The 125,362-nt window shown below is 45.9% G+C and overlaps 12 protein-coding genes across 14 annotated transcripts; 9 read left to right on the plus strand and 3 right to left on the minus strand.

Moving 5' to 3' along the window:
* The first annotated feature begins 786 nt into the window (after positions 1-786).
* Positions 787-10,767, plus strand: LOC6542230 (UNC93-like protein). Of its 2 annotated transcripts, none has more exons than XM_001970434.3 (6): positions 787-798; positions 7,832-8,211; positions 9,142-9,687; positions 9,844-10,271; positions 10,333-10,495; positions 10,558-10,767. In XM_001970434.3, the coding sequence occupies exons 1-6, from the start codon at positions 787-789 to the stop codon at positions 10,622-10,624; spliced, it is 1,596 nt and encodes a 531-aa protein (XP_001970470.3). In that variant the 3' UTR covers positions 10,625-10,767. The 2 variants fall into 2 exon arrangements, with proteins under 2 accessions (XP_001970470.3, XP_026834570.1); XM_026978769.1 differs by lacking the exon at positions 787-798 and adding an exon at positions 870-1,283 and having other exon boundaries at positions 10,558-10,624.
* A 602-nt stretch (positions 10,768-11,369) lies between these two features.
* On the minus strand, positions 11,370-78,780 carry LOC6542090 (alpha-protein kinase 1). Of its 2 annotated transcripts, none has more exons than XM_001970435.3 (11): positions 78,220-78,780; positions 58,836-59,644; positions 18,789-19,266; positions 17,475-18,059; positions 15,742-17,011; positions 15,452-15,687; positions 13,398-13,578; positions 12,548-12,601; positions 12,058-12,141; positions 11,813-11,961; positions 11,370-11,737 (listed from the first exon to the last, which is right to left on the minus strand). In XM_001970435.3, the coding sequence occupies exons 2-11, from the start codon at positions 59,604-59,606 to the stop codon at positions 11,613-11,615; spliced, it is 3,933 nt and encodes a 1,310-aa protein (XP_001970471.2). In that variant the 5' UTR covers positions 59,607-59,644; positions 78,220-78,780; the 3' UTR covers positions 11,370-11,612. The 2 variants fall into 2 exon arrangements, with proteins under 2 accessions (XP_001970471.2, XP_026834055.1); XM_026978254.1 differs by having other exon boundaries at positions 12,548-12,604.
* LOC6543140 lies at positions 34,290-35,361 on the minus strand. Its single transcript, XM_026978256.1, has one exon. The coding sequence runs from the start codon at positions 35,166-35,168 to the stop codon at positions 34,434-34,436; it is 735 nt and encodes a 244-aa protein (XP_026834057.1). The 5' UTR covers positions 35,169-35,361; the 3' UTR covers positions 34,290-34,433.
* LOC6541331 lies at positions 36,210-37,868 on the plus strand. Its single transcript, XM_001970437.3, has one exon. The coding sequence runs from the start codon at positions 36,321-36,323 to the stop codon at positions 37,230-37,232; it is 912 nt and encodes a 303-aa protein (XP_001970473.1). The 5' UTR covers positions 36,210-36,320; the 3' UTR covers positions 37,233-37,868.
* Positions 38,229-38,689, plus strand: LOC6542979. Its single transcript, XM_026978257.1, has one exon. It carries the CDS (start codon positions 38,229-38,231, stop codon positions 38,685-38,687), a length of 459 nt encoding a protein of 152 aa, XP_026834058.1. The 3' UTR covers positions 38,688-38,689.
* On the plus strand, positions 40,767-41,625 carry LOC6543249. Its single transcript, XM_026978255.1, has one exon. The coding sequence runs from the start codon at positions 40,779-40,781 to the stop codon at positions 41,547-41,549; it is 771 nt and encodes a 256-aa protein (XP_026834056.1). The 5' UTR covers positions 40,767-40,778; the 3' UTR covers positions 41,550-41,625.
* On the plus strand, positions 41,805-42,697 carry LOC6542406. The gene has a single exon (XM_001970441.3). The coding sequence runs from the start codon at positions 41,905-41,907 to the stop codon at positions 42,682-42,684; it is 780 nt and encodes a 259-aa protein (XP_001970477.1). The 5' UTR covers positions 41,805-41,904; the 3' UTR covers positions 42,685-42,697.
* On the plus strand, positions 42,952-43,871 carry LOC6543161. The gene has a single exon (XM_001970442.3). It carries the CDS (start codon positions 42,958-42,960, stop codon positions 43,801-43,803), a length of 846 nt encoding a protein of 281 aa, XP_001970478.1. The 5' UTR covers positions 42,952-42,957; the 3' UTR covers positions 43,804-43,871.
* On the plus strand, positions 44,061-44,967 carry LOC6541994. The gene has a single exon (XM_001970443.3). It carries the CDS (start codon positions 44,284-44,286, stop codon positions 44,806-44,808), a length of 525 nt encoding a protein of 174 aa, XP_001970479.2. The 5' UTR covers positions 44,061-44,283; the 3' UTR covers positions 44,809-44,967.
* On the plus strand, positions 45,138-46,165 carry LOC6542212. The gene has a single exon (XM_001970444.3). It carries the CDS (start codon positions 45,201-45,203, stop codon positions 46,074-46,076), a length of 876 nt encoding a protein of 291 aa, XP_001970480.1. The 5' UTR covers positions 45,138-45,200; the 3' UTR covers positions 46,077-46,165.
* Positions 46,171-47,765, plus strand: LOC6541900 (dentin sialophosphoprotein). The gene has a single exon (XM_001970445.3). It carries the CDS (start codon positions 46,338-46,340, stop codon positions 47,724-47,726), a length of 1,389 nt encoding a protein of 462 aa, XP_001970481.1. The 5' UTR covers positions 46,171-46,337; the 3' UTR covers positions 47,727-47,765.
* Positions 47,766-48,745, minus strand: LOC6543009. The gene has a single exon (XM_001970446.3). The coding sequence runs from the start codon at positions 48,637-48,639 to the stop codon at positions 47,773-47,775; it is 867 nt and encodes a 288-aa protein (XP_001970482.1). The 5' UTR covers positions 48,640-48,745; the 3' UTR covers positions 47,766-47,772.
* Positions 78,781-125,362: the final 46,582 nt, after the last annotated feature.

Consider the following 125,362-nt stretch of genomic DNA (forward strand, 5'->3'; position numbering starts at 1 on the left):
GTTCGAGTACGTGACTCTAATACTTGACCAAATCCAATGGCCAAGTGAATTAGCCACAAGCGCAATGGACCACAAGCCGAGCTGATGTTTGAATTTCGGTTTTCTGGCTGCGAGCTCATAAGCGGCTTATGCAAAATACCGATTCGGGTGCGGGATCGATTTGAAATCGAGTGTATCAACTTACTTGACTGTTTGCAGGGCAGGCGGCCAGAATAAACAGAATAAACCCAAATAGAAACAGACTTAAAACCTGTTTCAGTTGGTGACGCACCGAATGCAGGGAATTTACCTGTTAAACTTCCCCGATTTGAGTCCCGAGATTTAAATTGGAGTGCCATTTCGGTTTTCAACTAATTGACACTCTGCGGTTAAGGTATGATTCGCATTAATCATGCTCACAATTATTGCATGTAGTCTTGCACAAATTAGTGCAGTCGAAACGGTTCTGACTTGTAATGATTGATTGCTGGTCGTGCTCCTCACATTTTATCTCCAACCTCTTGCGACACCTTGTCCTCTTATCACACCTTATCTGCTGGGAAATTCGGTCTGATGAGGCGAGAGTTGCGAGGCAACTCTTCGTCGCAGGCACTTTCAGTTCATTGTGGACCACATTAATAACGACTGCCAAAGGCACTTGTTTCGCACTCCACAAACACTCTGTGTCCACAACTCGATGAAAAGTTAATTAATGTAACTGCCCAGCGACAGCCGACTGTCTAAATCGAATCGCCAGTATCGTTCATTACACTTCCTCGACAAGCAAGCAAGGTTCATTAGCTTGACATGAATCAGTGGGTAAGTCGAGTTTGCGGCGACAACACGGCGTATGATTAATAATAATTACCGAGGTTCTGCGAACTGAAGATGCCACGCCACCTGGTGGTCAACCGCAGACTTGCGGCCAACTTGGCATCGGAATTAGAACCTTGACACGCCTCCGCCGGCGTCACGTTTCTTCTGCTGCCACAAAATGAACCTCCGATATGGAAGGCGATCAGAAGCATCTGAAATGTCGGATTTATGCAAATCCAGCGGCATCAAACCGAGAGCGGAGAGCTCAAACCTGTTGCTGCCGTCGCATTCATTTCATTTCCATTCCATTTCATATTTAGAAGTTCGCGGTCCGAGATTTTAGTTTAGTTTTAATTGCGCTCGTAAACGGTTCAGTTCAATCCGATCAGCTCTAACGGACGCGCGTTCTTAAAAGCCAAAAATTCCCTTTTTTGCGCGTTCAACACTTTTACCCGCTTAGCCAAATTGCAAAGTAATATTCAAACCAGGTAAACTTTGCCATATCCAGTGCCCTTTGCTGTTGTAGGCGGAAATTATTACCCTAGCGCCTTTTTTGCATTTAAAAATGTAACGAGACATATCACAAATAAACGTGAAAAGCTCGACACGGAGCTTAATTAAAAGTCATACAGTGAGCAGTCAATAAAAAATGTCCGTCAAATATTGATTGAAAAAATTAATCAGCCAGCTGTGTAGCGACTAAGGGATGCCCAATATGGAATAAGTGTGAGCTTAAACATTCGTTTGCAAAACAATCTTGTTTTTGGTGCCTTCAAATGAATTTAATAGCTGCTTTTGAATCTACTTGAGTAACTTGTGTTTTTCAAGCCTAATAAGCCGATAAGCGTTCCTTTAATCAGAGTTCTTTAAGTAATTAATGGCATAAAGTAAATGTTCTTCGTCAAGCTGGAGGACAACGAGATTCCATTTTTAATTAATTATGCCAGCAGGATCCAGCTCCTTCGGCCGTAATTTACCACATGCGTATTCCATTGGCTTCCACCTTGACTATCATTTCCCAGCCACACTTCGATTCCGCGGGCATTTTCCATAGTGGTCAAATATTTTTTTACGAATTAAAGCGGCCCGGTGGCAAAAACGCTTTTGCGAAAGGGAAAATATTGAACGCAGCACGCATATCTATAGAAATAACATTTTAATTTAATTGAAATGCGGCTGCGAAATGAGAGCGCATTTCCAACACGTTTCCCGTTGGGTATGTCGGTTTGGCTGAAAAATATAAAAATAAAAAGCTGAATCCGGACACCACTAAGTATCTTCTGAACTCGAACTATTTGTATAGTAGTTGATACTAGGCGTTGCGTTTTTCCTGCTTCAATTTTGATTAAAGAGTCCATATGCTTGGACTCTAAGTAGCCCCTTCTAATTCAAAGCCAATAAAAGTAAATGCATTCCGCACTAATTAGAATATATCCTGCTAGTTCCATTCAATTTGCTTTGTCCTGAGCGGGAAACTTATAAAAATGTTCGGCGGAAGCGTGAAATTGCGAGGTGAACACTCACGATGTGGAGTAAAAGTGGGCGGAAGTGGGCGGAGTGGGCGGAGTGGGCGATGTGGGCGGATGTGGGTGATACACCACATTACTGCAACTGATTGTTGGTAACCAGACAATGCAGCTTCTGCCAACTAGCGCAACTTCGCTCATCAGCGACTCCAGTGTGCAGCATGTGGCACCTATTTGTGTTATCGTTTTGCGAGTTAAATAAATTATGGAGAATGTCGTTCGGGAAAGCGCCTCTCCGCTCCGCTGGCATAAATTGCATTTGCAAACTAAGTACGTAGCTGGCGCCATAACATCGAGTTAAGTCCGACCAGCGAAACGTGATAGTGTTGGGGTACGAGCAGCGTTAGTGGAAATCATAGAGAAAATTACATCATCAAGAGCCAGCAGCACTTCCCATGCATGCCATGTTGATCGTGCATATTTTACCATTAAAACAAAACCCAACCCTTTGATAAGCATGCTGCCCCATTCGATGTCGTGTTCGTGGTTGCTTGCTGGCATCTGAACCACTACCAAAGAATTTCCATTAGTTTACTATTAGTTGCATTGCAAAGCAATGGGAAATGGCATCCAGACAGCCTCACTTTCAGCCCGGAAGATAATAAATTATAATCAGAATGGGTAATAAAGTGGGTTACAATGGCTCTGTTTGAGATGCCAATCTAAGCTCATAACACATCTGGCTTGAGATCGTATGTGGACAAATAAAGGCCTTGTCTGGCCCAGCCAACTTTCAAAAAATCGCTCCGTATTCAAATCTTTGTGTTCGAACACAATTTCATTTTATTGGTGCGCTTAAATATGAAAATGATGACCTACACTTTGGTTATGACTTAGTCAGCTCAGTGTATGAAGGGCTTAAGCTATAGTCTTGTGCACAAAAACTAATGCTCGGATTTCTGTAACTCGATTTCCATACTTGCCAGGCCAACAGAACAACAGGCCACAAAAGCAAACTATTTACACTTGATTACAGAGTTAAGCGCACGCCCTCAAACGCAACTGCCGGAAAAGTGGAAAATCGAGCAGATCAACAAGTGCACACACACATAAAGTGCAGTGGGCGAGCGGAAAACGCACTCGCACACTGGCTCCAAAAGACAGGGCAACCGGAAAGGGGGCATGACGCGGAGGGGGCGGCAGGGCGGAGGGGGCGGCAAGGAGGTGCCGGAGCGGAAATGAGCGGCAAACACGCAGTAGCAGGCGTCCCAGGAGGATGAAAAGTGAATAAATATTTAAAGATTGCCGTAGCTGGCAGTAGAGAGCCAGCAAGTGAATCAGCGGGTCAGGACTTGACATTTAGCCCCGAAGAATTGGCCACATAACCGGGCCGGCTGGGAGTGTGTGTGCCACTTCATTTCCGTTTCCGTGCACTTTGGAGCTGCGTTATGAGTGCTTTCCACCTGGCTCCCTGCGCTTTGTATTTCGCACATTGTTGCCGCATCTTGTCGGCAGTAAAGCGTGGAAATTAGTTGGCAAAGGCAGCGGAGTTTCAGCCAGCTGCAAAAACGTGGCCACAACGTTGCAGCTGTGAGGAAGGAGCTTTGGTCGGATGAGGACTCATTCGGCTCCATAGCTTTGGAAAATGCTATTACTCAAGCCTTTATTGTTCCTAGTATTGGCGTAGGCTTTTAAGATTATTTAATATAACATTTTCTAATATGTACCAGTCGTGCTCCTCTGAGTGGACCAGACCCTTGAATCTCACCAATTATAGGCTGCATATTTATTTCCAATTCCTGCGAGGGCTAAACTTATCTCTTTGACCATCAATCAACGTGATGGATGCGCCCATATGCTTACCAATTGATATCTGCAAAGCCAGGACTTCTACATGTTTTATATTCCTTGTGTATTAAGTCAGATCAATAGGTTCAAGTCCCAGTATTTTAAACAGGGCGCAAAAAGTCTGTCTTAACTCTAAAAACAAATTTGATTTTATCCCTTTAAGTTTACCATGCTAATTTTTTAGCCCGAGCTCTCTTCTTCTGTTAACCGGGGCTCTCTTCCGCTGTTAAGGGAAACAGGGAAATTTTAACAGGGCTGTGAGGTTAAGGAATCACGGCAGACGCCTGTTATGTTGCGATATTAAAGTGAAAGTAGAAATGATTTGATTGAACAGGGTCGGATATATGTACGTAAATATGGTCGGGAGGGCGGCAACTCAGCCCACCTACGACGTTATTATTGTCATTTTTATTGGCCCCGAACTTCCGCTGGAGTAATGAAAACGTTTACGTTTGCATTACGCCGCTGTGCTTATTTTTATATGGCCGAAATTTTAGGCCAAACTTTTGACGCACTCGTCCACATAAAACCAGTGTCGCGTCGAAATAACTGGGGCATCGTTTAGTCGCGGGGCTTGGGGTTCTGCGGGTTCCATGGCTGCCATAAAAAATCTTGGGGCCTGATGGCCTTATACATTTATGATTGACACGCTGGCAATTGGGTATTTAATCGAATTTAAAGAACCTACCCGATTAAAGCCACTAGTTGTCCATCATCATCGAACCAACAACCTGAATTATGGCCTATTCAGTGTAATCAGTATAATAGCCCATGTGCATTGTTTTCACTTCCCCGAAGTCCGTGATTAACGTCAATAGGAACTGCTGCATGGCAGTGAATGAATCAAGGACGAGCATCGGAGATTAGGCTGTGTGGGAATGGATTATTTTCATTCTGATCCTATCATTCAGATGCTATGATAGCTCATTTCTGACCATTGTTCTGCCAGGTGAGGACTTATGGTCTATTACGATTTGCTTAGTTTTTCGGCAGTGCAGCTGCCATAAAGCAGTTATTCCCTAGCCCGTAAGTGGGCTATAAAAAACGTGTTGGCCTGCGGCAAGGCGAGATTTATATATCTACTGCGCTGGCGAAGCAATAATATTGTTTTTTATCTCTGGCCGCGTGGTAGATTCCTCTTCATCAGGCGAACTACATGGTGCACTTTCATTTTCGGCTGCTTTGTTGCACGCTACAAAGGGGCATAAAGTTCCACTGCCACAATAGTTTCGCATCCCGCGGATCCGCTGCATTGTTAACCCTTTGACGGCGCCATAAAGGCCAGGTAGTGTGCCGAAAGCCAAAGGACTGGATGCTGCATTGTATGCAAACCCACTGCAGCCCGGCGGAATCAGATAGTTTGCGACAGCTTCAAATCAGGGCTGTCACAGCCATTGTTTTCGCGGAACACAGGATTTGATTTTGGGCTGGTGTCAAAGGCGCCCGGCCGATACTTTCAAAACTCGCAGTCAAGTCTCTGTGCCCGTGGAGAAGCACTCATTTAGGCGTTTTGGCCTGCCTGCTGCCTAATTAGGGGGCAAAACTACAGACTCCGCAGCCACATAATTGATCTAAAGTTAATTGCGAGGCATTAATGCCTGACGAGGCCAACATGTGCGGCTAAGTGCCAAGTTGTTCCGGCCAGGGGTCGGATTCGGGCGTATTTATTTGCTGTGTGTCAGCGCCATAAGTCAATCTATTTGTTTGGCCCAAGTCCACAGCATGTATGCGAATTTTCCCTTTTTCGGGGCGTTGATTGATTGGTTTTGGATGGGCGCAAGGTGCGTGAGGAGTGGTTGCTCCTTTTTCGTGTTTTTGTGTAAACAAGAACCTCAGCATATCAGCATATGCCGAAGTCGATTTATCAAATGTAGACAAATGCGAAACAAAGTTGAGGAAATGCAAATTGAAGTTTTCGGCGGAGATTTATGGCCTAGCATCTATACACTTCAAATGTAAATATGTATTTTTAATTTCGCACCACTTTCTCCGCCACCGAGTGACGTCTGTCGTCCGTCGGGCAATAATTTAACTAAATTACTGGTCGACCACATAAAACAGCACAGAATCATTGTTATCAGGCCCTGCCCAGTGGACTCTCTCGCATTTTATATAAAGCCAGAATGTCCTTAACGAGCCAACGTCATGTCCTGCGGCTGCTTCTGTTTGATGCTGTAGTCTTTTGAAAGTGTGGAGTGCGGAGCGGGGGTGGTGTGCATAAAAAACAAATGGCTGGCCATTTTGGCTGCGCCCATTTTGACGATTATGCCAGATCTTCATTTAGATGATGAACGATGGTGCCTCCCGTTGACCCAGCATTAGGTGAAACGTTCCATTGGGAAACCCCTTCCCTTCGGGCTGTCAGCAGGCCATTGAGAGTTCGCTTTTTATGGGCCATGTTCTAAATTTGCAGTCACTTCCCTGTCTGCTGGCTGGCTGATAAAGCCTGTGCCGAATCTCCATAGACTGGAGTTGTGGGGAAGTGCAGTTGACACTGGCCAATTATGCATGCAAGCAGTGCGTTCGTCCCACACTGCGTATGATGAATGTTTTCGCTACTACTCTGGTAATTGCTTTCCCTCTGATTAACGGCTCCGATTTCGCTGGTGGGGGCTTTCCGATTTCAAATTGATGGTTGGGCTAATGACGCAGTCAACTTTTGGCCAATTAATTTGGCCACGCTCCACGGAGCGCCGCAAGGTATGTAAAATCAATTTCCACTTAAGGCCCCAAGGAGGGGCAACGTTTCAATCGGCTTGTGAAGCACCAGCGATTTACATTAGGGCAAGACAACTTGGTGGGCTGTTGTGCAGCCACTCAGAACTTGGCAAACAGACCTTTAACTTCGTATCAAAGGTGTAAAATTTCATAAAGTGTCGTTGGCAGGGCCAAAATCAAATGCAAACAAAGTCAGTGAAACGTTTTCGGGCATCCCCCCAACGATTCGGGGCGTAGACAGGCATAAATTCCTGGATGTCAGACGGGGTTCGTGCTGTGAGGGTGCCCAAAGGATTATAAGTTGCGAGTGTGTCCTTGAGGCAGACACTTTTCGGGATATATGTATGTGTGGGCGTGGCTGGCGCCTCGCAAGCGGGCTTATTGCAAAACCCAGAGCCCCGAAAATGTATGGCCGAGACGAAAGGCGATATGAATAACTTAAAGCTGATCCTGTGGACTTGAGTGAGCAATCAAAGCAGCGGGGCCTCGAAGGGTTCGTTTTCGTACTTGAATTGGTGGAATTGGCATATCGGAGGGGTTGAATGCGAAATATTACCGTCCCAATAACCCAGTTCTTCTGCACCCGACAAGGCGCAGTCTTAATCGTGTGACACTAGCTAGAAACTAAATGGATTGCGCAAATTGGTGAGGAGGTTCAGTTGCGGAAGTCTAGCGACTGCTGCATACCGCCTACTTAATAATATATATAATAAGCTGAAAAGCTTCTCCGGAACATTGAGTTGCTGTAAACCCGTTCAAATTGTTTTACATTCGTTTCCTGACGTTCGACTGGTCGGAAATGGTTCTGAAAAGTCAACCAAATGATTAACGTAAAATGTTAAACGGGCTTAAAGAGCTCCACCTAAAAAGCAACATCTGCTTCCAGTTTGATGTCTCAATTGTCGATCCCTAAAATACCATGTCCCTGGACATCCTTCCCAACTGGCCTGCATTCAGCTGGACTGTGCTAACAAAATCCAAACCACCGCTTTTGTTTCCGACAGGGCCTGCTGACCCCTGACCCCGGACTGGAGATGGTTTACCCCAGTGACACGTGCGACGCCAACAACGAGGAGCTGGCGCTGGAGCACAGTGTTGCACATGGCAACGGCACCGGCACTGGCAGCTCGCCCGGGACAACAACTGCTCCGAACGGGGACAACAAAGTCAATCAGCGCCACTACGAGCCGGCCGAGCGCTTCATCATCACCAAAAACGTGGTCGTGATAGGCCTGGCTTTCATGATTCACTTCACGGCCTTCCACGGCACTTCCAATCTGCAGAGCTCGGTGAACGCGGACAAGGCCCTGGGCACCACCACGCTGGCCGTCATCTACGGCTCGCTGATACTGTCCAACATCTTCCTGCCGATGACCGTGATAAGGTAGGTGGACAATGGTGGGGCATATTAGCATATTAGGTGCTAAATATTAGCCGAAGTTCAAATAATTTGTGGATTGTTCATAGTGCACTTACGTTGGCTAAACCATACGACTTCTTGACCATGTAGGAAACTAGTAACTCAAGCCTTCAGCGCAGACAAAATTGATATAAGCTGAATGATCTAACTAAAAACATTTCAAACTGCTGGAATAAATAAATAATTAGCGTATCTGAAGAACGTAGTAGTAAACGGCGTTGGAGCGAAGATAAAGACCTTAATCAGTGAGGCGGAATATCAACTATTATGATTTTTCCGATGATTTTTCAACCGAATCTGAATGTGTTTCTGAAGATGACGGGCTTGGAAAACAATCGACGGAGCACTCTTAGCATAATTGCCCATTTTTGCTTAGCATTTCCCGTGCCTCGCGAGAGGTTGGGGCTCATCTCGAGATATGTGGCATGCCATAAAAGTCTCGGTGATTGTCTGGCGGCGTTTTTATGGGGATTTTATGCAGATGTGACAACGCCGAAAACGCAGTCAGCAAAAGCCCGAAATGCGTGACTCCGAGCGCATTTGGCTGTAAAAATGTCAACAGGAAGTCCTTGGATTAGCACAGGTCCTTGCTGTGCCGAGGACCCGATTTCCGAATGTATCCCAAATCGGGGCAGCCACCCTCGTCTGACATTTAAACAAATCGCTAATTTATAGCGAGCCTCGCTTCACTTGGCTCATTCGAGGCACGAACTGCTGGCTCAGGCAACTTTAATCAGTTAACTCGATTTATTTAGATTTATGGCCTTGGGCCCCGAAATAAATGACCGCCTGCTAAGCATGTGCCACTTGCCACTTGCCACTCGGACGCTCGGCGCTCACCCATCCCCAGTGTTTCCCCTTTTCCACTTTTCCATGTGCTCGTTTCATCAACAGATGGTTCGGCTGCCGGTTGACCATGGCGCTGGCCCTCTTCGCCTACATGCCCTACATAGCCGCCCAGTTTTACCCGCGCTTCGAGACCCTGATCCCGGCGGCCCTGATGGTGGGCTTCGGTGGCGGGCCGCTGTGGTGCTCCAAGTGCACCTACCTCTCCACCGTCTCGGAGGCGCTTACCCAGGTGCGGGGCAACAAGTCGCGCAAGGATGTGAACACCGTCAAGTTCTTCGGCCTGTTCTTCATCTTCTACCAGATGGCCCAGGTGTGGGGCAACCTCATCTCCTCCTCCGTCCTGACCCTGAGTGCTCCTGCCTCCCAGTCGCCGGCAAATGATTCTTCCGAGTGGGAAGTGCAGCGCGAACTGGAGAGACACAGAGTGGCCGAGCTCTGCGGTGCCCGCTTCTGTCCCGGAGTCGGAGCAGAGGCCAATCCGAACCTGGTTCCCCCTGCTCCGGAGCAAATCCAGCTGCTCAACTCCATCTTCCTCACCTGCATGGCGGCCGCGGTGTTCATGATGATCTTCGGCGTGAGCTCCCTCAAGCGGTAAGTAGCCGAATGATTCGCGACCAAGAATATTACTAAATATTAAATATAAATAAATTCATAATGGATTTAAATATCTAATATCCAATATCTTGTATCTAATATCCAATTATCCCTGAGAGTTAATAGCTCCTATTTCCAATCTATGATCCACAGCTACGGAGTGAAGCGCGGCGACGCTGGCGACGGGATGTCGGGGCTGAAGCTCCTCACGGTGACCATAAACCTGCTGCGCAAGCGCCGCCAGATCCTGATGCTGCCCATCACTATGTTCATCGGGCTGGAGGAGGCCTTCCTGGCCGTGGACTTCACCCGCTCATTCGTGGCCTGCGGCTGGGGCATCTCTCGCATCGGGTTCGCCATGATATGCTTTGGCGTGGCGAATGCGGTGGCTGCCGGCATCGCGGGCGCCCTGGTGGCGCGCATCGGACGAGTCACCCTGGCCGCACTGTGTGCCGTGGTCAACCTGGGCCTGCTCACCTACATGTACAGCTGGGAAGCGCGGGAAGGCGACTACCTGAGCTACTGCACCTTTGCGGCTATTTGGGGCATCTGCGATGGAGTCTGGCTGGTTGTGGTCAATGGTAAGTGAAGCTCGGCTGGAGCTTGTAGCCAAGACTCGGTATTAAGCTTTGGTACTTGCAGCTTTTTATGGCATCCTGTTTCCGAACCACCTGATTGCCGCTTATAGCAACTTCCGGCTCTGGGAAAGCACTGGTTCAGTCATCGGCTACGTGCTCAGTTCGCAGCTTTGCACTTCCACCAAATTGGTGATTTTGATTATTTTTATTTTAGTGGGCTGCGTGGGGTGAGTATGCAGTTTGAAATCGCTGAAATCCTTGACTGATCTTCGTAAACTTTGTTTTTAAGATATGGCCTCATCGAGTACCGCTTTTGGCAGAAGCAAAAGAACTTGGAAGTCATGCTGAGTGACTGATTAGCACTTCAAGGCTAATTCCATATCTTGCCATTTACATTCCGACTTCAGTCTCTATTATAAATGTACCTAATACCCCGGAAAGAGCTTGAGTCGGATCCAGAGATAAGAAGTTGTCTTATGTGATATTGTTGTTGAATAAAAACAAGTTTGTTGTAATTTTTTAAATAGTATTTTTTATTACAATCATTTAAATATCTGTTCAGTTGTAGCTGCTTTCTTGCTATATACCATTTAAATTTCGTAGTTGAAATATTTTTTCGTTTCTTTTCCATCATAATTTTTGTAAGTTGCTACATAATGTTACTTATTCTAAACACTTGCTGTCTTTTAGCTTGCTTTTGTTCTTTTTTAGTGCTACCATATAGAATTATCTTAGTTTTCGAGTCTGAACTGGCTAATTACTAGGGTTATAATTTGTTTTATAAATGGTTGAAATCAGATTCGTTTCAGTATACAAGTTTAGCCAACGCATTAAATGCAAATATTTTAACTCATCACTTACGAGCTCTACAGAATTTCTTAGACTGCGGGTCACACATAGATTTTATGCAGTTTTGGTTTTTAAACATTTAGTATGTAATTTGTTACGTGTATGAACTGGTTTGCTTTGTTTTCTTTTTGGAATGGCACATCAATGTGATAAAATTTGGCCTAAAACTGCACAAGTCTGGTTTGGGGACTTTATACTACTTTTAGGCTATTTGGGATATGATAAGTGTTAAGTAATTACTTAGTTAATTACTTGGCTAAATATTCAATTGGATTGGGTTCTTGGGTTTCGGGTTGCGGGAGGCTTGCGTAAGCCGATGTCCTTTGTAAATGCTATGACACACAGTATTACTTTACATGGCCTAATTGCTAAACTCTAGGGTGTTGTACAACTATCACACTGTAATACACAATTTCTCACGCACACACTCGCTTGCACTCACACTTAGACACCTAGCTATATACACGGCCCATCTATTTACAGGGGCCCCTGGCCCTATACCATTCCCTTGGACATCATGCGAACGGTGTTCTTGAGGGCCTGCCGCTTGTTGCAGAACCAGATCCGGATCACTTCCCGCTCGTACCCCAGCTGATGGGCCAGTCCGGTGATTTCGGTGCCTGTTCGCGGGAGGGAGGAGAGTTAACAATCGTTCCGGCGACCTCTACTTCCTGTAACTGAAAGTTACCACTCACCCGAAGGATGCGTGTTCCGTTCGAAGTGGGCATTCAGCAGCTCCAGAGCCTGCGGCGTGAAAGATGTGCGCCTCTTGCGCTTCTTCGACGGCTCCACGCCGATGTAGTCGGTGAGGTGGTTCTGGCCCGATTTGTAGCGGTTCCAGTGGCTAAATCGATAGAAGAACTCAAGTTAGTCGGGCTTGTTGCTAAGTGGCGCCCGACGTGGGGCCAAACGGCGCGTGGAACTGCCTCCATACTCTCACCTCTCTTCGGCCTCCTTCATCCAGCGCTCCAGCACAGGCTTGATCTTCTGTGCGCTCTTTGGTGTGATGTCCAGCTTTTCGAACCTGTGGTTGGGAGTGGTATGTAGGGAGAGGTATGTAGAGAATTAGATCCTGGATCAGATCGCTCGCTGGGCTTGTGCAAGCCCCTTATAACGCAAAAGAAACGTAACTAAAGTGCCAGGACATTGTCAATTAGCATTCTCTTTCGGTTCTTTTTCGGGTACGCTCTTTCTCAATCGTTCAGTGGAGAAATTTCATTTCACTTTGCTTGTGGTAAGCGGTTGAAACTCTGCTCGTTGGCAATGCCCTGGCCAATTTTGGGAGCGCATTTATGCAAATTAAACGTGTAACAAAAGAAATACATGGCGAAATGAACAGGTTAATGAGCCTTGCACTTTAGTTAGGTTTCTCTTGGACTGCACACACACACACACAGCGTGCACACACCCTCTCAAGGAGGCACACATACATGTTCTGCTGCTGCGTCGACAGTTGAGCGGCGTACATCTGCGCAGCGAGTGCACTGCTTGCATTCGATAGGTGGCATTCGACATTCGACATTCGACAGTTGGCATTCGACATTTGACATTCGATATTCGGTATTCAGTTTGCGGTGGGTGGCATTCGACATTCGATGTTGAGAGAGAGAGGAGTTAGATAGAGTTGGCGTTTGAATCGAAAAAATAAACAAATAAAATAAATAATATTAATTTAGCATTTAATTGGTTTGTTGTCTGTTTTTCGTGGTTAATTTAGCATTTTTAGATTTGCTAGAAAATGTCCTGGCACTCTTCGAAAATTGGTTCCAGAAGTTTACGAAAAACAAATCAAGGGAAACATAAATATGTGGACGTAAGCAAACAATATTGTTGAGGAAAGTATAATAAAACACGATTGCCTAAAGGGGAAAGTGGCCAAAACGGTTGTCCTAATGCGGTTCACCTTCCATTAGCACTTTAAATAAGTAAACAATGTCATAGGATTCTTTGGTTTTAAAACTTTTTTCTGCGAAATGATATTGATTAGCAGAAAAGAAGGTGTCTAAAACTATACAGCGTTCGATTTCGAACCTGCAAGTTGGTGCAATTTTTCGGGGTATACTTTTAGGTTCATTCTATGATATTATTATAAGGATTGAAGGAATTTTTCCACATTTTCTATTAAACGCCCAAAACTGTAAGTAATGAAAGCACCTAAGCTATATGGTTCGCACAGGATCATAGACCATTAGAAATCAAAATTCAAGCGGATTTCCTACTCTTGTGTTGTGTCCCCTGCTCAAATGTTAAACGATTAGGGTTTGTCCATGCATATCTCACCTGCAAATGGCACTCTGGCTGTAGGCCGGACCCTCGGTCACCGATAGGGCCTGGCCCACCTGGGTTTGGGTGAGTCCCAGGGACAGGCGCCTCAACTTGAAGGCCTTGGCGAACTCCTTGATCTCGTCCAGATCGATGCCGTCCACCACGTTGGTGGTGGCCTGGTTGATGGTGGGTTCATCTGGAGGAAGATAGATAGATGGGAGAAGAAGGTCGGTTAGTGGAAGCCCGTCTCTGCCTTGGAAGCTTAAAGTCGAACTAATAGATGGGAAATTAGCTTAGCTATCCGTCCTCGCCGTAGGGCCATGCAAATGACTTCATAAATTGCTGTCCCGGCTTGGTCTTAATTACAGTTAATTGCGGTAATGGCAAAACATTATTGCAGTTCAGCCCAGGTAAATTGATAAAGCACACGGCGAAGACACCTGCAAGGTTTTCCTTGTCTATTAGGCAAGTGCGAAACTCACGGCTTTTATCTGCCTAATTTGTTAGCAGAAGAGCTGCAGGATGCGAACTACTCGCGCAGAATTTTGATTTATTTATTAATGATATGCAAGGAGGGAAAGACAAGGGTCCCAGGCAGCAGCAGCCAACAGCCAACTGCAACTTCAACGGCAGCCTTGTGTTTTAGCGGTAATTAAGATGCGAGAACGGATTGGAGACGATGGCTGGGAGTGGGGATGGGATGGGATGGGGATGGAATGGTATAGGGTGGGATCCGCATGCTCCGGCAGCATCCTTTGCGGGCCGTAACTCAAGCTGTCGTCGCAACTAGCTGGCTTTGTTTGCCTCGGTGTTGTTGTTTGCTGCAGCGTTTGAAATATGTCATTAAATGCGGAAGACATCTTAAGTTTTTGTATGCATCAATTAGTAGTAATTAAGCCGCATATTGTCTGCAATTTGTATGCGCAAACGATGCGATGTCGCAATCGAGACTGCTCGAGGTGGAAGCCATCCAATCCTGATGACTCCACTCTAATGGCTGCTGGGGGCTTGTCTTCGTTTCTTGCCGCTGCCAGAGCTGCAGATTGTGCTGATTGCATTTTTAATGCATCCAAAAGTTTCAATTAAGGCCCTAACTCCTGCACGGGGCGGGGGAATCTAATCAATTGAATATTCTCAAACAAGAGATTCCTTCGACGTATATAGGTTGCCCATAATCCGCCCCGAGCTAATCCCATCAGCTCGGCTTAGGTGCCGTCTTGCCCCAAAACCTAATCCAATCGCAGATGCGGAGCGTGACAACGTCAACGCAGCTGCTAATTTGCCCAACACTTTCGGTTGACATCTCTCAACTTTAAGCAATGCGTTCCCGCCAGTCTTGTTTAGCTGCTCAACTAATCCCCGGCCCCGGAACGCTGCATCAATTATGAATCCCGTCCGTCGCAGGAAGTCGTGTAAATGCACGCGAAACTTTTCGCACACACGCCAAAAGACACGACACTACACGGCGGGTGGAGTGGAGTGGAGTGGAGTGGAGTTGAGTTTGGAGTTGATTTTCTTTTGGAAAATTTGGAAAATTACATAAAGTGCAGTCAACTTGTTAGGGCTTTTGGCATTGCCAGCAAAGTTGGCTTTCGACGAAAATTTCGTTAATTAATGTTGGCCAAAAAGTTGATTTTCGCCCCGCCTTTGTGCGCATATCACTCATACGCCGTGTTGCACTCGAGTGCGGCTCTTAAAATATCAAATCATCATCAGCTCGCTGCGGACCCCAATTATATGTGTACAACTGCGGAGGGCACTCGAGTTTCATGCCTCCGGCTCATTGGGATCATTACACGCTGGAGGACGCTTAGAACAGTTTTGGGGGATTCGTGTGTGAAATTAATGCTAAGCTAGCTGGGTGCTTTAAACTCGGGTTGCAAGCCGTTCGAGAGTCTGAAGTCTGAAGAATTGAAACCTTAAATATTCCAATATGTTTAAATACAGATAAAAACTGTGCGAATATTATTATAGGTAAAAGTGCCCTTCAATAGCATGTCTCATTCACTGTCGGCTTGCAACCCAGCTCTAAAGTATTTTAGTACAAGAAAGAATCGATCTTTACTCACTCGGAGAATCCATGAGCAGGTCGTTGTCATTGTCGTTTCCGTTGGGCGACAGGTGTGGCGGTTCGCTCCTGGACGATGGACTTAGTTTGAGCGGCTGCATGTGGGAAACACTGGACGTGGATGGACCTGGGCCAGGTGAATCATCCCGCGGGGAGGCGGACGAGGCCCTGGTGGCCGTGGCCGTAGGAGCTCCCAGGGATTTCGTAATGGTCAGCTCGCCATTGGAGGCATTCAGCCTGGAGGAGATTAGTTAGAAGGAACCTTAAGCATCATGGCTGGGAGCAACTCACCTGTTTATGCTGCTAAGTACGTTGGCCGTGGCACTGGATCCCGCCGCCGTTGGTGCTCCACAACTGCTGGTCGAGGTTGCAGCGCCGGAACTGGGTCCGTTGCCCAGGTAGTCCCGCTCCAGACGCGGAGATCCGCCCAGTGACAGGGCGTGGCCCTGGGGCGAGTGGGTGCGGAACAGCGGGGAAGTGTAGCCTCTGTCGCTGATGCTATTGGCCGCCGAGTTCGAGGGGGCGGAACTGGGTGGTGAGAGTCGACCGGAGGGCAGACTGCCGCCGTGGTGACCTGCATTCGAGCTGGACGAAACACTGGCCCTGGTGGCCGTAGCCGTGGGCGTGTGGGAGCGTCTCTCGTGCCGCTCCTGACGCTCAAGTCGCTCCAGCCGATCGTGCCGATCGTGCCGCTCGTGGTGCTGGCTGAGATTCATTCCCGTGGTCGTGGAACCGCCACTGCCGGCCAGCCTGCCCTGCGGACTGTGCTTCGGCGAGACCGTCGCCGATCCTCGCAAGCTATGTCCGAAGTGGTGCCGAGGAGGCGGCGCCGGCGGCGAGCTGCTGGCACTCAGCTCGAGGGGCTTCAGCTCGATTTGAGGAGCGGTTAGCTCATCTGGATGTCGCAGGCTGATCTGTGGCAGCGTGGAGGAGACCGCGGAGGTGGATTGCGGCTGCAGGTGATGGTGCAGGTGCGTCTGAGTCTCGGGCTTGATGTGCAGTTGCTGCTGCAGCAGAAAGGCGGCTCCAGGAGGAGGAGGTGCTGGCCCCTTGGCGGCCAATCCGGGACTTCCGCCTGTGGGCGATCCGGCCGTCGGAGATCGCTCCGCGGACCGCCGCAGATCGGCGGCCAGATGCGAGTGCGGCAGGTGACCAATTCCCAAGTGCTGCTCCCGTTCGCGCTCCCGTTCTCGTTCCCGTTCTCTCTCCCTTTCCCGCTCCCGCTGCTGATGCACCTGCTGCTGCTGTTGCTGCTGCTGCTGCTGCTGGTGTGTTGCAGCTGCCGCAGCAAACAACTCCGGATGCAGAGCCGTCAGCAGCTGCTGCACGCCCGTCGAAAACAGATTGGGCTTGAGTAAATTCGTGGGTGTCTGGGCCAGTTGGGGCAGCGCGGTGGCGTGTTGCAGGGCGGCCAGCGAGGGCGGCAGCAACTCCCGCTGCTGCTGCTGCTGCTGCTGTTGCTGGTAGCTCGCGAAGGCGCCGAAGGCGCTGGGCAGAAACTGCTCCGTGGTGGGGATCTGCGGGCTCACCGGGATGGTGAGTATGGTCTGCACGGCAATACCTGCAAATGAACACTATCTGTTAGTAAAGGTATCTTGGATATTAGGAAGAAATTATCCTATTTCTCTTTTTCTTCGAACTTGACATCTAAGTTTGTTTAAATATTTAGTTGATTTATTCAAAGAATCAATTAGCGCTGCAGCTCATTTCTTGCTATCTTGGAATCCGCATCAACATAAATTCGGAAAACGCCAGGCTTCAACTCTTCAACTTTTGTGTCAGCCCCTAAGGCTGAGCATTTTATTAGTCGCTTTGGAAAGATTACAGCAAATCCCTTTTCGCCCCACGCGAGGAGGAAATTGAAAGTTGCCCTAATCGCTTTACGAGCTTTTTATGCCCCGTGACTCCAGCAACCACGAGCTGCGCTGGAAGTCAAGCCAAGTCAACTTGGCTATTGATACCCAGACGAGCAGACGGACACGGCACAATTACCCGGGAACTTGGCCCGTGCAGCACACACTCACCTTGGGCCGTCGGTATGAGCAGCTGGGCGCCCTGGACGCCCTGCACCAGCTGCCCGGAGGCAAGTATCAGCTGGGGCATCTGGGCGCTCGCCGGCGGCGCCTGCAAAGTGGGCGGGGGCGAGGCGGTGGCCGCCGCCAATACATTGGCCAGCGAGGAGGCGCTTAGGGGGTGGTGTGGCGAGCTGCTGCTGCTGGGATTATCCGGCTGCTGCTGCTGCTGCTGCTGGGCGGAGCTGGTGCCGGAGTTGGCGGCCGATCCGCCGGAGCCGTGGCCGTGGCCGGAACTGCCGCCCTTGGCCGTCTTGCTCTTGCCGCCATTGTGGGTGGGCGAGGTCGGCGCCACCGAGGCTCCGGTGGTTGCTGCGGGCTCACCGCCCACGCTGAGATTCAACGGCGAATTGAACACCGAGGCGGCTAATCCTTGAAGACTTGCCAGTGCAGCGGCCGTGGCGGGGTGGTGATGGTGATGCTGGTGCTGGTGGCCATGATGCGGATGCGGATGCTGCTGCTGCTGCTGCTGCTGCTGTTGCTGCTGCTGTAGCGTGGCCAAATTTTGTAATTTTTGCAAATTTATCATGTCTTGCACTGTGGGATTTTGAACAAGAGTCACACAAAATGTTGTCATTAGTTTTTGTTGCAAGCTCCTCGCCGAATTGGTGGAGGGAAGTTGGGGAGGCTTGGGTTTCGGATTGCCTGCCAGCACTAATTGCCAGTTTACTTTGGCCCTGGCTGGGTTTTTGGGGATAAATGACTGTGTCGGGGCGGAATTCAAGGATGGAAACTCGCTGTGCAAAGAAGTCTTAGATAAATTATAGAAAATTAGTCTGAGGGAATTAGAGCGTTAAATGCGAATGCAGCCAAATAAGGTTGCCGAATAAAACTAGTGAACTTTATGGCATTGTTGTTACTTAAAACTAATGCAATTTAGAACTGAAACGGGTTAATCAATGCCATCTTTTTATTTTATTAAAGGGGTAGGGAGTATATATAAACGTTTTACAAATTATGGAATGTCCTGCTGACGCAACTACAGTGTTCTCTCCCCATTGAAGGTAGTTGAATATTTAAATATGTCCGATAACTTGGGAAATGTAACGCGAATTGTAAATTATTGAGTGTAACTTGAATTGAAAGCCTAAGTGAATTGTTACTGCAGTACAGGTCCTGTGACCTTTTAGCACGATATATTCACTATAATCTCTCGATAAAAATAATAATAACCAAATATAAGAACTGGAAAAGAAAGGAAACCGTTTCCATCCTTGACAGTGAGTCCTTATGAGTGCTGCTGTTTGGCTTTCGATATGTACTCACTAGTTCCGTTCAGATGGGCGGCAAAAGCCTTGGCTTGAGCCTGTTCCTCCCGCCGCAGCCGCAGGACCTCCGCCGACTGCTCCTCCGCCTCGCCCTCGCCCTCGCCTTCGCCCTCCCCCTCGTTCTCGTTCTCGTCCTCCTCGCCGTCGATCTGCATGGGCAGCGGGAGGGGCAGGGGCATGGGCGGCGGGGAGTGCTGGTTGGCCAGGGAGGCGGCCTTGGCCGCCAGGTTCTTGTAGAACTCCAGCTCCTTGACGTGATCCTTGTTGTCGAACGGGGAGTGGGAGTGCGAGTGCGAAGGCGGCGGGGGCGAGAGCAGGGCGTGGCCGTCTGTGATCTCCATTTCATCGTCGTTGTTGTTGCTCCGACTGCTGTGGTGGGGATGGTGGTGGTGGTGGTGGTGGTGGTGCAGGGAGTGGGCGTGGCTGCTGCTGCTGGGCGAGTGTATCTTGTGGCAGCTGATCTCCTTGTCAAAGTCCTGAAAACAACCGAAGAAATGTCATTAGTCGGATTGCTATTATGCACGGCTTTCTGATATGTATCTTTCCCATTTGGCTGAGCGACTGCGAGTGGCTTTCTTAATGTGACTAAGACTTGAATTTTGGGTTGCTAAATTAATATTCATTTCAGAACCTTTTAATGCGCGCGAGTCTCCTGTGGCATTCCTGTGGCTAAATTCAATTATATTTTTGCAATTAATGCCGTGTCAATTGTTCTGCAGAAATCCATACTCGAAAGCTAATGACGAGTCCTGAATCCCCATTCATTGTTTGCTGATTGGATTATATATTTAAGCGATGGCATTTTCGGACTCATGTTACATTTCATTTGTGTCAGCCGAGGCGACACACCCACTCTGGGCGTGTTAATAAGTTAATTTAATTTTTGTTGTAATTGTCATCGCACATTTATTGTTTGGCATTTTGATCTGCCAGTGCGGATGAGCTGGCCAATTTATGCAAATTTAATTGCTTGCAATTGTTGCGATTCGAGCAGGCCGCAATAGTGGGTGGAGCAAGTATCAATGCGGGCTTGATTAGCCGTTTAAACGATCAAGTGGCATCGTTTGCCCCTTTAAATTACATCTCGCTGGTACTTCTTGTTTAAAGGCTCGCAGGAGAATCCACGGAAAATGGTTGGATAGGTAAACCAATATAATTATTGGCAATTAATGCTGGCGACGCCAAATGCGCTTGGAGGGGGAACTTGGAGGCGGAACATTAATGCCAATACAAACGGAGCAGGACCCTTCTTGCGCCGTGGCGGAGCTTCAATTAAATTTTATTTGCATAGGAAATTAACATAATTGTAGTGCAAAATACAGACCCAAAAAAAGAGAGGAGAAAAATGCTAAAATCGAAAAACGGAGGAACCAAAGAAAAGCAATAAAAGCAAGCAGTAAACGTGACGGCAGCGAAGGTAAAGTGTTAAAAAAATATTATGCAAATAAATAGGAATGTTTGGTGGGTGTTGCAAGTGCGGCAATTAAGCGAAATTTGTGCTGAGCAGCCAATGGGAATGATTTGTGTAACCCAGCTAGAGGGTAGATCCGATGGTCTATCAATCATCTGACTAACCAACACTGGAAGAGTGGACATTAAAAAAGCACTTGATAAATTTCACTGCAACGTGCTGCAAATTCATTAAAAATTGACGTTTATTGGCGCCGTCACCAGCACAACAGCAACTACTTAAACAGTGGCGGAAAAAGAGAAGCAGTCCTGCCAGGACGAAGCAAGTTAATGTCATTGAACAGCAAATCGAACTAAATTTATGACACGCCGAGAACGAGAGTGTATGAAAAAGGAAAAGAACTCCCAGCACTCCCAACGGTAATGTCCTGCGAGTGTCCCGTGTTTTTTACGCTGCTCTCTGTGTCTGTGTCTGTGCGTGTGTGTGTGTGTGCATGTCCTTTATGCAAACAGGCGGCAAACAGACGGCTGCTGACAGCCACTATGGCCCACACTCACACTCACACTCGCACACGAGTAGTTCGGGGTCCACTGATGTGCAATGAATAAACTTTTCAACATATTTACCCACGCTCAATCGAAAGGACTTGTGGGTCCTACGGCTACGACTGCACTGCCGCTAAAAGTTGAAGAACAAAAAGTGGCCACCATAATGAGCCGCCGACGCTGTCGCCCGCCTTTTGTGCCCCGCAGTTCTATTTTTGTAGCCTCGCAAATGAGCGGAAATTAAAAACTGATTTAGCATTGGAAAGCAGGAGAGCTGGACTCTGGAATGATACGTGGACGCTGGCATCGTGGCGATTTGATCAAGGTTTAAGGCATTTAACAAGCAGCCACATTCAAGGTCCTCCACAATAGGTCACTATCTACTTATTACAAGTCCTAAAAAGTTCGGCTTCCAGGTGTAAAAACATGTAAGATTAACTCTATTTTAGGTGACACTGGATTTTTTATGACTCAATTTGAAATATGTTTCATAGATGTATCTTAGTTTGTGCACCGTTCAAAGGAACCATAAATACATTCTGAAGATACAACTCTGAAGATACGTCTTGTGCCAACATTCAGATTTGCCGGGAAAGGTAGCCATTTCATTTGCGAGCCATATAGGTACGAATATACACCTCCGCCCCTGGATTGCCGGCACAATCGTCTCCGCTCGGATTCGGACAGTGAAGCCCACTTAAAGCCGCCCAACAATCGGCTGGGCATCAACGTTTCCCTTTGGCTGCCGTTTTGCTGTTTTTGTTGCGCCGCCGTCAAATGAAAATAAGTCAAAAAATAGAAAATGAATTGAATTATTGCAAAGAGCAAGAGATGCTCGCCACTGTGAAGGGGCGGGGGTTGGGGGCTTTATCCTGCAGGAAGGGGACTGTATAAGGGGAGTGGGTGGGGGTGGGGAAGGGGAAGGGGCTGGGCAGCGGGCACTTGACAGCCTCGAATGTGATAAGCAAAAGCCCGGCGCGAAATGGAAAACGCGATGGCAGCCTTTGGTTTTCTTCTTATTATGCGCCTGCACCTCCCTCCCCCCGCGAGTGACCACCGCCATACCGCCCTCTCTGTCTCCAGCACTCGTGCTGTCTCTTTCGCTGTCTGTGTTTTTATGTAGCATGCTTTTGAGCGCGATGCGAAATTATAATTCACACATGTGACCAACCGGGGGGAGTGGGGCGCTGGGTGGTGGGTGCTCGGCCGTTCTCCAGTGGGTGGCTGGGTGGTGGACAGTAAAAAAATGCAATTGCCAAAAAGTAGCCGGCAAAAAGAAAGCGAAAACGAGGAGCAAGTCGACGTAGCCGAACGGTTGCGTTGCTTGTTTGCTTTAATTGCAAATGGCATTTTTTCCCGGGTATCCAAAGTGGGATGGCAGTGAGCAGGAGGACGCGGATGTGGATGTGGATGTGGAAGTGGCGGACATGCACGTTACAAGCCGACCAGCCCCACCACCCCAGCACCATCATCACAGGGAGGCTGGCTCATAAATTGTCGAAAAATATTTGACTTGTTCTATTTTTGGTCACCCCAGGCCCATCCAGCAAACAGCGCCTGCTGTGGCCAGCAATATGCTTCAGCAGCTCCCCTTCCCCCTTTCCCCGCCCCTGGGAAACATTTATGACCGGTCGCAGGGAGGAGGGGGTGCTGGGGCCTTGCACTTTTGCATACTTAATGCTTTGTTTAATGCAAATGCACATAATTTCATCACCGCCGGTGGGAGTGTGTGGGTGCGGGTGTGTGTGTAGTTTTCTTTCATGCTTCTTTTGCCGAGATGCGAAAATATTTTTCAATTAATATTTATGTTGCTTTATGTGCCTGAATTGATAATTTCCCCATTGGTGACTGGAAAACGAATCCGAATGGTTTGCTAAAACTGCTTGCGAGCTGCGGTGGTCGTTGTGCTGTTGGATTTCTGTATCGATTTTGTGGCATTTCTGAAATACTTCTCAATGGGAAATACTTCCCACCTTATTTGGTTCTTAAATGCAGAGCAGCCCGAACCTATAACCTTAAGATTAAATTTGATTTATTTCAAGTTGTATATAAGCTTTCGTCAAACAGGCAGCTATGTTTCAATAGAGAGCTCTTAAAATGATTTTACCTACTTTATCAGTTATGAAAAATTGAAATCAGATTCTTGAAGATAACAACAGATATCCAAAGATATTTCTTTAGACTTACTATGTAAAAGTTGTACAAAATGAGTATGTTATTATTATTCCACGCTGTGTTGCAATAAAGATTGATGACCATGATTAAGAGCAGAATAACGCTTAAAATTCCCAATCGCTGCCGTGTGTCCATTCTGTCGAGAATCAGCCCCTTTATCACTCCGTCGACTCTCTAAACAAATGTAGAAGAGGCCATCAATTTTTTATGCGACGCCGATTTCTTGCGCAATTTCGCCGGGACCAGAGTGTCGATAAAGGGATAAGTTGCACCTGCAGCGGCAGCCCGGTTGCACCCACCACCCACTCGACTGCAAACAAAAGCTGCACGCTGCAGACATTGCAATTTGGGCGAGAATTCGACTGTCCCTATGTACCGAACCACCGGCACGTGGGCATGTATCGGCTATATCGGAACGACATATATATATTGGCAGATGCGGATTTCTATATAAGGACGGAGCGCAGCTGACAGTCGCATGGCGAATGAGGAAAGAAAACAAAAACGAAACGAAACGAAACGAAACAACAGCGAAGCACAAAAACCAAAACAAAAATGTGTAAAAAATGATGAGCGATGGGGGGAGTTCAGCTGGAAAATGGAGCAAAACAAGAAGGCAAAAATGGGGGGCAGGATCAGGGTAGGTCCTGCTGGTCCATCAGCAGCAGCAGCAGCAGCAACAGCAGCAACATCAATGGGCGCGCCACTCAATCAACCCCACTTGGCCGAAAGTGGGTGGCTCGTGGGTGGTGGTGGCCGTCTGCTTGACAACAATGAAGGCCAAGCATTGTCCAGGACTCCGGGGACCACTCACCCAAGCCACCCCTTGCGCCCCCACCCCGCGGATGGTGTGTTTGTGTGCGAGCCTGTCCCAATTTTTTTACGTTTTTCCGTTTGTCCGCTTACTCCATTTTTTCCACTTTTTGTGTGCCTTTAATTTTGCTTTCCTCACTCTCCCTCGTTCGCTGGCTGCTTTTTTACGGCCCGGTCGCCTGCTACAACTTTCTGACTGCTTGGTCGCTGGTCAGCCGCAGTTATTCTTTGGGGGCGCCGAGCGCTGGACATTGGGGCGCAATCCTGCAGCGGTCACTGGTCACCGCTCTGGTCAAATGAATGCAATTGTACGGGTGTACGCATTGCTTTCCCGCCCCGCCCCGCCGCGCGGAGTGCCCCGCTCCTTTGGGCCGCGAGTGGACCGAGCATAAATCCTGAGCCCCTCGCACGGCAGCCCCGCACCACCCACCGACCACCGCCCACCGCCCACCACCCCAATAAAATAATATCGAAGCCCCCACCACGGAAAAGCTTCGCACTTTTGCTTGCTTTTCACTTTTGGCGGCACACTTCTTTTTTTGGCCATTTCTTCTCGCCCAAAAATAAAAGTAAAAGTGCGCCACCCACCCACCCACTGCTTCTTGGCCATCGACTTTGCCTGGTCAGCGAGTTGGTGGTGCGGGGCTGTTGGGGGTGGTGCTGGTGGCTCGGAAAGTCCTGGTGTCTGTCGCGGCATTTATTGCCGCAATGTAGCCCCAGGGAGCTGATTCGCTCGCCCCTCCGCTGCTCATTTGCATCACAATTTTTAATTGGAATTGGCGCTAGAGGTGGCCAGCGATCAGGGGTCGAAGGAGTTCGCAGTGAAGGCTTAGCCTGGCCGACAATTGAAGGGCCGAGCTGCAAAACAATTATGTATCACCTCGCTGGAATGCAAAAATAGATTTTCTCTGCCAACTTAAAGCAGAAGTATGCCGCCGTTTATAAGCCTCCATGAAAACCCACTTCAGCTATTGGGAAATGCAATGTTCAAGCTAAGGACTTGAACCGAATATCTATGAAATGTTTCCTCATCTGAAACCCTTAGATTGCTAGGCTGGAATAAATACAAGTTTAGATGTACTCACTAACCCAGCTCTTGTTGTTTTGTATGTGAATGATTAATTACCGAAGACTATGCTTAAATGTACAAGCCGCAGTTCCATCTCATGCTGTTGCATTTTCACCTTTGGCAGCGAAGGACTCCTTGGAGGACTCCGCCGCCCTTTGTCCTGCGCCTGAACAAGGCGTTCTGCTGTTTTTGCCAGTTTTTCGGATAAAATTGTTTTGTTGACTCTTTTAGTGTTGCCGCTTCTGCAGTCGATGCTGCCACCTCCGTCGCATCCCGTTGGCCGCAGCATTGTTTGCTGTTTGTCTGCCTCTGTCTGCTTCTTATTGGCCATACGTGCCCCTGTTATTCTTATTTTAGGCAGCCGTCGAGAAAGCACACACAAGTTTGCCGCTTTTGTGCCACTTTTTTCACGGTGCCACATGTGTGCGAGCGAGTGCTAACGCTTTTCCTCTACATTTCTCATTCGCTGCTGCGTTTCCATCAAGAAAACGAAAAAGTAACATTTTTGCGGGCCTCGCTGATTGGTTGCACCCTCCGCTCATCTCGGAGCTTTTCCCGCCCCCACCGCGCCCCCCTTTTTCCCATTTCCCCATCGCTGCAGGAACAACGCGTTTTTTGTTTTAGCCGTAGAGCAACACACCCGTTTTATTGCCTCTGCGATGTTGGGGGTGGCGCCGCTTTTGGGCCCGCCTGGTTGGGTGGTGGGGTTGGGTGGTGGGGTGGTGCCAGTTCAGCTACTCACCGGAAGCGTCTTTGTGTGTACCCACCGATAAGAACACTGACTAAATGCGTAATATGAGGCTGAAACTGCTTTGTGTGTACCTCGTGTGGAAAGCGTTGACATTCCTTTAATAATGGATACAGTTTACGGTTTAAGGATAAGGTGAGAGTCACATTCTTGGCTGCATTAGTAATAATTTTCCATACATTGAATAGCGCTTTTGGTTTGCTACAATATTCATAGCATACTATTGTGGTAGCTAAAGTGTTCTTTAAGAATTCCTCGGAAATGAATCGGATAAACCGCAGTGTCGTGATCATCTCTACTAAATGTAGAGTTACTAGTTCGATAACAACTTAGCTTTTTGCAGGCCGAATCCGATCTCCTTGGAGGTGTGCATCCCAAAGTTAATTACTTTGCGCTGGCATATTTTCGCCGTGTTCCTGGCTACTTGAACATGCCACACTTTGGCTAGTTTTGCCCCTGCAACTCTCTGGAATTAATATTCGTATTTTCAATTACCACTGACACTTGTCTACGACAGCCGAGCCCAAAGGGGGCTCCCCCCCTGTCCGCCTGTCCCCCTTCCGACTCCCACCCCCGAGGAGAGCCTACCAGCGTTTCTGTTGTTGTCATGGCCATCACACACGCCCTATTCCAATCCCCATCGCTAGTCCAATGCGGAATGTAAAATGTCATTACCGCTGACATAAATGAATAGCTGCATTCATTGCATTTGGCAGCAGCGCCCAGAAAGAAAGAGACGGACACACACGGCCAGGGAGCGACAGAGAGGCAGCGATACCTGGCTGCCTTGGCTTCCATCTTAGATTGTTGTAATGGCCGCATTAGCGTTAATTAAAGCCAAGTTGGTCGTGTATGCATAAGTCGGACATGAATGAACTGCCCGAGCCTTGACAACTGAAAGGAATGTTATCGATGGCACTGCAAACAGTGGGTTTCAATGGGGTTTCACTTGGACAAAGCCAGTGTTATGCTCTACTCAGTTGCATGGCATAAAATATTGTATTATAATAATGCGTGATTTCAATTTACTTTGGCCCTTGTAGCCGGGCCACCAATAGCTCGTTGATTACAGTGTTTGGTGAAGCCAAAGTACTGTCCTAAAAATTAACCCCACTCAAGTGGAAAATGAGCCAGCCCAACTAGAAAGTTGCCCCAACCCCCTCCCCGGTCATTGACTACTACCAGTAGCAAGTGGAAAAGGGGGTTGGGGGGAGGGGGGGGGACCGGCTAACGTGCAACTCATATAACATTTCTAATTAAAATTTTGTGCAGAGCTCCCGCCTAAGCCCCCATCGGAAGAAAGGTTATTAACATATTTGCCATAACCAGGGGGCGGCATTCGTGGGGCTGTGAGTGTTTGCTATTTGTCCAAGCTGTTGGCCATTAGTTGGGCATGCAGTCCGGCAACTTGTCCGAAAAAGTGGGATCGAAATCGGTAGGGCCATTAGGTGGAGGCGACATGTATGCATGCATGGGTGCCTAAGTAGCTGCGCTGTCTTCATTAAAAATTTTGCACCGCCCTACCACTCGTTGCCAGCAGTCCTTTCGATGCACGGAGAGAAAATACTGTAGCAAGGGGCAGCATTAGGTATTTTTAGACTTAGCACACAAGTCGTGGATACACTGTCATACTGAATTTGGTAAAGCATTGCACTTAACGTAATAATAACGGAGCTCAACCCATTTTGTACAGTGCACTTCTAGGAGTTGCAGTGTGCTCGCCTCCCGCTCCTTGCCTCAAAGGGCAGCAACAAATCGGGCTTCGTTCCTAATTTAAATGCAAATGAGATTCATTTGACGACGACGTCGTCCAGGCTGCAGCCATGGCCCTGCTTGGGCGACCCCGCCACCCAACACCCTGCCCCCTACACCCACTTGGTCAATGCCACACACGCACACACACCACCTGGCACAGACAGCGGGGCAGACACACGAGTCTGCTGGGGTTTCTCCTTCTCCGGGGCACCAGTTTCTGAATCCCGGGCTTTCTCCACGCCAGCGAGTGTGTTTTCTTTCGGGTGGGCATCTGCATTTATGCAAGTAGCTTAAATGGCTACGAAATGCGTTGCTTTGGCGAGATTTGTAGCATACATTAGGGCGGTGTTGCATGTGGCAGTGTTGCACGTTGCCCGCTGCCCGTCGCTGCAGTGTCAATTGCCTGCTACGCTTAGGCGCAACCTTAAGCTCGGCAGTGGCGGCTCTTCCGCTTCCCCGAACCTCGGCGGTGCAGCAAAGTCTTTGCCACATAATCGGGCAGGAAATTTCAGTGCCTTTTGGGGCTTTGATTAGTGCGGCAGTGCGGCGGTGCGGCTGTGGGGGCTGCTAATTTGGGCAAATTCCTTGAGCACCTTGAGAACATTTAGCAGTCCAATCAAACCGTTATCCAAGTAAATATTTCCCAAGCCGCTTTGTATATGGCCAGGGAAAAAGTTATTACTCATGCGCCACGTTGCACTGAGCACCAATCAATATGCAGGCTATCAAATATTTAAACTAAAACTACAAAATAACAAAAATGGCTAGGAAAATTAAACTCGTGCGTGCGAGTGAGACGGTGCGTTCGAGAGTGAGACAAAGCACGCCCCGACAAAGGGATTTTAATTGAGTGCAATGGCATGTGAGCGATATGTGCAGAATGAAAATGCAGAGCGAGACAGCCGATAAGGGAGACAAAGACGAAATCCAAGCAATACTATCCAATATTCTTCACAACCACATGCACACAACCACTGTGCCGGCCCCCATGTCTGTATGTGTGTGGTCGAAATGCATTTTGAAGTTATGAATACACATATATCCTGTTGATTTTTGAAATTATCAAGTCTTAAAACACACACACCGCCAGATTGTTGGGAAAGTGGGTGGCCAAATGGGCGGCCCTGTGCTTTCCCTGGCCTGTGTTTGTGGCCGTTTTTTGCATGAATTATTAAATGCTGTGTAATTTATTTGATTGTGATTGTGCCTGTGCCTGTGCCTGTGTGCTGCCTGCATTCGTAGTGGTCCGTATTTATTGCACTTAACTGCTTGGGGTTACGTGTAACAGGGCCTCTTTCCCCCGATTTGTTGAAATCTTATGCATTTGTCATGAATTCGAAATATTTTCGGCTGGCTTGGCTGGCTTACTCCCCCTTCCCTTTCCCGTGCTTGTGTGTGATTGTGTGAGTGTGCATTTCAGGGATGGCAGGAGTTTGTCTGCGTTGATGGAGCCACGCATCACCCAACCACCCAACCAGCCACAGCCCCTTGCTAACTGCATCAACTATTTGTCCATACACATTCGGGTTTTAAGTTATTTCTGCTGCTGCAATTTATTGATCAATATTTTAGCCCAGGCGTTGGTCATTAGTTAGTCTGGTCAGGACATCAAGAAGCACTTAGAGCGAGAGAGATAGGGTTGAGCTGGGCAAAAGCTGTACACACAAAGTGCGTCAGATACAATGGAAAGTTTTCTCTGTGATTGCAGCTTATAGCCCATCCAATATGCAAGCCTTGCAAAGAACTTCTTGCGGTCAAAACAGGCTGCCCGGCCATTTAATCAATATTTTAATAACTGCTCTATCGATTTTGTGGCTGCAACCTCTTGCAACTATTTTCACACCACCGCACTTAATTGTTGTGAAAAAGGAATAAACAATCAAAATGCAATCAAAAGGTAAATGACACCTTGTAGTTATGGCCAAAAGTCATAATCGTATTTGGGTACCATCTTATCATTTCTCCGAGTGCCTTAGCGCACGTCAAAACAGCGGTTCTACAGCGTCCTAACAACTCTTTTCACACCATTAGACTTGAGTGTATTGTGCGAAATGTATCCGCCTGGGAAGCCAAAGTTTGCAGGCAGTTACACCTGCATATCCTTCGCGCTATCCTTATCCCGAACACAATCTAATTAACTGTCATTGTGTTAAAAAGACGCCAAACTGGCAACCGAAAACTCGCGCCCGCCCCTTCTCTGTGGCCTGCCAGTTCCACAATGACAGCCGCCCTCTCCCCACGTCCTTGCAGTAGTTTGCGTGTCAAGTTGGCTCCTTTCAGGAAGCCGCTCCACAGCCCCCTCCCGGTCACGTCATCCGCTGCGCTAATACTAATGCGTTGGCAATAACAAAGGTTGCACATGCTCCTCCAACACCCAAAGTTGGCGAGTTGTTGGCAACTAATCAATAGAGCAAAATTTACGTTTAATTAAAAATGTCTGCGTGTGTAAACCGGGCAGGTGGCAAGTGAAATCAGGTGGGGAGCCAGCATAGGCATGCTGGTTAGGTCTGCTATCGTGACATTAGCTCAGCTGTCAGTTGGATAATTGCCTGGCTTAATGTGCAATTAGACCTAGAACCATCTTATAGCAGTTTTTTAGAAACATCCAAACAACATGCGTTGCAATATGAATATGAAATTGGTTGCAGGCCTTTCGAACCGCCTTTAAATTTACCCAAAAGTATCCGTTGGATACCAAAACATGGTACATTAAATGATTGATTTAAAGTATATAAACAGGAATGTTTGATGTAGCGACTTTGGAGAAAACCGAAATCTTCTCGGATTGACCACCCTTCAGATTGACCTTTCACCCCGCCACTTTATCCACAACTTACACGAGCCATGATAATTTATCGGCAACGAAATACTTTACATAAGGCCCACCCTCCTCCTCCTAATGTGCCCCCGGCCACCCCATTCGAAGATGAGTCCGAACGATGCCGAATGTAATTAGAAATCCTCAGCAAACATACATATGGGAAGCGCTGCTCCTTCGTCCTTCGCTCGCATGTGAGCTCAAGTGTGTATTCGTGTGTGTGTGTGTGGGTGTGGGAATGGGAGTGTTGCTGCAGTTGGTTTGATGTGCAAAATGAAGACATTTGAATTTGCGGTTCGGGCTCGAGCACCGTAGGCTATAGATTTTCTTACGACACACGCTCGCACATGCAGGTGTTGTGGGGTGAATTGGGCTGGGCTCCGATGTGTTGGGGGTTATATAATGCAACCACCCACCCACACACACACACACACACACACACACAATCACCTGCTGTGGCCTTTGTCTGCCCGCTGGCCATGCGAGTGGGTGGTTGGGCGTCATCTCAATATAAACTGCCTTCAACATTTAATTAGTGTGTTTTCGCACACAAGTCCCACGTCTATGTATGTGTGTGCGTGAGTATGCAAATGGCGATGGGCGCAACTGTACATGCTCACACACCTACATAGCCTTTGCTCTCTTTCTCTCTCCATCGCTCTCTCTGAAGACATCGCCGTATCGTTGGCTATACAAATTCCATGCCAACACCTTTTCGGCCAACGACTAAGACAAACTTAAGTGGGCGAGGGGGCGGCACACTCTAAAAGCCCTCTCCCGCCCAAAAACACACACACATGACTGCCAGACTCACATACACATGCACAATTGCCTTTTATAATTAATTTTACAGTTAAGTGTATTTCAAGAAAGTTAAATTTACGTATATTCGAAATTTTGAAAGGCCATTGCCTTGGCCACAGCCCACACACACACAGCCGAGGGTTAAAGCCCTGTTAGCAGTGGGAAGGCACTGGAGGGGGCAAGGCGGTAGGGAGAGGGTAATACCGCACTAGTGTGAGTGTGTGTGTGTGTGTGTGTGAGACGTCCCTGCGGCTTGTGTCTGAGACATTTGACTGCTTTTCGGGCTAAGCTCTCGCCTTTCCAACTCACTCCTTGGCCGACACAAATTTTATTGAAATTGCCCGGACTCCGTGTGCACTGGACGAGGCAACACTTACATTATGCAATCTAATTATGTCTTGAGCTTCCAGTGTGTGAGTGACTGCGGCAGGACAAAATGGCGTCTTAGCTGGTAAGTTTGGGTTAGCCAGGCCAAGAGCAACTTGGCTCAGGGCAAACTTCACGGGAAACTGAACCTCACAACTGCGAAAAATAAGGTCTATTTTATGGAAATGTTTTAGTCGCCGTTTTGGAAATAAGCAGCAGGAAGAAAATCAATTTAATCCGATATTATACGATATTATATCATGTTACTCGCCTCAGATTGGCAATCCACAAATGTTTAAAAGAAACTACTTAGCGCTCCACACCATTGCTGTTTTGTAAATCCAAAAATTTCAATTCCTTAAGCTCCTAACCAAACTTTAATGTACGCTATTTTAAAAGCCATCCAACAGCACAGCCCAAAATAATCTAGTCCAAGCCCGAGAGCAGAACTCTCTGCTGGTCGAAGGAATAGAAAATCAATTTCGTACCCCCAAAACGTCCTCATTAAATTGCTCGCTGTACGACTAATGAAATCATTAAAATTGTTTAAAAGCAAATGCTCGTTGCCCGAGCCGTAGGACAAACATACACACACAGCCGAGAATATGCAAAATTTATGTGGCAACTAGAAACTATGTTTTGGCAACACGCACACAAACCCTCACACCTATATACGCAGTCGGCAAAGGACATTGCCTTGAGTTAGGATCGGGGCCGAGGACGAGGACGAGGACAGACAGCAAAAGTTGCCAGCTGGGGGAGGGGCAAATCCTTAGCAGGGACACCCAGCCACCCCCTGTGACCAGATACCACCACCCTCCACCCCAGCCCGTTTTGGCCGCGTGCGCTACTTAAACCCTTGCCGAAAACTATACGGTTTTGTGCTGGGACGCTGTCGGGGTGGCCAGACATCCAGAACATGATTTTAGTGTTTTCAAATTTGAATTTTAAACAAGTCATAATATAATTTGGCTAAGCAGAAGCAGCAGCAGCAGCAGAACATCCTGCTCCCGGTCCACGACTACTGTGTCCACTTGCCGGGCCTTAATCCGCCCAGCCCAGCCCAGTCCAGTCCAGTTCATTCAACTCCTTGCCAGTCCCCTCGATTGCAACCCTTGCGCGACGGCCATCGAAAATTAGCCAAGGCCCTAGCTCATTTTCCAACTCGGCGTTTTTCTTGCAGCGCCGAAATTGGGAAATTTAAATTAGATACAAAAGTATCTGTAGCCCGGAGGCGGGGGCGAGTCTATGCGTGCCAACTATCCACACGAAATATTGTAATTTTCTTGCAACTAAAGACGTAAACGGATATTAGCAGCAAATTAAGCCCTCTTCCCGTCCTTTTTCGGCTGTTCTGCTCCTTCGGTAGCGATGGGGGAATTCGCTTATCGAAAATGCTAATTTGAGTGATTGGTTAAAATCGAAAGGGGATTAATTTTCCAGCGATTAGGCAAGCTGCTTGGATATAATACTTGGGTAAGGCAGATTAAAACGTGCTGCATAATTTTGAACTAAGGCTAAAGCTACGGGAAGTAAACGTCTTTGAAATTATAAAAAAATATATAAGTATAACAAAAATCGAAACTCTTCGTGTAGTCACCAATAATTAATTTGGAATTATTTTATTTTGTAAGGCCATCGATAGTTTTCAATTACTTTCCCATCTTCAGCCGCAATAAGTAAATCGAAGCCGCTTCAGCGACAAACAGGACAACAGCATTTCGAATCGGGTTGCTGCTGTCTTGGGCTTTGGTCTGCTAAAAGGGTCCAAGTATATGGTCTAAAACATCCTCGAGTTGGCTACATTTTAAATATGCTTCTTGGGGGTTGGAGGTCGTGTAGTTGCAGAGGTTGTGGCTGTGGCTGGAGGTGGAGCTGGAGGTGGAGGTGTCCACCCAAGTTGGGGCGTCGGCTCAGTGTGTGGGCGGGCATTTGTGGGGCGTTGTTATCGTCAACTTGGCTGGCAAGCATTCTCCATTCTAATTTCTAATTATTTATCCATGTGTGTGTGTGGGCCTGGGTGTAGTCGCCTGACCAGATGGGTGGGCAGGATGCCGCCCCACCACATCCGTCCGTATGTCTGCCCGTCTGTCCTTCCGTCCGACTGTCTGTCTATGCGAATTAATTAAGTGTTTTCGTGCGCGGGCAAATCCTTTTGCGGCTCAGAAACTTTTGAGGTCTTTCGAGTCAAGGCGTATTACTGGGCCGGTGGGTGGGGGGAAAATCAATTATAAATTAAACATTTATTAAAGAAAGCGCACACATTGCCCCGGGGCAACGCAAGCGCTCTACCCCATCCCATCCCCAATCCCCAATCTCGGGTTCTTAGCCTGCCTATGCAAATCAGCTGCGGCATAAATAATGCGACATCATTATTTAGGCGGAGGTAGGCGCACAACTCGAATCCCCTTTTCGGATTCGGATCCAGATCCAGCCAGAACATTTCTGTCGCCAGTCAGCGATCCATCAATTATGTCTGCAGCTGGGGTAGATTCGAGGTCTTTGGAGCTGCGGAGACGGGCCTTGTCTCATTTCGATTGTCTTCGGGAGAAGGCTCCTTCCGCTCCCCTTTTGATTATGCACATGCATTTCGGCTCGTACATCAAACTCGAACTCGAATAAATGTGACGGGCTGCATGCATTCAAAGTTAAAGGAGATACGACGAAAAGCGAGGGACGTCCAAAAAGCAACAGCCAGGGGAATATGCTGATGGATGCCGGGTATAACTGATTTGTGTGTACCCGTATATATCTGAATTGGTAATTTGCTAGAAGCGACTTTAATATGGCACGCAGTTGTCCGCATCCCCTCCTCGAAACACTTTGCATACTCATCCACAGTCGGCCAAATGTTTTCGATTTACATGGCTAAGTAGCAGCGGGCCAGGTTTCAAAAACAAAATAAGACCAACGGCTATTTTCCAGCGGTAAGCAAACTAAAAGGGCATGACCATCTAGGCAGTATAGATTCAATTCGAATTAAAAATTAAGTTGCTTAAGTAAAAATCATTTTTCGGTTTATTTCTCGGAATTTTACGCACGGTAGAAAAGTTACTTTTACTGGATCGGTTTTGGAATATTTAGGTCAACGGAACAAGATACTGAGCGCTGGGATTAGGATTCGAACAGCACTATGAAATTAACCCCTGCTGCCCCCGCAGTTTGGCTTCCGTGGACTCCCCTCAAGCCTGTTCAGCTCGCGAATGAGATCGCAGGAGCTCGGAACGTCCAGGCAGTTGCATTCGATTGCCCGAGGCTTGCGAAGAGGTGGGTGAGCGCACTCCGAGAACGAAGGATAGGGGGCCTTGACCTTGACGCAGTCGGTTTTGCGTCTAACGACGTGGCAAGAGACGTTGTCCACGGGCCTGCAGCCGGGCATCTTGATCCTGGGGCAGTCCCCCTCCTCCGAAGGACATTCGACATTCTCTTGGCACTTTGGCACGAACTCCTTGCGCTTGCGCCGCGGGATCGGCGGACGAGCGCCCGCCTCATAGCAGCAGATCTTCTTGGGCTTTATCTGGATGGGCGGACACTCCACCCAGGTGACCTGGTACTTGCGCGCGGCCTTGTCGGAGATCTTGTAGTAGCACTGGTCGTACGGAGGGAACCGTTCCGCACAGGGATCGATGCAGCACTCTGGCGGCGCCTTTATCAGATGATGGAACTGGAAGCCGTCTCCCTTCTTGGGCGCTGCTTTCTTCGCGAACCGGGGGTCTCCACAAGCGGTGAAATTTCCGCAGCCCTTTCCAGACTGGTTGCTGCACTTGGGAGATGGATTGTGGTCTTCTGCGAAGGCGCGTTGGCTGACCACGCTCGCAAAGCTGGGTATTACTCGATTTTGGGTCTTCGTTCCTATACTGCGCCACATAGACATGGCTGGTTAATATAAATGTTCTCGGGGGCACGAAAGGGGTCGTTGAATACAGTAATTCCGAAACAAAAATGAAAATCCCTCGGCACCGAAGAATGACCAAACTACAAAATTTTAAACCGAAAACACAATCAGCTCAACGGAGCCGATGTGAATTTTGGAAGAGGCCGAGAGGAACTGGCCTACAAACTTATTCGACATGGCTACATCGCCACGAAGTGAATTTCAAGGCCTCCTCTTTAGAACATTGTTATATGGATATAGAAAAATCGTCCGACGACGCAGAATAATCCATAAATTATACATAGGAAACAAGAAGCAAATACTTTCCATTTCCTCGATTATCAAATACCCGTTTCTCAGGTAGTGGGAAAGTATATTCCATATGGAAGTATATTCCATATGTAAGTATATAATGAAGTATATTCCTCCAAGCGAGAGGTTGGTTTGTGGGAGTTAGAGTATGCGGGCATTCTTCTGAAGCAATCTTGCGCCTCGTCTACATCTTTAGAATCTGGTTGCTCAACCTAAGCTTTCTACCTCTTAAATTCCCGACAAAGGCAGACCAGTGATCCTGGTTAGGAATATACGAGTGTAGAGTCGGAAACTCGTCCTTCTACCTGCTACATATTTTTAATGCAATCTAGTACGCCCGTCCATTCCCACAAGTATACAGAACAAGATTGAAATTACCAATCATTTCCTAAGATCTTTAAAATATATCTCTAGTTAATAATCTCGCTTTCCATCTCGCTACTACTTCCTATAATTACTTATAATTTATTAGTGTATGGCTCGAATCCAAAATGTTTGGCGTCTTTATTAATTCATAGGTAGAACAAAATTCCATTTGCGCTTTTACTACACTTTAAAGCTTTTTTAAGGCCCTACAGATTTTAAGGATATGGACGGTGCGGTTTTAAGTGCGAAAAGCTGCATGGAACCTATTACATACTTTTCAACAGGTTTAGCTCAGATATATCTAGAGGCATTTTAGAACTTGTGTTCAAAATTTCGCATAAAGTTGGCCTTGAATGGCCACTCCGGGCTTGGGATGTCGGCTCATAGTTAGTCTACACTCAGTCCTTGGCCTAACAAAACATATTCTCGACTTTTTTCGGCTTTGTAAAACAAAATTTGGAAAAAAAAATTAACATGTTGCGAATGTTGCGTCAGAAGTGTCGTTCCCTCGTGGATCGGAGCATGCCGTGTCTGGAGTCCTTGGTGGATGCCTGTTCCATATTTAAGGCCGATTGGTCCAAGAATCTAAGCCCCATCAAGCCTTCGGTCGACTGCGCCGGCTCCAGTGTGCTCCGCCAGCACCTGGTACGCCGCAACTACAGCAGCCAGTCGTCCGCCGACGACTGCGGCCTGCCAAAGGATTGCGGGCAGGAATCGACCTCCAAGAGCTGCGGTCCTGCTCGGTTTAAGGGCACCATTTGCGATGCAGCCAAGGGCGGTAAGCGCAAGAAGAAGGAAGAGCCCAAGAAGGAGAAGTCCAACAAGCCGAAGCTGTCAGCCAGGATGCGGTCCATGTGGTACATACCCGACTGCGAGTACGAGCCAAAGTGCGACGTGCCAGTGCGGTACGACATCCAGTACTACCGCATCTCGGACAAAGAGGCCCGGCAGTACCAGGTGACGTGGAACGAGTGCCCCCGGCTGGTGATCAAGCCCAAGAAGGTGTGCATACACGCGAAGCATCCGCGTCCGAAGCCCTGCCGCCGTCCCAGGAAAACGGTGGTGGCCACAGCCCGTGTGCCCATGCTCAACCCCATGGAGTGCAAGAAGCCGGAGGATATGTCACTCTGTCCGCGCTGGACGCTGCCCTGCTGCAAGCCCGCCCGCATTCCGCCCAGTTGCCACCAAGAACGCAAGCCCACCGACTGCACCAAACGCCCGGCGCCGTATCCCAGCTTCTCAGAATGCAAGCGGGAAGAGCTGTCCAAGGCACCACCCACGGAGTGCCTATGCCTGAAAGTTCCGATGGCCTGCGAGATGTGGGCGGAGCTGAGGCGAAGGATCGCCCGGGGCAAGGGGGCGGTCCTTAAGTGTGGCGAAATGTAGGCGGCGGCGGAAGCCCAGTCACTCGACAGCTGACCACATTCCTGTCACTTATCCAACTCCGTATAGTCCCATCCAAATTACAGTTTTCCGAAACAGCCTTAACACTCCCTTACCTAAACTCTCTCTTTCCACACTTTCCAAATTCAAAATGTTGTTTAAACGCTGCGGAAAAGTCCTAATGCCACTCGCCGCCCGATTGGCCAGTTGTGCCGGCTCCAAGGGCGGCGCCTCGGACTCCAAGTGCAACTCCAATTCGAAGGGGAAAGGCCAACCCGAGCCCGGCTGCAAGCGCTCCGCAAAACGTAAGAACTGCTCCAAGGTCCCAACACCATTCCCGAGCTACTCTGAGTGCAAGCGGAAGCGGAGTGATCCTAAACCTTCCAAGGAATGCGATTGCTGGGACTTTGACAAGTGCTGATCCTCGTCATTTTGGATATCGGAGATCCGGGGATGTCCTCCGCTTACGGCAATCCCCCGTTTTCACACCTCAAGACTGAGCACTCAATACTCAAAAAACCGTTGGTGGCACTGGGAGCCGAGGTGTTTTGTCCATGTAGAACCTTTGCAGTTAACCTGGGCGCCTTTAATCCATGTCAAACTGACCGACGTTGAACGAATATAGGAATATAAAAAGCATTACCCATTATTTTGTAATTAATTGGATGGGCAATAGGTTACCATAATCGAATCTGTTGGGTATTTAAACTGCTGAAGTTTTTTAATTTGCAGGCAGCAAACGTTCATTCCTTAGAAACATTCTCCTTATATAGTTTATAAAAAGGAGCTTTGGCTAAAATCCGAAATCAACCATGAATAAGTACCAGACATCGAAAAGTCTTTATAAACTCATCTAGTAAGCCCTGAATTGTCACTTCCCAACTAGTTTATCATTGCTGGCTTTTAGGCATAACAATCTGTTTGGTTTCGTTCTACAAAATTGTATATATTTATTATTTTGAAAATTTATAGGTTATATAAAAATTTAGTATTGAAACCATGAATTCGTCAAATGCCTTGTTAAGCAGGATAGTGGCCTTCGGATTTGGAAACCTCGTAAAGCGGCGCGGAATGAAGCAGCTTCGCTTAGATGCCATTCACTACAAACTGAGCTCTGAGCCGGGACTACAGATGGAGCCGGAGCCTCAGAGGCGCCTGGATGACACGAATTACAGCCCAGGGAGATGGACGGAGCGGAAGTATCAGGCCACCTGGAGGGAAGCTGTCATCGAAAATGAGCAAGGTGACGAGGAGGCGGGGGTCCCACACTCACAGGAGGAGCGACCACCCGTCCGGGAACTTCGCCGAGCTGTCGACCCAACAAGGCGCCTCCAGAGGATTGCCATTCCGGCCAACCAATTCATCTCGCAGCTTATCTCAACCCAAAGCAGAAACAAAAGGCGTCACGTTGAAGCTGCCGCAGATCGAATGGCGTTTGATGGATACCAACCGATCTAAAGTGCCAAGTAAAAGGCTTGTTTTCGCTATCATATTGTTCATACCATTCATGACGTTAAAGGATATACTAATTCGTTGATAAGTTGAAGGAACAGGTAGAGAGAAGCCTTTCCGACCCTATAAAGTATATATATTCTTGACCAGAATCACTAGCCGAGTCGATCTGGCCATGTCTGTCTGATTTGTCCAAAATAAACCAGGAAATTATGAAATTGTGTGCGGGTATCGGATAGTCGAGAAACTCGAGTACTCCCTCCTGTTCTGGTTTAAAGGTTTTTGTAGAAACAAACAAATTAAAGTTGCAATTCTTAAGATTATTGTTTTTATAGTTTTTCTTTACGTATGAGAGGACATATGTAAGGTAATACCAAAGACACTAGAATAATAAGATGCGTAACGGCCATACATTGATTTTGCACTATGCAGCAACTTTTTTTGGTGGCGGCAGTAATTGCTCTCTTCCCGCTCGCATAAAATTGAGAGTGTATGTACCGGTGTATGTATGTACATATGTATGTATGTATGTATGTATGTATGTATGTATGTATGTATGTATGTATGTATGTATGTATGTATGTATGTATGTATGTATGTATGTATGTATGTATGTATGTATGTATGTATGTATGTATGTATGTATGTATGTATGTATGTATGTATGTATGTATGTATGTATGTATGTATGTATGTATGTATGTATGTATCTATGTATGTATGTATGTATGTATGTATGTATGTATGTATGTATGTATGTGTATGTATGTATGTATGTATGTATGTATGTATGTATGTATGTATGTATGTATGTAGTGTATGTGTTACTTGCACAAAGTAGTAAAAATTGTCCTAATTAAAGCCTGAAGAATGTTTAACTTACTGTCGGAACACATAGTTATTGCCGCTTTTAATATTTGCTTAGGAAAAATATTTTCTTGTAGCCCTATAATTCCCAACTAGTTCTAGTGAGGACTGTAAGGCATGTCTTCTAATTTAGAGTCGCAAAATAGTTCAAGTAATCTCTCCTACCGGTCGAGCAGTGAGTGCAGTGTATGTGTTCTTAAATGTGATGACTTCCAAGATCAATTTGGCATCCCTCTTGAACAAATAACCGGGCAAATGTTATTCATACAAGTATTTGAACTGTTATAATATTTATTTTAAAATATTTATTCATAAAAAATATTTAAAATACAATATAAAATTATTGTAAAGATATTGATTACCCTCCACTGAAAGGGATATATATTTTTATGTTTATTCGTATACAAAGTGGTACTTTTAGAGCCAGCCCGAAAAAATCGGGTGCAAAAAAATCGTATGACGTTACGCATCTTATTATTCTAGTGTTTTTGGTAATACCATTTTTCTTGGAAAAAATTGCCATACTAAACATAACTAAAGCCAGTCCGCTTTTATAGTGATAAAACACTTTTGTTTCGCGTACAGAAGATATTCACCGCTATAGTTGAGTTTCTAGACTATCAGATACCCGTTACTCAGCTTGTGGGATTGAGAATTGCATATCGATATAAATTGGCAAGGAAAGTAAAAACATGAAAAAATATCAAAACAAGTGTGTTCATGGGAGTATTTGGCGGCTTGTAGGCGTTAGAGTAAGCGTGGCCAAACATTTTTTAGCAAATGGGTAGAAATGGGAGAGACAAATAGAAAAATAAAAAATGTTAACACATTTTTGAAAAAATGGTCCCCGTAGCAGTTTTGGGCAACATAGTGAACCAAATTTGCTCTGAATTCTGCATTTCTAGGGTGACGGATAGACGGACATGGCCAGATCGACTCGACTATTGAGCCTGATCAAGAATATATATACTTTATATGGTCGGAACCGCTACTTCTACCTGTTACATACTTTTCATCGAATAGTATAAAAACCTCAGCTACCCGAGTAACTTTCTTCAAATTACGACACTTGTTTAAATATCACATTCCGTTACAACGCTCATGATGAAAATTTCGCAGTGACTCCCAGTTTTGTTTATATTTTAAATCAGGACTAAATTTTTGCAGTGCGTAGGGCATATTTGCAACTTATTAAATACCCCACTTTGATTCCGTCTTAATTGGAACACAATGATGCTGGCAAAGAAGACGTTCTTCCGAGCACCAGCTGCTATAAGGAGTGGATTGACGTCGAGGACCAATCAGGTGCGCGGCATGGAGTCGATGTACGATCCGTATGAAGATGGTGTGCCCAGGATGGGCGCCGTGCGTAAGGATCTGAAAAAGAAGGAGCCCGTGGACAACACCAAGGTGCCGATCAAGGACATCTGCTGGATGGCGATGCGGCGCAGCGAGTACAAGTGTCGTTCCGACCCCGAGTTCAATGTCCCGTCCTTCATCGACACCCGCAAGAAGTGCCTGGCTGATCCCTGTGCGATGTCCTATCCGCCGTCGGACCTGATGTTCTACAAGCCCACCGACAAGCTGAATCGCAAGTACCAGCGCACCTGGTGCGAGTGCGAGCTTCAGGAGCGTAAGAGGAAGGCCGTCTGCCGGAGCCGTCCGCCCAACTTCTTTCGACGGCCCCTTCGAACTCCGCCGCTCCAGGCTTCGAAGGTTTGCCCCGAGGGCAACAAGAGCCTTGGGCTGGGGCTTTGCCGCCCGAAGCCCGCGAAGAGCTCCTGCCCCAGGTTCAAGATGCCCTTCTGCAAGTCCGCCAGCAAGGTCGGCTGCCGGCCAGGACGCCCCCCCTCCGATTGCATTCGACCCAGGACCAAGTATCCCAGCTTTTCGGAGTGCCAAACGTATCCGCTTCCGGAGGTTCCTCCCACGCACTGCTTCTGCATCAACCAGCCGCCCATGTGCGTGGTTTGGAACTACTTCCGCATGAAGAAGTCCTAGTTGCCTAGGTCGTCCTGCAGTTACCAATTGCCAAACATAAGATTCGAATAAACAATAGGACATACATTATTTGGGACTAAGCGGATTTAATATTGGGTATACTGACAGCGTGCTTTGGGTTAAAGCTCGTATGCTTTAAATTACATTTGGATACCAGTCTCGTGTTTAGCAATGGTCTCCTTAGTTGGACTTAACCTATATAACCCAATGCATAGAAATCGTATATCGTGAAATCGTTCTGTACACAGAGTCCTTTGGCTAGCATGTCAGACATTCGCTACCTGAGTTAAAATTTCGAACCGCACCTTTTCGGCAAGCGCCTCTCTAAATTTGATATTCAAAAAAGCCAGGCACCATGCTCAGCTCGAAGCTGCGCCTGCGCCGAGCACAGATTCCAAGGATTCCGATCCCGAGTCGCTGGTACAACTGGGGCAACTACGACGCCAGCTCTGGGGAATGCTGCAAGATGCGCGACAAGGATGCCACGGCCTGCAAGGATGGCAAATGGTTCTGTCCGGTCAAGTACGAGCCCAACAAGTGCTACAAGAAGTCATCCTTTGGCGTAACAGAGTATCCCCAGTATCTGCAGGAAATCTATAATCGGGGCAAGACTGATCCCGACTGTTTGCTGAAGCTGATCCGCCATGACACCGACCACTACAAGCCGTCGGATAAGAGCCGCAAGTTCCAGCGCACGTGGCCTGAGTGTCCGCTCCTCTGGCTACGACCAAAGGACACCTGCTGCCCGAATCCGGAGATATATATGCCCATGGATCGCCGCATCCGCCCCCCGCAGGAACCGCCGCTCTCGGCCATTGATAAGCACCTCTTCCAGATGAGTATCTTCTGCAACGCAGTCCGTGCTCCCTGTTGCAAGGTAGGTCGACGACCGCCCAACTGCACCAAGCCGCGGAGGCCATCCGAGTGCTGCAAGAAGTGTACGCCCATGCCCAGTTTTTCGGAGGCCTGCCGCCATCTGATACCACGATTTTGTGGCTCCGAATGTGCCTGTCGGGGAGGGAGCCTTTGTGAAATGTGGAACACGTATAACAAGTGCAACAAAACGCGCAGGAGCTGCATGAAGCCGTTTATAGGGTATTCTCCCTTAAGGTCCAGGATGCGATTTCCGTTCTGAGAGATTCCTAGGTGTGCGGACATCTGAGTTATCCATGGTTTCCCTCAACAAATAGTATGGGAAGTATTCGGACGCCGATGAAAATTTGGAAACCCGAAAAACCCGTACCAGGAATCTTGCCATCCACCATCATTAGGCCAAAGCCAGGGACTTTTCTGCCCTCTATGGATATGCTAAAAAATCTGACCTAGTGTTCTGGGCCCAACTACTCACAAGTTCGACAGCTTTCGGAAAATCAGGCGGCAAAACCCAAATTCCCCCAAAATTTTAAGGATGCAGTCAGCACTCTGGTTCATTTGCAGGCAAGGTTTCCGGAGCTCTGCCATTAAAACGCAAGGCTTCAGGAGCTTCGCCAGCAAAGTGACCTACCACGCGGATCCGCCATGCCAACCTGCCGACCCTTTGTGCCATCATGTTCCAAGCGGCAGATGCGTGGGGGCCAGGGAGGTGCTAGCTCTCAAGCTGCCGCATGAGAAGTTGTTGCAGCAGGAACGCGAGCAGGAGAAGGAGAGGAAGTGCTGTGTGCTGCGATCGGCGGCCAAAAATCCCTGCCCAGAAATAAGGCGACCCGAAGCCCCCAAGCCGGAGGAGAAGCCATTTCGCTCGATGTGGGAGCCACCTTGCCGGGCGGACGAGCAGCCGTTCTGCAAGGAAATGCTGCCTCGCTTCGACGCGATGTACTACCATCCTTCGAAGAAGTGCCGCTGCTACCAACGCACCTGGGTGGAGTGTGCACCCGTTAAGCGGCGCCTAAAGAAGGTTTGCTGCCTAGACGCCATCGATCCGCCAGAGATTCTGTACCGAATCAGGCCGCCCTGCCCGGGAACTTGCGCAATCAACTATAAGGCCAGAAGGCTGCTCTGCGAGGAAGGGGACTTGGAGCGGGATCCAATGATGAGGTGTCGCAAATTCTTTCACCCCTGTTGCAAGCTGGCTCGCTGCAATCCTCGTTGCACCAGAGGCAGAAAGCCCACCAAGTGCACCAGACTACGTGCTCCATATCGCGCTTTCTCAGAAATAGGAAGGTGGAAGAGACCGTTGCGGAAAAGGGAGTGCCTTTGCCTGGAGACCATACCCAAATGTATAGCTCTTAGGGAAAGAATGAGACGCGGTTCTTGAGTGATTGTTCTTAACTAAATCTGAAAGAATGGAAGCGGAGGGTCTGCCTTTTAAAACGAAGCAATAGATACAAGTTGCGTTTCTATTACTTTGCTTTAGAAGTCAGGTCTTCGATCCGTACAACAACCATGGAAACTACTCAACTATAATGTGGCATAAAACATTTAAATTTAAAATTATGAGTCGTAATAAAAAACATAACTGAAATTCATGAACTGCATTTTTTAACCCTTGCCTTTATACCTATGAATAATTGACTGACTGATGATTTTCATTTTCGACATCAAGGCCACCCACGCCATTGCAGTCATCCATAGAATGAATCGATCATTTCGGAGTGACCCATTTTTTAATCAAGCAACAGGCTTCCAAATCGAACGTTTCCATTTAGATACTACCCAACACAACTCTCACGCAGACCGCAGCATTCAGGGCAACTAAGCAGCAGAAGAAGCCAGCGAGAACTGGTGAGGATCTGAGATGGGTACCTCTGTATTGGCCACCATGTGTGCCGAGCGCCTGACCAAGCTCCTCGTCCGCTACTCCCGTGCTCAGCCTGCCGTGGGGCGGAATCAGTCGCACTGCGTCGATAATGTGCTAAGTCCTTTGCCAAGGAGTGAAGCCACCACCGCCTTCCTGAAACCAATGCACACTGCTGGCCAGGTCCATCCCCAGCCGAAGCCCGCCAACAAGTGGCAGCCGATGGGCAGCATCACGAGCATCGGACAGAGATTCCAGCGGGAGGCCATGGATGAGATTTGTGCCAGGGCCAAGGACCGCCTGCTGCCAAAGGCCGAACCGCGACGTTTGAACTTCTCCAGAAACCAAGCCTTCTTCCCCAACAAATCGAGAGGCTTGGAAGATTGGAAGCATCCGGAAAGTGGGCGGTACTCAGCCCCATTTGTCAGCCTATTCCAGGCTCCGAACTGTCCTAGTTTACCGAAAAATACGTTTGCCCATCCTCTTTCCTTCGATCGCCAAAAACTGTATCGGGACTGCTATTAACCGAACATGGATAGTCTTCGATCCTGATGCCAAACTCATACGCAGCTCAATTACTTGACGTGCATTTTAGCGTTGTGATTGGGTTGCACTTGCGATTGGCACCAGGAGTCCGAGATTCTCCACAATTCGACGTATTAAAGATGTAATGTGTATAGTTAATCAATGGCTTGTGTACTAAGTGGGATGGGCATGGATACTTAATAACATAGGTCATCATGGGCTCCTCCGAATAAGAAGCACACACTTTATTAAATTCATAGCCTAATTGACCGAAATGTTTCGTGACAACTCTATATGAGAAACCCCGTATTTAACTCTCAACCTCATACCTTTTCATTCGTTTCGGCAACACTTCCTCTTCGAGAAGGAACTCAAATTTAAGTGCAGCAGCCATGCTCAACTCCTTGGCCAAAAGAATTGTGCTGATGCCCAGCCTTATAGCACTGGAGGATGCTAGTCGAGCTATTCACGTTACCGCGCTCTTGGCGAGGATGGGGAAGGATTGCTGTCCCGAGAGTGAGGTGCCCGGCTGCAAAGTGGTGAAGAGGCGGCCGTGCAGTCCCACGGACCCACCAGTTCGTCCTTGCAGCGAGCAGGACTGTACTCCGCCGCGATACCCATGTTGCGTGAGTACCAGCATTGCGAGTAATCCATGCGCCGAGCCGAGAAAGAAGGCCAAGTTCGCCTCCATGTGGAAGAGCTACAAGGACAAAGGCATCGAGCGGCCGGAAACTATGTGGCACTACCCGGAGGAGTGCTGTCCGAAATGTGAGGACACGCGCTTTGACGTTCTGTACTACACTCCTTCGGACAAGTGCCGCGAGTTCCAGCGCACCTGGTGGGAGTGCTGTCCGCGAATGGTACCGAAGCGAGTCTGTTGCTGGTGCGACGCCATTCCGCCGCAGGTCCTGCGCCGGGATCTGCCCATCTGCCCGCGATCCTCTTGTCTCCAGGAGCACGAAAGGAAGCGCTACAAGTGCCTAAACGAAAGGTACAAGGGTTGCATGCGCATCCGTATGCCGTGTTGCCGAACGGCTCGCATACCGCCCGACTGCAAGGCAATGCGTACTCCTTCCGACTGCGAGAAAGTCAAGTGCCCGTTCCCCAGTTACTCCGAGTGCCTTCAGGAGGATCCCGCTGTTATCCCCATGCGACCACCGGAGTGTGAGTGCCTGAAAAAGGCGTCTACCTGCGAGCAGATCCGACGAGCAGAGCACATGGAACACAACAACATAAGCATATGGCCCTGTTCCTCCAGGGGATCGTGAAGATGAAGACCACAACTGATGGTTCCGGTAACTGTGGTCTCCGTTGGGATTTCTGAAACCCCTCATGTAACAGAAATCCCTACGGAGACCAAAGGTGGTACCTTATCTTTATGGTTTCCGGTGATAATGGCAATCTCCATCCTAGCAACCCGGGCCCCACACTGAAAATCTGTCAGTTGAGGCTCACCTCATATCTCCCTCCATTGGCATTCGGAACCCTGTTTGAAATTCGAAATTCTAGGCCTCATTCAAAATTAAAACATGCCTCGCCTCTCGATGCTCTGCGGGCTGTCGCGCAGAATCATCTGCTCCAGCACCGTTCACAGAAATCTTTGGCGACTATTGTCCGACAGTTCCGATTCGACCATTACCCCACACGCATCGGACCAAACGGATAATAATGTGAAGAAATTCAAAAGGAAGACGCAAGCGGAGCACTCAAGTCACCTGTTTGTGTGGCCGGAGGCGAAGGACGAAAACGTGCACCATGTTGAAGAGAGCAAGGAGGATAGCAATGACGACATAACTGCATCATGGGGCTGGAAAAATGACGAACTCGACGTGGAGCAATTGGCAGGACTGCCAAGTCCTAATGAGGTAGAGGATCCCTACCGACCGGCAATCAATGAATTCGAGGATGATCAGTTTCATTTCGCTGAAGCTGACCAATCAGGAATTCAAGAAGATTTACAATTCGCCAGAACGCGCTCCCTGCGGGAACAGCTTACCCAGAATCAGGATTCCCAAGAACCTTTTACTAGCCTTGAGAAAACTTCTCTCACATCCGTTCGAGAGAATGTGGACTTCATGATGCAGGAGCTCAGTCAGATTTCCCTTATTTTGAATACTATGGGAGAAGCTGAAAACACAATGGGAATGGTTAACTCTGAGACGGAAATGGGTTCCCTTGCCCTCAACCAACCCAATACAAGTGAGAGTTTGGATAATGAGGAGACAACAAATCACTTTTTGGACTCTGAGTTAGACAGTGCTACGTCCGGTCAATCAGATCTTGAGGGGATTTCCGATCAGTCTATGGAGGTCTGGTCAGAGGTAGACAGTGCGTTGTCCGAGCCATCTGAGAACCTAGATCCTAGCGCGAATTTGAGTCCGTCTTTCGATTCCGAACTAGCCCATCAACCCAAATTGGATCATGAGATGGAGGCAAATCAGACTTTGGATTCTGAGTTATCTGCTGAAATGTCTAATCAATATTTGATTTCCAATGAGGACTTCGGGGAGGAGCTGCCAACAGAATCTCACAAAATCGAGGAAATCGTGTCTGCTGAGAATACTCAAGAGTCCAGTCCTTCGAAAACTAATCAGAATACTCCCAAGACTGATGACACGCAGGACACTCAGCCAAAGGAGACCATACACACCTACAGACCCTTTAGGACCATCGAAGTGCCTGCTAAGAAGCCCACTAGTGGCCTGTGCACCGAGTCAATGGAAGAGCAGCCCTCCACCCAGGAACCCCAATCCGCCACAGGCGTCCACTTAGATAGCGAGGGGTACAAAGTTTCTGCCGAGCTGACGGAGTCCGAATCCCGACTTCTTATGCGCATGGCTCTGAAGCAAGCTTTAGTTGATCTGGAGTCTGGCCAAAACAAATACAAAGCAACCGTTCTGGAGGCCGAAACCGAGTGAAATAGCAGCACCAAGAAGCAAATATAAATAAGATAGTATTTAAAACTTATTTTTTATTTTTATCCTTGCCCTTGCCCTTGCCCTTGTCCTTGTTCCTACTTGTAGCCCCTTTCTTCTGCTTGAGCATTTCCTTTCTTGCCTTCTTGGCTTTTCTGATGGCACTGGGGCACACATGGTTCTCCCCATGAATTTCGACCCACTGGCGACCCCGCTCCGCCTCGCAGAGGCTCAGAGGGAACCGGCACTCGCACTCGCGTGGCCGATATGGTCGCTTGGCCAGCTTGGGCTGCTTGCAATCCGACCAACAGGGCATGGGGGCACACAGCCGGCGGCAGCAGGAGGGCGTCTTGGCTCCGTGGCATCTGGGCGGACGACGTCCTGGCACGCATCGCGCCAAAGGAGCGAAATGGGGACAGGGTCCTGTGGCTGTGGGGCTTAACGTTGTCCGCTCACGCCGCTTGGCCACCCGACGGGCGGGGCTCAGGGCCTCCAGCTTGTCGTAGGCGCAGATGATCTTCTTGCGGATCATGAACTTGGGACACTCCACCCAGTGGCGCTGGTAGGGGCCGTTCTTGCAGGAGGGGCGGTAATACAGCTCGTCGAACGAGGGCAGTGGCTTGGTGCAGTTGGGGCCGCAGCACAGCTCATTCGATCGGTTGACCACGAAGGGATACGGCGGAGGCAGGTTCTTCGGCGGATCCCACATCGACTTGAACTTATCAACCTCGGCGCAGAAGGCGGCCGGAATGCAGTGAGTCCGGATCTTGCATTCCTCCTTGCCAGAAGGAGGCTTTGGTGGCGCTGGAGACGATGGCGGCTTCGGCGGATGTGGAGGATTTGGAGGCTTGGGGGGCTTACTTGAGGAGCCGCTCTGACGTGAGCTGAAGCCCCTTAAAAGGGAGGACCAAAACATTAGCCAAAACTTCTTTGAATGAAAACGGAATTTCGACAATTTTGTTGGGGGAAAGCGAAAAGGTAATTTACAATTTCTTGCTTGGTAACCGAAATTTTGATCGAGGCCTGCTGGACGAAAAGCAGTTGGTCGAAAATTGGGAAAATCGGAAGAGGGTCCTGTCGCACACATTCACTTCTCCTGCAACTCAACTTCAACGCAACGGCGACAGGCAACACAAAATTGCAAACAGCAGACTGCGCATGTTTAAATTTAATTGAACATTTAGCCAAATTAAAATGCATTTTATTACGCAGCCGCCGTTTCTGGCCTGGAAATGCAAAACAACGCGCGCCCAATCAGCCAGGCCAAGTCAACTAAATCCAGCGGAGTTGGCCGTACGCGCAGATCGACGGAGGAAAAGGCAAGCCACACTGAGAGAAATGCTTTGACCTTTAGATCAAATCGGCTCATGTATAAACTGATTTTTAATCAAAGATGTTTTGATAAACAAACTGTTATAACAGTTGGACTATTATAAGCGAATACATTTTAGCGTATATTTTGAGATGACTACTATTTTTTCATGTGCAGACACAGGCTCGGCCGAAAACCAAAGACGCTGACTGGGCCTAGGCACGCAACGGTTATTCAGTTTTGTCGGTTTTTCGATTTGGCCTTAAATTGGCATAGGCAGCGCCTATGCGAAATGTGGCACAGATTCGCGGCAGATTCGAAGCTATTCGGCTGGGATCGGATCGCATTGGATCGGATTGGATCGGATTGGGCCGAGGCGGAACTGAGAGTTGCAAACTGGTTGCGGACAGGCCTAGCAAGCATGCGTTCTGCAATTGTTTAATAGCCTAATTAAGTGTGCGAGCGAACAGGTTGGCCAGGCCGGGAAAGTCGGGAAATCGGAAAATCGGAAAAGTCGGGCATATGCAAAACCAAAGGAGCAGAGCGGCTGTCGTGCCTCACCAAGAGATGTGATGTGATGTGATGTGACGGGACAGTGACTGCCATGCGGGTGGTTTGTCAGCTGCTAATGCCAGTCTGTCTTCATTTTGCTTTTTCTATTTTTTGCTCCTTGTTCTGGCTTGCAATTACATTTGGCTGTTAATTGCATTATGCATATTTATGGAAGCTCTCCGGCTGCAGCTCCTCCCCCGGCAATCGAGTTAGGTCCGGAGAAGGATCGGGGGGCAGAGAAGGCAGGAGCAAGGGAAGCAGACGGATCCGGCGACAATGCCGGCTCATTAGCATACATCAGCGCGTTAAGCTTGGAGCGAGTGTCTGACTGAGTTACGACCAGCTTTCCACTGTCTGAAGCTGCCGTCATCATCACCATCGCCATCACCATCACCATCGCAGTCATCGTCATCCAGTGAGTGGCTTAGTGGGTGTTGCCCTCTAATTTAAATTAAAATATGAAAAATACTCAACGAGCGAAAGGGGTTTGCTGGCGAACAAAAACATCACGCTGCGGAAGCTGAGAAACGTGCAGAAAAATCAAATCTAAAATAGCTGCTGGACATGGCATAATCAAATTGTGCGCACTAAGGAGATACGGAAAATATTATTTGCCAGGAGATTGTTGTCGCTGTGTGTGCTGCTGCAACTAATTATATTATTACGATTTAAGGAAATGTTGCAGCTTCTGCATTTAGCAGATACAAATCAACAAAAATTAATAAAGATTACTCCTGTTTGCTAGTTAAGTCACATAAGAAGTTTCATCAGGAAATGAAATTACGAAGGGCCTTACCTTATATCTTATATGTCAGACACGAGAAAATTAATAGAAACATATCAAAAAATCACCAAGAATTTTACAATTTGTTTGCTATGCTTTCAGCAGTTTTCCTAAAAAGTTCCATCTGCATATCCCACGCACTAGATTCCTGGCCTGAATGACTCTTAACTACTTTTTCTCGCCAACACCCAAAGTATTTTCTCTGGAATGTCCAAAAGCCATGCTCTCAGTCGGCGTTTTCTTGGCTCAAGAGTGCGTGGGGTTCCTGGAACTGGCGGAGAAAGCTGAGAGACTTGACTAGGAGCAGGGAGCTGCGAGCTGGATGGAACCTTCTGCTCGCCTGGTGCGCCCAAGAGCTCCGACGAGAGAATGCGAGGAAGCCGGAGAGGAAGTTGGTGGCCCGGAGCACGCGAGCGTAATTCGTCCAAATGGCCATAATAAATAAATGTGCCATTAGCCCGCTCGCAAAATCCGCCTAAATCTACACAAGCAGAAATACCAGACGGCATTCGTATACCAATAAGCCGCCGGACGGACGAAAACTTTCTAATCGCAGTATAATTGCAGGGGACCAACAAAAAATATTCGTAAACCACATTAAGAAGGAAAAAAGGAAAAAAGCAGGGGAAATACTCGCACACGCAGCATTAGCCACAACTAACATGACATGCGCCAAATTATGCTGCCAATTTCGCAGGTGGGGAGCGTAAGTCATGCAAAGCGAACTGCAGCTTATGATTGGGAAACGCTGGTAATCAGTTTGTTAACACCCGGCGACAATTAGCGACTGGGTTAAGTGCTTGGCTATATTGGACCATAAGCCAATTGCCGTCGATATAAATTCACGGAAATTTACTGGACAGCCGCTCGCACGACATTAGCATTAGCATAATTAAGTTGGCTTAAGCCGAGAACGGGTTTCTCTAAACCGCAGATTGAAACTTCTGCCCATTGGAAGACTATCGCCGATCGCCGAGCGAAATGCCAATTAGGCCGACCCTAATGCCGCCCGGCCCCACCCAACTTATGGAAACAGGATCGCGTTCGGGGCGAGGGGCACAGCTTAATTGAAATAATTACACATTAGTTGCATTAATTATTTTCACTTGCATGCAAACCGCCAGGACGCCTGCAAGTCGCCACTTTGCCTTCTGCCTTTGGCGTAATTATTAATTTAAGCCATTCGGCGACTCCGCTGGGTATCGTAGGCCATTACGGCTGCAACATCGCGCAACATCGGCACGACATCCACTTGCAACTCGTTTTGTAGCCGCCGTTGGCTTAGGTCATAATTATAAACGCAAAATCATAATTAAAGTGTATTTAGCCGGACTTTGAAATATGTTTCCACCGCCCCCGAAGACAGAAGACAGCTTGAGAGTGGTCCGGCAGGAGTCGGTAATTAGCCGGAATATGTCGGATAATGTCGGGGGTGTCTAATCGCTGGCGTGGAATGGAATAAATACTGCGAAGGATAGCTTAGTGACCTATAAAATCAATCAAGCCCCATATGGCACTCGTGTTGAGACTATATCCCATATAAATATTGTATGTTATTAGAAATCCTCTTGAATAATGGATCTTACAGCCCTTTTGGTGCAGGAAAGGGGTCAATAGCTTTGGCCAATCACCAAAATATTTCCTCCAGTCCGCTCCAGTCTGTTTGCACAGTCTTCTTCTAAACTAATTAAAGCATACAATACCCAAATTAATTACTAAAACAGGTTAAGTTGGGCGCATAATAGCCGTCTATGCAGCAACTGCTGTTCTGTCGCTCCTGCCGCTCCTGTCGCTGTTGCTCCTGTGGATCTCGTCCTGTCGATGGATGTTGCTCCTGCACCTGTCGTTCTCGGCGCTTGAATAATTATTGCAGTCAACTACTGTTCGGGTCCGGTATCAACCGGCACGGGGTCTGGCTATAGCTCTGGCTCTGGCTTTGGCTTTGGCTCTGGCTTTGGCTTTGGCTGTGGCTTCGGTGCCCTCCCAGCACGTCAATTGTTTCATTAGTTACCCCCAGCGCAGACGAGCTTGTTCGGCGGACAACTCGGCGTATGTGTAATGTGGCCCGGAATGTGCGCGTTGGCGGGGGGCGGGGGGGCGGGCGCGGGGTATGCAAATAAAGTGCGGAATATATTTACTAATAACTATTTTACCTTAGCGACATGTGTCGCGCTCACCAGCGGAACCACATTTGCGTTGTCCTCTTTGGCCAAAAGTTTTGCGTCAATGTTTTTGGCTTGTGCCCCTCAAAGGGGCGGGCGCTGGCCACGCCCACAGTTTTTTCCGACTGTGTCGCATATGTCAGCTGCTCCTTTCATAATTTATTGAAGCACATAAATTTCACTTAATTGGCGGTGCCAATAATAAAGCACCAACAAGAAAGACTAACGATGATACCAACAAACTTTTGAAAAGTCCTTTTCGCCATCTCCCCTGTTTTTCCACATGCATATTAGCTGCAATTATTGAGTGGACTAATTACTCAGTAGAGTCAGTGGTTTACTAACAGGAATGTTTTGCGTTTTGCCGCAAATGTCCAAGTCCCAAGTTGCCAAGTTCCAAGTTCCTTTTCCGCTTTCGTGAGGTATCTACGTGTAGTACTCACCCACCTGGTGCACTCATTAAACAAACAAAATCGGCCACAAAACTCGTTCCTGCCATTGTTATTTCTATTTTTATTATCTATGCCACACCCAATGCAAAGAGTAGAAAATTATGCATTTTTCTTGGAAATTTTCTATGCCATCTGCGGAGTGCATCTCAGCCGCCCTCCTCCTCCTCCTCCTCCTCCTCCGCCCGAGCTCATAATAAACGAATTAGCGCCTTTGGCTAAATGGAAGTAGAATGCAATTTCATTGCAATTATCAAGTGGAGGAGACTGGCTCCTCCTTCCACTGCCGTCCTCCTTTGCATGGCTGGGCTAAATAAACAACCCGGTAAGAGTTCGACTTTGACTTCGACTGGGACTGCGACTGGGCTTCGGACCTGGTCTCCGACTTGGACTTGCACTTGGACTTGGCCCCACAATGAGCACATAAAAAAATTAATGCTCTCCCGCTCGGCGAAACCATAAAGGTATGTCTGCTCATGGCCAATTTCTTTCGGGGCCAAAACGCAATGCTAACAAATAGAAAAATTATCGCAATTGTGGCATCTTTTTTATGTTTTCGGTTTTCCAGCTTGTCTTGTGGCTTTTTCATTAGGCCAGAGCGAATGTGCATTTAGTTTGTGACGCATTCAAGCAAATGCATGGAGGAAAATTTATTCGACCACAACAAATTAATTTGTAATTAATATTAATAAATATTAAATTGAAAATAATAAATATATCTCACGATGTAATTAGTTTTGTGTTAAATGAATTTCAATTAAAAGACCCTATCTACTAATAATATTACATGAATATTTTAGAAAATTTGTATTTTCATAGAGAACATCTTTTCTCTCTGTGGATCCGAAATTGTCCCGCTGATGCATAAAACATCAACAATGCGATGCGAAACGATCCGGCCAATTCGACAGTCAAAAAGCGAGACTCGCTCCTCTCTCGGGAACCTAGCCAACTTTTCGAGCTTTTCGGCCGCAAAAGAAGCGCAAAATAAATGCCAAAACCAACAGCCACAATAACAGCGAGCGGCAACAATAACACAAGCAACAAATATTATGCCTGTTGGCAACGTTTTTCATACTGCGGACTCGACTTCCAGCAGCCAGTCGAAGCCACGAACTCCGAGTCCGAGTCCGAGTCGAAGTTGTACTCTTACAAACATGGTCATAATCACGCGTTAAATTAATGAGTTTAAATGCTATTTTTGGCTTTAACTATTGCACACACACACACACATGCTTAATTGAAGCCATAGCTGCAGCTTGCGGCACAGTGGAGTATCTCAGTTTCAGCTTCGAGTTCGAGTTCGGATTCGGGTTCGGGTTCGGTTCGATGCAATCCCCTGCCAGTCTCAGTTCCCCGCAAATTATGAGACACACACAGCCAAGTTCAGGCGCAGCTTTGGACCAACCGGCTTCCTCCGCGGCGGCTATATTAAATTTATTTTAATGCCAAACTCCAGCCCGCTCCGCAGCCATCCGTTCACATGGCCAGTGGGCATGGTTTTCATATTTTCTCCCATGGCGGCCAACTGGCCCAAATCGCGATTCGCTAATTATTAACGATCCGATCCCTTTTCCTAGCCATCGATTGCTAAGGGCAGATGTGGGGTCAATCGGGATTCGGAACCATTTTCGGAGCCATCTGGCATATGACTAAGGAAAGGTTATAGCACTACATGGCAGTCGAAGGAGCGGATGGACTATGATTCATATGCTAGATACAAAAGTGAATCACCAAGCGACTTATGGCGATAAAGGGCATTGCATTTTCTGGGACTTAAAGAACCTAAAATAAGAAAAGAGCATTACTGAAAATAAGTTCCAGTAAAATCCAGTTCGATTTTAATAATTTAATAAGCCTTAAGAGTTCCATGCTAATATTTACACCGAGTATTAACCAGGTCCATTATCACGCAATAGAAATTACCTTATTATTTATGATATTGTAGGCCACAACAACAGCAGAAGCCGTAAGTCGTTCATGTTGTTGTCCGCAAGACGTCAGCCACATTGTTAATAATTTTTTAATACCACCATAATTAAGACGAAGGCAATTTGCAATTTGCAATTTGCCATTTGCAGTATGTTTTGTTTTTTCCCTCGCTTTTGCGTAAATGAATTGAAATTAAGGCAAGGAGCCGGGGTAGTTACAGCCGGACAACGTCAAAATCAACTTGCCAGATACTTATTACATTGGCCCGAAGTCGCCCGATGATTATTGGCATTACGTGGACGTGCATAAGTTGAACTCACTGGCAATACAATTAATTTATACTCAAACTCTCTGACAATTTCAATGTTGCATGCAGCTGGCGCAGAGACGAAAGCCGCAAACAACCAGCTCGACACACAAATTGCTTGGTAATTTATTTGCAATTAATTTTGAATTAATTTCAACGAAAGACGAGCGCACAAAAACGGTCTGCAAAGGAATTTGGGCCCAAGAATTCGGGAGTGCAAGCCACAATGGAGTAGGGAACTTTATGAGGCCCCTAAATGAGGGGTATAATGTGTGAAAAGTTTATATGCCGCGAATCTAAAATATAACCGCTTAAGGCCGAGACGCGGCCATTTATCAATGCATCCACCATTTAAATTACCCCTCCCCCTGCCTTTTGGTGCCGACAATGGGCCATCATCTTTGGCTCATTTGCAGTCAATTTAGCGCTCTCGTGGTTAGTCATAAACATTTTTGCACAGAACATTCATTTAATAAGCAATTATTGGCTGCTCCTCTTTAATATTTTGCTCCTGCCCGATTGCTGTGTTGCATTTACGCGTCAAGACTTTCAACTAATTACAAACGATTTACATGCAACACAGCTGGGCGTACGCTAACCAGGGCCAAGAACATTGGAGCAAGAACCAGGCCAGGTTTTCGCCTGCTGCCTGCTCTCCACCGACTGAGCAGTATCCAGGTCCGGATAATCCCGCCCGAGTATGTTCAGCATTTGAGGCAAAATGCAGAAACCGGTTGGCGGGCCGCTCCTCATCATCATGGTCATCATAATCACCACGACGACACCGCGGCCAGGGAGCGGGCAGAAGAAACACCCACGAGAAGGCAAATCAAATCCGCTTGGCACGCACGTCTGAACATGGATGTGCAACTCATAGAACGCGCGGTTCATTGCGCATGCGCGACATGCTCCTCTTGGCCAGAAGGAGTGCACTGTGTGATCAGCTTATAATTAGCCGGCTCGTACTAGGGCCACATCCGTGCTCGACTTTCGCCAGCTGGCGAAGCCTTTGACCAAAGACCAAAGTGGCTCATTAGACGTCCATGAGTCACCCAGCGGGTTGGCTAGAGCCCACAGTCGGCTTTCAAGAGCTGCCGCCTTGGCCCCAAAAAATGGAAAATGGAAAATGAAAATCGAAAACCTGGCTACAGCTGCGTAGTCAGTGGGTCCGCTTAGATCAGGCCTCGTAATTAGCTGTAATATATCTCCGGACAACTCAAGTCCGGTTCGGTTAGAGTATTTTCAGGTACTGTGCTGGATTTTCCATGCTTGCCATACCTCGAATCTAATATTATATCTATTCCTTTTGTTTGGATTGAAAATTTGGCTAAATTGAAGGTATAGTACCTAAATAGTGGCAGGAAAAGTAAGTGTATTTTAATTTGTGTATCTTTCACTTCATGGAAAGTACTTGCAGTCAATTCTACGTGCTAATAGTTATATATGTAAATGTATACCATTTATACCACCAGTTCCAATTTACCGACTTAAAATTCCTACACAATTTGCAAAGAAAGCGTGTTGCTTCGTTTCATTGGTTTCCTGCCAGCACATTAATTTTCAATAGATTGTACTTATAACTTTATTTTTCCCCTGGCCTCTAATTCGATTTTTATTGCACCTGGATTTTCTTGTTTGGCGCTGCCAATAGACAATTTATTTCTCAGGTACACACATTTTTCCTCAATCGCCGCTCGAGTGTGTGTGCTGATTATTTCGCGCTTATTATTTGCTGCCTTTGAGCTTGCAGCCTTTTCCTTTATTTTTTGCTTAATTTTCAATAAATGTTGCGGCTTTGTTGCCGCTTGTCTCTCCGTCGCAGTCGATTACTCATTTGACTGCAGCACATAAATTTTATGCACTTTTCCATTTTTTCCTTTTCTATATTTTGATTGCTTTATTTTTATTAATTGCTTTTTACGTTTACCGCATTTTGCTAGGAGTTTTGTTAGTACCTAGTATCTCGCTGCCTCTGAGTGTGCGTGCTGTATCGTGTGAGCTGATTGTGTCATTAGAGCGGATCGCATTCGACGGATACCGAGACTCCGACAGAGACAAAGCGGCCAAAATGCCACGAAATGCGGTCGAAGAGATACTCGAGACCATGCAGCGAATTGACTTGCCATTAGAATTGGGTCAGCGTCAGCAATCGGCGAGCATTCGGATTTAATTGGGAATTTTAATGGGTATATTACAAACACCATATGGGTGTTTGCTATATGGTAAGTGGATAGTGCAATGATTTCCTTTTTAGCGGGCGTTGTCTGCGCGGCATTTTGTTTAATGCCTACTTGTAACATTTACATACGCTTAATTGCAAAGCAATTTATCGATGAGATATTAAACTATTATAGTGTGTCAGGGAAATGTAATTTGATAGTCCGATATCCCATTTCCCGCTCAAGTACTGTTTATTTTCATTGGGGCTGACACACTTCTTCAGCTTGAAGCACTTCAGCACTTGAAGCTGATTCCTTTATTTCCCGATTCCAAGCTCATAATTTAGACATTTTTACGATCGACCACAAGAATTGCCCGAGGTCCCAGAATTAGCCGAAATAAACTTGAAAATAGAACCCGCATTGATCAACAGATCGCTTGCTGTTCTGACTCGGTTTGTTAGCTGATTCGCCACCAAAGTATTTGAGTGCCACAAGGCAACAAGCAACACAGAAACCCAAGACCGCGAGCAAAACAGAGCTGCGAACCAACGAGGACATGCGAATATTTTATTTATTGCTGACAATTGCACAAAAGTTTTTTCCCTCCTGTGATCGCTTTTTTATGGTCATTAAAATTGGGACAAAAATATTTTGACCGCGCTCGAAGTCAACGTTGTGTTTTTTGGTTCTGAAGCTTGGTTCTGGTTGCTCGTTTTGTTGTTCGGTAATTCTAGAGCATGACTGCCTGGGGCATGAGTTTGAGTTCTGTGCCGCCGATTTGCCCTTGATTGGCTAGGTTGCAACATTCTGCGGCTGGCCCGCCGGCCGATCGAACTGATTAGCCGGTTCCTAAGCGGCGGCTAATTAATGACTTCACATGCTAATTAAAAGCGCGCTGCAGAAACCCACACGTGAACGGAATCGCCACTCGAACTCAGTTCTAGATGAAACCAGAGACAAGGCATGGGCTTCTTGATGAGGAACGCACCACGCAACCTAATCTCAGGGGTGCCATTTAACTCAACCCTTGTGGGACCTACAGCTGCGGCCAGAAAAATAGTCACAGGTCCTTATCTATGCACAGCTAAATTCGAATTATGATAGGCTTAACGAGTTCTCTTCAAGGTCATGCTTTAATCATTTTGAATCTATATATCTTGCTAGAAATGAAACAAAACCTAATCAAGCTATGTCAACTGTGCCAAAAGCTACTGTAATACTAATGATATATTGCTAATACTAAGCTATTGTAACAGAAATCAAAGTACTAATACTAGCCCTCTTCATTGAGCTGTGTTTAATGAACCCACAAATTTAATTTCATTTTTAACTTTAACTCTTTACTCGATCAATATTTTATGAGCTGAGCTATGAGCTGGCATCGCTCCTATTTTGACCACGAGTGCTGCAGTCGCTCAGCTTGAATGAATTCAGCGATGCTGTTCGACTCACCGACTCGGTTTTGATGTTGAGCGCCAGGACGTGGGACGAACTGTTGGAGGAGGCCGACGGAGGCGAAGCGGGCGCCGCTCCGTTGCACGGCGACTTGGCGGCCATGGTGGAGGCGATGGCGTTCAGCGGCGAGCGGCTGCTGGGCAGCGGACTGGCCTCCCGGAGCGGACTGCTGCCCGCCCCCGCCCCGATGCCGATGCCGATGGCCATGCCCAGGCTCTGGGAGTAGGGCGAGACCGGCGACTTGTTGGCATTGGTGGAGCAGTTGGAGGGCACCACGGCGGCGGTGGTGCAGCTGGTCAGGGTGCTGGTGGCGGAGCTGGAGGAGGACGAGGATGAGGAGCAGGACGACGACGAGGAGGAGCTGCTGCTGCTGTTGTTGTTCGTGCTGCTGCTCTTGCTGCATATCATGGCCTGTATTTTGGTATTGTTGTTGTTGTTGTTATTGTTGTTGCTGCTGCTGCTGCCGTTGTTATTGTTGTTGGTGGCGTTGGCATTGTTATTGTTAACACTTGCCCCAGCACCGGGCATCAGGCTGCCATCGCAGAACTCGCGCTTCACAATGTTGCCGCCGCTGTTGCTGGAGTTGGCTGTGTTGCCGCCGATGTTGCTGCTGCCGCTGCCGCTGCCGCTGCTGCTGCCGCCGGGTGTCGCCCCAATGGCCGCCTCACATGGCAGCACCGTGCCCAGCATCTTGTCTAGCGTTGTGTACTGTGACTGTGACGTCGTGGATTCAGCGGCACCGGCGGAGTCCTCGCAGCCCTCGGCCATGTCACGTGTCACTGACCCGCCTGCATCCTGGGCCACTCCTGTAATGGGCAACACAGAAGGGGCTTAAGTACCTCGGTGTGCATTAAATATTAAGCCTATAATGTTGGGGGCTTTGGGGCTGTACAAGAAGGGCTCAAGTGCAACCGGCGGAACTTACTCGTGTATCACAAACCTTTTGACTTCAAAAACTGTTCACCTTCCAAATGAAAAGATGGCCAGTTGGCCAGTTGCTTACCCTTCCCAAACAGTAAGCACCCAGTTAATTAGAGGAACAGGGCGTAAAAAGGACAAAATGTAGCCATTTTGGCAGTTAGCTTCAGCACTTTGGGAGTATGAGAAATCAGTCAGAGATGCAAACGGCGCAATTATGCGATATCCCCTTTTTACCCCTCAAATATCCAATGACATCTGGCTGAACTCCCCCTCACCAGCATTCTACGTTGCCAGGCCGCTGGGGCCATCATAATTTAGAATTTACATTTATCGAATATATTTCGTGCACTTAAAACCCTTACCCTGGCGCATTAATTTCATTAATTATCCCTGTTGCCCGTCGGTTGACCACGGCAACAACGCACAAACAACAATGAGGAACAAGGCGCGAGGGGCAGGCGAAGGGGGGGCGGAACGGAGAACCCACACTCGCCGCATAATTTTGCAAATGCAAAACGCAGACGGCGCTCCAGTCTGAGGCCATGTCCTTGCCGGGCCACGACGTTCTGCACCGGACAACGGAGGACTTTTGCCGCCGGAATTGTGAGGAGGAAACTACACTCCAAGAATTGGGAGCATAAATAGCACAAGGGAGTTAAGAAGTTAGGCAAACCCGATGTGAATATACTGCTGCAAAGTGAGTCCTATGAAATCGGATGCCTGGGTAATATAAACCTACATATTAACCTACAAGTAACCCGTTTTTCTGTCCGTGTAGCAATCGGCTTGATGGACACAAAAGCAGGAGCATACGGGTGGCTCCTGCACTGGAGGGCTGCAGGTTCGGTGGAACGTGGGTGGAAGAGTTGGGCGGTCTGCACATTCGTAATCGAAAATTTTACACCTACTCTGCATTATAATTTATACCCGAGGAGGGACAACTGACCAAAAGTGGCCGGGAAGGGGAATGAGGCGAACGTGTCTGGCAAGAAAGTTTTCCTGCATACAAGAAAACGGAAAATTCGATGGGAAAAATGAAGAGCGGGCAGGAGGAAGGACAGAAAATGGCCGAAAATGTTGTTCCAGTGAAGGGGTGGGGAAAAGTTATCCGAGAAAGATAACGATAATAAGAAGGCGAGTTTTCGAGAGGCTTATGCAGCCTTATCCTTCCTTATGGAAGGACATACCAGCAAAGGACTCCGTAGTCGTCACTCAACTGAAATAGATTCCACTAAATGTCATTTCTTATGGGATGATGGGATGATGATGGGACAAACTGCAGCCTAAGCTGCACCCAAAGGCGTCTAAATTTAGGCAACAATTTGCACTAAAGAGCTTACCTAACTGCAACCCACAAAGGCAACATCAATGCCTATGCCTTGACGTTTGGGCCCAAAAAGGAGAGCACCATTTCGTCCTGGGGAGGCAAGGAAAGGTCCTTCGTTGCATTGTCTGCAGGTCTACACAAAACGGGCGTTGATTTTAATGCATAATGCATACAGCTGGCTCCTGTCCCTTGCACGCCTTCCACACCCACAGATCCCCACCTCGCAGGACCTGCCCTGTGTGTGTTTGGCTGTGCCCGTGTGTGTGTGTGTGTATGCCTGTGTGTGTGTGTGTCTGCAGCTGTAATAATGCAAGCAACTGCACTCGGAACTCAGAACTCGGAACTCGAGTCGCAGTCGCAGTCGGACTCGAACTTCTGCGGCTCGGATTCAGACCCTCAGTTTGCTGTTTCCATACACCGCGCGAAAATGCGCGCCTTCACTGAGTTGATCGAAGACCTTCAGCTGTCTGAAATGCTGCGAAAGAGCCTAACAATGTATGCTCCACTAGTCCACAGAGTACAGTGTCCATTACGAAATGGCGAGGAAAATATTTATTACGAAATATAATGATGTGACACAATTTTTTCCGAGTGCTCATTGTTTGTGTCGACGTTGGCCAGCCGGCAGCAGTCAACGAACGCACTTTTCCGGCCACATAGCCATCGCCGTAATGAGCCACAGGAGGCGGGGACTGGATCTGGATCGGAAGGTGGACAGGGGGACAGTGGGACAGGGGGAAAGGGAACCGGAATGCCAGGACTGTGCCTTGAAAGTTGGAGTGTGCAGGACATGCAATGCCAATGCCTGAGCCTGAGCCTGAGTCCGAGTCCTGAGTACGAGAATGAGAATGAGCAAAGCTCCGTGTTGTAGATTTTGGCCAGGAAAAGGCCGGTTTTGGGGGTGGTGGGAGGGCGTAATAATTAATTTCGTACGTTGCATGCAAATGTCTGGACACCACCCCTGCTGCCCATCTGGCATATGCATAAGAAGCAAAAACAATGCATAATATCAGGGGCAGCAGCAAAAACAGAGTGCACATCGGCCACATACAAAATAATTTCAAGCATGCGTCAACACAAAATGCCAAAAGCCTGCCGAGATGCAATCAAAGGGAGCGGGGATGGCTCATGGCTCATGGCTTATGGCTCATGGCTCATGGCTCATGGCTCTAGTTGCAAGTACAAGTCGGTGCAACATGTTGTGAAAGCAAATTGTAGCGACAAAATGTGCAGCCATATTAAGTACAATTTGCGCATATTAAAGTCTGGCCAAATTACACGGAGGCAGCAGCAGCAACGGCAACATTTTGTCGCTTCCTGCGATCGCCGCCTGCCTCGAAATCTAATCAATAACCAGCAAACTAGTAGAATTTCATGTAGCACACTAAATAGCACGATTAATTATCGCCATGCTGGCAACTATAATTCAAATCAAGCCCGCTTCATTTTCAATGCACGAAAGCAACATGCCATCCGCAACGCAGTGCTCCTATCGACTTGCAAACGCATTACAAACCGGTCTAATTATACTCATTTTCTTGCTGCCTGCCACATGTTGCTGCTGCTGCTGCTGCTGCTGCGGCTGCTGCCGCGGCTATAAATTGCAATTTCCATGCAACTTTCTATCGCCGGTTAAGAAGCGAGCTGGAAAAATTTATCATTCAAAGCTGTCCCTCCTGCTCGACACTCGATGCTCCATCTCCAAGCTCCATGCTGCATGCTGCATGCTGCATGCTGCATGCTCCAGGTTCCAGCGGGATCGATCGCATATAGTCGTTTGGCGAGCGTTTTGTCTTCGACAGCAATTCGTAGGCAATATTCAAATTAATAAAATCATCAATAATTTCGCTCGGCCGGGACTGGCAAACATGTAGAACACGTTGCTGCTGCTGCTGCTGCTGCTGCTGCGGTGCAGCAACTTGTTGTAATTAATAGTCAAACTAAATTGTAGCACACTTGCCATCATTTAGAGTTAGGAGCCAAATGTGGCACAAAGCAATTTTTGATTAGAAACCGGGCACCCAACTCCGGCCAACGGACATCGATCGCCCCTCGGCCCGCAGACAACTTCATTTTTATGGCCAACTCTGGGGCTATTAAATTTTTCTTTTGATTTGTAATTAGCGCAAAATGCATATTAAATAGCGAGCGAAACGAACTCGAGTGCCTCGGCCTTTGAGGAAGTGAATGGAGGTTGAGTCACTCGAAGGAGAAGGATTGGGGGAAAAGGGAGCTCTGGGCTGTTTTCGGCTGCTTATGCCAGCGGGGTAACCTGGCCAAAATAATCAATAATGCGCCGGCATTAAGTCATTGAGTTCAACTTATTTATGCAACATTTACTTACGCACACATACAGAGGGAGCATAAAAAGTTTTGCAACTTGGCTTTGTTGCTCCTGGTCGACTGCACTGTTTTGGGGTTGTTGCTGCTTTTCCTGTCGGGGGTGCTCGGCAGAACGTGCAATTTTCTTAAAAATTACACACGATTACACATGAAATACACCGGCTGATATATTATGGTAAGGCCAAGGGTTAGGGTGGAAGTGGAAAGGGGACTTTAAGTTGTCGGCGTCATAACTTTTCAACGTTTCGCAGGAACTACGACTGGGTGTGTCCTCGATGGAGGAAATTAACCAGGATTACTAATGCGTATGCGTTAGCTTACTACAGCTTCGAAAGAGCAAACAAGTGCTTTGGGTGTATTTTGTATATCTTAACTGACAGATTCAATACTCATTTGATATATATCAAATAAAATATAAAAAAAAAAGAAAATATAATCAAATAATAAATAGGCTCAGCTACGCTTCAGAGATAAAGATAAGTGGTATCTGGTACTTGATTCAATCTATTAGTTTTTTGATGTTTTTCAGAAAAACCTTTGTTTCCGATTTCCCACTGAAGGACCAAAAACAATGGTAACGTGCAATCCGGCCACTGGAATCCGGTCAGCCAACTGCTTTCATGAGCGCGTTTCATTCATTCGACAGCCATTCCCCACTCAAATCATTAAAAAAATAATAATAATAATGAAATTCGCGTGATTCAAGCGGAGCACGCACTAGGCGATGCCAATAGCAGCAACAACAATCGCCGGAGGCGTTCTCAATACAACAGCAACAGCTACCATAAACACATGTGCAGTGAACGCCCCCGGAGCAAATGCAAAAAGCGGGAAAGGAAGTCAAAGTCAGGCCCGGCTGAAGCTGAAAAATCAACCCTCTCGTGGCGCGAGTCCTGGGTCCTTTCTGCACACTCGCACTCACACTCGCCTAGACATTGTCCTTAATGCGCCGCGTAATGAGTTATTCGCATTTTTCCTGCTTTGTTTTGCACAGCTGACTCCCCTGATCGCCCACATTTGGCGATTTTAATTCATTTAGAGCAGGAAATAATAATGGGGAATAATGGCAGGCGCGGGCTTCGTGAAGGTGAACTTTAAATGCCCTGAGGAATATAGTGAGTATTCTTTAACAGGGTATCATATTGCGTCTTACCCACTTCTATATTGTGCTAAATGTGGGCTATTCTTCGAATTAAAAGATATACATACATGTTGGAGGATAAAGAAAGTGGGCCGAATGTGGCTCAAAACTAGATTTAAAGTACTCAATAGAAAGGGGTCCTTAATGTCAACTGAGCCAGTACCTATATTAGCCCACATACTTGGCGCCGAATCCGGAATACCCTAGTCAGGCAGCTCCTCGAGAGGGTCGGGAGTTGCATGTCCCGTTCCGTGCTGCAGTCGCATAATCTAGGGGTTACGAGGAGGCCTGGGAACGGGCAGCAGGATTGCAGCCCGAGCCGCACACGACATCTAGACATGAGAGCACAAAACATAATTTCGCTAAATTAGCGAAAAACAAAAGAAGTGCCAGGAGGAAGGGGAGTCCAGCTCCAGCTCAGTTCATTTCGAATCCTTTCCGTTCGCGCTCGGTCTGAAAACTCCCCAATTGAGCACGCACCAAAATCATTTGCAGACTCGAGTCCGGGGTGAAGCGGCCATAATCAAGGTCTAAATATTTGGAAAAACGTAGAAAAAGAGGGAAAAAATTGGATTGAAACCTGCATTTTGGTGCCGGGCAGCGGACAACTAATTATAAAATTTTGCAACCCCCGAGTCGGAGCGGAAACCCTTTTTGGCGAACTGCATGTGTCCGGGGTAAGTGATTGTGTACGTGCTCATTATGGAAATTTCTTGCTTTCCCAATTTCATTTTTTATTTCTGCAGCTCTGCAGCGCTGCGGCGGTGCAAAAATTAATGCAAAGACCGCAGTCGGCGGAGTGGGTCGTTAATGACACGAAGCCGGAATTTGGGAGGGGACTTGGCAAGCGATTCGCTTGACAAAGGTTTATTGGGGCTTTGGCACATGCGATACGCGATTATAATTAGAATTTGGCTGCGGGGTGTTGCACTGCACATGGTCAAAAGGACCTCGTGCGGCATGACATGACCATTCCGAGGGTGGTTCTACTTATCTGGGGTTGTAAAGTGTTTTTATTCTGGCCGAGGGGCAAAGTGTTATGGTAATCGAATTTTGAATCGATTAACCGGGCAGCAGTCCTTCCACAGCGGGTGTACGTAAGTCACTTAAAATGGCAGGCTTATTGGCAAGAGTTATTTCCTTTGGGTGTGCTTCAAATCCTCACTGATTTTCTGATCTAAGCCAGCGCAACTGTACAACCAAAATTAATCGCACTTAACGGATTTATATGAGCCTCATAAAAATAATGGCGACTACCAATAAAACCACAGTCATAATCGATACCAATTTTACTAAATACTTGTTTAAAATGTGCAAGCCTACTCAAAAATGTTTAATACATATATTATTTTTATTGAATGTGCAATCTTAAGTTAATTAAAATTGAACAACTTCAGTTGGCCTTAAGTTTGCTATAAAAGTCTAGCGATTTCCCGATTGCCGATTGCCCGATTACCGATAACACTTACAAATGCATCACTATTCATCCGGTACCATTGCATTTGCATACCCGTATATATTGCCGCTCTATAATGAGCTGCACAATGTGGAAAATCATCTAAATGGCCGCAGTCCATCGACTTAGTTGCATTCAAATTGAGTCTTTAAGCGCTTTATTAACCTCCGATAAAGTAGGACGCGGGAAGTCGGGGGAGTGCGAATCAAATCCAGTGTTGCACTTTGCATGTGCCCTTTGGCGAGTGCAATTAAGCGGAAGGAGACGGCAATATTGTGTGACTGTACCTGCCCGTCCGACTGCACGGTAATTTATTATTTATTTATTATAATTATTTATTTGCTTGACGCGGTCGCTTATTAAAAGCTACTTACAGCCCCGCCAGCGAACAATGGGCCATGCCATTAGGAGCCACCACTTCACCAATCCCCCCTGTCCAAACAACCATATAACTTGGTCATAATTACTGCAAGTTGCAGTTTGCTCATTGCGAAAACATTCAACTTGATATGCCGGCCACGTAGCTGCACGCACCGCTCGCTAGATGGCGCTTGTATGGTATGGCATGTCATTTGTTTATGACAGCTAACCGCTCATAATCAAGCGGGGTTATAAATTCGCCAGAATATAAGCTGATTATAAGCTGATTCAAGTGTGTGGGTGTGGGCGTGGGCGTGGGCGGGGATTTTTAATTAACTTGAGTTAAGGGGAAAGTCATTTGCGGAGCCAATGGCTGGATAATGGCCGAGTTCAACTAAGATAAGGACTGTACTTATTAGTTTTGCTCTGCAAACTTGCATGCAAAACTAACGGGTGGAAAACGCAGTCATGGCCGTTTGGAAGTGAAATTTTTGATTTCAATTGAAATAAATTTCCATTAATATTTGTTAATTGTTGGTTAAGTGAAAAAGGGAGTGGGGGAGAAGAAAGCAACAATCGTTATATTTGCTAATTGAGATTTGACCTGATGATATGGCGAAATGAGCACAACAATAATAACTAACGAGCGAAATTGACGTCAACGAAAAATTGTTGCTAGAAAGAAATTCTGTGAAAGTATGTTAATTAATGGAGGAGGAACAAGAAGCCAGCGGGATGCAAGAAGAAAAGTTTATACGCAACAATAATTGACTTTTATAGCGAATTTTAATTTTCACATGGAAACTGGCAAAAAGTTGAGTCTACAGAACTGCCAAACAAAGCAAAAAAATACGATTTGTGTAGTCTTGTTCAATATAATCTACGGCCAGATGATGTAAGACGGTTCTTTTGCGTTATAAACGAAGAAATCATATGCCCTAGCTGTCATAGCTCAACATCATAGTTAATATATTAAATATACATATATGTATATATTAAGAATGGATCATCCGATCAATGCAAAATATGGCTGACAAATGTAATTACTGTATGCATGCGTTTTTATGGTTCTTACCACACAACCTTTGATTTTGCGGCGTTAGTTTAGGTGAACCACATCACATCAGGCGATTGCCTCGCATTCGCAGACACCTTTCCATTATGCAAAGGCCCATAACTAGATGCCCGCAAATATGCCCAGACTTAAAGTGCTCCACTCCATGAGCAAATGGGCCTCGCGGCATTCGGCAGAAACCCACTGTGAAACAACGCCCAGCACTTGCCGCTTAGCAGACGCAAGAAATACGGGCACGATCGGGATCCCGTCCCGTCACTCTTGGCTGTAATTTGTGCCCAGAGTGGCAACAAAATCAAATGGCACGCATGAAATTAAAGTTTAGGCGCGCAAAAATTTATATGTGCGACGCCGTGTGCCAATTAATGTAAATTACGCGGCGGCGACGACGGCAACACGACACCGACAACGGCAACAGCAATGGAAATTGCAACTGCAACTGCAACACTGCGGCGATATGGCAACGCCGTCGGGCCTCAAATGAGGCCCCCAAGGGGCGCACCACGCAACTTTTTGAAAGTGCGCACAACAACGCCTGCAAGAAATTAGCGCCTGAAAACACACATTGTAAAATATTATTAAACGCGTCAATTTGTTGCCGTCAGTCGGCGACTCAATCTCGGGGCTCATTAAGTGCGTGACGGCCCTGACTGATGCATAAATGCATGAGGCCAACTAAAACGGTCCTGGCCAACTGTACTTAAAGCACCGCAATGGTGGATAGCAAATAGATCACTCGTTTAAGCATTGCATTTGTTTTCACAGTCTCAGTCAATAAATTATAGTTTTTTTTACTATAAAGCGATAAAGGGATTACTAACCTATTTGAAATTAAATTTGTAAGTAATCAATTAGCATTCGGAGTACGTTATAGTTAATGTGTGCCAACTGTACCGGCGTTTGATAATTATATTTGACAAACTCGATTATCTAACATCAAGCTCTGCCCGCCGTCCAGCTTATTAAAAGGTTAAATATCTTTGCATTGAACTCGTTTTCGCAATTGCCGTCGACGATATAGTAATATCGCAAAAGACCAATCAACAAAAGTATATTTATTTAAATGAGTCTAAATTACGGCTCATTGAAAACGAATTGTAGTGAGGCATTCTATGATTGGAAATCAATATGGAAACAAAAGCGGAACGAATACGTAAATTAATAAAATCAGAAATCAGAAATCAGTGAAAAACGGCCAGTAAATGTTCAATTTATGTGACAATAATTGAGGCAGGCAGGGGAACTATGACGACAATGAGCCGTATAGGGGAAGAAAATGAAAAAAAATAACCAATCAGGGCCATATTAATCAATCTTTAATGAAAGTAATTTAAATGTGTTAATTTTTGTTCAACGTTCCACTATTGTTTTGCTGCTGGTGGTGATTTCTTGGAAGTTGAACCAGCCAACAGCAAGTATGCCTCTAGATCTCCTCCAGTATCTTCAATTAAATGAGGCGTCATAAGTGACGCAATCAAGACTCACTTTGCTCCTCAAGTATGCCCCTGCCTGGCCATAATGCCAATTAATCAACTGCGGCAACACAATACATATTTATTAATAATCAGTAAAAATAATTTAGCCAATTAACAGCAACAACATTCCATGCAGTGTCGACTCAGAAATCACAGAAAACTCAATAGCTCGCAACATGAAAAACTCCGCTTGACGGTCTTTGTCGGAATGTTTCAATACTGTTGCAACTAGCGGCGGTTGTGGAAAGACATTTTTGAGTTTGACAGATTTAATTATTGTAAGTAAAATTCGAACCCAGCGGTTGGCTGGCCAAAGGGGTAATTAAGTGAAGTGGCTGGAGGGACGCGGCGCCACTTTGTTTATTTTGTTCTCCAAATTTATAGACTCTTTGATTAATCCCTGCCAAGAGAAATGCACTTGCCAACTAGCGGGGGTAATAAATTACCATAGATAACTAGTTGAATTCAATGCGAGACCAAAATATAAAAGACATGTGCTGTGATATTACACTAAATATTGTTGAATAACTACATATATCTGACAATATAAATATAATATGGTATCTAGCCAAAAAGCAATACCTAAATACATGTATCCCTATCTATAGGGCCAATTCCGAGAATTCCTATCTGACACATGTCCCCTTCGCAAAGCTGTCTGTCTCCGTCCGTCTTTGTATCTGTCTCTGTTGCTCTTTTTTTTCCAGTCAATGGAAAATTGATCAGAAATTATTGCCAATTGAGCGCCAAAATCGCTGGCACACAGCACACATGCAAAGTGCGCCTGTATACACTGAAATTTGCGCTCATTTAGGCTCATAAATTGCAGTCAAGACATGGATATTCGAGTAGACCCCAACAGAAAGAGACGGCAGAGCCAGCGAGAGAGATGGAGAGAGAGAAAGAGAGGTGGGGGGAGGGGCGAGTATCGCATTTGGCATTCCTTTGCCAATAGAAATCAGCTTTGTTTGACGCTTTTTACATGCCAAAGTTGCCATAGTCGCAGTGGTATTGTTAGATTTCTGCGGCTGTTACCGTTTATTAATTATACCAGCTCCAGTTCGCCGCTGCTTTATGGACTGACTGGGTCGTGAATTTGAAATTATGCTAAATTACATATGCAAGTGTTGATGCCGGTAATGAAAAGTCGGTCGAAACGCTTCGGATTGGCTGCAATCACAGGGCAATTACACATACGCAGCGTTGGCCAGATCTATAATTGCCAGCAATAAAGCCGAGGCTCATTTAGATAACTTATTCCTGTTCCCATCGCCCCTCGCTGTTTTTTGCCAGAAGTAAGGGGGCAGAACGGGGGCACGTCTTCCCAGTCGAATAAACAAACCCTGTTCGGAAAACACACACACACACACACCTGCGGAGAGAGAGAAAATCAAGTCAGCGGCATAACAGAAGCCCAGCAGACAAAGGCCGACGTCACTCGAATATACAAACATATAGATACATGTATATCTGGCGAGCGATGCGCGAAAAAAGCGGCCACAGGCGCCGTGACATTGCTGCCAACTTATGAAGTTGTAAGAGCCACTGCTTAGCGTCTCGGCCATGGCAGAGAAAACAAACTTGGCCCAAACAGGCGGCGCAACAGGCGGCAGCTGCGACAACCGCAAACACAGCCAAACAGCCAAACAGCCAAAGCGACACAATCGGCCGGCGCCTCCACTTTGGCTAAGAGCAGCAGGCGCTCAGCACTCGGAAAACATCGCCACATGGCCAACGGTGGAGCGTGCGCGCCGGAAAAAGCTCGCCGGGAAAAGCCCCCAGAAACCCCCGCCCACAAGAGGTTGTGCTTATGCTGGCGTGGCTGTTGTTGTTCTTGTTGAAGGTGGAGGTGGAGGTGGAGGCGGAGGCGGAGGTGGGGGAAAATCGGGCAGATGAAGTCAAACAGATTTGAGCAACTGATTGCACAGGGGAGTGGAATGATGCGGCGATAAAGTGCCACGAACAGGCGGCTTCTTTTAGAACTAAGATACAGTAGCTCGTTTGGTAGGGTAATAAGTCGTTACTGAACTAAAGATACTTATGTGTATTCATAGCGATATTGTTAAATCAAAAAATGACGTAGAAGGAATTGAATGAAAGGTGGTGCATGTTGTCTGTGTTGTTTGATTATTTTCTATTAGGTTATAAGAGTTCAAAGTTATAAGTTGCTCAAGCGCAAAAAATGGAAAAGTTGTAGATACTAAATAAATTTAATAATCTATTTTTGTTGAAACCTTTTTAATTCGTAGTGATAAGTAATGAAACAAACCTAGTTTCAAATAAAAATTCCTTTCCAACTTAAAACTTAAAAAAAAGCCGCCAAATGCACTTATCAAACACTCAAGATACTCCCATTAAACACACATTTTTCTGTAAACAACCACCCACAATCTCGTCTCCCCTCCCTCACTCATCCCTATACTTAAAGTTAACAACCTCTATTTGATACAACCACTAAAAGAAAAATTACAGACACTTGGCAGACACACAGCAGAAGTCAAAAGGAAATACAAACAGCGTTACAAAAAAGGAAAACCTAATTTTTTTGGCAACCTTTTTCAACTTTGGCAAATCTTTTTGGAAAATAAAACACGACCGAGTTGAAGAAACAGCACTCCTCACGCCGATGTTTAACATATAATTTTGGCACACGACCTGGCAGAAGAAAAAAGAAAGGCTGTGGCACACTTGTGCCATTGATGGGAAGTGGGGATGGGGAAACGGGGGAGGAACTGGACGGATGAAGGGACTCAACAGGTTGTTTCTGTCGCCATCCTCAGAAAACTTCCTTTTTCTATGTGCGACTGTATGGGTGTGCTTGTGTGTGTTTTGGCCCTTTTTGTGAATGAGCTCATAAAACGTTTTTCTTTTCACAGCGCCCGGGTGTTGATGTCGTCGTTGTCGGTTGTCGGTTGTCGTTTGTAGGTTGTAGGTTGTAGGTTGTCCCACGTCCGTCCGTCCCTTTTTCAGGACTGGTGACTGGAGACTGGAGACTGGCGTGCGCCCCAAGTTGCTCTTTAGTTTTCAATTTTTTGCCTTTCAGCTCGGTAGCTGGCTTGGCTTTTGTGCTGCCTTTGGCCCAAACGACGACCGGGGAGCTGCCTTTGATAGTCTCGGTTTGGGCCAGTCCGCTGCTCGTTTTGATTAAGTGCGAAACAATTAAGGCGGCTACTGCTGCTGCTACTGCTGCTGTTTACGTAGTTAATCGGGCCGGGGTCACCACAGGCGGAGAGGGGGGGTCGCACGGGGGCACGACCCCAAAACAGCTGCTCTGGCTAACCGAGCTAACTGCTTGTGGTTGCTTTGAGCGGAGTGGTGGGTGTTTCGGCACCGATATGGAGAAAAATAGGACATGATAACGTTATAGCTGGGGGAAGAGAAAAGCTGCACTAGGTACCTATTTCCAATCCTTTCGCATACTTTAATTTGGCTTCTATTTTATAGTTATTCAGAATCTAACTCATATATATAATATATAAACCCAAAGCAATGTTATGCTTAGTTTTGCTTACAGTATCTTTACAAATTAGTGAGTTGCCCCATGATTACCCACCATTACTATAATATTTATGGCAATGCGAAAGCATATCCGTAGCAACAAAATGCTCCCTTTACATACCAATCAAACATCTCATTAGCAACTAAATCAACCGTCTGTGGCAAGCAAATCCTTTCGCCCTGGGCCTTATCACACTCCTGCTGCCAACACCAACGCCAGAACATGATTCCTTGCCATCTGCTCTTCGCAGACTGCTTAGCCACTTTAGCCATAAAAATATAACACCTGCTAATCTCGAATGCCACCCGGGCGCAAAACCCCCAAAAAAAAACCCCAAAACCCCCAAAGAGCAAAGCCACAAGCCTGAAGGTAACCGAAAACATTTCTCAAAACGAGGCTAAACGGGAGGGCAGTGCTGAGATGGGATTGGGGTGGAGCAGTGGTCGTGGCCAAGGGGAGAACTGGTGCGGGCACTGACCTAACCCCCCGTAAAATGCTTGAGCCAACAAATACCGTAAAAACACTTATACGGAATTCCTCAACGCCTGGTAAGCCAGGGCTGGGGCGTAAAATCCACCCCATGAAGCGGACCAGGCAGCCCAGGCAGCCCAGACCAGACCAAGCCCGAATTTCAGAGAACAAAAAAGAGTGGTAGTACAACCTAACAGAACGAAAAGCAGAGCAAAGTTTCGAAAGTCGCAGCCAAGTGCCGACGGCAAATGGAGACGTAACCCAAACTCCGGTGAATCTTGGGAAACATTTAACGGATTTTCTGAGGGGCGTTAGTCGTTTTACATGCATTATCCTGGCCAAAAACCAAGGGCGCTGGAAAAAAGTGTTGACATTAAAATAATAATTTTAATTGCCTCAAATAACACAAAGGTCGGCGGTGACCCTCGGACAAGGATGCAGTGTGTGTGAGCGGGGTCTGTTCAAACACAAAGGGTAATTAACATTTTTCTTTTCGTCCGGGTCCTGGCCGAAGGATAAGCAGCGTGTTTAGCCCGGCCAAAGTCAAATGAGCAAAAAAATACAAATGGCAGCGGCGCACAAAAGGGACCCGCACACACATTACGTGGGTTCGTATGGAGTTCCTTTTTTGCGGTTTCGCATTTGGTTTAACTTAGCTGGTAAGTACCCCCAGGTTCTTGGGTGGCCCCTTCGGGTTCTGGATTCTGGATTCTGGATTCTGGTTTCTGGCTGCGGGATCCAGGATTCAGTCGACCGCCTTTCAACACCTTCAACAAAGCGTGAATTAAGTGCTCGAGATTTTCTACACTTAATACAACAAATTTACAGCGGCTCCGTGCAACATGTGGCATGCCCCTTCGCTCGTCACCCTGCCCCCCCGCACTCCCCACTCCCCGCACTCAAGCTAATTGCGCAATTATCTCGTTTTGTGGAACATCTGTGCAACTGTGTCGCGTCTCATTAAGTACCATCTGACTGCTCAAATGCCCAGAGGGCCGTGCGGACGGATAGTTGGAGAGAATGTTTTTAATTGCATTTAATTAACAATAAGTTAACGAAAAACACTGAGACGAAACTTTAAATTAGCTGAAACCTAGACCGAAATTCCTGATCTGCAAAGTGGAATGAGTCCCTGACTTTATCATGCTATCCTATTTGGTGGGAAATCTTCCTTCCTTGCAAAAAATGTTGGAAAACCCATTTAAAAAGATTTCAAAGTATCTCAGATTCTCAAAGTAAAATAATAGAAAATGCCAATCGAATTGATCAGCAAGAAAACGTTTGAATTTAAATAAAATTTGAAATTAACCCTCAGAATCAATTATGCTTCAAAAGCAAATGTGTCTATCGGCATAATTACCCAAACACGACAGACTCGCATTACAGCAATCGTTTATCTGGCATCTTTGACAATCCATCCATCAAGCATGATTGAATCCGCAGAACAACCCCGAGTTTCCGACTTTAGTTCCTCGGCACTCCATTTCCATATTGCGATACACGCAATGGCAACGCGGTAAAGTAGTGTTTTTAATGGCTAATTGAGCAAAATACTTTATGGAATGGTATTAATTATAGTTTCATGTTTTTCGACTACGAAAATTCGGCCTGTTTCACTTAGCTTCTCATTGTTCACGCAAAAGCATAAATTGTTTAATTGCTAATTAAGAATAGGAAACGGGCAACAAACGACAAACGATAAATGTAATGAATTAGAAGGCGAATCGAAGGCAGTTGACATTATTTCAGTTCTAGCGTGTGACAATTCGCATTAATTACAAGAAATGCTCCAAAAAATAAGCCATTAAGAGGGGCCACTCGACTACATAGAGGATTTCTCGGGCGGGGGACTCCGAAATGGCGAAATGAAAGTGCGGAGATCCCCGACTTTCCGCATTTGGCGTGTTTTAGGCTGCTGCCGCAGTTGCTGCTTGGACACTTGTGACATTTTCTTAATTGAAATGATGCGCGTTCGTTGATAAAATTTCGTAGCCTCCATGTACGAGGGTCTACAAGTATATGTGCCACTTGGACACTCTCCTGCACGTTTTGCTGATGATTATTATTACTCTTCATTATTGTTCATTATTAAACGAGCGGCGTGTGTGCGTGTCTTTCGCTTTTGTGTAGGCTTTGTGGCATGTGCGGCATGCAACATCTTATTTTGGTGGCTCGGCAAGATCTTCTCCAAATGGAATCGCTCAGCAAAGCATGCTTAGTGAAATAATTGGGGATAGTATATGTGAGTACGCACCACTCGGGGATGCGATCTTTGTGCCATATATTAGATAGAAGCTACATTTCAAGAAATTCATGATAATTCTTTTGATAATTAAATACTGACTAAATTGAAGAAGCTTGGCTTTGATTGCAAGATTTATCTAAATAAAGACTCTAATGTACACAAAACTGAATATCTCTTGTGATAACTTTCAAAACTATTCATGCATTATATACAAATACAAAGCCTATAATGTTTTAAGCATTTTTTCAATTATCAGTAAAAGGTTTGTTTCTACATTACTTGCACATAAGTGGTCATCTGATACTCGTGTAGAAAATCGCATGGATTTCCCTTTGATTCGTCTTACGGTCGGTCGGCTAGGCAATGCATTTTCGATTGCAACGGCAGTCGGAAAAACACACTTCCTGCACTTTCGCCACCCTGCCTGTTTTAAGGCAATAAAATCTCATTTTATGTGTGCGCAAGTTTGCAAATTGGCCACACATCAAAAACAGAAGAGAAATCCTTTCAAGATGCCTGGCCCGCCCCGAGTTCGCCTCATTTGCCCGACTTCAATGCCTTTGCGGCGCATAATTATTACTTTAATTATGCTTAATTAAAAGGCCGCCCACCGGGGGCGTGGCCGAGCCAGCTGTCCAAAATGCACGGCTCATAATTAAGCGTTTTGCTTTGCGGATTTTTCTTTCTTTCATTTTTACGATTTGCCTACGTAAAGTGTCAACGTGACGTGATCGTTGGATATACATACTCGTATCTTTTCTTTTTTGTTTGCGGGGCTCAGGAGGAAATTGCAATTCTCCGCTGGCTTTTGGTTATTTTTAATGAGTGTGTGTGGCGTGTGGTGTGTGATGGTCGCCTCCTTGTTGATTTGTCCGCAGTCGGTTTGTTGTTTTTCCGCTTCTGGTGCCGCTGCATTTTTATGCGTTCGTCATCCGTTTGTCATAAAAAAGAAACATCCACTGCAGCAACAACATTTAATTTTAATTTTAATATCTAATCATTTTCCGTCGTCGTTGATTTTCTTTTTCACAGCTATTTGTGCATTAAAAGCTGTCGCAATGCTTTTGCCCAAAGACTCGCGCAACTAATGGGTTTTTCTGATTTGCCGAGGATGCCACTCCAAATAGTAAAAATCCTCCAGTCAATTTAATGAGATAATTTATTTTTGCAACCAAAGCAAGCCGAAATTGTAATGGAAAATATTGAGTAACACTTATCGTAAAAACATAAGTAGTACTGGATTTACACTTAGAGTGGAATCAAAGGCAGCTGTTGGATCGCAGATTATAAAATGCCGACGGCTTTTTCTAAACACTTTGGATTCAACTCTTAGATATCACGATTTCTACACACTTTGGATTTTGCTTTCGATCAAGCCTTTTGTAATTAGGAAACTGAAATGTACTCGCATATAGAACAAGTCAAAATTTCATAATAATTGATCATTTCATTCGAATTTTAATCAGTAAACTATATCTTTTTATATTTTTTATGCAGCTAACAAACCCATTTTAAGCGTACAATTTTATAATGTTTATCAAATAATCAATGGAAATTTATGATATTGACTTTTGGTCCGATCCGATTTAAGCGATTGTAATTTGTGCAACGAAAGCCCCTCAAGTACGTGGAAACCTTAAAGTTAAATGCTCCTCATTAGGCCGCAGTATGCACCCGCTGAATGTCATTCCAGAGTTTGGCCATTGCATCTGTGTGGCCACTGCAACTGCGAGCCCAGTTAATTCTCGCTAAATAATTGCCGGCGATAACGAGGCGGTTAGAACGTGTAGCTGGGAGCAGGGCAATGGCAAAGCAAACTCTGCTTGGCAACGACAATGGAACAGGCAACAAAGAGGCTAAATTCTGTATTAATTTGCAATTAATGCAGCTAATTATATTTAATTAAATGAGCGGGCCGCGCTAACAATGCACTGCATAGATACGATTTCTACTCGGATGCAGATGAAGGGTGGTGGGATCAGCGGATTGCTGGGATTGCTGGGATCGGTGCAATCGGTGGGCAGCAGGGATCCAGAGTGGGGAAGGGGACTCCAAGTAGCGCTTGAGTAGTGGGAAAAATGTAGCGCAGGTTGGTGCGGCTTTGAAATGGAACTGATTATTACAATTGTTGTTACGCCCGCTGGCGCTGTTGTTAGTGCGAATTGTGCGCCGCTGCTGCTGTTTATTGTATCTCATAGATACGTTTAGATTATTTTTGCAAAAATGACACTGAGCCACCGGCGAGTCAATTGTAATACGTTTTAGTAATTTTTCGTGGGGTGGCAGCAGTCGCAAGGCTCGCCAGCACACTAAACTATTTATGTGTAGAGTTTCATTCTGATTTCGTTTTGGCGATCGTTTGATGAGCCTCATTGTTGCAAATTGCCACTGTCCACTGCCGTCGAGCCGTATTATTAGTTTGTTTATGGCTATTTATTATATTTGGTTTTATTATTAGACAGTCGCAACTATTTTTGAGACCCTCGCTAAGTTTGCTCATGCACATGCCCATGCTCATGCCGGTCCAGCGATAATGCTGATGTTGATAAAATTAACGTTAATTAAAGTTATTAACCGCCTGCAGCGAAATCGCATCAATTTATTGGTTTTTGCATACTACCATGTCAGGGTTGAGATTTACATAAAAACTGCATTTGGCTTTTTGGAATAGTATTCGAGTAAGTGAAGTGCGTGAGAGGCTAAAAAGGTTTGATACTTGGTAATGATGATGAGCACTTCACTTAAATGTTTTATTTTTATGAAGCTCCATTAATTTATTTAAAATGTTGGAGTTGAGTAGTTTGCAAAAATGTTCAGCTTTGTAGATTTCTTAAGATTTCTGGTAAGACGTAAATTATTCGATTTTTTCACTATTTTTATGGTTTTTGTCTGCTATAATAGGCAAATAGCCTACTTGTATAGCCTAAATGTAAATATAAATCAGATCTAATTATCTAAAATATACATGATGCATATCATTCTAAGAACGTTCCATTTAAAATTGGAATATGCATTAAATAATACACTATAATGACAAGAGCCTACATCAAATACTTAGTGATATTTACCGTTATTTAGAGATTCGCAATCGGTTGCCAAAATCGACGAAGGACTTTTTATGTTCCACTAGCTTTTCTCGAATCCTGTTTTTCATGCACCTTTTAGTGGTCGGTTGGACTTGACTTGACGTGTAATTTCTTAACTCTTATCACAAATGAGCACTGTATTCAAAGTATTCATGAGTACCTATGAGCAACAGCGAGTATCTGACAGATGGTTATCACCCACGCACTTCAGATGAGACGATCGCAACGCGCCAAAATCTCGGAGCTGAGCAGTTTCGAAAGGGATTTTAAAATCGCGGAACTACGGCTGTACAAAACACATGGGGCTCAAAAGTTGCAGTGGCAGCTGTTAATGATGAATCGTGGGCACACGCCGAAGTTTATTTGCTTGGGTATTGTATGTTGCACTTTGGTTGTTTGTTTGTTGCACGAGTCGAGGGGCGTCCAAGATATATGTGGCCGTTCGATGCGATTCCGGTTCAGATCAGCCGTCGTACGTTCAGGCGCAGCGTCGTCCGTCGACTGAATGAACGTGTGGCGCACGAGCGGCGCTTTGGACCCCCAGCAATCGCAATCATCAGCATAAGTAGCAACAGAAAGGAGCAGCAGCAACAACAGCAACAGCAACAACATCGGCAAACACGAGCAAACAAAACGAAGGCGAGGAACCCGAAGCCGCAGGCCCAGCTCAGCGGGTGCGAGCGAGAGCGCGACAGGGGTCTCTCTCGCTCACTGCCTCTCGTTCTCTCTCGCTCTGGCTCTCTCTGTCGCTCTCTCGCCCACCCCACCTAGCCCCACTGGCGGTGCAGCGACGCCGGCAGAGCGCCGACTGCGCAGGAGCAGCAACGGTATATATGCAATTTGCTTGGCGCTGTTAAAATAAAAATAATGACGTCATTAAGCGCACAAATGAGCGGCGTTGCTGCTGCAGTCGACGTCGACCGCGACGCCGGCGCAGGCTGAGCTTATAACTGTTGTTCTGGGAAGGAGAAGTTGCACACTTGACGAAAGGCGAGCACTTAACGACGGCGAGGCAGAGATAGAAAGAGAAGGAGGAGAGCAGGCGCGCGAGAGGGAGAGGGCGCGCGTGTGGGTGAGCGCTTTTGTGAGCGCAATTTGAGCGTTTATCACAGCCAAACATTGCACTTTTTACACCGAACGGTCGGAATGCATTTAGATTCTACATATATGTACCCCTCTACGGAGACTTGCAAATAATATTCAATATCTTGAAAGCGTTTGAACTAATTGTAAATCAACTGGCATTTGTCTGGTAAGCCAAAGCTATGATATGCAACAGAAGACGACTTGTCGAATGCTCCAAAATTTCACCCCAACTCGACCCCTCGACAACTATTGCTGTGAATTAATAATTTAGGTTTCGATCCGCAGAGCACAGCCAATGCCAAGAGCTCCAGTCACTCAACTCGTCGGTCAAAACCCCACTCGAAACCCAGGACCCTCTCGCTGCCACTCCAGCCCTTCGCCCTTCGCCCTTCGCCCTCCGCCCTCCAACTCCCACCCACCCACAATGTGACGTGTGCCGTGTCCACCGAACCACTCCCCTCACCCCCTTTGCAACGGCACGAACCGCTTCCAGAAAACCGAAAAGTGCCAATAAATATGGAAACGTTTTGCCTTGTTCTGCCCACTCTTCCTCCCACTCTTCCACCCAATTCTCTTCCTTCCCTCTCTGCCACGTCTTCTGCTCCTTCTTCGGCACTTATTCACCTCCACTGCGAAAAACTTCAGCACAGTTCTGCGTAACACTACAATTAATTTATTATAGAGGTGGTGCTCACGTTGGGTAAAATAAAGATAAATTCAGATAATTAGATTCAAATTGTAAACACATTAGGTTCAAATAATTAAATTTTAATATATATTAATTTATATATGTACATTCATATATGTATATATTTTTTTAATCCCATATATTTTATTCTATTTTATTTGATACTATAAATCTTTTTAAGTGATTATTACTTAATTTATGTTACCATATCTTTCATTCTTCATATAATACACCACAATAATTACTTGTAAATTGTTGTATTTTTAAAACTAACGCCGCGGCATTTTCCAAGTGTATCCTTGCTCCTTGGCTACCTTTGCACTAATTCACATTTGATGTTTTGTTGTCTGCGCTTGTTGCCGTTGCCGCTTGCATTTTTCTGGTCAATGAGGTTACAGTCAAGTCACTAGACAAGCCCCCGCCGCAGTCCCCCGCAGTCCGCCCCCTTCCCGCCCCTCCTTCTGCCAGGGGGCAAAAGATGCAGCAGCGACCGGTGCGGTCTACAACCGGTCGAGGCTGTCGGTCAGCCGAGGCTGCCAAACGGGCTGCCCCTGCCGATTCAGCCGCCGTCCGTCCTCCAGTCTGGCCACCCACCCGCCTCGACTGCTATCGGAGGTGTCGATGACGTCGTAGTCGTAGAGTCGTCGTCTGGCTGAAAGCCCCTTGAAAGCCCCCAAGGCCCCAAAGTCGAAGCCAGCCTCCCCCAATAGCAGAATCTGACTGCAACTGCCTACGCCATTTGATGATTTTGCTGTTGCCCCTCCTAATGTGATTTGCTAGGGTATGCACTTAGGCCTGTCCGCTGTCGATTGCCCGGATTCCGAAGACAAAATCATGCATCATGCTCATGATCAAAAGGGTAGTGTACTAGAGATCTGCAATATATATACGAGTATTAGAACTGTAGAATACATATATTTAAAGTGTCTAGCTATGCAGTGATTCTGATATTATTACATTGCATTACTAGTATGTAATAACAAACATAGTTACTGGCACTTGCAAATATTCTTTGTGAATAGGAAAATAGAGTATTCCCCATTCGCGCATCTTAAAATGAGCTTGGTGCATCGTTCGTTTTACTGGTGGCTGATTTTGTTTTTAGCCAATTTTGGTCAATATTTAAGTGCCGCTTGATGCTTCCACTTCGACGGCCACTTCACTGTTTTGTTACCCGGTGTCTAGGCCTGGTCCACATCACCGCATCAACTTAATTTTCGGAATTTCCACTCGGACCCTGCTCGCTTTCGCCTCTCGCTCACTCCCTCGCCACTCCGTCTTTGTCTTCCACTTCTAATTTTGTGCTGCATTTTACCGGCAGCTATGAACCGTATTACCGTTAAATGTTGCACTGTCGACTTGTCGTCTAATTTACCCCACCCGGGAGGGAAATGGGTGGCGAAAAGTGGGCGGTGGGGTGCGGCTGCGGCCGAGGATACGGATGCGGATGCAGTGGGGCCACTGCCCACTTTCCATCTTGGCTAGATTGTCATTGCAGCTCGCCGGTCTGGCCGGCAAACTGATTAAATTCAGCACGCGCCCTGCGGGCGTCTTGGGAAACTTCTTAACAGCAACACGAGATGCCGAAAAGGGGTTGAAAGGGGTTTTGGGGGGTTGGATGCACACGGAAAAGTTTAATGACTCCTTCGCTTTATGAGTGAACTCCAAAATATATTACTATTCATTCAGTTTATTTGATTGAATGTCACATTCTTCGGTAAGACTTGCACCGAGATCTAAGTAAAGCAGGTTGTTAGGGGAAGGTATTAACCAATTATTGTGGTCCTGCACATTTGCTAAAAGCAAACATTCTGATATAATCGATATATATGTTTTATACACCTCTACAGATATGAAGAGTTGCGCGCTCAAGGATATTTTTTCTGTGTACGAAAAGGAGGTTGCTGTCGGAGCGTGGTGGTAACTCAAAGTCATCAGCTTAGACGGGCCAGAAACTAGACGCTCTACATAAATTTGAAATTAACGTTTTCTTGCACATTGTCCGTCTACCTCTCTCTTTCGCTCGCCTCTCCGCGTCTCTTTCTGGCCAGCCCCTCTTTCTCTCTCTCTCAGCCTCTTACATGCTTTCTGTAATTATCATTTGCCAGTCCGTTTGCCTTGGAACACACACGCGGGCCAGCGTCTTGGCTTGATCTAAACTTGGCTTTCGGGCGTACTCTATGGCCCCTCCCCCCCATCCGCAGACCGCCCGTAATTAAATGCAAATCTCCCGTCCCCCGACTGCGTCCAATGTATGGCCGTAGTGCCACGGGGCAAACTGTGGCCACATTTTCAGCAACGTTCCGAAACTTGTCAGCACCGCTCGGCGGTGCAAGAAAAATGAAGTGAAATACTCGAACGTGTATAAACCAAACAACATTAAAATTATCGCCTAGACAAGCCATAAAGAATTAGGGGATCGCCCACGACACCGGATCGGAGATACTCTAAATCTGAAAATCTATTTGTTTTACTAGAAAAGGATCACTTTCCGAATTTAATATTCCTCAGTTTCTACCAATATCCATTATCATGTGTCAATTATAGCATTATTAATATTAATTTTTTTGATTCTGATGATCCCAGTACTCAGCCTGGCCAAGAAGATAAAATGAAAATGCATATACTTGTATATTATAGACAGATTAAACGGCCAGAAACAGAGACGGAAGATGCAATGACAGAGAGGGGAGAGTAATTAAGAGCGCGCCAACTTTTTAGCTTTGTTGGATGGCTCTCGTTGAAATGGCTGCTAATTACAAAAGGCATCCTGGCCAGCATCATTTGAGATATTTTTCCATTAACCGGCGACGGCGTCGTCATGCCCATGAAGCTATGGGATTGCGGCGGGGGCTTGAAGGGGACGGTGCATACAAAACATATTAAAATTAACCTGATTACTCCGCAGGCGCTGCCAGCTCTCAGATTGTGGGATTGGAGTCGTGTATGTGTGCATGTGTATCTGGACTTGGAGGAGTTTTGAAAGCCAGGCACAAACTAATTTCAAATAACATAATTCATTCGCTTAGCCAGCGGGAAAGGGGAGGGGAATGAGGTGACAGGGGAATGTGGGCCTTGGCATCAAGGAAAAGACGGCAGCAGCTTGGACTTGGCCAAGACTCCCCGACCGGTTTCTTCGGGAGCACCAAATAAGTTGAAGTTTAATCACAAGCCACTGAGAGCGGAAAAGGCGAAAAATGTACGGGAATATTATCAGTAATTTAATGTAATTTTTTCACTTACTTTACTTTATCTAGTATTGGATTATTTACAAATCGTTCAAAAAGGGATATTTTCTAAGTGATATTTATTTACGAATTGTTGATTTAAATTCAAAACATATTTCAGACAAGTTTAGGTTTAGGTTCAGTTACATTTTTAGTAGCCGTAATATTTAATGTGTTCTACCAAATGTATGTGCTAGCAATCATTACAGTTTCTCTCTGTGAAGGCGGCGAGAACTTACTGGGCCCAAACAAAGACTCCAGCTGTCATAACAGAGAAAAGGACGGGACTATCACACAGGAGAGGTGGAGAGTGAGAGAGAGACAGAGGGGGAGAGAGAGAGAGTCAGAGGCGCAGATTGGTGTGCGAATGCGGAAGGTGCTAACTGACAAATGAATGGACTCCGGCTCCAACCGTACGAATGCTAATTGTTATTGTACTTAAACCTGCAGCCCACCGCCTGCCTCCTTCGTCCTCCGGTTCCACTTCCTTGCCTCCATTATCCCCATTCCCTGCAGCATTCCTTACCAAACATGTCCTCAAACTATGCGTCGTCTGCAATAATTTCGCGCGCATAAAAATTTAATATTATTGAATTTTTACTACAGCACTCTACCTTATTTCAAGCAATGCTGTTGCTGCCCAGACACAATAATCGAAACAACAGCATCAATACGGCCAACTGTAACAGCAACTGCATTAAAAAGCGCCCAAAGGCTACACGGAAGCCTCACGATGGCACAGTGGAATCACAGCCAAGGAATCACGATTCTTTTTTAATTAATTTGGAAATTTAAATACACAAGGAGTTTGGATGTGGGATCCATTGGCGTTTACTGGGGTTCATGTATAGAATATTCACCACCACTGTGGCCGACAAACCAACGTTTGGTGATAATTGAATTAAATGACATTTTATAAATTCTTCTCATGCGTATTTGTTTATATGTACTACTTGAACCAACAAAGTTAGAAGAGTTCTCAAAAATAGTCATAGGTAATCACATAATCACCTTGGCTGCAGAAATCCAGCGATTTCATCCCACTGTGCACAGAGTTGTCTCGCGCAACTTGTGCCTCAAGTGGCGTACTTAATGCCATTCGAATTATGCGCATGCGTCCCCTTGGAGGACGTGGCTCTGGAGCCCGGACCTGAGCTGCAGCCTTTCGCGAGGAGGCAGACTCCAATGCCCTTGCACCGCCCATTCTTGCAGAATGGCAGAACGCCTCAGCCAGCACCACCCTGGTACGTGGTAATTTTGTAATATCGTAAAGTATTTTTTAATTGAACGCACCACCTTCGGCACACTCATAGAGCGGGCTTTACGAGGCCGAGGCCTACGAGGCGCTCTGAACTGGTAACTGCTCTCCGGGCTTTGTCAACTCTGGAGTCTAGAGTCTAGAGTCCAGAGTCTGAGCGACGCAGTGCTGCAGTCAAGCTGGTGGTGGCAACCCTGGAGCCAGCCCACTTTTATGACTCACTTCCTTTTTGGGTGATTTATAGGAACGCGAATGCCTCTCTGCCGGCATTAAAATTAGCTCTAATTATGAGAGTGGATCGGAACGCAGCCAATTAAAAGTGCATTTCCCACCAGCATAAATCAATAAAAGATTTATGTGACTCTGCCTATAGACGGGTATAATTTTAATGATTAGTCGCGAGCACATTTGGCATTTTGCATAACCTTTGGCAGCCTTCTATCCTTCGCCAGGTCTTCGCCAGCCTTTCTTTTATTTTTCGGCCAGTCGGAACGGGTCTGGGCCATTCATTCCGCATTCATTCATGGGCGAGCCAGATCGGCTCAACTTGGGATCGGAGCGGAGCGGATCGGATCGGATCGGATCGGTTCGGATCGGAGGTAACCTGTTCCTGTTCCCCAGACTCACGACTTTATAATTAGGCAGCCTCGCTTAGCTGATGCTTCTTCTTCTGCTCGGGTGGTTAATGCATTCATAATAATATTTCTTTTTGCTGTTAAATTTATGTTTTCTGCCTCGTAGCCTTTCGCTGAAGCTCCTCTGCTCCTGCTCCAGCTCCAGCTCCTGCTGGTCCTCCTCTGCATCATCATCTTTTTTATTTATTTTTGCCAGTTTTAATTTTCTCGCTTCCACTTCCCCTCGCCGCCTCTTTGGCGAAATCGTTTTGCATTCTTAAACATAATTGCATGTGGGCGTGGTCACATATGAAATTTCTTTGATTAAAGTCGATTAAAATCGCGGCCTGTTTTGCCTGCTGTTCTTGTTGCTGCTGTTATTGCCGTAGTTAATATGGTTGTTGCTGCTGGTCAAGTTAGTCAAGTTGGCCAAGCATATGAGGCAGTCGGAGTTTTATGGGTTCAAGGATTAGGGCGGGAGCAGCCGCCCAATCCCTGCGCATCTTAAGAAACGTTGGAAAACCGCATTGGTTTCGTCAAGAATAAAGAGAGAAAAAGATAATCAGGGTGCTTTAAGAGTTGTTCTTATTTACACAAATGTAGCCCGTTTATATACCTTAATTAAGCATCAGAAGAAAAATCGTTATGGAGGTAAAATATATAAACAGAAATTGTTTTTTATGCGATATAGTATAATTGTTCATACTTCTGCCAGTTAAGCAGACAACAGGAGGTTAGTATAAATTCCCTAGAAACGTGCAAGTCCTTGCATACAAAAGACTTACATTGTAGCTTTAATAATCCTTCTAAGAATCCAATCAAGTGATCTGTGGTATATTCCTAGCCATTCATAAGGGCTCGCTTAATAAGTTCTCCACTTCTATAATTGATCTAACCAGCCTGTTAAGTACTCGACTCGTACATGCTGATCATTGGAAGATCCCCACGCAGAACTTACATGCTAGCTTAAGATCTTCTGTCTTTAAACTTTTATACACACCGAGAAAAGTTTAAAATTATTTAGTATATTAGACTTTATTACTGCAAGTACGATAGGGGGTAATTTTTTATAAAATATTTTAAAATAGATAGCTGGCTAATCCTTTTATAGCAAATCTAGTAATATCCGATCTTTCAAGTGATCTGTCTTTGTTTTTGTGTACCCACACCCATACCTAGCCGCATCATCATCATCATCATCATCATCAGCGGCTGCGTGGCCAGTTGGCCACTCCCAACTCCGGCTCCCATTGGCCCCACCAACCCCCCTTCTGCGATGGTGGACATGCCGCTTCTAATCTGCACTCGAGTGAATTGCAAATTACGTGTCTTAAATTGAAGTTTTACGAGTTGCTACTCTAAATGTTTGCACCAAAGTGCGCGGTTGGATGTGTTTGCACAGGGCTCCAGCTCCTCGGGATTCTAATGGGCGGTGGAGAGGAGATGCATCTGGGATGTGGCTCTGGAAGACCCCGCTGATGATGAGGATGGTGCTGCGTGTTTAGGCGCGAGTGTTGTATTTCATGTTGCCAGTTCTCCTCGCCAGTTGCGCTGGCCATTCTCCACTTGGGCTGGTTGTTTATGCGATGCAGGATATGATAATAATTACACCTTCAACGTTTGCTGCTCTGTGCCAACTCCATCTGGCCAGGAAGTCGGCCTGCTGCTCCTGGCCCGGTTCCCCTTCGCATCGCTGCTGCGACCTGGCTGGCGATTAAAAATTGATCTCATTATAATTATTTTTTATAATTTATGAAGCCTTAAAACTGTGTGCGCTGCAACATGGCCACAAAGTAGTCATTATAAATGCCATAAATTTCGATCCCCCCAAGCTCCACGTACCGCACTTAATGCTGGAAGAGCTTGTAGAATTTGAGGCGAAGCCCTGCCTCAATCCCTATTGGCGAATTATGAGCAAACGCGTAAGATTTCAATGGTCCTCCACATTGGACTCCATCTATATACCCGCTTGATTTTCCAAGGCGGAGGGAAATATTCAGAGTACTCCTACACACATCCCTGCCCCCCAGGGACCTCCTGGGCCTGCTGGCCCACCTTCCGGGAACCCACATATCTCAGATAGAATTCAGGCAAACATTATGCATATTACCATAGACCTGAAAAGCACCACCAGCTAGAGAACACGCACAGCGACATACTCGTATGATGATACACGTGGAGATGCAAACACACTGAAAGTTATATCTTGCCAAGATGTTTCGTTCGGACCAATAACTTAGTGAAATTCCGTTGGTCATTGTGAAATTACTTTCCTTAATTTTAATAAAACCTACATCATTTTAGATAGTTAAAAGAGTTTTAACGATTCACTTCCTACTCGATATTCCTTCCAGTGCACACAGAGACACCCGCACATCCACAAATGAAGGGGTGAATTGGGGCCTCCTGCTCATTTTGCATTTTAGTTTGTAATTTAGTTTCATTTATTGCGATTTTACATTGACGCCTGACACGCAAATTCGTGTAATCCTTTCTGCCTTGCCAAGGAGCCCAGGAGGACAGGGGCGGCGGGCGGTGGGCCAAGGGGCTGACTTCGAGTGGCTGTCTTAGCCATGGCCCGAACCACTGCCCCATCGAGCCGTCGCCAATGCGCCACACAAAGTCCAATTAAATTATGAGGGTCCACACGCCAAGACAACGACGACAGCGACGACCACAGCAGTCTCAGATTCAGCCCCCCTTCAACCCCCCGGAAAGTCTCCCCACTTATGCCAGCTAGGTACACTCAGAAAAGTGTCTAAGTAACAATCGATATGCATATTCAGGAATCATGCGTATATGATTTTGCCTTGATGAGTTACAGGTTGCTCAAAGACGCACTGCAAGTGCTGAGCCTTTAATGATTAATGAAGACCAAGGTTCTACCTTTTTCGCCGAGTGCATCATCCACTGAGCCGTAGCAATTTCAAGAACTGCTTATGCCTAACTTCAGGACATTGTACTTGGACCGGCTCATTTCGAGAGCCTCCTTTTTGGCCACTACCACTGCGCTGCCGTTGGCTTGCATTGGCACTGGCATTGGCAATGCGGTGTAAGAGTAATTAAAATCCCTTGATTAATATGTAAATTTAATGAGATTACGAATTCAGCGAACAAGATTAGGAATGCATGGGTCGCTCTGCCTCGCCTGGCTTCGACTTGGTCGCCACCGCCTTGCCTTCTCCACGTATTTCTGTCACTGTCTGAACGGCCCGGCCTGCACTTCTCCCCTCTCGCTCTGCCGCTCTGCCCGCTCTCTTTCCCACTGCCGCACTGAGTGCGGCGTGTAATTTTCACTATCTTAACCCTTTCAGGTCAGGCTGGCACTTATATTTTAATAGACTTAAAATGAGCTACTTGGAAGGGCTAATTTCCAGAAAACGCAGCTTTACCTATTTTATTAGTTTTATATTTCGGTATATAAATCAATTGATGTCTCTTGCAGAGCTGTCTATAAGTATGCAACTATCATGGTAAAAAGTGCTATATCGTATCGTAATATATTTAATAAATATACACTGTGCTCTGAGCAAATGTTTATGAAGTTCTGTTGCACTTGTAGGGTTAAGCAGCGGACCCAGCCAAGCCAAATGGCAGGCCAGGCCAATCTAGACATCGGCCAGCCCCCCAGCCCCCCAGCCCCCCAGCCCCCCATCCCCAACACCCGCCCGACCATGTGTGTGTGCGAGTGGGTCTGCTAAGAGCTTGTTAACATTTCTGTGGAAAGCCGCAGCAGCGGAGGCCACAACTCGAGTCCAAGTGCAAGTCCAAATCGAAGTGCTTTCGAGCCACCCAAAAAGCAAATCGACATCGACGGAAAATTGGAAGCGCGAAATAAACTTGTACATAAATTGTGTGAAATGGATTTGCTTGTAGTTCAAAAGGTTTTCGATTTGTTGTTGCCGTTGTTAGTTCCCCGGTTAGTTTGCTGGCTTGTAGCTGGGGGTCCCATTTGGTTAATCTGTCAGCATCTGGCGTGTAGCAGTTTTTGATCCTCATGTGATAAATTTTCATTAAATCAGAGGGGCGTGTGTTGGCCACCTTTGGTTGCATGTTCAGTTGGACTTTAAGCAATGGCAAACTCACGAAAGAGTAGCTACACTATTATTTATTTGGCAGTAAGACGTGTATCCCACTTACATTTCGCCGTAAACAAACTAACTCCGCAGTGCTCATTCGTTTACGGAATTTTCATCCCCTATTCGGCAGCCTCGTTGTTTAGCAAACTCCGCGGGGTTTTTCATCAACTTTTTGCTCATTATCCAAAAACGCGCCCGCGTTTTTTGCCGCGCCAGTTGGAGGCACTTGGCAACTCCGTCTGCCATTGGCCTGGCCATTGGAATCCTGCTGATTGGACGGATGAGGTCCTTAGGCGCCAAATCGGGAACGCTTTCGCTCTGTGGGTGTTAACTGCGGATGAAGACTTACACTGCTCATGTCATAATGGGGTAAAATTTGGCGTTTTTAAGGGCACATCTATTTGAATCGCACATTATATTTTTCAAAAATGAAGCGATAATGAATTCGCAGTGCCATAAGAAACACTTTTTGTTCCTGGCGCGTAAATAGAGGGAGTGCTTTCTTTAAATATGTCCAAGCTTCTGGATAGATGGCTTCCAGCCCCTTTCTACATTTTTGTGAAGGTCACCCGAAGGCGTTTCAGGCGAATCAATGTCAAAATGAAAAAAGTGTGCAGTGGCTGGGTTCGGTACTCGGAAGACATGAGACAGGACACAGGGTGGCGTGTCGACTGTGAGGTGGTGTCAGTTATGAGCTCAATGGCCAAATAGCAAGCCAAAGGCTTGAATGAATGAAAGTGAGCCCGAGTCGAGAGTCAGGAGTCCGGAGTCAGGAGTCCGGAGTCCAGGATCCAGACAGCCGGACAGTTGGACAGACGAACTGAAGGACAGAGTGAAGGGTGGCTTGTGGGCGGCAGACGCACGCAGACAGGCGACAATAGTGTCCATGTCCGAGTGCATGTTCCTCGTCCTGGGGCCGCCCACGTCCTCGTTCATAGCCCGGAAAAACTGCAACGAGAGGGCGGAAAATGCAGCTGTAGTGTGCTGCGGAAAAGGGGAAACGGGAAGTGCCTGTTGCTTCTGCAGTTGCAGTGGCTTGCTAAACATGGTCCAAGCACGAAGCGCTGAAATATGCAGGACATCTTCTCTGGGTCGTTCCCAGTCAAGGTCGCTTAACGCCGGCTTAAAGCGACTGGGAAAAGTCGCAATAAAAACGCAAACAAACTCGGCAGACGAAAATGTGAAAGAAAGAGAAGGCAGTGGAGGAGCTGGGGTGGAGCAGAAGAAGATATAGACGTTCGTTCAACTTTGGCTGGCTTAGAGATGTTCCCGCTGTGTGAGAAATGCCTTTTCAAGGACTGCCACCCATACAGGCACACCCATACACACACATGGGGGTGGGTGAAAAAACGTAGCATACTTTTTCGAGCGAGTGGCCCGAGTTTTTCCTGGCAACTGGTTTTCGGTTCTGCCACTTGTTCCTGGCCACCTTTCGCCCCTTTCGACTCTTTCTCCTTCTGCATGTCCTTCTCGACCAAACTCTCTTCACACTTGCAGGATTCCTTGTGTCTGTCTGTGTGGAAACTTCAACTGCGAAGTATGCAATACATTTTTGGGTCCGACTAGAGACGTTTGCAACTCGTTTTGCCATTTCCGCCCCAAGTGAAACCCCCGTTTTTTTGAGGCGAAATGTGTCAAGGTCGTGTGCCCCCTTCGCCCCTTCTCCCCTTTTGCCACTTTAAACACAAAAAGCATTCGGCTTTAAAACTGCCAACTGCCGGTCGGCCAACTGTTGCGGCCAAAAACGGATATGCATAAAATGTTGCGTGCCAGCCACGCCCCCTGGACCATTGCCAGAATGCAGCCGCCCCTTTGCGCTCTTCCTCTTGTTAACACACAACAAATAACAGATTTTCGTTGTGCGTGTGTGCTTGTGTGTGTGGTGTCTGTGTTTGATTCTGTGGCATACTTTTGGCGCCCGTTCACGTGCCTAACTATAAAATCGGCTGATCCCCTACCATTTAGCACGACCACTTGTCGTTATGATGATTCATGTGGCCCGCCACAGGACCTCGCCATCCCTTCCGTCCATCCTTCATTCCGCCCTCCCATCTTTAAGCCCCATCCGAAAGCACAAAACACTGCTCGTTTCGAGTGTTTTGTTAAAAGCCGCTCAATTGGAATGCAATTTTCATTTGGCTGTGTTTGGCGTTGGGGTCAACGCATTACGCATACGCCGGGTATGGCTGCCATTTTAAAGCAATTGGCGTCAGGCGGAAACTAAACCGCAAAGGGGATACATTAAGACAGCCTCTGGTCATAAAGATAATGTGAGGCACATTAGAGGCATTATAACTTAATATTATCAATAACTTAATATTATAACTTAATATTATAACTTTATATTATAACCAAATATTATAAATTACTATTATAACTTAATATTATAACCTAATATTATTAACATTTTGATTTAATTTCAAAAACATTTGCTCTGAGGTACATATTTAATATTCCTTTAGAATTTTAGGGTAAATAAAAATAGAACTGTATAAAACTTGTGGAGAAAAGAGATCTATGGGGAAAAGAGATCCATTCTTTTCCCCTTTTCTTTTGGTTACTATCTTAAAAATTGTATCTCAGCTTCAGAGTGCAGTAACGAACAAACTAATATTTAAATCATTTGCGCTAAAAAATGGAGGGAATCAAAAGAGGTAGTACTTATGTAAAAGTTCAAATATAATAATTGTTTTATTGTTAAAAGCGTTAATAGATAGTCGTTAACAACAGTTTAGTTGCCGATACTCGAAATACTGTGAATAATACAAAAGTTATTTCACCAATTGTAGATCCCTACCAAGTACTACACACAATTTGTTTATTTTATATGAGTAAAATGCTTTTATGTTATAATTTTCTGGATGTTTATTAATTCCATTCTTGTATTCACTCGTTTGATAAAAAAAATCACTTTTATCGTGAAGCTGGCTGAATTATATTATTCTTACGACACAGCCCAAAAGTACAAATATCCAAATAGCCAAAACGGAAACTAATTTATCCTTTAACATAAGCCCGTCGCCTCATAAGCAGTCATCACTGTTTATCAATAACTTGGCCGGCTGAGCTCGATCGAAGTGGAGAAATGCAGGAAACAGGTGAAAGCAAAGTAAGCAGCGCTGCTGCCAAAACAGCGAGCCAAACTGGCGGCGATGCACACATTTGCATATAGTACACGAGTGTGTACGCAAAATAAAGCTCAAAAAGTCAGATGCAAAAAAATTGTCAAAAATCAACTATGAGCATTTTTTTATGTTGATTTCTTGACACTTGCGCTGCTGCGACGCCAGCCGCGCTGCCCACCTTTTTTCCCCCGTTTTTTGGAGGGCGGAGCCTTGTGTGGGAACGACTTTTGTTGTTGTTGCTGTTTTCCGGCCTTTTTCCCGCTGCCGTCGCGGCTTTTTCACTGAGCCGCCATTGCGTAGTTTTTGCCGGCATTTGTTACATTTTCTTCTTTTTAGCAATGGGCGTGTGTAGGCAGGCTGCAGGATTGGGTAGATACTGAGCTGGGCGGCGGGGAGGCGGAGGGAGGGAGAGGGAACGAAGGACCCCCGTCCGCCGAACAGAGACGGCACGAGAGGGAGCGAGCGAGAGCGAGAGAGCCACAAATGTAACATGCCAGTTAAAAGTGAAACAAAAACATTTCAACATAAGAAGGATAAGCTTTTTTCACCAAAATTATGCCGCGTGTTCGACGGTAAATATGGGTATTCTATATTATAAATTCGATAAGCGTTATCTGCTTGACCACCGGCCTTTTGCCCTTTCAAGCTGTGTATATTTACTCGAATTAAATAAAAATTAAATACATTTTTAATGCATTTCAAATGATCCTTAGTTAAAAACAAATGATTCTTAGGTACACTCTTATAGGTATACTCTTTTTTAAAAGATTTAATACTCGATAGTGTTTTACCACTAGATTTGTGGTAATTTGTGGTAATTTGAATTTGGATAAATTCAGACGAATACTACATATTCACAAAGAAATTAAAATCTATTGTGGTTAATACGTTATAATATCAACTGGACAAAGGTTATATCTAAGAACTCATCATATTTCTAATGACAGTTTTAATAAGCTTAAAACGCCAAAGGTAATTGTTTGATTTTCCAATCTAGGCTTATCATTATATTTTCACACTCTCAAATAGTTTTCAGCGCTACCATCCTTTACAGCTGCACTTCAGTGTCGGATTTCCGTTGGAGGATCCAACCCTTCTGCACAAGAAATCCTTGAACGTAATCCTCGCTGCATATTGCGGTCATCGCTTCACGGCTCTTTGCTCCGCCGTTAATGATTTACCAAATTTTGCAGCCGCAAATGTAAAATACACGACTCTGGAGGCCTCCGGTCCCACTGCTCCTGGCGAACTTCGTCCTTTCGATCCGCCCCGCGTCCGCCGTAATCATGACCGGAGTCAGTCGCCAAATGTTTATTAATTGAAAACGTAAAATTGCATTTTTGGACTGTTATTGGCCAGCCCGCGACGCTCTGTGGCCATTGCCATGATTTCGATAATGCGGTTGCCACTGGCCACAAAAACAGTTTGTCGCTGTCAGCGCATCCATGTTGGCCCAGAGACCAGGAGGTGGGGCATGGGGCGGGGTGGTGGTGGTGGTGGTGGTGGGGCAGGGTCTGCTGCAACGAGGCTGATAATTGGCATCGGGTCAATTGCAGCCGACGATTTGGGGTGGGGTTGAATGCGCGGAGAGTGCAGCGGAGCCTCGCCAATAAAATTAAATATGACTTTGTGTCACATTAAATGTTAAGTACATCTTTCTTGTGTTCATTTTGCAGTACTTCAATTATGGAAATTAAAGTTTTTCATATTGTGTTGACTTTATATGAAAACCTATATTTTCATAGGAACGTATCTAAAAAAGCCACGGTCCCAAATCGTTTTTATATCCATGTATACCCTTGCCTAAGGTATGTGGATTTCAGTCAGAAGCTTGAAACGCTGTAAAGAAGACATATGCGACCATACACTCTATTTATTCTTGATCAGCACACTAGTCTCTCAGTTTTATAGCTTTCTACATGAAACTTTGCCAAAGTTTACATACTAAAGTCGAATCAGGCCAATATATCATAGATCATAAATATCATATATCATATCATATATAGTTGAGATATTCTCCACATTTTTCACAATATAAAATTTCGGTTTTCATATGTTCAAAAGCAGCCATATAAACCATATAAAGTCATCACTGTGTCGTTGATTTTAATCATAAAGACTTTTAACTCAGATACAAGTTTTTGAATAAATACGAATATTATTTGGAATATACATTTTTCAATAAATGATGACGGCCATAGAAACGGTCGGAAAGTTAATTGAAATTATTACGAATGAACTTTATGCTTTGTTCCTTCTAAACGAAAAGCGGTCTTATTCGGCACAAGCTAATGTATTTTCTAAAGATAATTCATACCGAAGATATATTCCTTTCTTGCTTTATGGGATTTGTTCAATAATTTACATTAAAGATATGTGTATCTTACTTGGATATATGAAAAATATGTCTCTAATGATCAGAAACCCTTAAAAAGTTTCTAAAAAATAATTATTTAAGTTTATTTATTTAAGTTACCATTAAATCCAAAATTCTACATGCCATACATACAAGTGTTATCTATGACAATTATCTTACTTTTGTAAACTTATTATTAGAGGCACTGCTGAAAGTGTGCATCTTATTCCATATAATTGGATATTTTTGACAGATACCTTTTTTCATCAAAAGCTTTTAAAATAAACAGCCCTTAAAAAATAAACTAGAGAAGAGTTGTATGTATAGGTACTTATGTTTATGTGTTATGTTAAGAACACACACTCTATACACACGTGATTCCCCTCAGATTGCCCTCCAGTTTTTGTGCAATTTAGCCAGGAAACTGGGAAAGCAAAACTTTAATCAACATTTTCATTTGGTTTATTGCATAAAACATTTCTCTTAATTTGAAGTCACCCACACTGGACCGAAACCACTAAGTCCTGGCACAAGACATTGCGTTCGTCCCAACATCAATTCGCTTTCGATGCAGCAAAATTCTCAAATTTTCAATTCATTTGCAGCGCACATCCACACATTGCATTTCGAGGATGGCCAGGATGTGGGTGTGCAGCCGGCTCATAAATTTAGCATTATATGCTTTAGATGCCTATCGCATATTCATATACAAATCATCTATATATCACTTGTATATGCTGGGCACAGCGCCTTCTCGGGTTGTGTATATGTATATCTGGGGATCTCCAGGCTTGTTTGCACTTTGGCAGCCGCTCACACAAGGACTAACGAAATTAAGAAAAATTAGTTGCATGTGCATGCCATGTACTGCAGTCTGTGGGTGTGTGCGAGTCTCAGAAATCATGAGCCACACTCACACAGGCGCACGCACTCGCAGGACGAAAACAACAACAGCAAGGACACCTGGCCTGGGGCGTTGGAGTAGACTTCAGCATGATTTTCAACATTCTACGCAAGATTTTCGTAGCCCGAAGAATTTTTGGCAGGCGATGGGATTATGTCACATGCCTGGCCAGCAATTCGGATAGACAGAGACGGCCATAGCCGAGGTGCGACAGGGACAAAGCTACCGCTTGCCGCATAGCCCAAATGGCTAAGACCATTTCCCAGGCCAAAATTCGCATTACACCTATTCGTGCCATTTTAATTTCGTTGCCCTCTGCTGGTTTTCGCATGCAAATAAGTCGAAATGAGAGGCTCCGCCCGTGTGTGTGCGTGAGTGTGTGTGTGTGTGTGTGTGCGTGTGTTGTTGTGTGCACCTAATTGAGCTTAGACTGCCGGAATGCCACTTACACTTGTCTCATATTTCCAGCAATGCAAAGTGCAGCAAAACTATTGTTGCAGTCACAAACTGCATGTGGAAATAGACGACGAGGGACAAGAACTTACTTACGCCGCTTAATTAGTAGGAAGCGGTACACTCAGCCGATTTTATACCAAAGCAGAGTCACGAATATGCAAGGCACTGAAAGAGGTATCATATGAACTCGATTGTGAGGTTGTTAGGTCGATCTGTCTGTCTGTCCCCCTCTGCAGTCGCTTAGCTCCTTGCACATGCTGATCTTCGAGTACAGGGTATGTGATAGTCGAGCTATTCGCGACTATAGTGTTTTATGCCCGCTTGTTTTGATATCGATGCATTTTTATAACGCAATACTTTTCACTTTAGTGCATTCCATGTGTTCATTAGTTGAAATACATTTCAAAAAGTATCTTTATTTCTTTATACCATCATTTTCTTAATGTGTAGGAACAGCAGCAACGAAACCAACTGACAGCTACAAATACAACGGGGGCGATGAGTGTGTTGTTGTGTGCTCACTTCCGCCGACAATTGTGTCCTCGTTGAGTTTGTCGTCCTGCAGAACCTCCCTCTCCACCCGCTGCCTCCTCCTGAACCCATCATCCTTTGGCTGGGGCTAATGATGTCAAATTACTTGCGGGCATTTTTATGTCATAATTAAACTGACAACGAGAGGCAATTTTTTTATTTGAGTGAGCGGCACTTGGCGCTGCAACTGGAACTCAACTGAACTGAACTGAACTGAACTGAAACTGGGGCCCAGAAAAGTGCGCTGTGCTTGTGTTTTTTTATTTAGATGCACAATTGCTGCAATTGCAGTTCCTCATCCACGCTCCGCTCCTTGTTAACATACTTAAATGCACACAGTGGGCCAAAAGGAAGAGGAAGCCGGGCATAAAAATAAACACACACTCACTGGCGCACGTTTGAGGACCTGCAAGTATGCCATGAAGTTTTGTTATTGCCACTAATTACAAGCAGCCGCTGCTGCTATTGTTGCTGTTCTGGGGTTATCATCCACTAGTCCACTTTGTTTGCCGAGGCTAATTTGTTTGCGGGCCAAACACCGGCAAAGAGCGGCCGAAGGAGCGGAAGGTCCTTGGGGTCCTGGAGTAAGCCAAATATTTTCGGAGCTTTATGAGGCCCCAGCGCGGCAAGACTATCAAATAAAAATAATCCTGGAAATGCACAATAAATCCAAAACGAAAGGGGAAACTGAACCATTAGGTCATGGAGAACCACATTCTAGGGTAGAATGTTGACTTTTTAACATTTCTCTACGATCTTTCAATGTTTCATGTTCGACACTGACTGACTGACTGGAATAGGCGCATTGGTTCTATTCTAAATCCCATCGCCACACTCCTAAATGGAATGAAATAATAAATTATCTTGTGCAGAATGTAGAACTCCGGAATTAAGACGAAATCTTAAAATTCGAAACGCAACCGCAATGGATTTCTGTGGTGAGCAGCTCGGGGTGGAGCTCCACCCATGTGCTTTACTGCCACCCAAGTTTGCCAGCCGAAAAAGGAGGACTAGCTCGCATCCTTGCCGCTCGCATCCTTGATGCATTGGACGCCGCTCCGGCAGTCACCGGATATGCGTGGCCATTAAAGTCCGATCCGCTCCCCCCGCCGGACCCACGTGTCCGTAGCCGTTGAGTGGACAGGAGAGCCGAACTGTTCAAACATTGTAATTCGCGCCCTGGTCGCATGGACATCGGGGTGGCTGGTGGTGGTCTGGTGGTGTCCTGGCGGCTGACAATGGTTAAAAATTGTTTCGATGTTACCTGTTTGGAGCCAGCAAAGCGGAGGACTGCGCATCCATTTTTTCGCGCGGGTATATATATTTTATTGCGCTGGTAGTTGAAAGGAAATGAAAATTGTTTTATGCGGTTACGCCAAAAAGTATGCGATGCATTTCATTTTAACTCCTTTTTTGCTTTTGCCCATCAGGAAGCATCAGGCAGCATCAGGCAGCAGCTCAGATCCTGGCAACTGGGCCGCAAAAGTTTAAATAAATGTTTGATGGAATGCACAATTTGGCCGGCAAGCCCTCGGTGCCTCAGTTAAATGTTAATCACCTGCCGGTTACCTACCCGGTAACAAAACCGAAAAAGCTGTGTGCTTTTTGCATTTATTTGTATTTTTCGGAGAAGTGCAGCTGCCGCCACCACATCCGCTGGCCGATTCCTTCGAATCCTTCGTACAATTAAACTAATTTCCGCTGATGGCAAGACAACTTATTTTGCATCGACAATAAGTTGTCCCCAACTGTCCTCTGCCTGCACATGTCAATCGCTGGGGGCCATCGATTTCATTTCGCGACGAGCCCGCCAGCTGCCACTTCTTCCCCACTCTTGTGCCCATTCGGCCCCAAAACCCGCGACTCCTGCTCCTGCTCATCAGTTTCTTATTTACAAAAGAAATCATGCAATTTGCATTTGTCTCTTTGCAAGCTGCTGATGCTGATGTTTTGCACTGCTTTGCCCTGCCTGATTTTGCTTTATTTCATTTTCGACTCGTTTTGTTGAGACGTCAAGTACAGCTATTGGGTGGCAGTGGTTCCAGAGTGGGAAAACTAGAAATATATGATTAAAATTTAATTGTAAAATTGATTTTTAATTTTTACTATCTCTCACATTTTTTTCATTTTTTCATTGCAATGTTAGGGACTTTGGCTTAACTTAAAACTTGTATTCTTGCACTAGAAACTTTGGGCCCCGGTTCTGGACATTGTGGATGCCATTATCTTTCCCACTTTAAATGGCCTTTTTGAAAAACAATAGTTCCAGGACGCAGTATCATCGCATTACATGCGAATACCCCTTGGACACTGTGCCAACTTGGTCAACTGGAGGCCATCAGCTGATTTGCATCGAAACGAAGCGAAAGCCACCAACAGTCAAATTGCCAAGCGCTGTGAGGATTAATTCATTACAAAAACCCGTTCAGCACAAGAAATAATAACAACAATCAGTGGATAGCAAAGGACAGGCCCTAAGCGATTCCGATTCGAAGTCGCTCCTTATTTCTTTTTTTTTTGGTGTCCCTGTTTTGCTGTCTGTCCTCTTAATGCCACCGAAACTCATTTGAATTTAGTTTTCATTTCTAATGTGGAACGCCGATGGCGTTTCCACGAAGCTGCCAGAGCTTGAGTGCTTTGCGCGACAAAATAAGATCGATGTCATACTAATTAGTGAGACTCACTGCCGAGGAAACTTTGTGCCAAAAATATATGGCTTTGATGCATATCCAGCTAATGATCCAAGTGTTGGCAATGCTAGAGGAGGAGCTGCGATCTTTATAAAATCTAGCTTGGTGCATTTTCCTCTGAGCCCTGTTACCAGCGAAAAAGTACAAATAGCGTCTGCAGGAATAAACACAGCGCTTGGTGTGATCAACTTTGGTGCGATTTACTGTCCTCCTCGTTTCACATGGACAACAAATGAATTCGCTGACATACTACCGCTAAATCATCGAAAATTTATAATTGCAGGAGACTGGAATGCATCTCACTGGCTCTGGGGCTCAGGAAGATGCAATCAAAGAGGTCGCGCTCTCGCGGATCTTATTCTTAGTACGGAAGTCAACACGCTGGCTACAGGCAGTCCTACTCGGTATCCGTACGGTAGGAGAGGAACTCCAAGCTGCATTGATTTTGCAGTAACGAAAGGCATTCTCGATATTCATGCTTCCATAACATCGGCTCCTGATCTCAGCTCTGATCACCTGCCTCTCATCATAACGCTGGATGTCACAGCATTGACATATCCTGCAGCAGATCGATTGATAACCAGGCACACCAACTTAGAAATGTTCTGCGGTCTTCTAGAGCAATCTCTGTATCTTGATATAGAAATCAACTCAGAAGAAGATATTGAGGACGCAATCAACCTATTTGCTGTAAAGGTGAAATCGGCAGCCATAACAGCTACACGATCGTTGACACAGAGACCCGTAGCAGCAGGTATACCCCTCACACGGGAAATTCTTATTTTAATTGCTGAAAAGAGACGACTTCGGACAAGATGGATGAGGTCCCGCCACCCTCTAGACAAATTAGAGTGGAACAGAGCTCAACATATCCTCCGTAAGAAACTGGTGGACCATAAAGCTGCATGGTTCGACGAGAGGCTTACCAACACTGGTACTGGAAGCGAAGCGAGGCATTCTCTATGGAAAGCGACGCGTAGCATAAAAAGGAGGTGCCCCAGGAAGGCACCACTAGCTAATGAGAACGGAACATGGTGTCGTTCTGACAAGGAACAAGCGGAAGTGTTTGCTAGGCACTTAGCTGAACGGTTCAAGCCCTTTAACCTTGCCAGCCAACAGGAAAAACAAGAAACGCAGGAAGTCCTTGAGCAAGCGCTGCAAATGGATGCACCGATTCTCCCGTTCGACCAATGTGAGATATCAGCGATCATAAACCGCCAATCCTCTAAAAGAGCACCAGGCCACGACATCATCTGCAACGCTACTCTGAAGGCGCTGCCTACTCACGCGATCTCTTACATAACGTTGATCTTCAACGCTATGTTGAGGTTGCATTACTTCCCTGCCCAGTGGAAATTTGGCTTAGTGAGTATGATCCACAAGCCCGGAAAGCCAGAGAGTGACCCAGCATCCTACCGGCCAATCAGTCTCCTCCCATCAATCTCGAAGATCTTTGAGAGACTTATCTCTGCCCGAATTGCTGGGATAATGTCATCCAGAAGAGCCATCCCTGATCACCAATTTGGATTTCGTGCAGGTCACAGCTCAATAGAACAACTGCACCGCATCGTTGACCAAATATTGCAAGCCTACGATGAGAAAGAATACTGCAATGCGCTCTTTTTGGACATTAAGGAAGCATTCGACCGAGTCTGGCATATTGGCCTATTGGCCAAAATAAAAATGACACTACCAGCACCGTATTACTTGCTAATGCGGTCCTACTTGGCGAATAGGCAGTTCGCAGTACGTTTCCACTCCGCAACCTCAGGGATACATGAGGTCAGTGCAGGAGTGCCTCAAGGAAGTGTACTGGGTCCATTATTGTACTGTCTGTATACCAACGATATGCCGCAGCCAAATGCTAGTATGGACGCCAACCCTGACAGGATGACTCTAGCCACTTTCGCCGATGACGTCTGTGTTACTTACAGATCATCCTGCGAATATGAAGCAGCAGACGGCCTACAAGAGTACGCTGACAGGTACGAGCAATGGGCAAGAAGATGGAATATTGGCATAAATGGTCAAAAGTCAGCTAACGTGTGCTTCTCACTAAGGAGGAAAACACCACCTGCTGTTCAACTAGGTGAGGAGATGGTACAGCAGTGTAGTACGGCCAAATATCTTGGCATAACATTAGACCGCCGGCTCACATTTGCTCCCCACATAGCAGCCATCAAAACAAGGGTGAGAGCAGCTGTGACAAAGCACTGGTGGCTCCTAAGAAGCAACAGTAAACTCTCCACCCGAAATAAGCTCACCCTATACAAGCAGGTCATTGCTCCCATCTGGCAATATGGTTGCCAAATCTGGGGGATAGCAAGAGATAGCCAAATCAAAAATATTCAGGTGGCCCAGAACAAAATAGCGAGACTAATTACAGGCTGTGAGTGGTACATTCGAAATAGCGTGCTACATAGGGACCTAAAACTAGTTACGGTACTACAACAAATCAACTTCCACTCCAGTCGGTACAACTCAAGACTGATGAACCACAGGAATCGTCTCGCTAATGATCTCACCATTACTCGACCGAGGCAGAGGATCAAAAGACGTCAACCAAGAGACTTAGTGCTAAGATAACAATAGCTTAATAGCTAAATATTAATTATAAAACAACATGAGAGTATTAGACCAAAATAGAAAAAGCTATATTAAATATTCCCTATAGCCGGAGCGCCAATTGGCAGAAACAATAGAAAATAAGGTAATAAAAGGGTTCATAGCTATCCTGTATATCTTAATAAACTACAATAAAAAAAAAAAAAAAAAAAAAAAAAAAGTTTTCATTTAATTTAATTTAATTCGCTAGTGCCCGGGCTTCGCGTTGGCTGGTGTTTGGCCAGGCTTTCGGTTTTCCTTCATTACGTTCTGGATGTCTCTGGGTCTTGGCTGATTTTCATTAGTTTTTTCCATATAAGTTTCAAATCGATAACGAGCATTCGTCGAAATCATATACATATATGAGTGGATGCCACAGCCAGTAGCCGGACTTGCAGTCGGATTGGGTTGTCCGCGCTGGTGAGTCTGGCATGCGCATTGGCCAGCAGCATCATCATTGGCATCCTCATTCTCATGCTCATCGTCATCAGCTTCAACTTCAGCATCAGCATCAGCATCAGCATCAGCAGCACGCTTAGCCCACGGGCTGCTTAGCCAGGTTCGAGGGCCACACCAGCTGGCCGGCAGTTCGGGCCACGTTAAGAAAGCCGGCCAAGTCGGGCAGAGCGGCTTGTGAGTTATGTAAAGCGGCGCTGCTGTGACATAAATTGTTTGCTTTTGTCATGCTCCACCGGGCGGATGAGGACCACCAGCAGTCGGGTTTGATAAGGGGAGAAAACCTTGTGGATGGGGGTTGGAAACGAGGGGAAAATGGCATTGCCCCAGGACCAGAGTCAAACTAAGCAATTAATAATCAATTTATCCCTGAGACCGAGCAGAGCAAAATGTCCTAATGCTCTTACACAGCTTCTCTGCTGATATTTAGCACAACTAAAATGTTTCATGAAATTATAGAAGGCAAAAAAACGAGCTCCCATTAAGTGCTATTTGGAAAAGCCCATTTCAGAGTAAATTGTTTTAATTAAATTATGAAACACCAGGTAATAGTGTTTCTTGTTAAGATATGAAATCTTCGCTAAGTTATATGGATGTTTTCAGGAATTTCTGAAGGAAACTGGGAATTGGAGGCATAAGTAATTTTATTTCCTCCTCCTCATTTGACATCCAAGGCATCTGAGGCATCAATCGCCATCGCCTCGTTCCCCGACAATTCGTTCATCACCAGGCGGATCTCGCCATCTTGAGCAGGACCTCAATGATAAATTAGCATACGTTTAGAGAGCCAAGAAGACAGGACCGCCCATCCGCATGGCCGTATGCAAACAACCAAAGTTGAACCCTTTGTTGCCGGGCGAAGACGGGCGTCTTCATCGAGATAATTAAAATGCATAATTATAACGAAAATGCGACAACATTTTCCCGACAGCAGCAAATTACGACAAATGCCGACAACGCATTTAGAAATGCAAATCAATCAGGGTGTCCTGCCGCAGGACGACGACTGGACCGAGGGGCTTGGCAGCATGGCAGTGGGCCGTCGTCTCAAGTAGGCAAGCCCAAAGGTCCGAGGCGGGGCATTATCATTTGGATACGCTTTTGTGTGTGACGGGCACCAAAAAATCAACTTCTAATTAGCATAAAATTTCATTCGACAAAAGTTTATTGAGTTCTGCATTAATTGTACGCCGACGCCGGTCCGACGAATAACCCTTTAAGATGGGGCGAGTTTGGGGTGGCGGGGTCTGCAAGGTGCGTAGACAATTAATCTTGAAATTGGGCAATATTTGACTTTTGTAGTCGCTCTGGCCCGTCCTTCCTCCCTGCCCCCTCCCCCCTCCCCACCGCAGAACGCTTTTAATGGGCAAATTTGAATTGCTAATATGCGGTGACTGGTGGGGGAATCAGACTGTTTTTGGGGCTTCGATGTTGACATATCGAGCCATATAACATAATGAACGCTTTGGCCGCAGTTTTGCATATTTTCCCCTTTCCGCTTTTTCTGGACTATTTTTATTAATTTTCTCTCAATGGCCAGAGCATTCTAATTAGTGTTAGATCTGCTATCTGCCCAACAGGATTTTATGGACTTTTTTAATTGAAAAATCAAATGGAAATGGATTTAGAAAAATTGAAAATACTAAAATGACGTAGAGATAAGACAAATGTTTGTGCCAGTGGTTAATAATAACGCTAGGAAATAGAAATACTGTCCACATGGCTCAAAAGCCATGAAATTTATGCACTTAAAACGCAGTCAATTACGAAAAAATTTACCTAATGAGAAAATTACATTTTCCACTCCCACACTTTCCAGGAATGAAATTTCGCTTGCAGTCCTGCCCTTTGCCCTTTAACTAATTGCAGCCAAACAAAATTGACACAGAGCAGGAAGCTGAGAAGTGATGCGGCCAATATGCATTACAAAAACTAGCTAAATGAAACAAATTCTAAGAATTCAATAAAAAGCTGGCACTTAATAAATGCACTATAAAATTAATTATAAAGGCCCATATTAAACTACATATATTAAACAAAATTATTAGTTACTATTAGGTCGTGTTGTTAGATTGCTCAAATTGCAGTTGAATACTTCGCTACGGGCCCAGAATAACCACTTGGAAATTCTGATTTAGCTGGAAAATAGCAGAATTCGCAACACATTCGTGAGGACAGGATCGCAGGAGGCTGCTCCTGGCCGGGCGCAATCTAATTGCATACTTTCGGGCGCATAACTTTGCACTAAAATTAACCTCTAACCTATTTTACGCTGCTTCGCGCCAGCGGCCCATATAATGAAGGACGCAGCCCAGGTCCTGGCTGCGGATGCAAATGAAGAGCTGCACGGAGATGCCAAAGGACCCGAACATCTGGCTGCCAAAGGACTCGACCGCCAAAGCGCGTGGAGCTCTGCTTGCTCGCGGAAGGAGCAAGGAAGGGGGCAGAGGTCAAGGAGGTGGGCGGCCAGGTGAGTGAGACCTGCAAGCAAAACATTGCAACGCCATCATCATCGCCATCAGGAGCAGCGGCCCGGTCTTAATTGCACGAATTTCATTTTGTTTAAATGAACAGCAATTTGGATTGGAGGTCACCGCCAAGGAGTGTGCAGGTGGCTGAACTGGAAGACAGCTGGGCTCCTGTTCATCCAAGAGGTAAATAAAGTGCAATTATTTGATTCTGCTTTCCTGTTTTGAAAGCTTCCTTAAAGCTATCTAAAACCATACCATCATATTTCTGAGTTCGATTCCATTCACCCATGCTATTTTTTCACAGTATACTTTTAGACACTTATCAGTTCCCCCTATATTCATTCAATATATGCTTGGAATGTATTTTATGCCTAAGAATACCTTTTAAAAATAGTAAACGCTTTTGTTCCCTCACTATGTAAACACCAGATTATTTAAGCCTTCACTGTTGTCCATATTAACTGATTCTTTAAAGGACTACAAGCTGGAAAAGCCTCCAGTTGCAGCCCCTGCGCTCGGCAGCAGCTCTTTTCAGAGTAATTGACACCAATTTCCGAGTAATTATGACAAGTTTCAAGGTTCTAATTCTGGGCAACGTCAGCATAATTTTGTGAAATGGCAAATTTTAATTTGCGCTCACAAAATGCATTATCATGCGCGTCCTCAGAATAAAAGGGTCACTATACACGTATGTGTGTGTGAGTACCCGTGCTTGTGTTTATGAGCCAAGTAAGGCAAATACGTGATTTGAATTTAAATACTTGCTCATTGAAGGGGAAAAGCAGCTTGCGGCACTGGAAACTATGTCAGGACAGTTCATGACATAATATGGAAGGCCGGATTGACACGTTGATTAGTCAACTGAGTGGACAAAAGTTGCCAGTTGGAAATAGTATTATTATTATTCAAATTGAATTTACTACTGCTAATTAAACGACTTAGTATCTACCCTTAGAGCTACCAATCCATTTTCGGAGTCTTCTTTGCCGCTGCTTAACAGCCAAGCCTGTCCACCCTGCTCCAGCGAAATGTTTAATTTATTACGTCTGTCGATGATTTTTCTACTACTTTTTATGGCGATTTAAGCAACATTTTTTCCGGACCCGTCATCCCCGTTCCGTTTGCACCCACCCACATCATATATCCATACATGTGTACAATGCGAGGCGAATACGAAACTCGCGAAATTCGTAATTTTGCATTTTTATACAAATTCCGCGAGCTTGTTCTTATTTTTATTTTGGCCGAAAACGGGGGTGTGGCAAAAAGTGACAGAGAGCGAGCGGCACAGAGCCAGAACAGAACAGTACAGTACAGAACAGCAGGAGCATTGTTTTCCTTAATTAATGTTTAATCAGCAGGACTCGAACAAACGGCCAGCGTCCGTGGCTGCTGACCAAAGCAGCGAACCACACGCGATAATGGTCAAAATAATAAAAATGAACAGCTGAGCATCAGCCAGGGAACCAGGGAGCCGGGCAGCTGGGGAGCTGGGGAGCCGGGGAAGCCACCCCCCAAAAAGAACCCCCCAAAAACAGAAATGGGGGTTTGCTTTTTACTGCTCGGGTGTGCGGCTTAAGGTGGCGCTGCGATGGCGATGGCGATGGCGACGTCCTCCTGCATACTCCGCACGGCTCGGCTTCTTCGTTGGCATCGTTTTTTACCAATTTCCAGTGAACCGAAACCAGCGCGTTGTTTTCGAATCCCCCATCGCACACACACACACACACACGCGCGAAAATGGGGTAAAATGGTGGTGGGGGTTGGCGTTGGCCTGGGCAATGCAAAAACGTAAATGAAAACAAATTCGCGGCCAAGAAAAAATTAACAAAACACAAAACAAACTTTTGGGCGCATGTGAAGGCGTCGGGATGAGATGGGCCCACATTCAGGCACATACAGGGTATGGTGTGGGGCAGCATGGGACTGTCGCTGCACATTTTTCCAGCGTGCACGTACCCATAATCAGTCCGCGGGTAGTAAGGTGCAAGGAGTCTCGGGGGCAGTGGCAGTGGCAGTGGCAGTGGGGTGGCGACCATTTGGTCAAGCGACAGTTCCCCCCAAAACGGAAAAAATGTATGAGAAAGTTGCTGGCTGAATTTACGCGAGAATAAAAGAATTTCGGCGGACGGGCCGGAAGGGGTTGAAGCGCTAAAAATGGCAAGGCAAAAAATCGCTGGTCGCCAGGGTAAGCAGCTTCAATTGAGGACATAGACGGGGTGGGGCTAATGGTGGGGCGGGGCGACCAGACGACAACCGAGTGTGTGTACCACCACCAACCCAACGACCCACCCACCCACTGGGCTCAATCGGAGCTGGAGCGATGGTCAATTGCAAGCCAAGTTTTGACTTCTGAGGTGTATACAAGTATTCTATGAGATACATTAGGGAGTGTGTTTATTAGGAGTAAAGGATACTTGGCATACATGAGTAATACTTTCTCGTTTCATTCAGCGAAATAAAATTAGCTTTGGTTATTATATAATTTTTATAACTAATTCCATGAATCATATAGGCATTGTTATACGCGCTGAAAGTTTCCCACAGAGAACAATAGTTTCGTCCGCCTGCAACATTGAGAAACTGTTGGCACTCGGAATCAATAATCAATATACTCGTATGTGTACGCAAGGATTGCCGGGGGAATAAGTTTGAATGCGAAATCAAAAAGTATTTTGCCGACTCAAGGCCCGTATGTATTCGATACTCGAGTGCATACCTGGCCCAACAACCCTGCTATGCGGCTGAAATTCTAATTTACTTAAATTACATTTTATTCCATTCAATAACTTAGAATGACTTTGGAATACTCGCACGCACACAGACACGGAGCTAAACACGTAACCGAAAACTTACATGCACAAAATGCTGGGCAGAGAGAGCGAGAATCGAGAACTTTGCGACGTAATGAAAACCTCCTAAATGTATGCAATGAAATGCATTTCGAGGCGTACCCACCCGACCAGATAGCGCCCCAGCCGCCCAGACACCGAGCTCCCCACCCAGCTACACGACTGCAACTTGTACTAATAATAATGCAAATGTCTGCCTGTCATTTCTGTTCATTTACTTAAAGTTCCTTCAGGCCCGCACCACAACGCATTTGGCCGCCCCAAAACGAAAGGGCTGAGTGGGCTGATGGGGCTGATGGGGCTGAGTTCTGGCGTCAGAACTTAACTACGCATACTAATACATGCATAGGCAAAGCCGGCCACCCGCCCAAAGCTCACCCCGTCCATTTGTATAGCCGAAAATGCACACCAGACTTTTTGGGTCCTTTAACTGAATTAACTTGTACGGCATGGCCACCCCAGGATACCCAGCCCGAGCCTGGCCACGCCCGCCCACCGCCTGCTATACTAACCAACTATTGTGCGTCACTCGGAGACGGAGACGGAGACGGAGACGTAGACGGAGACGCAGAAGGAGACGGCGACGGCGACAGGACGGCCAGGACGAGGAAGGGGCAGGCGAAGACGATGGGGCAAAATCCTAGCCCAAGCTACGTTCTCATAACATTTTCGTTTGTAAATTTTGAATTTTCGTAATTCCAAATGAGAATGCAAGCCCCGCTCCCAGCCGCCCCAGATACCCCAGATACCCCATACACCCCGAGCCCTTCTCCGTAGTTTCTGTGAATTTGCAGAGTCCTCCGCCCCGAAAACATTCCCCCTTCGGCCCCCCCGCACTGCGGCAGACTTAGACTTGGTCATTTTATGCGTTTGATGCTAATTTTCCAAGGCGGTTTTGGCAGCGTTGGCAAGGACATTGCACTGGTGTTGGTGTGGTGTTGTCAGGCACTCCGGCTATGTGTTAGTATGCGTCCGCAAGAGAGTGAGTGCGAGTGTGTTGGGCTTGGGTTTGGGCTTCCGTTCTGGTTTGATGGCGCCCGAGGGGGGGCGGTTGGGCAGGCTGGTAGCTTTGTTAATGCCAAAAACTTAAGCAGCCGTAGCGTCGTCATCATCATCATCATGACCATCATTGTCGACGTCCATGTCCGAAAAGGGGGTAATTTCGTCCCTGTGTTTGTGTGTGGACAGATTTATAATTGTGCGCTGTTGCTGCCATTGTTGTTGCTGCTGTTTGCTGTATATATGTATGCGAGTGTGCATGTATTAAAGACGTGAGCGGAAACGCCGGGGAGCAGCAAGTCATCTACATGAGTGCAAGTAGCTGGCTGCATGTCCTGACGCTTCCTAACGCTTCCTGTCCAACGCAGCCAACTGGCCAAGTTGTTGTTGCTGCTGCTGCTGCGCGCTGTGTTTGTTGTGTTTGCAGTTATCGGTGCGGAATAGGCTTTTGTATTTGGCCAAAATAGGGAAAACGAAGAAGCTGCAGCCGGAAAAGGACAGCAGCAGTGGGCAAAGGACAGCGACAGTGGCAGCTTTTAATGTATGCAGACAAGTGCTTAATTAAGCCAGAGTCGTGGTCAAAGTTTCGTCCACTTGAGGGGGAGAAAGGATTACACATTCGAGTGGATACTAAAAATTTAGATTATAGATAATGCAAACTGTGACCTAAAATAAACATGCCTTTAGGCTCTTTCCTAAAATATAGTCTTGCAGGAACTGGAGACTTTTCCAAATTAATTGAATACTGTTTTGAGCAACATTGCAACGATTTTGTATGTAATCTTTTTAGAAAGTATTTTAAATAAATCTCTTTAAGCCAAGCTCAGGTACATATTGAAAGCTATGTCACAGAAACCAACGAGCTTTAAGAACGTGGTTCCCAAACTCAGACCAAGTCGAATAGATTTCTAATATTTGAGTAAGTTTTTAAAATATCAAATGATTTTTTCAAATTCATTCAAATGCCCCGCCTAATGTCTTGTTTAAGTGGCGCCCGAAGAGGGACGGAGGTTTTTTAGTACGACGTGATCCCCGTGAAAACTTGCCCAACGCCACCACTGTCTTGCGACTAATTCATTTACACTGCAATAGTTCATTTATATATGGAAACCAAACACTGGCACACAAACTCGTGAAGAGGAGACAAACTCTGGCCAACTTATGTATTATATGCGAGCTTAGATATGTACGTACGAAAGGACAACATGCAACTAAATACATGCACAGACCGATGTCTAATTGTACATACACACACATTACCAAGTGCCACACTCACACTCGACTCACACACACACACACACACACTGCCAAAGCCAAAGCCATGGTAGTGTGCGAGCGCAAGACATGGACATGGACAAAGTATGTTGGTGTCGTCGTCAAATGAATCTCATTTGCATTTAAATTAGGAACCTCGAAGAAGCAGAAGCCGAAGCCAAAGTTGATGGGCACCGGGAGCGGGCGGGGAAGCGGTCTCCATGCGGCTGTCCGCCCGTTCCACCTCAGTCCCCGCCACTCCGCGCTCCCTCCACTGGCTGCATAAAATCTGTTTCAACATTTCGATAAATTTTCTTAGGGGGCGCACCACGGCAGTTTGCATTTTCGGGCCATCGCTGCAATGTCTTTCCAATTCGGCTTAGTTAGTTCGGACTGGTGTGTTTGTGGGCTTAGGGTCTTCGGAGAGCTTGGGTCCTTGCCACTCGGTGCCAGGTCCTCGGTGTGGGGCGGGTGACTTCTGAATGCATAAATGTTGATAATAATGTTGAGTAAAACTTGATTTGTTTAGTGCTCTCGAAGCATACACATCTATCCAAGCGTCCCTGGGATACAGATACAGATACATGCGCACAGCGCTCCGTCTCTTTCCCGCCCACTCGGCCAATACATAATGCATATAATGAGTATGCAGATGGAGTTGCAGATGCCTCGGATGCAGTTGTGGTCGAATCTGGCCTGCAGCGTGGAAGGAGCTACGAGTTCGATGGCTGCAGGAAAGATTCTGCACCGTGGGACCACGTCGAAAAAGAATGTTTGAAAACAATAAATGAATGAAAATGTAAATAAGATGAAACTGTTGCAATGGATGCACTAACTAATGCGGATAAAATAGGAGTAGGTGCAAGTACAAATAGACCTTACGATAGATTCAAAAACAGCTATGGAATTTTCCAATATTTGCTTTCTTTTATAATTCCGGAACTGCAGTGTTATATTAAAAGGCAGGCGGATACAGTTGGATCAGGAACAGGTATCCTGATTTCGGTAGAAAGCAATTTATACCACTTTGCACCACTGTCCAAATAAACACCAAACTACACTCAACACTCATCTGCATATTGACCATTAGTTCTAATCATTTTATATGCCTAAAGAGACAACAACAGCAACCAAGCGAGTCCTGGCAAACAACAGACAAAGCAGACATTTCTGTCTTTGTCATCTCGACAAGCTCGAACGCAAATACACACACACACACACACGCACACACACAGACGCACATTATTTCGGAGGAGCCAAGGATCGAGGGGCAAGTGCAGTGTGCAGTGTGCTGGACCTCGACTTGCATATACCTGCATATAAAATAATCTGTTTACTATAAATATCATTTCATATGCAACGTAAATACATAAAAGCCAGCACACACACGTCAGGCAAATTTGCAGCACATCAAAGTTATACGAAATATGCATTAAATAGCCAGGATGGAGGGGTGGTCCGATGTCGTTGTCCTGCTCAGGGCTGTTGTTGTCTGCTGCATATCCTTAGCAACTTCGCCTGGGCATGTGTTTGTGCATTTTTGAGTTTCTAATTATAAGTGATACTCAATGTCCACATATAAACACCCCACACACACACACACACACACACACATGCATGGGAATATGGCACAAATTGGTAATTTTGTAGACGTTCTCCAAGGCGCCTGGAAGTATGCAGTGCAATTTATCCCCGCACATATATATCCTGGCTCCACTGCAGCTCTTGTAAATTCGTTTATTGCCCAATACATAATCGCTTATGTGCCATTACATAGAGCGTGCAGCCACAGCGAGCTCAAAATATAATTGTTACATAAGCAACGCCTTCGGCCGAGGCTCAATGTTTCTGATTATACACATTTTAATTAAAAATATTCGTCAACTCCCGACGTCAAACACCGAGCCCGAAAGTACAACTCGAACATTTTTAAGCATAAGCGAATTATGCAAAACTTTTGATGTTTTTCCTAGCCCCTGCCGCCCAGTTCCCCCCTCCTCTACAGGCATCAAAATCAAGCATTTTGATTTTAGTTTTCATTATGCCCAGGACTGGACGTGGACGGCTGCTCAGCATAATATTTACCACTATGCAGTGGATAACCATCCACCCGCCCACTTTTCCACTCAGAAACCGAAACGAAGCTGCTTAGCATTGTCATCCATTTGCTTGTTTTGCATATTCATAATTTTATTTTACGTATTTCAATTAGAATACCATCAGAGAAAGTGCTCTGCCTAGCACAATGGAACTATCCGAGTGTCTGCAGGATTAACTGGCGAGCGGATAATAAAATGGGGCAGGGAAACTAGTGTTTTTAATTAATCAATCCGCGCTAGCTTCGAACCGGATGCAGAGTTAAAATTCAGCTGAATATCCATCTTGAAGACGGCTTTCGAAAGCAAATCCCCAACCCATAATTACGCTCAAACATCATAAATTCTATCTGAAAACTAGAATTATTCTACACTCCCCTCTGCCAACTCAGCGAGCAGTTAGACGACTTGAACGCTGCGAAATCTTTCACTGACATTGACGGCACAAAGTCAAAAGTCAAAGGAGCAACCATAATATATTGATTACCAGCTTGAATAGGTGACGCAGCAGGGCGGTTTGGTTTGGTAACGGTGGCTCACAAAGTGCGTCCTGGCTGCGATGTCGCCATATATGCGGTTGCCTTTTGTCATGGCCACAATAACTTACTCATTTTGCTCAATAATAAATGCAATTATGTGCCGGGTCCTCGGCGAACCCCTTCGCGGCCGCTCGCCGGCATAAAGGAGACGCAGTGCGCCTGGAAGGACCAAAAGGACGAACAACAAGCAAATTAATTTAGACACAAAGCCCGCGCTGACGACGAAGTCCTGGGGAGCGCTGTCAGTTCTTGGCCCGAAAATTTGCATTTGGGCGCAGCTTCCCGAAATGCCTTTGTTTAGATTTCCTTGTGAAATTAATTTATTGGAAAATTAGCGCACGACACACACAAGCTGCACAACTAATTGAAAAGGGCGGCGAAGTGTCTGGATAGATGGGCTCGGATTGGGGCCACTACAAGTCAGCTGCATGCTACATGAGTGCCGCATAATTTTAACATATTTACAAGTCTGAATTCATTATTGGCCAGGCCAAGGCGGCCAGACAATTACCGGCAATTAGTTGCGGTCTTTCCACCGACTTGGCCACGTAGTTGCAGCGCCTTACTCCTCTACTTACTTCTATAATTAGCACATTCTTATTTCGCCAGTGTTAACAGGCTCCAGGCACGCAGATTACCACAATTGTGGCTCATAATCGCGGTGTTTATCCGTGGGAACCTGCTCATGACTATCGCACGCTAAACTCATTATGCTCGAGAGCAATTGCCATTCGAAGTTGTTTAAATAGGTAAAAAGATGTGAGAGAAGAAATTATTAAGGCAAAGTGCTCTACAAGTTGTAAGGTTTTCAAAACTAAAGGGTAAGGCTACTTAGGCCTTAACTTAGATAAATCGAATGGCACCAGATTATTTATTTAACTTTCCTGGGGTTCAAAACCGCCCTTGCCAAGTATTCGCTGTTTTTTCCTTCAATTAAACATATAGGGAAGAAAATTGTATATTCCTGGCACTTCCTGTCGCTCTGCCCTCTGCACTGCTTGTAATTAACTTAAATGATAATAAATAACCTTTAATATTTTATTAATTAACTTCCGTTGTGCGTATGCCAGTAGCTGAGCCCAGAACTCAGAATACAGATTCCAGAACGCATTAAAACGCATGGAAAATTAAATCCTGGCGCAAAACCGATTATGTCAGCTGGAGTTTTTGGCAAGTCCTTCATTAAAATGTCATTCGGCACAGGAAATTGAAACATTTAACATTTGCAAATGGCACACGCCCTGTAATGTGCAAAAGTGCGTTGGCCCATTCATTGGCAAATTGTTTTCATTAATTTCCAAAGTTTTCACAATTTTTGCGAGCTTACGAGTGCCATTTGGCTGGAAGTATTTCGACTATTTCCTGCTCTGCAATCGCATTTGGCTTGCAAATCCCGGGCCCCTTTCGCCCCACCAATCACTCAAATGTAGTCTAATTTCGTATTACATAAATGTCGGAGTCGCAGAACGGAGGCTGTGCCACTCGGAGGAACCCCTCCTTACCTGGTTTCTTGGTTTCTTGGTTTCTTGGGGGTCTTTCGTCTTTCGTCTGTCGTCTTTGGTCTTTCTGGGTTTGGATATCTCCGGTATCCGTGGTCCGGTATAATTTGTGCGCGTTTAATTTGTAATTCTATTACCCAGGCAAACCGAACAGACTTCGGCCAACTGGTTCCCTCCTCATCTGCAGTGTCCAAAGTGCCCCTGCCCCTGCCCCTGCCCCTCTCAATTATGTTAATTCGAGCTTCTGTCGAAACAGTTATAGCGCGGCGTCCGATCGATCGGCATCGATCAATTCGCCTGTCCGTATAATAATATGAAAATTTAGCATTTCCGCTGTGTGTATAGCCAGTGAGTGGGGGATTGGGAAATGGTCTGTTTTAGTTTGTGGCACGATCAGGGGCCTGCTTTGCGTGCATAATATGCCCTCTTTAAATTGGGGTTTGTTTTTGGAAAAATGTCAACTATCAGTGAACTGCACAGCTCAAAAAAATACCTTTTATTTTCGCGAATGTTTTTGGTTTAGAGATTAACAATTACCTTGAGGGCAATCAGTTCAATATAAGTCACGATAAGCCTAATTAAAAACTATAACCATCTTTCCTTCTTAAATTACCATATCGTATTATTAGCATATAGTTTATAGTTTATTAGCACGCTTACATAAATCTACAAGCCAGTGTATTTTCTCAAAAATAACTAACTCATTTCCCTAAAAGAAACAATATTGTAAGTTAATACAAATATTTAAAAATGTATATGTTACTTTAAATGTTGCATATATGTAGATATGAAATTGCCGTGATACTGTAATTTATCTTAATTATATTATAAATTGAATATTTTATAACAATTAATGTTATATTAAAAATAAAATGATAAAAAAAAATACTTGAACATTTACTGAACTTTTCCAGAGAACATTGTATGCTAGGCATTTGGCTACTGTTTGTTAATAAATGGTTGTGTAAACCGTTAAAGGCTTGTTTGAGTAACCCAGATACCAGAACCCCTTTTCAATAGCCCGGCGTTTTGTGCCCCTTCAGTTATTGTGTACAAAGTATCCGGTTGACTCAACTAAGCCCCTGGAACCCATGCGAATCCCTTTCCCAACAGCTGGCGCCCATCTCGGTTCACGTAACCTGGCCAAAAGCAGACCAAGCCTCAACCCGCCGACGACTGGACCACATGCCTCCGCGCACTCCGAGGACCAACTGATGGAAGTGGATGTGTATATGGATGCGTACGTGCCAGCATCTCGAAGCGAAAGCCAAGGAATGCCCAAAGAAGTGGAGCAGCCGGCGTGACGTCACGGTCGGTGAGTAAAAACTGCAGGAGAAACCGGAGCCAACGAAGCCTGAAAAAAGGGGAAAAACAAACTCAACGAACGAGTTAAAACCGCCGGCCAACTCGAGTGAGTGGGGCGCAATTGAGTCAAGAGCGCAGAAAAGGAGGCAGGCGAACTCAAGCAGATGCCAGAGGAAGGAAGTAAGAAATGAAGACGCAGGTGAGGGGAGGATGAGCGGGGGGTGATGGAAAAATGCACGGGGGGAGTGGGTGCGCATTTCTGAGAGGGGCAAGTGAAGCAACCGGTTTCCCACAGAGTGCTGGGGTGGAATCCGAATCGGAAGCCGGGGATGGGAAGTGGGGGAACTGCTGTCAATTTGGCCAGCTCGACTTGCTCAGTGCTTAGTGGGCTAGGTCGTGTGGGAAGGATCCACTAATTGCTTGGGTGGCGCACATTTTTTCACTCAATTGCCAACTGGAGCATGAGGAGCGCACCGAACGTGGAGGGTGCTCCTGGGAATGGATGCTAAAATGTGTCAAAAGTTTTGGATTAGTCGATGGCGAGGCGAATGGAACGCATTTGAATCGGATAAAGGATGATTGATGTCGCCTGTGCGGGGTGAGTCTATCTATCGCAAGTTCTATGCAATAATAAACTTTAAATTTGGGTTAAATCCAATTAAAATAATTCAACGTCATGATGTACTCGTTTATTAATGCAAATATATAAAAGCTATCTAATAAAACGTTCAATTTAACTTCATTCAATTGCTATCTCAAATACTCTAACATTTCTAGAAAGAAAAACTTTCAGCTTACACCTTCTAACCTTCCAACACTTAAAAAAAAGTATTCTTCAACAATAACCATGGAATATAAATAATAAAATGGATTTTCTAAGAATTTTGTTAATTGAAATATTCCTTTTTTTGTAGCTTTTCCAACCGTATTATAATAAAAATCAGAGGGTGTTCAAACTGCTTTGCTGTACCAGCAATAATTTAGGACAGCAATTTCCCCAAAATAATCACATTCATAAATTTGATGCGAGATAGCTAAGCAAACAGGCCGCAAATCACAAATTCTTAAAGCAACCGAAAATCCCCAGAGCTCGGAGACAATTTTAATGACCTCCTCGGTGGCCGGCTATTGTAATTACTTCCTAAGAAGCAGAAAGCCGGTATTGGCCAACACCCTTGATTAGCATGCCAAAGCCAAAGCCAAAGCCAAAGGCAGTGGAAACTGGTAGGAGCAGTGGACTCAAGCCGCCGCCTGCTGCCAGCCGCATCAGCATCATCAATAGACGCTGAACTCCTGCTGCTCCTCATTCCGCAGCTCCATCTAAGCCAATAGTCCACCTCCCCGTCCACCGCCTCCTGCTGCTGGCCTCGTCATGTAACTTAACCTCATTGACCAAACGCATTCGACGAACATCAAATGTGAATTAGTGCACTACGATTGCGGCGGCCGCCACACACAGATACACTCGAATACCAGTGCAGCTGGTAGGTCTTCAGTACTTGCAGTGCTTTTGTTGTCGGCGGACAGAGTCTTGCAGTTGTTGTTGGCCTGGCCGCTTCTCATCGGCGACCGCTGACGCTGCTATGCATGCATAATTCGCAGGCATAATTTAATTTATAGACGAGGCAATTGCATTTGCATAGGACAGCGCAAGTGACTTAGGCGAGGTCCCAGCTCCGCGGGTCCACGGGTCTACGGGTCTTCGCTCTGCCCCTGCCCCTCAACAGCTCCCCCAACCCGCCCCCACTCTTCCGGAGCAGAAATTATTACAAGACCCCAGCGTGGACCCGAAAACGAGCGGCGCGAAAAGCCGAACGAAAATTTTAATTGCAGCAAATATGCAACGGACTTGGTGTCGGGTGCCCAAGAAATCTTCCAGAGATGTGTGGTCTCCTGTGGCATATCACTAAAAGCCAACGCAGGTTAATGGCGTAAATGTTAACAATGGACAAGGAAGTGTAAATCGTGGCCAAGTCCGTCTAAGGTGCACATGAAAAAACATTCCTTTGCTTAGCTTGTTCATATTACAGCCTTCGAAATGAGATAAATATGGGCCTTACAACAGTAAGCTGAGAAAAGCACACAATTGTACCTACTTCCAATATGAGAGTATATAGTCCAAACACTTCCACTTGGTCAGAACTTTTTTCTCTTGTGTAGTTAGGCCATCTTAGCTGGCCAACAAATGACTTGGGCTCGAATTGAGCCAGCGACCACCTGGAATAGAAGACGTCGAAGTTGTTGTTGATGTTGGGAGTATGGCTCTTGTTGGGGCCTTAAGTGCTTGGCTCATTTGGGTCTTGGTGTTGGGATCGATATTGGTGGAGAGGACTGATTAAAGATTCAAGTAATCTAGGAATTGGGAAATCTGCAATTGCACATAAATGCCAGTGCACTAGGGAAAAATTAGGCGATAGCAAATTCACTACAAGCTGTTCAAAGCAATTTAACGTGAGCCAATTATGCGAACTTACAATCTTATCCAATCATAAGCCTATTAACAGGACTTTAGTGCAGTCTCTCATACCCTTAAAAGCGTAACCCAAGCCAATGACTTTCCAGCCAGACACATGGGATTCGAGTAAGGACTCAAGGGATAGGAGCGAGCTATCGCCATAGTTATTTGGCGCCCAATTTACTAATAACATGGCTGATTCTGGCGGCGCGGAGCCAATAAGTCGGCGTGGACCATTTTTTCGATAGCTCCGTGGCCATTGTTATTTATTTATATAGACTTTTATTTTAATTTTTATTGCCTCTGCGACAGCGGCTGGCAACACGGAAATAGTTTAATTGCATTGCCGAGAGGCAGCCGGCGAGGGATCGACGATCTGGAACGAGGAGCAGGGCGGGGCAAAGGGCAACTTTGCTACAATCTCAAAGTTGAATGGCGTCGCATTTGTCGCCACGTCAATATGTGACAGCGGCACTTCCGTTTCCGGAGTCATGGCGTCGCTCGCTGCGCTCCTTTGGCCTCGCTGGCAGTGGGTAATCAAATTGTTTCATCATATTTGGCTTAAAAGCGAACCCGGGTTTTTCACAAGCAAATTAAATGCAAAATGTTTCTCGGCCAAACGACAATGCTGTGCCAAAACACAAAACGAAGGCAATCAGAGTCACTTTTTTCAGCGATGACTCTTTGATTATTGTTGCAGTTTAATGGATTTAGCCGCAGATAATAAATTGCATTATTTTGCGGCAGGCATGTACGTTATCTGAAAAAAATATTAATTAAGCACATATGTATTTACATAAACTAGAACAGACGACATATAACAACTGAACAACAAATTATTCTGTACCTTAAAAAGTATCTCTTGCTATAGATATATATGTCATATCAATGATATCAACATTTCAATTTTATTCACATGGTTTACTTACAGTTAAAATAACATAAATTTCTTTAAGTATTATATTTTAAATCCTTCTTTTATTTGCTATTTTTCGATTTTTAATCAAGGCCTTTAGAATAAGACATCTTTTTCTGAAGATTCTTGAAAAACTCCAATCCCAAGAAAACTCTTAACTCTATGAGCACCTTATGTCGTCTATTGTGTAATAAAAGGCAAGCAAACAGTATAGAAGGTTGCATAACTTCGAGCGAAAGGAAAACGCTTCCGGTTCGAAGGAAGTGTCTGTGGGGAAAAGCTTAGAGCCACCCGATTCTCCCAACTCCTGGGGCGGATTTTCGAAGTGTCACACAACGAAAAACAGAAACAAAAACGAGGAAAAAATTAAAACGTTTTCCTGTTGCTCTCCTTTGGTCCTTCCTGCTCCTCCTGCTCCTCCGGCTCCTCCTGCGCGCTGCTCCTTTCGGCATCTACGGTCTCCGGTCTCCCAGCTGGCTGAGTGTTGTTTTTCAAGGACGCAAGACGACGCGCAGACAAAATGTTTGCTAGACAGGATGTGGCCGGCGAAGTGGGGCAAAGGAACTCTGCCACTGGATGTGGCAGGGCGATGTCAAAAATGTCTTTATTGGCTGGGTTTTGGGTCAAAGCTCGACATCCTGGGGGGGGGTATGAGCCAATTCGACGTTTGGCCGTGAAAGGCAGAAGACCGAAAGTTTCTTCTAAAACAAACAGAAGCACTGAGTGCCAACAAAGACGAAAATCCAATTAATCGGCAGTTAATCCTCGTGAAAAAATGCAAGGAGCTGCTACACAGTGAGGAATTTTACACAAATGAAATGGAACAAATTAGCACACCTAATTTGACACTTTCGCCTAGCAAATTCTAAGCGACTTATAAAAGAAGAACTCAAAATAGTGTATGCTAAAAGTTATAAACTATTCAAATTCAGCTCTTAGAAAGCTGTATACATCTGGGATACATCTAAGGACATCTAAGCCAATATTCTTTATTAATATCTTCGCACGGGATTTTCAACTTTCTCTCGCTGTACACGGCCAACCAAAGGAGGAGGATGCTGCTCCTCCGGCGACTTGGGCCGCTTATCCTCTTAATCATAATAAGGAATGCGCCAGCGTCGGAGCCATCCCCCAAAACGCTGAACAGAGACAGAGTCAGCGTTCCGGCTCGCGACTCGCGGAAAAAATGAGCTGTACGAGTGTGTGTGTGTATATCCGTGGGGGGGGAACATTTTCCGCGTCGTCGTTGTCGTTGTCGTCATCGTCATCGTTTTCCTCAGCATCCTCGTCGGCGTCGCGACCAATCACAAAATTTCGTGGAAAAGCGCGCAAAAATAAATAACGCAAAAAACGAAACGAGGAAAACATAAGTAGGCAACAACAACCGCTGACAATGACAGGCGCTGCTTGAGGTTAGCGACGTCGCTGCAAACTAATGCGTCGCTGCCGGCAGGAGAAACGGGCAGCGGCAGATGCGCGGCGGCAGAGCAGGAGAAATGGCTTTTCCCGCCGCTCGGGGGTAGTTTTCTTGGCTTTTCCGAGCAGGGGAGAGCCGCTCAAATGGCTGCAGTTCTTTGAGTGCGAGCATTGAGCAAGAAACTTCAAACTATGAGTGAGTTGGAATTTTCCGTTTGTGGCTGTGGGTGACGAAAAAGTTTTCAAGGTTGGTCTGCCAAGTGCTTAAACTCCGTGCTTAGTGAGTGGCAATGGCTAACAGATGGCTAAATGAAAGGGTACAGTTCAACTGTTAACATGCAATGACCTGGAATCAAATATAATTCCATAAACAATTCCCCTAATTTTCCGAATAGATATCAAAGATCTAATTGCATAACCAAAAATGCATAGCCAAGTTCGTGTTTGACTTAAATTCATTAAGTATACGCCATGTACCCTGAATGCTTAATTTATCAAGTATACGACAAGTGAATTTGTAATTGAACCAATACAACTTACATTACGTATACGCAGTGCAATCTATCGCATCAAGTATACGCCATGTACCAAACGCCTGCTCCCTTAAAGGGCTCTCTTAAGCTTTCTCTTAGGCGCTTTTAAGGCTCCTTCACCATTTCAGTTATCTCTCTCTCTTTCTCTCTCTCTCTCTTATATTAGAGTTTTAATGATTTTCTGATCATGTACAAAATGCCTTATGTTCGAAGAAAAATGTGAGGAAAGGCAGCCAAGAATTTTACGCATTTTTTCCGCATCCCCGCTGCTTAGCTGATTATTTTCAGGGGGGGCCGGAGAAAGGGACACAGTCGAAGAGAAAGCACGTCCAGGACCAAGCCTATTCGCAATTTTCTAAGCCAATCGCAGGACGACGGCAACGACGACGACGTCGGCGCACGACAACAAAACAACAACGAACGACGAACGGGCGGCGAACACTCACGAAGCCTGATTATGTCCTGCCCCAAGGATGCGAGCTGGGTGTGAGCCACAATTAATTATCGCAGGCTGAATTTTTCCCTTTCGCACCACAAATTTCGTCGGATTCTTTTTCTTCCAGCTGCCAGATAATAAAAATGGGCGAAGCCAGAAAAACAGCGCCACACGCCACGCCCTGCAGCGCCCATTAAGGCCGCACACACTCGCACACACATAGATCATTTAAAATGCGCGTCGATGACCATTTCAAATGTTAAACCCACCGCCGGGCAGGAGGATCCACCGCCTCCACCACCGCGCCCCAAAGCCCCCCTGTCGGATGTAGACTGACAGAAAGAGTAGAAATAAAACGCCGAACAGAAAGCGGAGAGAAGAAAAGCTGGGAAGTTGGGGTGGAAGAACCGATTGCCGCTTGATATCAGAGACAGAAAATAAAACCAATGCAAATATAACACAAATATGTGTACAAAGCGAAAGAAAAATTCTACAATTGCTGCGCCTCGTGCAGACCACCCCCGCCGGGATAACCCAAACTCATTCTGAAGCTCCACCGAAAAAACCGCGTGTCTGCGCCAAAAAACAAAGTCAAATGGAAAGCGTTCAGGGGGCAAACAACAAGCAACAACCAACAACGCCAACAACGCCAGCAACAACAGCAACAACAGCAACAACATCAACAACAACGCAAAGTTAGCAAAACAATTGAACAATCGCCTGGCATTTCGAAGCTGGCGGCCAAAATATAGAGAAAACGGGTCCGCATCCGCGGATTTCGGACTGAGGTTGGAGTTCCCGGGATTGGGCTTGGGTTTGGCATTGGGATTGGGATTGGGATTGGGATTTGGCTTGGCATTGGTATTGGTCTGGGGATTGGGATTGGATCCGGTCAGCGAGCACCAACTGACCACCATGCATAGGTTGCGGTTTCTCCGGGTTTCTCCGTGAACTTCCTCCACCAGCCACCAAATGAGAAACAAACTTTATAAATTGAAGCCCGCCCTCATGAGCTATGATCTATTTGTTTTGTGCTTCGGGAACAAGTGTTTTTTGGCTTGTGTTTCAAAGTAACAATCAAATAATTTACTTAGTTTTTCTAATTCACAAAACACTTACAGCCCTGCCACACATATCTAATTATATACTTATCAGAGTTTTCTTTAATGTTGCCTTTTTTTTTTTGCAGATACCCATGCCATTATGTCCTTTTTGTAATCAAACCAAATCGCAACTTTATAGTTCTCATGGTTCCCAAACTTACAGGCTGTTACTTACCAACAATTGTACAAAGTTACGAATGTACGGACTTGGCTAGTTATGCTATATATATACTCATGGTACTTCTAAACCAACTATTTAAAAGGAAACCTTTACTTTTATGTACCATTAAAAGACAGCGACTTGTTAAAAAACTATTTTGAATATTGCACAAAATTAGTCTAATTTTCGCAATTGAAACTGAGAACGAGCAAAGGACTGTCACTTTGCTATATCAATATAATATATGATTACCACCCTAGCTTTGTTTCAATCATAGCTTATCAAACACCATTGTTTAGCAATTTAAAGTCCAATAGAAATGAATAAAAATGCGGGAAAGAAGATAAAAACTGCATCAAGAGCGAAGGTCGCGATCAGGGTCACGGGAGCAAATACTTCAACTGCATTGTGCATTAAATGCATCAGTTGATTTTGCAGCACTTTTCCCCCACCACACGCCCTCCTCCCACTTGCATCCGCTGTTTTGGCTTCTATACGCTATATATCCTCTTTGTGGGGTTTGTTTTTGTACGTATTTGGTATTTGGGACACAATCAAGTGCAATGGCACGAGCTGCAATAAATCAGACATTGATCCACATATATATGGCAATATAGATACATATATACATATATGCATTTTCCGCACACATAAAAACCCCTAGACTCGACGGACTTTTTGTTGTTGCGCTGTTGAGCGACCTTGAACCCCAGTGTGAAGAGCGTTCAAACAAAGATGAACAAAAACAGAGCAAAAAGAATCGGCAGTGCAGAGAGGCAAACGAAAAAACCCCTTGCGTGTGTATAAAATGTGTTAAATAAATATCTATATGCACATATATACCAAAGCCGGCCATGAATGGCGGCAGAGCCCCAAAAACAGGCCTCCGACCATATGTTCACAAAGCCGGTCCATAGTGCGTGTGCCACATGTTGCAAGCGTTGCACTCACTCAGCCCGAGCTGCACACAAAGTCCAGCGAAATGCAGCAGCAATCTGGGGTAAGTCTGGGTCCAGGGGAAAGGACCTTTCCGCCCACTGAGAGCATATTTGATGCCTGCTGCAGTTGCAGCTGCAGTTTCTGCTGCAACTGCAGTAAGCGCAGTTGCAGTTGCAGTTGAGTGAGTGGTTAGCTCCAGCTGACAATGCGCCAAAAGCCAGTGTCGTTCAAAGGGAATCTATGATGACTTCGAACTGCAACTGACAACTTATGAATTAAGTAAATACAGGTTAATATTTAATGAGTGAATAGTTAATAGTACACTTCAAGCCAAACAAAAAATCGCAGTTTTCTTTAAAACTTATAACTCAACCCACTAAAAGACCATTAAAAGGCAACAATAAAAGATTCACAATTTACAAAAGTTTATATTCCAAGACAAATGAAATGCATTTTATGAAGCACATTTTTTAACTCTTAAGAAAATACACGCGCCAAATATTTGGTTTGTGTATTGGTAAGACATTAAATAGTAAAATACTCATAAGCCAAAAATCCTTTTGGCAAACTTCTGTGGGATTAGTTTCTTCTGAGAATGCCGTTTATTTTGCTTTTTAATCCCCAATTTGAATGTCACAATCTTTGAAATTTAAAATTACACAGGAAATGATAATAATATTCTTGATTTATAATAGAAATAAATTTTGTAGATACTGTTACTCGCTCGTACAAAAAATGTGACAAGACGGAATACGTACAGTACATTTATAACCATTTTGCTTGAATTAAGTTGTATAATAATGGTGTAACTTTTTAAATATATGCAACTCGCAAACGTGTTTCAATTGATATTAAACTTGGTATACCATTATTGCGGGTTCTGTAAAACATACTTAGCGGAAGACTAATGTCCCTTTGTAGGGAAGAATTTCTTGCGAAACCGCAATGCAAAACTGTCATTTGCCTGGTGGATCCCCATTTTTTCCGCTGGCTAAAACCACAGACAACGACAACGACAACGACAACGACAACGACAAGGACAACGACACACAAACACAAGAGACGTGTGTGTAAGGCGAGCAGGAGGAGCGCTTTTCATTAAAAGAAATTCTTTGCTTTGAATTTTCCTCATCTTTTTTCTGTGCTTTCCGCCAAGCGAGTACATAAATAGGCAGCAGCAGCAGCAGCAACAACAGCGGCACATAGGAAAATGTGGGAAAGCTAACTGCAGAAAGGGACGGGAAAGTGGCGCAGGGAAAACGAGACAGAGAGCGGCAACAAATGGCGAGCATCTTTCGCTTTAATTGCAAACTAAGCGTGCGGTTGGCAGGGCCTAAAAAAGTGCATACCAAATGGTAAAAAAGGACCACGCACATGGGAGACGCCAAAAAGTAGGCTTCAACGGGCGGTGCGATAAACAACAACAGGGCAGCGACGTCGACCGAGGCATCGGCGTAGGCATCGGCATCGACTGCGGCTGCGGCAGAGGCCGCGACGGCGACTGCAACTGCAGCAGAGTCCCGTTAGTTGCAACCCCCATAACCGAAACCCAAATACCAATCCCAAAAGCCAAACGTGGGCCTGTCGGTAGTTTTTTTCCCCAGCCACCCAGCCACCCACCACCCTCGAAGCCCCCCTCCCTCACCACGCCCCTGGAACGCAGCTGAACGCAGGGCGGAGCCTAGGATACATAAAGGGGGCTCACACACACACACACAGAAAAACGAGGGGCCCATTTTTTATTTACCCCCGCCAGTGTGTGTGTGTGGGTGCAGCGAAAGTGCAGTGGTGTTTGTGTAGTTTGCACGCATTTCATCATTTTGGGGGGCGTGGATGGGGGCTTTGAGGGGGGGCTGCGCGTAGAAATTGTTTTTAGAAATACGCGAAAATGTTTGCTGCACAGCAAAAAATGTTTTCTACGTCTTTTTTGGCTCTGCGCCTGGAAATGAAAAATTTTTAGTGTCTACATAGAAGGCGGCAGATAAGCGAAAATGACGGCAGGGGTATTTCTGTATTTCTCTGATGGCTGCGTGCTGTTGACTGTTCCTAATGGCCACTGGGTGTGCGGGTGTGTGTGT

This window comes from Drosophila erecta, unplaced genomic scaffold (genome assembly GCF_003286155.1).
Source record: "Drosophila erecta strain 14021-0224.00,06,07 unplaced genomic scaffold, DereRS2 tig00000055-arrow-pilon, whole genome shotgun sequence".
In the NCBI taxonomy this organism is placed as follows: domain Eukaryota; kingdom Metazoa; phylum Arthropoda; class Insecta; order Diptera; family Drosophilidae; genus Drosophila; species Drosophila erecta.

Excerpts from the sequence above, each read along its gene's own strand:
- LOC6542979 (XM_026978257.1), top strand. The coding sequence starts at position 38,229 with ATGAATTCGTCAAATGCCTTGTTAAGCAGGATAGTGGCCTTCGGATTT.
- LOC6541900 (XM_001970445.3), top strand. The coding sequence starts at position 46,338 with ATGCCTCGCCTCTCGATGCTCTGCGGGCTGTCGCGCAGAATCATCTGC.
- LOC6541994 (XM_001970443.3), top strand. The coding sequence starts at position 44,284 with ATGGGTACCTCTGTATTGGCCACCATGTGTGCCGAGCGCCTGACCAAG.
- LOC6543249 (XM_026978255.1), top strand. The coding sequence starts at position 40,779 with ATGATGCTGGCAAAGAAGACGTTCTTCCGAGCACCAGCTGCTATAAGG.
- LOC6541331 (XM_001970437.3), top strand. The coding sequence starts at position 36,321 with ATGTTGCGAATGTTGCGTCAGAAGTGTCGTTCCCTCGTGGATCGGAGC.
- LOC6543009 (XM_001970446.3), bottom strand. The coding sequence starts at position 48,639 with ATGTTTTGGTCCTCCCTTTTAAGGGGCTTCAGCTCACGTCAGAGCGGC.
- LOC6542230 (XM_001970434.3), top strand. Across the intron at positions 10,272-10,332 it reads CTGGCTGGTTGTGGTCAATG|CTTTTTATGGCATCCTGTTT; the intron begins GTAAGTGAAGCT and ends TGGTACTTGCAG. Across the intron at positions 10,496-10,557 it reads ATTTTAGTGGGCTGCGTGGG|ATATGGCCTCATCGAGTACC; the intron begins GTGAGTATGCAG and ends TTTGTTTTTAAG.
- LOC6543161 (XM_001970442.3), top strand. The coding sequence starts at position 42,958 with ATGCAGTCAGCACTCTGGTTCATTTGCAGGCAAGGTTTCCGGAGCTCT.
- LOC6542406 (XM_001970441.3), top strand. The coding sequence starts at position 41,905 with ATGCTCAGCTCGAAGCTGCGCCTGCGCCGAGCACAGATTCCAAGGATT.
- LOC6542090 (XM_026978254.1), bottom strand. The coding sequence starts at position 59,606 with ATGGCCGAGGGCTGCGAGGACTCCGCCGGTGCCGCTGAATCCACGACG. Across the intron at positions 18,060-18,788 it reads CGCCCATCTGAACGGAACTA|TGCAAGACATGATAAATTTG; the intron begins GTGAGTACATAT and ends AAAATCCCACAG. Across the intron at positions 11,962-12,057 it reads ATGAAGGAGGCCGAAGAGAG|CCACTGGAACCGCTACAAAT; the intron begins GTGAGAGTATGG and ends CTATCGATTTAG.
- LOC6542212 (XM_001970444.3), top strand. The coding sequence starts at position 45,201 with ATGCTCAACTCCTTGGCCAAAAGAATTGTGCTGATGCCCAGCCTTATA.
- LOC6543140 (XM_026978256.1), bottom strand. The coding sequence starts at position 35,168 with ATGTCTATGTGGCGCAGTATAGGAACGAAGACCCAAAATCGAGTAATA.